This window comes from Scleropages formosus, chromosome 7 (genome assembly GCF_900964775.1).
Source record: "Scleropages formosus chromosome 7, fSclFor1.1, whole genome shotgun sequence".
NCBI classification, from domain to species: domain Eukaryota; kingdom Metazoa; phylum Chordata; class Actinopteri; order Osteoglossiformes; family Osteoglossidae; genus Scleropages; species Scleropages formosus.
This window is the reverse complement of record NC_041812.1, coordinates 7,618,551-7,750,976: the sequence shown is the minus strand read 5'-3', so window position 1 is coordinate 7,750,976 and position 132,426 is coordinate 7,618,551. Positions and strand designations below refer to the sequence as shown.

Below are 132,426 nucleotides of genomic sequence, written 5' to 3'. Positions count from 1 at the left end.
TGGTGGGAGGGTATCGGGATTTGTCTATCCTGTGTCTTATGCAACTACTTGAACGATGAACCTCGGTGGAGTAAGTGGTAGGGAACAAACTAGGTTTGCTTGAGACTTTCGTGTCTGCAGCTATGTCTCCTTCTCTTAATGTAATGCATAAATTGTACTTTTGCTGAGATGTACATCGCTTTGAACAAAAGCGTCTGCTAAATGAATAAATGTAAATGTAGTTTATTTATTAATATATGAATTAGTAATAAAATAATTATATATGTAGCAGAGGGCATGGTGGCACAGCAGGTTTGGCTGGGTCCCGCTCTATGGTGGGTCTGGGGTTCGAGTTCTGCTTAGGGGGCCTTGTGACGGACTGGCATCCCGTCCTGGGTGTGTTCCCTCCCCTTCCAGCCTTGCACCCAGTATTTGTTGTGCTGTAACATTCCTCCGTTCCTTTTAAGCCGTTTGAAATGCGGCCGATGGTTCAACGCGGAGAACGTGGGAGGCCGTGCTCCGTAAACATCCGTCGGAATCTGTTTTGGTGTCGGGAAGCTGAAAATTGGGCCCATCTGTTGTTTGTGTAAATACTGTCGTCCGTGTGCCGCGGCTCTGAGATGGCACCGTGTGGGCGGCTCAGATGTTCCCCTGACGACAGATGCGCTGGGGGTGTGGGGCACAGACGTGGGCCTCCTCGCCCACCTGCTCAAATCCGCCCACCGATAGAGCTCCTGCAGCCTGGACCTAATTATTTTTTTTATACTTGCTGCCTCACAGCTCCTGGGTTGTGGGTTTGAGACCGGCCCAATCTGCGTTTAGCCTGCATGTTCACCCAGTGTCTGTAGATTTCCTCTGGGTGCTCTGGTTTCCTCCCACAGTCAAAAAACTTGTTTCTGGTGAACCGGTCACTAGGAGTGAATGAGTGTATGTGTGATTGCTGTGTGAAACACTAGCATCCCATCCAGGGTGTACCCTTCCACACACACCCTCTGCTTCCAGGCTAGACTCCGGACCACTGTAACCCTGTGCTTAACATTTTTGTCAGTTTACCCTCGTCCAAAAAGTGTTTCTGCTGCAGCTCTCCGAGGACACGAAAGTGCACTGGAATCAGCGGGACATGAACGGTTTCAGCCCAACATGGTGTGGCTTTTTCCGGGCCATGTGTACAGTAGATTAGCCATCGACGAGGACATTTTGATGGCAGCTTGAAGGCAATCGGCTTAATGGAAAAAATGTTAATCTCCTAGCAGGACAAATAAAAAATGCTGACTTGGATTATGGGTGGACTGCAGTGATTATTAGGTGATTATGGGAGGATTTCAAAGTTTTTTTTTTTTTTTTTTTTTTTCCTTTTTTAGAAGGAGGTGTGAAGGTTTCTTCCTTTTTTCCTTAAATCCTTGGAGCTATTTCTAAAGCCAGCCCACCAGGATTAACATGCTTAAGGAGCAATTTAAGTCAAACGCTTAGGGACATTAGGCTAAATTGAAATAGAGTCGTGATGCAAATGCGTTTTCTGGGTGTGAATGAAGTCACTGCTCCGCTGCCTTATTAAGTCCTGAAATTGTGCTCTTTTTAATGTGTTGCATTTTGCAACTCATTTTAAGACCTATTAGGTGTCAGAATAAAATATCTGATGCCCAAATAGAAGAAGGAAAATTAAAATCTTACTCATCTACTTGTCAGATATTGCTGTGTCATTCTACCGATGTGTGTATTGTGGCAATAAATTGGTTTCAAAAATGTGGACCAGGAGAAATTAATATTTAGTATATTACAAATCCATAATTTGTCTTTAAGGGCTGAAAAAAATATCTAGCGTTATCTCTTAAGGCCACAACCAATTTTTGGTTCTAGCAGTTCGATGCCAGTAAGTTTGCAGCATTGCGCGCTGGCAGAAAGCAAAAATATATTTAACCGTATTAATATTAAAAACTCCCTGATAAGAGCAGATTGTTTTAAGAAAATGCAGCACTTTCTATTTCTGTGCTGCTTATGAATATAAACTAAGCAATGCTCGCTGCGATGCCCATATGTCTTAAGCATCTGGAACGTCCGCGACGGTGGTACAGGTGTATTGCTGTATTCCTTTGATCTGAACCATGTTTTAAAGTTGACCGTTGGCATGAAAAACACAAACATACATATTAGAACAGTTTTTAATTTTATTGCAATGCAACATTAAAGCCCCTTCCTTCCAGCCCTTTTGCATAATAATACAGCAATAAAATTCCTGGAATCTCTCGCAGGTGCCGCTACGTCTGCAACAGTCAATATAGTTTCCAAGCCTGAAGATGAGCACTGCATTAACTTTTGTACCCCTGATCAAGGTATTTACCTTGAACTGATACAGTAAAAAATTATCCAGCTCTGTATAAATAGGTAAATAAGTAAGTAGCTTAATATTGTAAGTCACTTTGGGGGAAAAGTACTGGGTTAAGGAGTAAATATAAATGCCGCACTGACTGTTAACGTGAGCAAAACACTCTGGACTTGATCCTCGTACCCCAGCTCACTCACATTGCCTTTCACGTGGAAATGACAACTTCACCCTGAACCATACTTTCACAGGACTGAAATTCTCACAGCCAGCAGTCCAGTATTGCTGTAGAGTCTAATTACTACACGTTCATAAGATGGATAATGTAATGTGTATAATAATAACTGTAGCTGCAAATTATGGCGGGTGTGACTGTGGTACAGTGGGAAGTGCTGGTGCCTCACAGCTCCTGGGTTGTGGGTTTGGTTGCTCATTTAAGTCTGGCGAAGTCGGTTTGCATGTTCTACCCTGTTTGTTTGTGTTTCATCTGGGCGCTCTGGTTTCCTCCCATAGTCCAAAGACACGTTTCAGGTGAACTGGTGACTAATTACCCTTAGTGTTTTTATGTCTGAGTAAATGAGTGTGATTGCCCTGTGGTGGAGTGACGTCCTGTCCAGGGTGTACCCTACCTCACACTATGCCTCTGGGAATGAAGACCTGAGATTGGATGGTTGTTTGTCAACAGATGGATGGACGGATGTAACTATCACTTCTCTCCTGAATCAGTGTTTGCGCAGCGTTGCTCTGATGGTAGGGTGGTACAGACTGTCTCCTCTGGACCGGGGTTTAATAGTGTGTGCCAGAGGTTGTAAATTTCCACAGCGACAGTTTTTGATGAGGTCCTAGCTGTCCGCCAGAACCCCCCCCCCCCAAAACAGACCCCACTGATGCAGCACCGCGGTAGCGAGAGGCTTGAAGGACATCTCTCCTCAGCACCGTGCCATGCGCACACACGTACGCAGTGTCATGTTGGCAGCCGGGATGCACTTCTGCCTCGCAGAGCTTCACGCATCCATCCATCATTTGGAAAGGCGGGCTTATTAACGCTTTATTGTTTATCACCAGGGAGAGGAGCCACAGGAAAGAACGAGGCGATGCCCTGCACCTCTCCTTGACCTGTTTTCTGCACTCATGGAATAACACATTTTATTTCAATTCTGAATCGTTCATATGAAGTGCCACTTACTCTTTGAAGACAACCACAGCCCTATTGATTTAAATAACTGCAGTAATAACCTGTTTAAAAAAAAGAAAACATTCTGAACATTTTTCATAAATGACTGTCCTTGCATTCTATAGCTGTTTCTAATGGCAACTGTACAAATAGGTTCTTCATTTAGCTGACACTTTTCTCCAAAGTGACTTATAATGTGTTGTTACTTGCAATTGCTTGTTCATTCAGGTCATTTCACTTAAGTAAGTACTTTGCTCAAGAGTACTAAAGCTGGGATTTAAACCTGTGACCTTTGGGTCTAAAGGCAGCACCTTTAACCACTACACTACCAGCAGCCCCTCTTCCTTTGCCCTACATTTCTCTCTAAAGTGACACAGGGTAACAAAGTTGCATTCGCCAATAGAGCGAGAGAGCTTTACGTACAGACCCAGGATTATCCATGTGCAGCTTTTTTGTGTCCTACCTCCATTTCACTGGTACACATCACTCAAGTAGCTGCCTGTGGGAGTGAGTGAATAAAGAGGATCATGGTAGATGGTGGTTTGGTGCACATCTTTATTGTAGTCAGGAGATTAGGAAAGAGATTTGAGACACTTCTTGAATGCTGAAAGGGATTCAGCAGTTCTGAGGCACACGAGGGTGGTCATTCCACCATATTGAAACCAAAACTGAACGTACCAGCTTCTGAGTTTACTCATTGTAACCAACAGCTCCACTGTCTCACCATTATGGTAACCATGGCACCCTCATGCACACACCTAGTTGCCATGACTCCCCTATATAAATAGCAGCCCTCACTTTAGAGTGAGAGTAAGGACTGGTCCTGGAGTGCAATATGGAGAACTTCAGAGACTAAGGTTGTTTTGCTTCCCCTCTCTCTGACATCCAGCCTGAGAGTTCCAGAATAAAAACCATTGAGTCTAGAAACCTTGAGTTGGTGTCCACATGTCTGGCAAAGCAGGTCATTTGTCACAATAGACAACACTGAGGATCAATCATGTACTGTGTGTAACTACATAGGAGTTAATACCCTGAGATGTAATGAGACAATGAGACAGTACTGCATTTCCGTAGTCTGTCATTTGGTGGGAGAGGCGATCGAGTCTTGTCCCACACGGTGGAAGTGTCTCAGTGCGAGTGGGCATGGTTTGGGTTTGCTGGCAGAGGAAGAAAGGCCTGTATGCCGGCTGTGACGGTTGCTCATTAGTGACAAGGGCAGGACTCGGCTCTGGCAGATGGAGCTGTGTTCGGAACAGCTGCTCGATGAGCGAAGCCTCAGCCGCTCTCCCTTTGGCATGGAACCTCTGGGAATGGGCTGCTCGTGGAGGGAATCGGTTGAGTACGTTGCCCTGCAATGTTATCCTGGACGTAGGCTTCTCCTGACCTCTGGCATATTCTAGCAAAGAGATGTGAGAAGCTTGACCAGTTGCCTGTTGAGTCATGAGCTCTTGCAAGGTGCTGTTTGTCATTTGAATAACCCCCCGAAAACTTGAAGACCAACATCATGTGAGACCGAAAGTAAAAAATAGCTGGGGAACTCCAAGCAGAATTACGCAGCATTCTGAGAAGGAAGGACATTGCAGCACTAATTGTATTGTGTTGCTGAAACAGCCACGGTAATCGAACTGAAAAGCTGTGATTTCTGATACATCCTTCATTATCACTTGGATTTTGAATAAAATTTTTGTCCTATGTATGTTCTGTAGAACTATACGATATTTGTTATTTCTGGTCTGATGTATTTGCTTCTTTGCCTTATGCCTGTGTTCAAGCGCTCTGTGTGACTGCGTGAGAAGAGCGCTCTATAATAATAAATTGAATTGAACTGAATTGAATTTCTGTATTTGTGTCTGTCAACAGTTTATCTATTCAACTGTGCTTTTTCCACTATAGAAAGTTAGAGATGCATGATGGCTTGGGAAAAAAACACACTGTTTAGGACTGAGTTGAAGGCGGATGAGAAGAAATTAGGACTCTGTTCAAATAATTCAGATGTGGGTGGAAAATAAAGTTTCTTTATATCTTAGTACGCAAACCTAAGCTTTTTAGTTTCCTTAGACAAAGGCATCGGCTATATAGTGTGTAACAGTACTTTGGTTATTTGAACTAAGTGTATTAAAAATTAAATATTCCCCTCTTCTTCTTTTTTTAATCTCATGGGAAATTCCCCATGTTTAGTTCGCCAAATCGAGAAGCAAAGCAAAGCAAAAGTATCAACTGTTTTCTAACCCTGAGAGCAGAACAGCAAACGTACGTAGGTTTCAGTGATGCCTGTGATTCCTCTTATTGCTTATTACTGTTTACCTGTTACTTTGTGCTCGATGTCCAACGCTACATCTAACGAAAGATGTTCATTTGTTTCGAGTTCATTTTGCTAACAGAACAGATGTGGGTAATCTTTTTAAACAATTTTTTTTTTTTTTCCATTTTCCGGAATATTGATTAGCACTCTCGTTCCAGCTGTATAGTTTTCCTCAAGGCTTAGTACATAATATTTATTTTACATCTCGCAGTGCCTGCACACTAACTATGTGCGCTGAATGCGAATAGGTCAAGTGAGGATGTTTGTTGTGGCTGCAGGCTATATATTCTCTTATCGTGTAAAAACTGATGTGGAAATCTGAACTCGGTGTGCATGGGCTTTCAAACGCCATACATGCGCTTACAGCGTGTTTCAGTGGGAGCTGACCTTGGGATTTGCTGAACGTTCTCACATCCCTGCATGTTGCGTGCAACGTGCGTGACGCGCAAATGGAATCGGAATAAAAAGCACAAAAGGTGTTTCAGAATAGCGGCGGTATCACCGATGTTAATGTCAATTGGTGTAGATTGGTTCTTTTGCCGCAGATCTTGTACCGGATGTTATGGCAGATTTCAACGGGACACATTTTGGTCATTGAAATTCATCGGAATGGCGTTGGAAAATCCTGGAGGAGTAGATGTCATAAGCATCACGCACAATGGGTGGAATTAAAAAGGTGCAATTACCATCAGAGCCTTAGGCACTCGGGGAGTGGAAGACCTCGCCAAGGGATGGAGAATGGGAACTAATTGCGCCATATACAGTACTTATAATGGGCCTTATTCTCCAGCAAAGCCGAGAACAAAGAGGAACTTTCTCGGCTGCAAGCTAATGCTACTGACATCTTCTGACTTTTAAGGGAATAATGGAACATTAATGATAATGGGTTTAGGTTCAGCAGAACTTCAAAGGCCTGTCTGTCTACCCCGAGCTTGGGACTTTCCTACGATGCAAGAGCCACATTGTGGAATGGAACTAGCTGTCGTGACCTGTTGTTGCATGGGGGTCTGTTTGAAGATACGCGTAATACGCGGGGAGTTTTGGCTTGCTGATGTCACGTAGGACATGACGGCCCAGGGGTACCTAGTGACCAGAGCTAAAGGCGCCACACTTTAATAAGTTGGAAATAGACAATATCTGGGAATGAATTGACAGAGGAAACCAAAGCACAAGTAGTTGCTACCATGATGGGCAGCATGGTGGCACAGCGAGTAGCATTGCTGTGTCACAGTGCCTGGGTGGTGCAAGAAGACATGGGTTTGTTCTTCCGCTCAGTCTGTGTGGAATTTGCATGTTCTCCCTGTGTCTCTGTAGGTTTCCTCCAGGTGCTCTGGTTTCCTCCCACACTCCAAAGACATGCTGTTCAGGTTCCTCCATAGTGTGTGAGTGACAGAGAGAGTGTCTGTGTTCCACTGATGTATGGATGAGTGACCCAGTGTAAGTAGTGTATCTAGCAGTGTAAGTCACCGCGGTGAATAAGGTGTGTGGGGTGATAACACTACATAGAGTTCATTAGAAGTTGCTTTGGAGAAAAGGTGTCTGCTAATAAATGTAATGGTAAAGTTCAGTTTTCACTGATGTACTGCGTTATTTTGGCCTTAGTCAAAATCAACATATGAACAGAAAAAAGATGCCAAAAAACATCTTTTTATATATTCAGTTTGTTTATTTTTTATATGGAGTGCTCTTCTCACTCTGTGACACCAAATATATCAGAAGTCAAGATTTAAGCCTGTCTGACTTCATAAACAAAATTGCTGCTTTAATAAACAAATTAGGAATATTTTCAAGCTCAGCACTCAGTGGTCTGACTTTTATACTCCCTGTTAGATGCACATCTTGCAACATCCACACCCATTCATGGGGAACTAGAGTAACTTTACCTACATTAGGAAATCTTATCCATTGATTGTCGCCTGCAGTCCATCGTGTCACCGATTCTCCTGGTCAACAACAATGTGTACTTCCTTGATCAGGATCGATATAAAATAGCTATCGACAGTCTAAACCGCAGACTCTTCCGTGGGTCAGGCAAGGATAGCTCAGAACCTGACTGTGTTCGTGTGGGAAATTAATTCTCCGAAGAGGCACAAAATCACTACACGACCTAAAGAGGCTCAGTATAACAGGGGTAGCCCTTTTTACATAATAAATTATTTTTTAAATGGTTTATTTTATATTTAACGTGTTTTTCATGCCTTTCATGTTCCATAAGAGGCTTGCTGCCAAATTGCTCTGGATGAGACCTATTTAAAGAACGCAATGTGCAGATGAGATTTGACACGGTTCGTTACATCGAGGTCATACACTCCAGAAAACCAAGGACAGTGAACAAAAGCTCATCCCCTTTTGTCTCTTAATTCTGAATGTGTTTACATTTTCATTGCTTAATTGGGCTTGATTTCTGGAAGGAGCCTCTGCTGCACTCACCTTAGTCCTGTGGGAGTGGAACACCTTGGGAGGATCTGAGGATGCTACAGAATTATGGCCAATGATCATAGCCAGCAATACCAGGTTATAGAGCAATTATACAAATGTTGGGTGAAAAACAGCATCACTGATAACCAACATAGTTCATACACAGTACTCGAGACTTTCAAATTTCATCCTTCATATCTGGTTTCCCTGAGTCCTGGATCTGAACAGCTTTATTGAAGTAGTTAATCAGAAGGTATACCGAAAGTAGATTTTACAACAAAGAATTTTAGATGCAGACACCTGGCTCTTGAACTGCGGTCAGTTTGTATTGTAATGACCCCCCATTACTGTTTTAGGAAGGAAACTCCTAAATGTAAATAGTTGCATTATGTGGAATAACGTTAAATGTGGGTGTGCAACCACTGGGGGTACTTAGGGGGAAAATGATGGGGTGACTGTGTCTGCCGGTGTGTTGGGGAGAGATCCTGGGGGCGCTAAGCAGGTTGGGAAGGTTGACTGCAGGCGCAGGTCGTGGAGGAAACGGGGTCCTCGGACCAAGAGCTTTATTTCCCTGGTGCTGGTGTTCAAATAAATCGTTCGTAATGAACTCTGCCTCTACGTCCTTCTTCGCCCCATCCAAACCCACGGCGTTACGCGTCACAGTATGATACCACTGATCTTGCTGAAACACGGCACAAAAGGAGCTACACGTAGAGTTGAGTCTGAAAGGAAATATAAAGCTGTACATACGAGATGGTGTGAATGCCTGGAGGGAATCAGCATCTCTGAGGGACAAGGGGAGTGCATTCCATCACAGTAAGGCCAAAAATGAGAACATGCAGCTTTCAGGTTTTGATCTCTTGTAAGTGGGATGACTAAGTGGCCAGAGGTGGAGAACCACAGTGCTCTTGCTGGGGTGTAGGAAGTGATCAGAACATGTAAATATTGGGAAGCTGGTCCTTTGACAATCCAGTAGGCCTTAACCAGCATGTTGAACTTGATACGGCAGAGCCAATGGAGAGATTAGGAGTCTAACAGGGAGAGATCTGTGACCTCCTGCATACGGATGCTGTGAGATTGCGGCTTGGCTGGAGAACTGTGGTGCTATATTTAAGTTTGCAGCTCGACACAGACCAAGTGAGAGGTCAGGGGAAATAATGACTCAGCCCAGCCCTGAACAAGACATTACAGTCCTGGCCTTTCGTGACTGTAACCTTTACTCACACGATTAAGATTAACCATTGAGTCGAAAAAGAGTGAATGCTTTAATGCTGTAACCGTTCTTATTGCTTCCAATCCTGTGTTACCGAGGACGATAAGCTGAAAGGTTGGAGCCAATTAAGACCATTTGGCCATGATCAGTCTCAGTATAGGAAGTTAACCATATAATACATGTTTTCCATTGCCTTTCTTATCTTGTACCGCTTCATTGTAAATTATTTAATTAATGTGTCCTTTTAGGAGGGTGGGGTGGTGCAGTGGGTTGGACCGGGTCCTTCTCTCTGGTGGGTCTGGGGTTCAAGTCCTGCTTGGGGTGCCTTGTGACGGACTGGTGTCCCGTCCTGGGTGTGTCCCCTCCTACCTTATGCCCTGTGTTGCAGGGTTAGGCTCTGGCTCCCTGTGACCCTCTATGGGACAAGTGGTTTGGATGGTGTGTGTGTGTGTGTGTGTGTGTGTGTGTGTGTGTGTTCCTTTAGCCTACTTGCAGCCTTTTGCCAAGACAGAAGCTGATATTCTTCAAATTCGGCAGCCCGATTTCAGTTCGCTGGCCGTGTGACACCACTTGTGAGTCAGAATGCAAAGACACGCCCATATATGAGTATACAAAACTAACTGAACTCTGGCACGGTTCATCTGATCTGATCTGATCTTTAACACCAAACCACCATTGCAATGGAAGGAATGAATTTGCTGCAAATGAGGATGTGAAAGCACTCATACTGCGAATGCTAGGGGGTTTGTATTGATAGTACAAATGATCATATTCACTTCATAAGAGTCCTTCTCTGTGAGTAAAGGTGGGTCTTCTGACCTGGAGCAGCAAGTATTACTGCAGCTGGAACCATCATCTTGCAACTGGAAGGTCCTAGGTTCAAATCCCCACTTCTGCTGTAGCACTCTCGATCAAGGTACCGATGTGGTAAAATTACCCAAGTATATAAACGGATAAATATTTGTAGTGTACAACTGTGATGTTGCGAATTGTCACGTTCAAAGACGCCAACTAATTAAACATCCAAGTTTTAAGTAAAACCGTCTCATAAAGGAATGGAATGTGTAGAAAGTCCAGTAAACTAAATTTAGATGTTCGGCGCATAAGGTGCATAAAAATAGATGATCTGAACTCGTGCAGCACTCAAAGTGCATGTGATGTCTTAACTGTCCCCAGCCCTTGCAGTTATTAGCATAAAGGCATGTTGGCTCGGGTCAAATAGAACTCCAGGGTGCCGGAAGATCTGGCATCTGTTGACGCAGCCAAGAGCATTGCCTGCTTTCCAGAGCCATGCTGCAGCCCTCACCCCGCTGCCTTATTATGTTTCGTCCCTTATTATCCTGCAGACTTTGACACAACACAACACAAACAGCACTCCACCCTGCCGCCCCCTCTCCCCTGGCACCTCTCCTCCCATTATCCCTCGAAAGCCAGATGTCAGGGCGTCCCCGACCCAGATCCATTACAGACTCCTGGCTGGAATTGACTGTCTCTTTAGCTCCCATTCTGCTTGCTGAGGCTCGAATGGACAACAAGCCCCCATCCCACCCCCCTGACATCTTTCAGCTGTCCGTCTAATGGCTCTTCACCCCGAGGACCTTCAATTTAAGCAGAATGTGCCCTTTTTCACGACCGTGCCGCCTGCGAGGTACCGTGCTGGGTGAAGTGTGCGGCGAGCCTCCTCTACATCAAACCCGACAGCACTGCCCGCGCCGTTATTGCTTTTCCGGGGCAGTTTGGAGGTGAGAAGCCGGGTCATTTAAGACACACTACAGATTTCTACTTACGTGTGGAACACTACTTTTTCCATGACCAGAGCTAGACTACAGCTTCAGCTTTACTTTTTCGCAGGGTTTCCAAAAGCAATGACTTCACGCTTCTGGTTGTAGGCGACGTGGTCCGATCTCACTTGCCGTTGTTACTGCGGCCTTCGAATGGTTGATCGTGAGATTTGAAACAATACCAGGGATCTGGTTTGGGTATCCGACTGAATTCACCTGCCGCAAGACTGGCGATGGACTTTACATTGATTTGATGGGCTGGTATTCATTTTGGAGGTATGCCTACAAGGGTTAGCATTAGCCATAGCCTTAGCCATAGCCTTAGCCATAGCCTTAGCCTTAGCCTTAGCATTAGCCTTAGCATTAGCATTACCCATACCTACAAAGTGGATTCCTGGCACGGTCGTTGCTCACATCTACATTTACATTGGCATTTATTCATTTATCAGACGCTAAGCGCTGCGAGTGACACACAAGTCAGAGTAAAAAAAGTGCATTTCACAACAGGCGCGATCGTGTTTTTTCCCAGCTCACACTGCTGCACGCTGAAGAGCAGCGTCGTGCTGAAATTTTCGCTCTCCCTGCAGTGGACGTCTCTAGATGCTTCAGTCTAATGAACTGACAACGGGAGTCGGATGTATTGTCTGCTCGAGCCACAGCCGTCCTCGTGGGTTTTTTTGTTCCAGCCCATATCCCCCTCATAGCGGCTCTGCCCACGGCCCATCTGCTCGTAACCGAGCGACGAGGGGAGGCCGACTGCGGCGGCTGCGTCCCCCGCCTGCCCACCCTCCGCATTTTGCACACGCGCTTGAACGGGGATCAGTCTGAACCGCAACTCCTGCTCACCAGATCTTCAGAGTTCGTTCGTCATCCTTGATCTGGAGTGTCTGATCCACTGTTCCCAGACGATTGGGGCCTTTATATAAGGACGCAAAGTATTGCTCAGTATTGTATGGCTGGTTTTGTCCAGTAGGGACACACCATGCAATAAATACAAGGGTGTGGACTGGTCCTCTGGTGGTTTATGTGTATTAGTAATTCTTCGTCATCCATATTGTGATCCTTCGTCATCCATATTGTGATCCTTCGTTATCCATATTCTCATGCAGCCTTGCAAAGAACATTATGATTCTTATGATCTGTTCATCCTTCATCACCTTCAAAGGCCATTCAGAATGTGAGATTTTCATACTAAGCTACTTTGAATTATTTTCCCATTTGTACACAAGTGTAATTTTTACTGCTTCAGCAGGAGTGAGATTTGAACCAGAAACCTTGTGGTTGTAATGCGGCCTACCCTCAAGAAATCAGATCTGGGGCCTTCAAGTGAAAGGTAACGTTTGTAACCGCTACGCCACCCGCAAGTCATCGCAGATGAGTAGGTGTAAATTTTGAGGCAAGGTTTTAAAGAATAAAATCTGGCCAAGATCTTTGCCCGGGATTTTGCAGCCCTTCCACATGCGTGCCCACTGCAGTCCCAAACAGCGAGGGAGTCGATCCCTCCTCGCTGTAAATGCGCAAGGTTACATTCTATTTAAGAAAGGCAAAGTAATTTACCCACAAGGTAATATTTTACTTTTAATATTACCAAGGTAATAACTTTCCTACAAAGTGAACTAGAATATAAAGCTACCTGCAATTACTTGCCCATTTATAGGGCTGAGTGCTGTTTACTGTATCAGTTCAAGGTAAGCACCTTGCCCAGGGCAACAACAGAAGGTGGTGGGATACAAACCTACAACCTCTTCATCCAAAGCCCACCCCTGATCACTATGCCACCTGCTGGTTCAGTCTAAGCTCTGCTACCTCTTTTCAGGCTGATGGGCGCTGTCAGGGTTTTCTATGTACGTGAGTCCAGGCGGCTGCGCCTCGATCGACCTCCGGGGTTTACACGGCCCCTTGGCCTTCAAGAGCAGCTGTCCTTGGTGCCGTGTAGTGATATATTCTGTTATTTCTTCATCTTTCCAGGTTTTGTGTGGCCACCAAGGACTCTGTGTTCTTCTGCTGCATTATTGAAAGCAAATGGTAAATTATTTACTCTGACCCTGGAGCACCTGTAACTTTTCCGCCACACTAAAACGATGGGGTTAATATAAACACTTCTCAGCTCCCACTCAGGCTTGAGGTCCATGTGCAAGGAATCCATGTTGCTGAGGGGTGCAGAAGCCAGGCCTTCCGTCCCACCACGCGGCTCACGGCCCGTGGCGTGGTAAACCGCGCCTGTTTTTCGGCCGGATCGCCGACGGGCGGACGGGGGGTGCTATCGGCTGGAAGCTGGAGCTCATCTTAGCGTGGCGGCACATTAAACAAGAGCAGAAACACTCCCGGGAAAAAGTTTGGGTTCAGGTCCTGTAAAGTTACACCAAACACATACTCATTCCACATGGAGTTTTTTTTACTAATATTCTTTTATTATTCATTAATTTACAGCTTCATCACATGCAGCTTACAATATCAGAGTTGTACATCGAGTTTCTTTTTTAATTACTGGTCTGTTTTATACACATGGGTAATTTTTACTGTATCAGTAAATCCCTTTGAAGAAGGCTATTAAAGAGGGAACGGGATTCAAGGCCTGCTCTTGCAAGGTGGTGCTGTAACCGCTACCCCACCTCCACTGGGTATTTTTGCCACAGATGTGGCAGCAGCATTCCTGAGAAGCTTGCAGTAAAATATTTATCTCATCATGTCCAGTAGCTGCTGTAACTACATGGAAAAAAGCAATGAAAATAACAATGCTTTTCATGTGGTATTGTTTCATTTCTAACAGGGTCCAGCCTCCATCCTCGAGCATTTTAAGGATAATATATAAGGGGGGTGCAGGCGCTTCACGTCAGTGTGTTTACATTTATCTTCAGCCTGAGATGCCCCAGGCCTTTTGGGCCTCTATGAACATATACTGCTGGAGATGGGTTTTCATGGTTTATGACTGATAATTTATGCTTTGGGAGAGAACCAGTTTGGCCTGGTTTGGTATGTAATGGCAGGACAGTAAAAAAACAAAGAAACGGCAAGTGAGAAAGATCTGAATTCCATCGTCTAAAGGTAAACTTCATAAAGGGCTTCATGACCAGATAAACCCGTGATCCTTTAATTGGGAAAAGCTCCGGGGTGATCGGTCGGCTCACATGCTTGCGAGGTGTAGGTTCACACAGCGACTCTCAGGGACGCCGAGGATCCGCAGACGGAGGATGAAGTGGACTTTCATGTTCGGTGAACCCAAATGCAAATGGATAAGAGGGTCTTGCTGATCCTCGTGGGACAGGAAAGGTAAGGCTGATTTTTACTATTTCGATGGCAGGTTCTACTCGGGCGCTGGCGGGTAACGCTCTGCTTCGTTTAGAACCCAGCGTAGCCACACCATGTGTCCAATTTGCAGTTTCTCTGCCTTATTGCACAGAAAACATCCTTTGGATGCTATCCTGCAAGTTTGCACCACCTGTGTTGGATTGTGTGTGTTTATATGTTTTATTCATCAGCCAGTGACACCCATCCTGAGGGGGGGTCTTCAGTGCTGCTTGAAAGTATATGAGCCCTATAGGGATGGTCATTATTCTTGTACAAACTATAAAAACAAACTTATAACAAGTAAATGCACACACATGTCCGAGCAGGGTTGCAGCAAGCCAGAGCCTAACCTGGCAACACAGGGGACACACCTAGGACAGGACAGCAGGCTGTCACAAGGCACCCCAAGTGGGACTTCAACCCCAGACTCACCAGAGAGTAGGACCCAGCCAAACCCACTGCACCACCATGTCACATTTACATTTATTTATTTATTTAGCAGAGGCTTATCTCCAAAGCAACTTCCAATTAACTCTTTGTAGTGTCATTCAGGACACACACACACACACACACACACACACACACACACACACACACACACACACACACACACACACACACACACACACCTTAAGTAGTACTTTACTCAGGGATACTACAGGTGGAGGTGGGATTCAAACCTGCAACCTCTGCATCTAAAGGCAACAGCTGTAACCTCTGTGCTAGGAGCTGCCCCAAATAAGGGGGCATCAAGGAAACTGATTCTCTTTAAATAACTGTTTCATGCTAAAACTAAGGGACACAAGGGGTTCACATACTTACAAGCACCACTGTACATCCTGCACAGCAGTGATTGATCTCGACCCATATTATGCACATAAGAGAGTTATTTGTCTGAAACACACGTTATTATTCCATTCCATTCCATTCCATGTCTAGAAACACGACAAGCTTAAGGGAGGATGGTATGGCAGCACAGTCCCAATTAGGGTGAGCAGCACCTTTGACTGTGTATAACTCCTCTCTCTTTCCCCTCCACTGCAATGAATAAAGAGGGTGCCAAACCCACATTCCCATTTCTGTGATTACTTGACACTTTTCCCAAAAGCAACTTATAGTGATTTACTCACTTACACAGCTGGATAATTTTTACTGTATCAATTCAGGCTAAGTATCTTGATCTACAGCAGGAGGTGGGGTTCAAACACGGTTCCAAAGGCAGCAGCTGTAACCACTACGCCACCTACTGGCCCTTTGTGGAACTACGCTCACATCCAACATCCCACTTATCCATCTTTCTCCTGCAGGGGAGGTTCGACACCACGAATTGGGGTCCCTCAGCAGTGGACGGCTGGAGCCCTGCCGTGTCGGGAACTCATATCGTCTCACCTGGAGCCCGTGTGCCGAGGCCAGGCGGCTGCAGCTAATTCACGCCCTGCTGTGTTCCCCGGAGGGGACATCAAAGCATGTACTTTTTTCGCTGGAGGACGAAATTGATTTCTAATTCGTGTCTAGCAGAGCAGAGAGGAAGGTTCGACAGCCACATTCCCCCGCGGAGGCCCTGTGGGCGGAAGGGTTATTGTTTGTGCAGGAACAAAGAGCTCTGCTGCTGGCTCTGCCTGTGCTCTTCTCGCGGCTGCCGGTGTGGAAAAAAGGCCATTAACCGTCCTGTTCGGCGTGCCTCTCCCCAGAATTGGGTCGGACAGCTGCGCGCATGTCTTTATGTGTAACATTTTCCAGCAGCCTCCTCCCTTAATCAGTTTATTACTTATACTGCGTCTACAGGCTACATTTTTCTACTCGCAGTGTTGGGCTACTTACCTATTCATACAGCAGGGTAATTTTTACTGAATCAAGGGTGAGTACTTTGATTAAAGGTGCCATAAGGAGAGATGGGATTCGAACCTGTGTCCTCCCAGTGCACGGTTGCAACTCTTAACAACTGCACCACCTGCAGTTATTTGCTACTCTATGCCACTAGAGGGCGCCATTAACTGGCTCCTTCATAACCTCATGTAGCCGGCACAGTGGTGCAGCGGGTTTGGCCTGTGCCTGCTTCCTGGTGGGTCTGGGGTTCAAGTCCCATTTTTGGGTGCCTTGACTGGCGTCCCGTCCTGGGTGTGTCCCCTCCCCTCCAGCCTTATGCCCTGTGTTGCCAGGTTAGGCTCTGGCTCCCCGCGACCCCATATGGGACAAGCGGTTCAGAAAATGTGTGTGTGTGTGTGTGTGTGTGTGTGTGTGTGTGTGTGTGTGTGTTTCCAAGTTGGCGGGTGCAGTGGTGCAGCAGGTTTGGCTGAGTTCTGCTCTCTGGGGGGTCTGGAGTTTGAGTCCTGCTTGAGGTGCCTTGCAATGGAGTGGTGTCCCGTCCTAGGTGCATTTCCTCCCCCTCCAGCCTTGTGTCCTGTGTTGCCAGGTTAGGCTCCGGCTTGCTGCAACCCAGCTTAAGAGAAGTGGTTTCAGACAGTGTGTGTGTTTCCAAGTTTATTTTTTCAACACCTGCAAGATGCTGTTCAGGTTGGTGAGTGTGAGGTAGAGCCTCGAACGCCACCCATGCAGACATCCAGGGCTGAGGACAGAAGAAGCGACAACACAGCAGGCCAGTCCGTGGGGAGGTACTCGGCGCTGCACATCTCTAAAGGAGGAGGGAGGCACTTTGTAGAGGAGGGGGTGTGTACTGGGTTATAAAAACATAAATAGCCGTTCTAATCTTTTAAACGCATGCGGTCGGCGGCATGGAGGGAAATCCTTTCCGCTGCGCTTTCTCTCTGCACGTTGGAGCGAATCCAGGTGCGGCTTCCCCTGCCGAACTCCAGCCCTTCGTCACCCTTCCCAGACCCACGACGCTCAGCACCAAAAAGAAGTTTTTCACACACATCTGACATCTTCCTGTTCAAGGCCGAATCGTGTCTTCAGGCCTTTAAGATTTTGAAATGTATTGACCATTATTTCAGCTGACACTCTTCTCCAAATCAACTTACAAAGTTAAGGTTGGATACAAACCTATTTATCCCTGTGGGAAATTTTCACTAGGCCAGTTTAGGGGTATGGTACCGCAGAAGGAGGGCTGATTTGAATCTGCTTCATTCAGCTTGAAGGACTATGGCCGTAATCACCACACCACCTGGCCATGCGATATATCTTACAGCCCAACTGTGCTCATGTTCACCATAATTTATGTGTATTATTTCAACAGTAAAAATGCATTGACTCATCATAAAAGGAAATATGCACAGCAGAATGTAATTGATTTCTGCTATAATATTATGGTTCATATTGAATTCTAAAAATGGTTTTCAATCTTTTTTCCAGTGTCCATTATGAGGTTATAGTTTACTTCACACCTCCAGGTGGTCTCCACCCCCCGGTGTCTGCAGCCCCCAGCAGCTGTACGCAGGCTTCATAACCCCAGTACCTGGCCCCGGTTATGGTCTGTGCGTTCATTTAAGACCCTCCAGGGGGGCGGAGGTTGTCATTAAAGCAGAGGCCTCCACCCCTCTTGACAGCAAACAAATTGGAAAGAAGCAATCCAACCGTCTAAATGGTGTCGCTGGAGGATGGAGAAAGGAGCCGATGTGGCGGGCCGCCTCCCGTCGCTCGCACCCTCCAGCGGCGGGCTCCTCCTTGACACGGTCACACCGCTTTTCCTGCCCGGTGCCTTACGCGGTATCACCTCTGCGTCGAGTAATTTCATTTCTCCACGATTCCATTTGGACCCAGCAATTTAGCTTTTCTTCTGGCCCTCGGCGGCTGAGCGTAAACATGGGAAGTTTGCGGAAGACGGGCCAATTTGCATACAAATGGGTGGATGTGCGTGCAGGCCGGGGGGCTGGGGGTTGGGGTGCCGCAAGGCACAGGGACACGCAGACGTTCATAAACTATTCATGCAGGGCCTGGAGGTTATGCTGGAGATCCACAAATGGGATCCCGCGTTCAGATTTAGTCGAGGGGGGGAACCTCATGGCATTATTTATAGCAAAACAGTTGCATCAGTGGCTCTTTCCTCGACTTTCTCTACTGCTATCATTGCTCCTGGTTTGGTTTTTTTTTTATTTTTCCAAACAAGTTAATGCAATATTTTCACACTGCTGCAATTTAATCATGCTCTGAGAATTTTGTTTGGCAAATGAACCATGATGTTTTTTTTTTTACTTTCTCCCTCTTTTAAACCTGTTCTTTACCGATTCATCGTGCCACGGTTGAGTTGTAGCACAACACTACAAGCAGCACCTGGAGTGTCATATTGCAAAGCAGTGTGTGACAAAAGCAGCCCTAAAAAAACAGCTAGTAATCCGGCAAATAAAATGTAAACCGGTGATGAGCGGCGGGCGAAAAGATGGAAAAGCGTGGCAGGAAGTGTGATGTGTGTATTTGGCCACAAGGGGACAGAGCCTTACAAGGCAACCCGAGACATGGCGATGGGCTGCTGAGATGGGGGACATAAGTGCAAAAAGAAATAGGGTCCGGAAGCCGCCAGCTCGTGATCCGTTGTCCCTCTCGCCTTTGCAAAAACAGACGTTAACAGTGAAATTTTTAGGTGATTTAAATAAGAAACGGCTCCTGTGTTGAATGTCCTGGACGTATATTCACCGATATGTTGAGCACATGGACGAGTAATTGATCTCTGGTCTTAACATGGTAACAGGAGCCCATGATGGGTGAGAGGAAGTACAAAAGAGAGGGGCTGAAGCTCTGGCTGATGGCCATTATTGATTTCTCGGGGGGCTGGATGCGGGGTGGGGTTGGAGGGGGGTGAGACTGGAGGAGCATCCATCACTGAACATGACCGGGGAAAACGAGAACTCCCCCTCAAAGGCTCTCTCCATTAACTCGCTGGGGAGGTGGGGGTTGGGGGGAGGGTCGGTCCGTGTCATTCAGAGACAGAGAGGAAAACCTCCTTCCGAACCGCGAGCTTCTCCGGTGCTTCCCCTCCTCGGCACTGCCGGACTTCATGGAAACAATTCCTTCAGCGGCACCGAGAAAGACGTGCCCTGCCCTGGGTGGGATTGTTTTCTCTGCTGGGGTCTGTGGGGGGGATCAGACTGCAGGTACTGAGAAGGTGCTTTGGAGCTGCGATCACGTCAACAGGCTCTAAATACGAAACAGCCCGCGATGTCACTGTGCACTGGTCCTGGGACCACCTGGCCTTAGTCAGTTGATGTTTATAAAGCTCCCACCCCTCCAATGTGGTGTAATTTAGAGGCTTAGAATGCCCTCCATAAGGCGCATTATGATCCGGCACTATAGGATGCACAGTTTTGGAGACAGATTTAAAAACACATGTCCTCTGGAGTGGACAAAAATGAACGGCTGGACCCCGGGTGGACCTACAGTGTGTCCGGGTGAAGGTCTTTGCATCACCTCTGTCTTGTCCACCCAGTATATGGTGGCATGAGCTCCCCCTGTCACTCAGAACTGCTGAATCTCTCTCAACATTCAGAAACGGCCTCAAAACTCATCTCCTTTGGACTCGCTTCTCCAAGATCTCCCATGTGCTCAATGGACAAATGCTGTGTTATTTGTTAAACTATATGGAGCTACTTTTTGTAATTTACAGTGCTTCATGTGGTGGGATGAGACAAACGCACTGTAGTCAAGAATTGCATGTCTGAATCCAAATCTCTCCCCTTGACTTGCGTAATTCACTTTCTGAATTGTTCTCAGAGATGGATGTCGCTTTGGAGAAAAGCATCCGTGGAACGAAGGAATAAATAAACAAACGAATACGTGTTGGGATATACTGTATGTGACATGTACATTGAGTTTAAGGTAAAAACATACTTCACACACACAGTTCTGCTGAGCTGTAAGGAAATCCCAAGTGTGCATAAGGTTGCAGAAAAAGACAGAGAGGAGGAGATCATTGATGCAATGAGGATGGATTAACAAATCAGATGAGCACAGCTCCTCATGGGCTCCTTTGCTCTGTGTGCAAACAGAGCAAGTCCTCTGCACCTTTGCTCATTCTTCTGATGTTTTTCTCCAAAGGATTCATATTTATTTACTTAGCAGGCACTTTTCTCCAAGCAACTTCCAATAAACTCTATGTAGTGCTATGAGCCCACACACCTTATTCACTGCGGTGACTTACACTGCTAGATATACTACTTACACTGGGTCACTCATCCATACATCAGTGGAACACACACACACTCTCTCTGTCACTCACACACTGCTGGGGGAACCTGAACAGCATGTCTTTGGACTGTGGGAGGAAATCCACACAGACACGGAGAGAACATACAAACTCCACACAGACTGAGCAGGGATCGAACCCACATCCTCTCACACAACCCAGGCACTGTGAGACAGCAGCGCTACTCGCTGTGCCATCTGTAACTGTATCTTACAGTGTTCAGGTACCTTCAGTTCTTTACCCATTAATCGAGCTGGGCACTTTGACCAGACCTTTACTCCCTTCCTCAAGGGTACTGGAGCAGTTGGTGAAATTCAGGAAACCTTCAGGTCGAAAAGCAGCGGCTATCAGCTACCCCCGGTCATATGGACGTTCTTTCAGCCGTGCTTCAGCTTCCGCTGCTGACGTCATTTTGCTGTTATTTATACAGTCGGTCTCATTTCCAAGGGGCACTCAGTGTCCAGCGATGCTGGGATTGCGTCCCGTCACCGCGGCGGCTCGGGTGAGGGTTCCGATCGAGCGAAAAGGAGAGGCGCCGCTCCTTCGAGAATCCGGCCTCTTGCTCGTTCTCCTCACCCATGAAACTCAAAAGCTCTATTATGGGTCAGGCAAACCAGGGAGCTTCCTACTCTTTCTGGAAATCTAAAGACAATTTCTTTCCTCCCCTGCTTCAGGGAACGCCATTACCACATTATTTCTGGCCAGGATGGGGCGTGTTGGTCCATCCTGAGGGCCGTTTATTCAAAGTCGGCGTCTGTTGGGGCTGAGCAGTCGGCACCGTTGCTGGGATGTGAGCGAATGAAGAGCATCGCTACGATGAACATAGGTGTTCTCGGCTCCTTTCCTCTACCGATACCATGTGCATGACTGTATCTGCTCAACAGCAGACATTTCGGAACCAACGAGAGCTGTACTAATGACATACAACACGCATGGAAATGATTTATTAGATATACTAATGTGCACATTTTATTAGAAATGTTAAATTATCCATGATGCATGTACTTTTTTTCTAATAAATTGCATGTCAAAGTGGCACAGTAATTGAATTTGCGATGGATGGCTTCAACCTAATGATAAATATAGCTTTGTGATTATCTACTCCATTTAACAGAAATTTTGTTGATACTTTCATTGTGTACAGCTCATTATATTGTGTTTAGGTAGGTCTAAGGTCTCTGTCAGCTTACCACACGTCCTTAAAAGGGGGAGAGGCACAAAATTGGGGTGGCACAGCGAGTAGCGTTGCTGTCTCATAGTGCCTGGGTGGTGCAGGAGGGTGTGGGTTTGATCCCTGCTCGGTCTGTGGGGAGTTTGCATGTTCTCCACATGTCTGTGTGGGTTTCCTCTGGGTGCTCTGGTTTCCTCCCACAGTCCAAAGACATGCTGTTCACCCATAGTGTCTGTTCCACTGATGTATGGATGAGTGACCCATTGTAAGTAGTGTATCTAGCAGTGTAAGTCACTGTGGAGAATAAGGTGTGTGGTTTGATAACACTGCATAGAGTTCATTGGATGTTGCTTTGGAGAAAAGCATCTGATAATTAAATGTGAAATACTATAGAGCATAAAGAATGTCTGTTGACATCTTTGAAGGTGAAAAAAAATACTGTTGGGCTCCCTGTGTAAGAAGAGCTGATGGAGCACTAAACTTGCTTTAGAGTAGAGGTTCTTAACCATTTCTAGGCCACATATGCCTTTAGGCATGGGATGAAAGCTAAGGACCCTCCCTGGAAAAATATCCATAAATAAATCTTGGAAATAACATTGCACTCAATTTGTTTGGGAGAATCTCGATTGCTCTCACGCGTCATGAGGGTAAGTCAGAAAGTAACCGCGATGATCTGCATTCCAACGTCGTCGCCGCTACCAGCATGGTAATATTCAAAGATCGTTGTTATTTCGGTTTGCTGCATTATTTTCAAAGTAAATGTGCACTTCATAGACCCCCTGCTGCACATGGCATCCAGGTTAATCATGAATCTCTGGGCAGACCTTTCTGGCTTGAGGAGATCTTAAAGTCCTGGCCCCCCATGGACCGGTATTTACCGTGTTTCTGACTGACCGCCTTGTACCTCGTCCATTTACGTCAATCCGCCCCCCATCTAAGGGGATTCGGACAAATCGCGGAACGTTTGACCGTTCGGTGCCGAGGAGTTTGAAAAATAAGCCGATTTCTCTCACTGCTGTGTTGAGAGCTTGTGCTCAGTGGTGCCTGGTGACGATCCATGGTGACGACTGCCAAACTGAAAAGTTTCGGCGCCGCTTTGGGTTCTTTTACAAATGGCCACAACTGTTCGAGAGCCACAGTGTTTGCCAGAGCGCAGATTGTTTTGCAGGCAGCATTTCTTCCAAATTTAATGCATCATTACCTAATCAGTTTGTTCGTCACGCTGGAGGTTTTCCGAAAGCACGTTGACTTTTCAGTCAGTTTATTTGCTTTACAGTACACGATCTGCCCGTTCCTGTGTTTTGAAAGTAAGGGATGTTTGGCAGATGGTCTGTTTGCTTGTCTGTAGATCCTGGGCCAACGCATCCATTATTTGTGCAAACATCCAGACCAGATGTAATTAATTATTGTCATTAATTTGTATTTAATTTTTTTGCAATTATGTTTACATTTTACAGCATTTATTATTATATTGTAATATACTGTTTTTTATTGTATATATTATAATATGTTGTAATATAATATATTGAAATGACAATAAAACCACTTTGACGCCTTTGTCCAAGGCAACTTACAATGGTGCATAGAATAAGCTGCATGAAAAGATGTACTCATCCACACACACTAAGGACAATTCAGAGTTGCCAATTCACCTGAAACACATGTATTTGGACTGTAGGAGGAAACCAGAGCACCCGGAAGAAACCCACATGAAAACTGGGAACATTCAAAGTCCGCACAGACTGAGACAGATTCCAACTCCTGTTTGAACCCACAGCTCTGGAGCTGCAGGGTGCTGGAACAAACCACTTGGTTATTCTGAGAATCTTGAACCCTGACCTCCCGCTTCAGGTTTTTCAGTTTTTGATGGAAGCCCTAGTAAGTACCTGTCTGACCATGTGAAACAGGTACAATATGGGGGGGTAAGAGCACTGCCACCAGTGACGTCTTTCCTCAGTCAGCGAGTGCCCTCTTATTAACATCTCAGCCGTGGGTTCAAAGGAAGCGTGCTTCCGCAATCGGTGGGCCCGGCCCCAGCCCCGGCCCCGGTCGTGACCCCAGCCCCATCCTCGGCCCCCAGCCCGGGCCCTGATCCCGACCCCTCCAGTCGGTCCGGGTGGGAAGGAACCCGGGGACAGAAAGTGTCAGTGAGGAGAATTTACGAGCTAGGGAACGGCACTGGGTGACGCAGGCGTGTAATTACCTCTGGAGGCTCCGCGGCCGGGCTATAAAACGTCGCTCGAGTCCTAATGCGGAAATCAGGGCAGCTGCTCCAGGGCAGACCCAGGGTGCCTTAAATCTTTATGGACCGTCTTGCATTTCATGGAGCTTAAAGATGCTCCACAAAAACAAGGAGAAGTGAGTCATCCATAAGCTTTGTGCTTTGTATCTTGAAATCAAACGGGAGCTTCCAGACTGTCTTCTTGCTGAAGGCCGGGACAACAGAGAGTCACCAAAAAATGGAACAAACTAGCCCACTTTTTCCTTCTTCCAGAAATAAGTACTACATTTACAAAATGTTTAAATTATTAAATTAGCTGATGCTTTTCTCCAAAAGGACTTAAAATGTTTGGCTACTACTTGCAATAATTTATCCTTGGAGCTATTTATACAGCTGGGTAATTTTTACTGCATCAATTCAGGTAAGGAGACGACCTTCATCAGAAAGAAAGTGGGATTCAAACCTGGGTTTTTGAAGTGTAAAGCAGTGGCTTTCACCACAATGACATATATAAATGTGTGTGTGTGTATAAATATATATATATATATATATATTATATACATATATGTAAATGTATATACAGTCAGTTTCAAAGTAGGCTTTGAACACCATCCCTGCACATTTCGCTGTGGCACCAGTATCACTATGAAGAAAATAAAACACAAGCGAGATGTTTGAAACATATTATTTCAGACATGAAATTATACACACTGGGCTATTTGTGTACACTCTTGGCTTCTTAGAAAATAAATGGCTTTCAGAAGGATGTCCCACCTGCTGCGTCCCCATTGGCTCAGACTTTGTCGAGCACACTGAATAGCCAATGAAATGTGAAAGCTCCATTAGAGGACCGAAATGCAAATCAGACTTCAGCCAATGATTTCGCGGAAGTCTTTGTCTATTCAGTTCTACGGGCCCATGGGAGTTATGTAACGTAGGCGGCCTGGCCATGCGTTCCGTCTCCAGAGAGCTGGTGTAACATGAAAAGTAGAGAAAGTTTGTTTATGATGCAAATGCCCGTTGCTTTCGCTGCGCTCGGCGAAGCCCCGGCATGCAACGGGTGCGAGCAGCTCTCAGGTCCGGCCCGCAGTGCGTGACTCGAAGGGGTCAGAGCCGTGTGAGTGTGGGCACAGCCTGACACCACGTATTTATCACATGGGCACCGACCGTGTTCTGAGACACCGCGCTGGTTCCAGATGCTTTGCTCTCTTGGTGTGAGCTCAGTGTGTAAAAGTTTGTGACTAAGATGAATATTGTAAAGACTCTGGAGCTCTTTGTTTCTTGCATTAAAAGGCTTGGGTGCAAATCCAGACTGAAAAATCACATACGTATCTCTTTTATCTGTGGGGGATTCTACAGCCTCATTAATTCTGTAAAAACAGCAAGACACCCGACCTCTCCCTGCCATCAATCACAGAGCTAAAGAGACATCTACAATATAATTATTGGTGCAACACGTTGAGAACACGTACGTTTTTGTCTGCTCACTTCCCGATCGGCAGACCGACAGCTCCTTGGCTGTGGGTTCGAATGTAGCTCGGTCAATCTGACTCAGGCTGTGTGCAGTCTCCACGCTCTCCCCCCCGGCTTCCTCCCACAATCCAAAAATATGTTTTATCTCGATTTGTGCGTGTGTGTGTGTGTGTGTGTGTGTGTGTGTGTGTGTGTGAGATCGGCATGTGATAAACTGCCTTGAGACTTGTGCTTCTGGGACAGGCTCCAGACCACTGTGACCCTCCACTGGACAACCAGTTATTGACAACAGATGTAGGAACAAATAAGTTTGCCAAATTTGTCACACAAGGAAATCAATCACTACAAAGTGCAGTTTTTAATAAATGTACCCATAATGTAACACTTGCTCTGTTTAGGCAGCATGGTGGCACAGTGAGTAGTGCTGCTGTCTCACAGTGTCTGGCTGGTGCGAGAGGAGATGGGTTCAATCTCTGTTCAGTCTGTGGGATGTTTGCATCTTCGCCCTTTGTCTGTGTGGGTTTCCTCCCTCAGTCCAAAGACAAGCTGTTCAGGTTCACCCATAGTGTGTGAATGACAGAAAGAGTGTGTGTGTTCCACTGATGTATGGATGAGTGACCCACTGTAAGTAGAGTATCTAGCAGTATAAGTCACCTAAGGTGTGTGGGCTAGTAACACTACAGAGTTCGTTGGAAGTTGCTGCTAAATAAGTAAATGTATTTACAATCTTTAGTGGTTTTCATTGTATAATTTACTTCTGAATTTTAGCACTTAAGGTAGAGGTTATTCATTCATCTAACGCTTCTTACCAAAGCATCTGGCAACATTAAGGTATCAACAATTATTTATCTATTTTTACAGCTGGGTAATTTTTACTAGAGCAATTTTACGGTAAGTACCTTTCTCAAGGGTAGTACAGTCCAAGGCCAGGCTCCAGCCTACAACCTTTGGGTCCAAAGGCAGCAGCACTAACCACTACAACACCAGCTGCCCCTACACCCCAACCCTTGGGATAGTTTATTCATTCATCTGATGCTGCTCACCAATGTAACTTAGAACTATTTACCCATTTATAGAACTGGGTGATTTTACTGGAGAGATTTAGAGTAAGTGGCTTGCTTAAGATAGCGGGGTGCGGTGGTATGGCAGGTCTGGGCCCTGCTTGGGGTACCACGCTTGGGACAAGTGGTTGCTGATGATGAATGGATGGACCTCACTTAAGGGTGCTACAGCTAGAAGTGGGATTCAAACCTGCAGCTGCTGGGTTGAAAGGTAGCAGCTTTAACCAGTATAGTACCAGCTACTTAGTACCACACACACACACACACACACACACACACACACACACACACACACACACACACACACACACACACACACACACACTGAAACCGCTTGTCCCATATGGGGTCACAGGGAGCCGAAGCCTAACCCGGCAACACAGGGCATAAGGCCAGAGGGGGAGAGGACACACCCAGGACGGGACACCAGTCCGCCACAAGGCACCCCAAGCGGGACTCGAACCCCAAACCCACCAGAGAGCAGGACCCAGTCCAACCCACTGCGCCACCGCACCCCCCCGATTACTCAGTACCAATTGCCAGTAATAATCCATATCCGATTATCACGGAGCGCAAACAACTCGTGCCTTCTAGTTAATGCAAGTGTCACAGGAATTAAAAGCCTGGCGGTGTCATTTTTAAATGCAAAATATGTCGAGAGGAGGTTCTGGAGAGGGATGTCGCTTAAAGTGCCCCATGAAACATAATGGATTGTCCCGGCCCATCAGCGCTAATGAAAATCTTGCCGAATTAATCTTGCCTTGGCATTGGTGCGAGCACTCGACCACCGGTGACTCACAGGGATCACGAGAGAAGAAAGTGAACCACAAAAACCAGCAAAACAAAAAAAAAAGCACCCAAACTCCCCGCAGATATTTTCTAATGAAATTGAGAAAAGAAAAAGGAAAATGGACACATTTTAGGTTGCGTTTTTTGTCTTGTAAGGGGTGTCAGGTCTGCAGCGGAGCAGACGGCTTCTCATAAGGCATGCGTCCAACTCCGGCTGCATTATGACAAGAACATTACAAATTTGCCCGTTCGATGGATCAGACTTGGATCTAACGTTCAGCAAATATTCCCTCGCGCATTACAATAAAAGGAACAGGTGTGGAACATCTATTTCTGGCCGTGAACATTTTATTAATAAAGTCTAAGTTCATTAAAATGACAGTGTGCTTGTTATTGTACCCTTGAGTGCGACTCATAGTGCACACAACCTTATAAAGTTCTCCAGATTAATTACTTCCATTTAATACCCAGGAGCCTCTCAATCCAAGTATGAACAAAGAGGTGTTTAAATTCCACAATGTAAGACAATATACATTTTTGCTGGAATAAAAAAAAAGTGAAAAAGAGGCTGTTTCAGTGTTATTATACTATTATTTTTCACAGGAGCTGCGTTTGTGTGCAGATGTATAACAGAAAAATCTCAGACGAGCAACAAATTCACTCCCTGTAATCTGCTGAGTTCACACAAGCGGAACCATTAAAATGCGCTTATAATAGGATATTATTATTAATATTGTTAATATTATTATGAATAACAAGATGATTTTCACGCTGTTTTTAATGTGTTTGTTTTTATTAGATGTTGCATTGCAGGACATGGATGATGACAAGCTGGAGATGTTTGAAGCGTCCAAACTGTTACAGCATCACGCGCAACCCAAATCCCGTCCTCGGAGCTTTTCGGACCCGCGTGCAGTTTGCAGGTCGATAGCTGCTAAGCGTGATGTATGACCTGTCCTTTCAGCGGCCCGATGCAGGTCTTTCAACGAGATCTCTCTCCAGGTAAAGTTCCGCTTCAAAGTGGTGAAATCTGTAACTTGAGTTTCCAAGAAAAGACTCTTCCTGATAACATCACTGCTTTAAAATACGATTTCTTGCTGATAAAGATGCTCAAAACAATCCTGTTTCAGCGCCCGCAGTGATTTCTCACTTTTTTCGCTAAACTTTTGCATAAGATAAAAATGTACATCATAAACCCAACAAGCAAACAGCGTAGTTATTAATGGCTTTGTCAAATTTAAATATTCTATACATAAATATTATGAGTCTTTACTTTTATTTGTTTTAATTGACAAGTGAGGGGTGCGGTGGCGCAGTGGGTTTGCCCAGGTCCTGCTCTCAGGTGGGTCTGGGGTTCGACTCCCGCTTGAGGTGCCTTGCAACAGACTGGCGCCCCGTCCTGGGTGTGTTTCCTCCCCCTCCAGCCCTTTGCCCTGTGTTGCTGGGTTAGGTTCCAGCTTCCCAGGACCCTATATGGGACAAGTGGTTTCAGATGATGTGTGTGTGTGTGTGAAATTGACAAGTAAACAGTACTGGGTTGCAACAATCAATATGTGTCAATATGTTAATACAAACACAGCCGAATACAAAACAAAATGTTACAACGCAACAACAGTAATAATAGTTTTTGTGCATATCAGTGGGATTCAAGCACCAAAGCTTGTAATTTGATTTTGACATTGAGTTGAGCGAGTCTTTTAATAATTCTACAATATTTATTAGAAATGGTAGCAAAACACTGCTGGATAAGTTCCATAAAGGTTACCAGATCTTTCAAAATTCATTGGAATTTTGATGCAGGTCAAATTTGATCTTTTCTACCAAGAGTGAGTTACACAGTTGAGTCAAAGGCATATTCGTAGAGGGAGCTTCCAGTGTGGACATGTTAACCTTAGTTGAAGGCTACTTGTTTGGTAATCTCATCTTCCATGGGTATGGTTTGAACTGTGCAGAGGGTTCTTTTGCCAGTATGGGTTTGAGGAGACCCTCGGGGTAGGAGCTTCTCGCTTCCGTGTCTCCATGCTCAGAACAGCGCTGCAGAGTGAAGCTCAGTGAGGAGCTGCTTACCCAGAGTGGACTGCGAGGAAGAATGAGACATGAAGGCCTCTGTTGGACCCTATTGAAGGTGCTCCTGAAATCAATGTGCATTTGGAGTATCTGGAGGATCCCCATATGAATGCCTGGAGAAGTTGTGCATTGGATCCAGCCAGAGCTGCTTCCCCATGTCAATCCTAATGCTGCCAACATGCGATGACCCAATGACAGCCAAATAGAGAGGCTTTCCCACCAGTCACAGCACGCATCGATTGCAACTTCATTAGCTCAATGATTTGACCGGCAAGTCACTCAGCCTGTCTGCTCCGTAGTTCATCTATTAAAACCATCCTTAATGCCCCGATCCCGAAAGTCCAACACAAAAAAAGCCTTCCTGTACATCGATTTGTCCAACAACCTCTTTAGACTGGTACAATGCAGTGTTAGAAGTGACAGAAAAGGACAGAATGGCAATTTTTACTGAGTGCAATAAGTCAGCCTCTGTATTAATCAATGGTGGGACATAAAACTTTACACGGTGGTAATAAAACTGGACACAAAGTAAGCTCCACCCACTGTGCCTCTCGTCCAATCAGGGATAGCGCTTCTGCGCAGTGCTGTATGAAAAACAGAGCTGCGATGGCTATGTTATTGTTATATGCTATGGTATATTTATTGTTATTAATTAATTTAGTTTATGCCTTGGTCCAAGACAGCACACAATGGAAGATACCTGGTGTGTGTGTGTGTGTGTGTGTCAGCAAAAATGGTGCTATTACACAAACTAACTGTTCTATATGAAGCCCTTTGTTGTGAAAAGCATTTTTGTTTACTGTGTGCGGCGTTTCGCTTTGGGGAAAACATCTGATAAATAATTAAGAACCGTACATATTCTGAGCTAATTGCCTCATAATATAGTGGGTTAATTTTTACTCAGCACTACAGAGTAAGTACCTTGCTCGAGGGGTAGAATAGCAGGACTGGGGACTGAAACCCGTGACCTTTCAATGCAAGGCGAGGGCTGTAACCACTAAGCCCCCTGCTGCGGAAGCAGTACGAGTGAAAAATGCTTATATCCGCCACGTTGTGAAAACAAATAAATGAGCATGAGCTGAGAAATGTATGTGTGTGAACAGCAGCTCCACTATTTTTTTATTTAAAAAAAAAAAGCTTCATCCTTGTAAGGGTCCGCGATGTCATAAGTGATACTCGATTTAAGGTGTCGAGAACTTTACTACGTGCTGTTTTATTTGAGCAGTTTCTCTAAATGACATGGGGGAAGGAGTATACGAACGGAATGAAGTCACCGTGTTCCTGCCGCTCCATAGCGTATCAATAACGCTCTCCTCGTGTCCCCCGCTCCTCGTCACCGGCCGCCCTCTGTAAACAAGGTGATTTACTCGGCCCGCTGCATCAAGGCCCGTGCTTACTTTCACCGCAGCTACCCCGTTGGCGTCACACGTTCACGCACCCTGCCCCGTCCGATGTTAAAATATCCAAACGACACCGCGAGAAAATGCCAAAGACGCCCCCGTGGCCTTTGAAAGCCGAGCGTGAAATTCGTGTCCCAGCGCCCCGAGCCCGGAAAAGCCATTTTCCGGCCCTACTTTAAAGTTCAGAGATCTCCTTTAAGTGCGAGTGTGACAACGCACTCAGACATTAAAGTACCTCCTCGGTGCTTGATCCGGGTTCGAGAAATCAGCAGAATTGTAACGCAGTACGTGAGCAGACGCGGGGCGGGCGACGGGGACCGCCGCACCGGGGACCGGGGACCCGTTCCGCGGCTCGCGGCTCCACACCTTGCGAGCTGATAAAACGAACCCATTAAGGTCCCTCAAAAATCGCTTTATTTTCTTCATTTATCTTTGCTATGGGTTAGCGGCAGTTCATTAGCATAGTTATTACCGATCGTCTCCTCCGCGCAAGCGGCCTCTCGCTTCCTCCAGAGGCCCTGCTCTTCGACAGCGGCGACACGGAGCAGCGATGAAGGATTTCGTCCACCGCATAGCGAAACATGGGAGGAGTGCAACACGCTAAACCGTCATGCGTGAAGTGTCTAGATGAGCTTATGAACGGGAAGAATTTTATCGGCACAAGTGAAATGAAACTGTCATATTATAAATGCGTTTTCAGTGTTATGGCAATGAACGCTTTATTGACTTCATAGTCTCCAGAAGCCGGAGCAATTTTCCGTAAATGCACCGTGCTCCTTACAGAAGAGCGGCTCAGAAAATATACATGCATTTTTTTTCTACCACTAGTACTAGCTGCTGAGAGTCTGGATCATATGTAAACCATAGGGGAACCGTACTAGAACGTTCAGAACCAAGCTTCCTGCTCATCGTCAAGGCCTTATTCTCTCAGGTCCCCGTACCGTCCTCGCTGTTAATTATTTTAATAATTTATGTGATGATTATTAACGTGAAACTTGTTCTCTCACTCACTCAGTTTCCATAGCTACCACCTGTCCAGGTCAGGGTCACGGTGGACCGGAGCCCATCCCAGAATCAATTGGTGCAAGGTTAGGAGGGAATACCCTAGATAAGCAGTATTGTTACTGTCATCATTTATTATTACTAATTACTCATCCAGGTGGCTTCTCTTCTCCAAAGTCTAAAGCTAATTACAACATTTTACCCATTTATACAGCTGGACTACTTTTACTGGAGCACTTTAGGGGAAGGACCTTGCTCAGGGATGCTACAGCAGAAGGTGGGATTCGAACCTGCGCACTTCCTGCTGCGCCCATTTAAATGCTCATTAAGAGCATTCTTTATTGTAATAAACATGCACACATGGTGGTGCTCTGATAGATACTGTTTACATTAGCTGTTTGCTGTCTAAATCATTGGGGGGTTCACCTGTGATGACCACTTTAGACAACAATATTTTTTGCGTCCTTTTATCGATTGTTTGGCTGGTTTTTAATGGAAAGGGCCACCGCGTGCCGCCCGAGTCTCAGACCCACTCACCGTGAGCTCCACAGGGCAGCACTGTGACCCTCGTTCTCCATCACACATCTACATGATTCTGCTCGGCCGAGCGTGTCCATCTGGCTCCTCCAGTTACCATGGCGCCCCATCATCCGCAGTCAACCGCCCGCGATGCGGCGAATGACGTGGGGAACGATGAGGCGAGTCGCATCAGCGGAGCTGTAATCTGGGGCCTTTGCTTCCATGTTCTCCGCTCTCATGCGCTCTGTACCATCCGGTCATTTGAACACGTGTGACGTTGCCACGTCAACATACGTTTAACCTCTTTTTTCCCGCAACTTCTGTCAGCGTCTGCTTTGTGAGAGATCGTTTTACTTTTGTGTATTTGTCTGCTCTAAATGATTTTTATCCATCCTCATGCAATAACACCAATTTGTTGATGCTGTGAAACAGTTTATACTCAAATTGTATTAAAGTTATTGCTTATGAATTATTGCTAAAAAGAATATTAACTATAAAATATTGTCATGTTAGCGGGGGTGCGGTGGCGCAGTGGGTTGGACCACAGTCCTGCTCTCCGGTGGGTCTGGGGTTCGAGTCCCGCTTGGGGTGCCTTGTGGCGGACTGGCGTCCCGTCCTGGGTGTGTCCCCTTCCCCCTCTGGCCTTGCGCCCTGTGTTGCCGGGTAGGCTCCGGTTCCCCGTGTCCCCGTAAGGGACAAGCGGTTCTGAAAATGTGTGTGTGTGTGTGTATTGTCATGTTTCCGTCCGAGAAGTGGGTCATCAGACCCAAGCGCAGCGCAGAGGCGCACAGGTTAAGGGGATGATCCGAGAGTCGTGGTCAAGAAAACTAGCGAAGGTCACCTAGGAGCAGACGTCGTTACGAGGAGAATCCGAAAAACCGTGAGTTGCGGATCAGGTGGTGGGTCGAAGGAAACGAGGAAAGTCAGGAGGAGGAGGGTTGAGGAACGGGAGCTAGGACAGGAAAGGTGAGCAAGGCGCTACGAGAAACATTAGTGAGCAGTGAGGCTGAACGTGGTTCCGCATCTTCCTGCGCTTCGAACTGTCCTTTCGTGCGCCCGGACCCTGATCGGCCGCAGGTGTTCCTCGTTGCCGAGGTGGAGGGCGTGACAAATATATGCACTAGTGTAGAGTTATAAAAGTGTTTATGTAGAAAACGGGTAAAACTGAGCACATTCCCCTTTGTAGTCATTGCTGTAACAATTATAACTGTAAAATATATCGTATTATGCTGCAGGTTACTGATAATGCCAATACTAAAAATGAACAATATTACATTTTTACCTGGATAGACGATTTGGAAGTAATCGAACAACTATGGATTTGAAATGATTGATCCATTTATACTGCTGGGTAATTTTTTGTTCTCTGTAAACTCTGAGTAAGTGCGTTGATCAAGGGTATTACAGCTATACCCGGCACTCAAACCCAGCTCCTTCGAGTGCACAGACAGCAGCTCAAACCACTACACCACCTTCCACTGCTGTTGCTGTGCTGTATGCTGGTGGATGATGTAGCTGGTTTGTCCTGGCTGATTGATGGTGTAGGGGGAGCAGCGATGCTTGACCTTAATGACTTTTTGAGAGTAGGTTGAGAGCAGGGTCGGGGTTGGAACAGAGGGGCACAGGTAGGGACAAATATTTCCCTGCAAAAAAGGACAGTCTCTCCAGGAAATACAGAACGATGCTGGGAGGTGTGGTCAGTTTGGGGAGACCCCAAACTACACTGAGGTCAGGAGTGTCCACACCTGCCAAAGTTGCGTTGCAGATTGTGCATTTGGGGCACCAGGACTTGTTTGTGGTATGGCACAACACTAATGCGGCATGCAGGACTGTGGCCACGCCCACCTACTGGATCATTGACCGCACCTGATCCCGTCCTTTGATCAGGTGCGACCTTTATGATGAAAGACAGGAGCTGTCGCAACGGTCTTGATGTGGTTTCCTCCCAAAACCTTTGTTTTTTGTTTCCTTATGTGTTTATTGCACCACTTGTTTTATGCTTTCAATAAAATCCTCCCTATACCACGTAATGCCTGGTCACTCTGTAAACACTGCACTTCCAGAGTGCCACAGATATCTTGCCTTCCTTTTGTCAATGCACCTCTTAAAGTCCTAACTCAAACTACTAACCTTAAGCTCTAACCCTTACCCTTACTCTCACGGGAAACAGGGGATGCAGGGAACCTTAGATCCAAGTGCAGGAGAGGTTATCTGAAACCAAGGGATCAGGTGAGTTCTCATTGTTGGGCAAAGAGTCGGTCGATCGGCGGTCAGGGTGGGAGCGAAAATCCGTAGACGAAGTCAGAGGGCGAGGCAGATGGTCAGAAGCCTGGGAATGAGGAACGGGAACCAGGGATGAAGGAGAACAGGACATAAGGTCAAGGAGGACAGTTGTCTCTATGAGATTCCACAACAGGAATGTGGTTGACTTGTGGTTTTTATGGTCAACTGTTTCAACTGAAGTCAGGTGCTGCTGGTTGAGGTGCGGGCGTGGTCATGACACTTACCCCTAACCACAAAACCTAACTCTAACCCTAACCCCTACCCCAACCACTAACCCTAACCCCTAACCCCAAACTATAACCCTAACAATAACTCCTACCCATAACCGCTACCCCTACCCATACTCCTACCCCTAACCCTAACTCGAACTCTAACCTTACCCTCATTGTCTGGTACACTACTGGAAAACAAAAAAGGAGGAAGCAACGTGATGCGTCAAGAAAGTGGAGACAGGCCTTGCAGAAGATCTAGCACTACTGCACTGTGTGGGATCACTAGCTCTGGGAAAGGGTGGAAGCGCCCGGCTGCCTGATTTAATTCTGCACTGGATGTGACTCAGGGAGGGAGGGCGACAGTTGAGAGTAACGGTACGGCACAGACAGGATAAATAAGGTTCTTCATTACAGAGGCGGCCACAATCCCTGTCTCAGTGTGCTGCGGCATGCTGACTTGACAATTTCCTGCCTCTTGGTCTTTGTGGAAAATTCGTCCCATTATCGTGCATTTCAAAATAAGTTTGAATGAAATAGCTAAAATGGCATCTCGGCCATGAACGCTCGCCGTTGCCGTAACAACAACAACATCCGTGAAAAAACCCATCACAAAGATTCTTACCCCATTACTGATGTTCTGCTGTGCGAGTGCTCCATTGTTTCAGTGCAAAACTATCAATCATGTACATTCAGACATTTCCATAGCTGCGGAAACAAGGATACTAATCATCAAATTTATTACAGTGCTTTGCTGTGTATTTAAAAATAAACAGATACCACAGCGAAAAGATGTTTTTCATGCGAGATTTTGGGGAAAATAGTCCAGTTCAGCTACATTTACTCATTTAGCAGACACTTTTCTGCAAAATAACTTACAATTTTTCACCCATTTATATAGCTGGGTAGTTTTTTTCCTGGGGCAATTTTTAGGGTGAAATCCTTATTGGAGGCTATTACACAGCAGTAGGTGAGACTCAAACAACTGAACTTTGGGTTCGAAAGCAGCAGCTCTATCCACTATGCTACCAGCTGCATGAGTGAGCTCAGTTTTGGCGTTTAAGTCAAAAACAAAAGCACAATTAATTGTCTGAAGTATCAGTTTTTTTAAGTTAAACAATTAAGAAAAATGTGCAAAACAAGTGATGTGTTGTTACTATAACATATAATGGGACAGCAGGGGCTGTTGAGGTGCAAGCCTTTACTGTGCTGCTGAAAGGCCTGGGGTTTAATCCTAAAATTGCTGTGGTAACCTTTATGAAGTAAAAATTACCCAGCTGTAAAAATGGATAGATCAAGTCCAGTATCTCAACACATAAACCTAACACTGCAAGTCACTGTGGCAAACAGCGAAGGCTGGTGGCATAGAGGTTAAAGCTGCTGGTTTGAGTCTCATCTCCAGCTGTAATGACACCGAGCAAGGTACTTACCCTAAAATTACTCCAGTAAAAATTACCTGGCTGTATAAATGGGTAAATAATTGTAAGTAGCTGGGGAAAAGCATCTGCTAAATGAAGTAATGTAGTCTAAATGAATGAGCAATGATCAATCATACCAGTACACCCCCCCAAAACATCAACACGACACAGATCTGTATGTCGCTGCTGTTATGTATGAATATTTTCTGATTGCTTGTCTGCAGTGGGGGCGCGGTGGTGCAGTGGGTTGGACCGGGTCCTGCTCTCCAGTGGGTCTGGGGTTCGAATCCTGCTTGGGGTGCCTTGCGATGGACTGGCGTCCTGTCCTGGGTGTGTCCCCTCCCCCTCCAGCCTTACACCCCCTCTATGGGACAAGCGGTTCAGAAAGTGTGTGCGTGCTCATCTGCAATCTTTTCGTACCCCATGTGTATGAACCCATGCAGGTTAGAAAGAAAAAAGGAGAAAAAGTGAACGTGTACAACCATCCGTCTATATTGCAGGGAGAGCATTTGATCCGCGTGCGTTCACACTGAAAACCTCAAATGCATTTAGCGAGAGATTGGGTTGTGAACAAACACTCCTGGAAACAAGGATAAAACAGATTAATGTCATAAAGAGATATGGTAACAGGGCTAAAAACTCGCGCAGGAGAGCCAGACAGACTGTCGGGATTATTTTATCTAATATTTATTGCGCCTGATCAATATTCCTGTCTGAAATGACCGTGCGGTTTAATTTCTTTGAGGCAGTTGGTGGAATCACCGAACCAACTCTCCTGCAGCGCTCTGAGTGCAATTTTCCCGAACGGTAAAAACAGACAGATGCCTCACAGTTCCCTACATGTCAATACCTGTAGAAATCAAAGTGTGGCCTCTGCTGAAAATATATTAATGCATTATAATGCAATAGAATGTATTGTAAATGAGTTCATCTGAAACTTTCTCATAAATAACCATCCAAGGCATTCTCATTTCCTCGATACGAACTCGTCAAAGTGGAAAATGCATCGCTGAACAGCGGCCGGGGCTCTTTTGTGTCCCGAAAGTCGTGCCGAGGACCATCGTGAACCCGACGGATCATTATTATTCCAATGAGGTCATACAGTAAAATACTGCAGCGCCGCACAAAACGCGCGCCTCATCTTTGTAAATGCAAATGTGTTTTTTATTAACGGCATACGTGGAAAGCGGCCGCACGTGCCGGTTGTTTAGCTTGACTTCCAGACTGAGAGTCACGGCGATGAGCGAAGGCAGGCGCTCTCCGTGCGCCGGAGACGTCAAACCTAATGTTCCAGACGGCCGAAAGGCGTCCGGGCTTTGATCTGCTTTACCGATCTCCGAGGCTGCCTGCCGACCGCCGCCGCTTTGATAACTTCAAGAGGGCATCCGGGGAAACTGTCAATGAGGCCTGCTGAAACTTACCGGCCCTCATGAATAAAGTTACCCTCTCGGAGAGCGAGGGCCATCGCTGCATGCAAATATGTTTGCATTAACTGTCATTTGCATAGCAAAGACATTTCTGAATAAAGCGGTATAACAAAACACATCTTAATGCACAGAGATATTTTTCAAAGTTTGACACAACCCGGGATTTATTTCTTTCCGACTTGACTTATTGGTTTAATGTATGGCGGCGCATTGTTTTGTCACGCGGCTACGAGCAGATAGCGTCTCGGTGTCGGTGTGAAAACAAGCATTAAGTCCCGACACCACTTGCGGGAGTGAAATAGAATCCATTCTATTTTTAGCTTTAGGGGCTTCACGCGAGATCAAAAGCGGCTGAAGGCGAAGCGCAGGTGTCGCCCCCGGAGGAAAGGGTTAAGGGGCGGGGGCGGAGCCCTGCGCATTGACATTCTCGCCGGCGTCCCGCTGCTCATCGCCAAGGTGTTCAGCAGCTACGCTCCGCAATGTCGAGCGCGAGAGCGGCTTCGCCTCCTGAATATTTCAGCGTCTGTGCAGCGGTGGAGGAAAACAACATCGCACACTTAATAAGAGTTCCAGTGTTTACTGTTGGGGAAAAAAAAAAAAAAACGGAAACACCATTTATGTAGCTACATACATTTATTACACGCGGGTTCAAATCCCTCTCCTGCTGTTGTACCCTTGATTGTGCTACTTAGCCTGAACTGATACACTAACATTACCCTGCTGTATAAACGAGTAAATCAACATAAACAGCTTCGTGTACAAAGCCAACATTGTAAGTTGCTTTGGGAGAAAAGTGTCAGCGAAATGGATAAATTATATTAGAATTATTATGCAGCTGATAGCTACCAGGTAACACAGGTAAAAGATGGTTATTTTGTCGTCACACTTTGACAGCACGAGGAAAGAGCTGCTTCTGTCTGTTGCGACGCTGTCTTACGAGTACGGCTGATATGAATAAGGCAGGAAAAAAACTGTCGCCACCTTTAACGTGCCGCTGTTATTGGTGCAGGTGCTTGTATTTCTCCGTAGCTCTTCTCTCCGAGGATCTGGAAATGTGCCGTCCTCCCGGGAAATGGACATTTGGCGACGTATCGCAGTCGCCGTCCCCGTCAAATACGTGCCTGTCACTCACTTGTCCTTTTAGCGAAACGTGCCCTCCGATTACCCGGTTTCCATTTGATTTTTTCGGCTGGAAACGTAAAATGATTGACTCCCGCACGAGCGAGCGATTTTTCTTCCCTAAAAACTGCCGACATGTTGAAAGGCGCCTTCGATACGGGGCCGACAAAGAGGGCCGGCCTGGCGGCGTGTAAAAATATGTTCCGCCGTGTAAGAGGAGGGCCGGAACATAAAAGGTCACTCAGCCCATTTCAGCAATTTAATCCAATCTTTTCTCGGAGCATCTTAAGTCTATCCGGGGGCCTACGGTGACTTACAGGCCCTTCGGGGGATCGACGTTGTTCCCAGACGGACAAATCCTTTCAGAGCGTCGCCTTAAATCTAACGCATTTCCATTTCCTGGGTCTGGCCCGCCTCGCCACCACAGCAAAGTTTTATGTGGCATTACTTGAAATTCCTCCGTCCATTTCATCACCGGCGCTTTATCGTCCTCCCTCCCTTCGAGTGGTGCTACATCCCCTTCCTCTGTCCTTGCGGCCCTCGTGCCGCGGAGACAATATTTGCTTTTCTTATCCCTACCTGAAACATTTTAAAAGGTTTTAAAGTCCTCTGCTTAAGTTTCGCCGAGTGAACACAGTTTTGGCGAGGTATAGCCTTGAGCTAATTAGGGCCGATAAGATGAAGGATAAGAGATAATGGTAGATGTGCCCCAAAGAGGATTGAATCTTTCGTTTGCGGTCGATGCCTGGGGTGCGCGGAGCGGGTGGGGGGGTGGGAGCTGTGCCTCTCCTTTAATTAAAAATTTACGGAGCTGTCCCTGGTTGACAGACACCACTGCAGACCTTGTCCACCCTCGGGAGAGAAGTACCTGTGTTTGTGTGTCGTGCGAGGTCGCTGATTGGCTGGAGGGTCGTGTCAATCATGCGGGGATGTGGACTTTAGCCCCGCCTTCCAGCATTCCTCTTGGTCCCCATAATGGCTTGCAGCTGAGTGGTTGTGTATTGATGCTCAAGAGTAACCTGTGAGCAGCAGACCCATGGGATTCTGGAAGAGCGTGTGTGATGGAAGGGAGGGCTGGGGGATGGGGGTAGGAAACCACAACCTCAAACCCTCAGAATTTTCCTTTCTTTCAATGTACATTCAAGTGTTCACCTTTATGTGTTCAGAATAAGCTTTCCTCTCAAGCGACGTACAGCTCAGAATAAGAAAAGCGCGTGAGAAAGACAGAGGGGGCTGAGCCACAAACACACGGTTAACGCGGCACACCTTGTTTGTTTAATACGCCCGTTTTCGTAGCGCTCATGTTCAGGTAGCTATGTACACAAGTGGCACACGAATACCAAAATATATAGATAAAAGTGACAGGGGGTGAAGAACTCTCCTTGGGAGAGCAATGTGCATGAAAGAGATGGGCTTTGAAAGCCTTCTTGAATGCTGGGAATGATTCAGCAGCCCTGAGGGAGAGAGGAACTTCATTTCACCACATGTGAGAATTAATGGGCTTTCGATTTTGGACCCCTTGTGGGTGAGGTGGAGGAGCACATCGCTTGCTGGGTCTTGGGGACTGAAAGCTGTAACCCTGAAAACTAGAAAGGAAGACGAGACTAGAAATCTGATTTGACTTGAATGCTTCATATCTAAGGTAGACAGGATGACACAAATGCAGAGACACACATTCATCTTCAATTGCTTCTATGTATAAATTTATATTTTTACACAACGGCGTCCTCAGAACCTTTTTGCAAACCAGCGGGCATGATTTCTCAGATGAGGCGCTCGGATCCACGCCCATTAAGGCATCTCCATTTGCTAAAGGTGCGAAACTGATGTGTGCCGACCTGTCCAGCACAGATTGTGCTTTATTTTCCCCTCATTATTTCCTCGCAAGGTGCAGTTTTTCATTCCCGACACACCTCACATCTCTTAGAAATTGAACATTATGCTGCTGTTGTCTGTAGTCGATGTGTTTCCGATGCTAAAAATGTGGGAGGAACCAATTTCTTGCTTGCTTTTCTTCGAAATGTTTTCTTCCCTCAAAGCCACCAAATTCTTCCAGGTCTCCATATAGTCACTGCTTCTCAAATGTGCAAATAAGAAAACATTGTAAAACAATAATTTTTGGTTCTTATTTTGAAACAATAGGCAAACTTGCCATAGAACTGCGTGTTACAGCACCGTCAAAAACTGAATCATGTTGGTTCATGCTGTTTCTAATAAGAGGTTTAATTCCACAGCTCCTCAAGTACAGTGTATGATATACTGTACGTGGTATAAGTAACATTATTAATAAGAGCAACTCAGTACAAATGTTTACCATTGAAGACTTACAGGTTCAGACATTCAGAATAAATGGAACTCAGGATCATGATGCGAAGATCAGCATAGCGTTCTTACATAAATTAGTTTCAATTCGCAAAGGAAATGCTGATCCAAGTTCAGCGGCATGGTGGCGCAGTGAGAAGTGCTGCTGTCTCATGGAGCTTGGGTGGTGCAAAAGAATGTGGGTTCAATCCCTGCCCAGTCTGGGTGGAGTTTGCATGTTCCCGCTGTGTCTGCTTCCTCTGGGTTTGCTCTGGTTTCCTCCCACAGTCCAAAGACATGCTGTTCAGGTTCATCCATGGTGTGTGAGTGACAGAGAGAGTGTCTGTGTTCCACTGATGTATGGATGAGTGACCCAGTGTAAGTAGTGTATCTAGCAGTGTAAGTCACCGCGGTGAATAAGGTGTGTGGGCTGATAACACTACACAGAGTTCATCGGAAGTGGCTTTGGAAAAAAGTGCCTGCTAAATAAATAAAAATGTAAATTCCAATCTGAATGGTCATTAATAATGGAAGTTAGGAGAACCCTTTCTCACGTAATTGTAGAAATGACTCTGCATTTTGCTGTTAAAATGAACATTTTTCTGTATTTTGAGGAAAGTCCTGCCGTTTTCGGCAATGATCGCTTCATAAAATGTAAAAGGATTATTTATTTATTTATTTCTTTCTTACTTGTCGTTGCTTATATTCACATTAGAATGCTTTTGAATCATTTCCAAGACTGGCTAATGGTTCTCCCAGTTCCATTACCGTTCCTTTCGCGCCACTTTTTTTTTAGGTTCTGCTCAAATGACTGCAAGAAAACAAAAAAGCATGGAGAAGTGATGAAAACACCTTCATGTTTATTCAAGAAGGAATCCGCATTCTGGGATGCCCAAGTGACCTGGATGTCGCCGCGCCGGCGAAGACGCACAGGTTCAAGTTTTACCGCGTTACATCCGCGCAGCTGGGAAACGAGCAGAGGCCCGTCTGTAACCGCAACGCTCAGCCTCTGCGCTGTATCCCAGCATCTGCGTGAGCGGTCGGCTCTACTGGGTACTCGTTCTGTTTTAATCACGTCGAACAGCAGCGCGGTCTCCGAACCCCCAGCAGTGACTCACGATCGGTTCACCGAAACAGAAGCTTATCGACACAACCGCAAAACAAAGAAGATGCAGCGCATCTGAAAGTGGTCATGATCTGCTTCATAATTACTGGTGCAAAAGCACACGTAACATCATTATCTGACCATTCCAGTAGATACTCGTCTGGGGGTCATTTGCATAGCACACACCTTTGTCCGAAGTGACCTAGACAGGTTAGGATAATCAGGTGTGTGTGTTTACTGGGGAAGGTTAAGCATGTCGTTGTGTTGCTGAAGGCGCCACAAAATCTCAAATTTATTCATTTGGCTGACACTTTTCTCCAAAGCAACTTACAATGATTTACCGATTGATACAGCTGGGTAATTTTGCTGAGCAATTTAGGGTAAGTACCTCGCTCAAGGGTACTACAGCTGGAGGTGAGGTCTGAACCTGCGGCCCTTCGCAGCTCTAACCTCTGCGCTTCCACTAACTCCCATTCCGAAGTTCCTTAACTGAATCACTGATACCTTTTCAAACATAACGGTTTATTCTGAACACACTGGTATTGTTGTGTTATTTTCTGCGTCTAACAGTGACCGAGTTGAAAATGTGGTTTTCTGCGATGAGAGTGACTTAAGATAACTACTGTCATGGCAACAGCTTAACAAAAGATGGCGAGTGACTCTCCCAGAAGGTAGGCAGTGAAACGAGGTGATATCGCTCTCATATTACACCGCGTAATGAGAGAAGAGTAAGATGGGCAGTAGCGGAGCTTCTAATGAACATGGTAAAAGATCCAGAAGTTATGGCCTTCTGGAGTCATTTCCACGGGCTTTGAGGGAACTGTAATTCTTCTCTTTAGACACGCTCTCAGTTCATGCTCCAGATTATCAATCACAAGAATAGGAATGGATGGTGGAGTAGAAATCAATCAAAGGACGCCACCAACCACCCCCTTGACGGGTTCTGTGAAATCAAGGTGTCAGATGAGGGGCTCGGGGTGATCTCAACGGGCCGGTCGTATGGAAACGGGAAGGATGTGATCTCATGGTGCGTGTTGTCGGCATGGCTGATGAGCTCCGTTCCGGTCCCGGGTGGAAGCTCCTTACTAGTCCTGCCATGGGGTATCTCCAGGTATACAGTAGCTCGAAACGATAACACGCGACGCACATGCCCACGCATACGTGCACACGAAAACTTGCACGGAGACAAAATGCACTTTTCCCGCCCGTCCAAAGGAGACAGGCAAGGCACCAAATCTTGGAAGCACGAGTAATTACTCAAAGTGTGTTTCACTCTCGGTTGCAGCGGCAGTGTGAGAGATTGGGGTCCCGCACAATTTCATTAAAGATGGCGGATCCATCCTCGAAGATGAAAATTTAATACATTTTGCATAGCACTTTGAAGTAATTGTCAACAGCAGGTTTTAAAAGGCCAGGGTTCATCTGTGTGTAATTATGTTCAAAAAATGATTCAAGCTTTTTGGAAGGTTTCTTTGTCTGAAGGTTAAGCAAACTCATGAAAGACGTAACTGAGCGGAGTATAACTGTTTAATCTTTGAACTCGCTCTTCGTCTTGCAAAAGCAGCTATGTGTCTTTCACTTTGATCCATTCATACGAGTGGATGTAAAATATTAGACTACCGCGCCTTTCTGCTGTTAGCATTCCTTGGGCTCACGGATGTCATTTCAATCAGTTATTTCGTAACGAATTTTGGACAAACAAGCTGGTTGGTGGGATGAGAGGACACTGGGCGAGATGTTGGGTAGAAGGGAATCAAAACTCAAACTTTAATTGCTGGTCTCTTGGTCTTTGGTCCTTCTCCGTCTCCGATTGAAGGGGAAGTTCTCGTAATGTGAGCAGAAGGGAGTAAAACGAGGGAGTCGTGGCAACTAGATGTTTGTTACCTGTAACCAGTAGTATGTATCATGATGGCATCAGTGTAATAAAGTGACTCAGCCCTGAAAAAACACTCACACACACACACACACACACACACAATGTCCATAACCACTTATCCCAAGCAGGGCCACTGCAAACTGGAGCCTAACCCGGCAACACGGGGCACAAGGCTGGAGGGGGAGGGGACACGCCCCGGACAGGATGCCAGTCCGCTGCAAGGCACCCCAAGCAGAACTCGAACCTCGGATCCACCGCAGAGCAGGCCCCGGCCAAACCCGGTGCGCCACCGTGCCCCTTGCACCCTGAAAAAAGTTAGTATGAAAATACTGTTCAATACATTTGGGGAAGATTTGCAGCGCATGTGCTCCTGATTCATCGTTCTCCTCCTTGAGGACAGGGATAAATCGTCTGTGTTGGATCTCGGCACCCTTTTCCCACGGAGGAAGTGATGATATTGATATGCATTTGCCATGCTTCATGATAATAATAATAATAATAATAATAATAATAATAATAATACTAATTTTAAAATTCTTTTCTTTCTTTTAATTTTTTATTTTTCTTTTTCAAATTTTTTAGATTTTATTAATACTTTTATTAATAATTATTAAGGAAAATATTGTTGATATTATTATTATTATTATTCATAGGCATTTTATAGGAATACTTGTATACAAAGAGAATTAAAAAGTGCTTACAAGACTGCAAGATAAATCAGGCGGTGATAGTCAAGGATGAGATGCTATATTTGCAACCCACCAGAATTTCTCGGGCTGCCATCTGAAGCTCCAGGAGGGTCCTGCTCTAGGACCACTAATCAAGCTACTTTACACTGGAATCGCTCCAGTAAAACACACAGATGTATAAACCAGTACGTCTAATAAGCTGCTTCGGATGAAAGAATGAGCCTAGGAAAGAAGCGATAAATATCTTCCTATAGAAAGGCCCCAACCCCCCCCGGTCTCATTTTAGTTTTTCTTGCGTGTTGTCAGATTAACTCCAACACCCTCGCAACATATTTTGCCAGACGGTTTGCGACATATGTTGTGAATATAGCGCTGGTTTTCATCTTTGCCCCCACGTCCCAGAGACGCACTTTATTAGGTGCACTTTCCCTGCAAAGCCGTCTGCCAAACACGTTGCGGAAATACATATTCTTCTGTTTGATCTCGTTCCGGAGCAGAGGAATTACTTCTCCGAATGAACTGACACAGCTTCCCGCATGTGCTTCACTTCCTGGCGGGAAAGAAAAATATATTCCTTCCATCAGCTTGATACCAAACACCATAAACAATTCAGTTTTAAATTACATCCTCACAAGTGTGTCCAGGAATGATTGCGGCTTAAAAATACTGCTTAGCCCCAAACCGTGGATGGAACTTCGACGGAGTCGCAGCAAGCTTTTTGATTGTCTAACGAACATGTAAAAAGAGTTACGTGACTCCACACGAATAAGAATTCGGAACAAGGGCGGCTATGTTTGATCGTAGAAATTTGCATATTTATCCCAATACTAGCTGAACTGCCCGTTCCTGCTAATGCAGAAGGAACTTTAGAGGTCTTTCGTCCCCAGTAATTCCCATTTTAATTGAATAGTTAAATCTGTCTCTAATGGGTACCGCATGGATGAAGGCCCTGGGATATTTAGAAATACAAAAGGGATATTTAAGGAGATCGCAAAAATGCTGGTAAAGATTGAGGAGGAGGAAAATTAGAAATGGACTGCTGGGCTAATCTATGTAAGGAGTGTTGCGCAGAGTGAAAGATTTTCCCCTATGTAATCAACCGAAGCAAGACGAAAGGACAAACAGACGGATAAAATATTTATTAAAAATGCATGAAACATTGAAACGTACGAATCGCTTCTTCTCGAAGCGGACTGACCCAGTTTAACTGAGAAAAAGAAGAAGAAGAATGGGATCTCATAAATTTTTATTTCTCGGCACGGGGGCCGCGTGCGCGCGACGCGTTCCGTCAACGCCGAAGTCCAGACGCGGTGTTTGGTTTTTCCCGATTCCTGGTGGCTCTCGCTCGGTGGCACCGAAAGCCTCCGCCAGCAATTAATCTTGCAGGAGCCGTATCAAATATTAACTTTGCCGTTTTACGTACGGAGGCCTTCACCTTAGCTAGCGAACAGAAACGCGCGCTGCGGAGAGGCGCTTGAAAGCAGGAAGCAGAGGGGCCAGCCATGGTGTTTAGAAGGAAGAGCGCCCGGTTGATTTAATATTCACTCTTTGTGTGTCTGGTGGGAACGGGGAGGACCCGGGTGATGGATGGCCGCCATCTTGAAATTACGTGCGTAGCCGAACCCGAGCTCTAAGACGAGAGCTATGGCTCTTCGGAAGCCTACGGCCGGGGATTTCTCCGCTGCGCTTCATTTTTTCTACTCACACTCTCGATGGCAGTTGCCTTCAGCTGCGCTACGTTTGTTCATCGAGTCGGCAAAATTCAGCAAATATATATTCATATCGTCATAATTTGTGAAGTATCTGAAGGAAAACAATATATATATTACAATATATACAATATTTTATTTATAAAATATTGTTTATATACATATATATGTTTATATATAGCATTTCCTGCCAGGAAGCGACGTAGGTCTCAGAGAACAATACAGGCTGCATTACTATGATATATACATATATAAATTAATAAATGCAAATTCTAAATGAATAAATGTACATGTGTATATAATATTATATATTCAATTTATTTGCTGCTTGAAGAGTTTACTTATCCTGTTTACTTAGCGTTTCGCCTTATGGGAAACATATGTAGTGTAGTATGTGCCCATTCTTTAACCTTTGTTTTTTTTTGTTTCTAACTCAGCTCAAAAGTGCCAGGAGGTCACGCTAACCCTATCCACCATGCCTGCTGACATCACGTGCTGCAGAGCTCATCCAATTTAGCGCAAATTAGTTTCTTGCCAATTGCAAACATGTTTGCAGCCGGTCCGTTTCCTGCTCGCTGACGTCTTGCTCGGCAAACGCAGAAGACGCTCCGTTCGGGCAAACGCTTGCAGCATCTTTGAACCCTTGACCTCTTTCTGAGACACGGTGCAGCAGACCGCTCTGTTTAACCAGTGCAGTTCATTGAGAAGGTTTGAAATGCACGTGTGGATCGCGAACGGTGACACTACCGAGAATCCCGGAAACGCTCTCCCGTTCAAACGACGCATTCTTTTTTAAAGACAATAGAGCCTTTTGTTCCATTGTGTTCCACCCTGCCTCTTTACAATATTGCCTTTTATTATGACTTATAACCCTGGCTTTGTGTTTCATGGAACCCCTTAGGGACCGATCGCTCTTTAGCCCAAGCTCACGTTTGACCGACGAAGGAGCACCGCACTCCTGTATGCCCACGAGGTTCCGAGAACCACCGCCGAGTCGACTCAAGCTAGGAGCAGCTGGATCCGACGAGCAGTCCACAGATCCATCACGGTTGTCGCCATCTGAGTGGTGTTACACACCAGCAGGCCGGTCCAGCAAGATGCAACACGGTCCAGTTAGGGCTGCTGTCTTAAAAAGCCATGGTGTTGTGCTGATTTGAATACAAACTATGCTCGTAGGCTTCCAGAAGGCACCCATTTGTTCTGCATTTGGACTCCACTTGGCGAGCGCCTTGGATATAACGACAACACACACATTCATCAAGATACATCGCATCCACCATGGGGATCGTACTGGATCGTACCGTGGCCTCAGCACAGGTGGCTGCCACATTCGCAGCATCTGCTTGATGAACCAAAATTCTCCAGGACAGGATTTACAGGGGGAATGTTTATGGGCAGCCGTCCAAAGAGGGAGTTTGTTTGCGACGGTGTAATCCCCGAGGATGAGAAACGACAGAGCGTAACACTGATAGAGAGGAAGTCAGGACAGCAGGTCCTGGCAGTGGCCCTGACTGTCATCGGACAAACCTGCAGATAAGAATAATCTGAGACCCATGTGGCCGGAAAGAAAAATCAACTCGTCCCTATTTTCATAAGTATAAGGGGCTGTCTCAAAACTCCCGACTCTTCTCCAGAGGAACCAAAATGTGTTCAAAGTGCACTTTGGTTAAAAACTGACAGAATCACACCTTGATTCTGAATCTCTGGCTTATGACAAACAAAAAGACTAATTTATGTTTCGGTCCTTCAGTTAAGCAAAGAAAAGAATATCACCGAATCACCGAGAGGCCTTTGAAAGAACCATATACACTTACATTGTTGATTCATCGTTATACAGATTAGTTTCCTCTTACAAAAACAAACCTAAGTTATGGATCATTCTGTGAAGTAAAAAGACTATAGTTTGTGAAGCATACCTTTACAGAAATATCAATAACATTTAGCATCTCAGAGAGTTCTGCACTGGGCTGGGGTCCCATCCAGCCTATACTGTGCCCTATACATGCCCTTTACTTCCGGGATACACTCTGGACGTCCGCGACCCTGCACTGGACAAGAAGCTACTGATAATGAATGGATGAATGAATGAATGAATGAATCTTACTAAGGTCTGAGGTTTTGTAAACAAGCATTGGATGCAAAGAGCTCATTTGTAGGTGCAGCTGCACAGCAGAAAGCCATTCTTTTGACCCATGTCCTGGTGTACCTCCTCCATTCTGCTGCTTTGCAAGAGGAAGACAATACAGCCACCAACACTGTCGCTCTGCATACTGAAGCCAACGTGGGGGGTCCTCTGTGAGCAGACTGGCAAGAAGGTCCCTCTTAAAGAAGATGAGGATGGACACACCGGCATGCAGGTGGAAGAAAAGGAGGTGAAACATCCTTTAGCAGCTGACATTATACACCAACATTTGGCAATTTTCATACATATGGTATTTTGGGGAAAATCAAAGTGCAGCTGTCAGTTGTGTCGCATTTGTACTCTCTTTAGACGAACGGAACTAATAATTTTAATTATTCCCTTTGATTGAGACTTCGACAGAATTTACTGTATAGCAATTAGTTTGCACATTTAAAATACCGAAATCGCTCCATTGACCTGATTTTTCAAAGCGCTCAAGAGTGGGAAGACATCCTACAATCTTTACAAAAAAAAGGATGGATAATAATTTAAGTAGCAATTATAATAATTAACCAGGAGTTTTACCAGACATTTTAAGAACTCAGGAAGTGTCCTCGAATAGCTGACAGCATCATTAGGACCATAAAGTGCAATCGCAGTAATATTTCAACACATATCATTTGGTTACTTGTACTGTTTATTGGCTTCTGAGTTCTTTAAAGCCAGTCTACACCTGATTGAAATGCAAATTTTAATAAAAAAATAAATAAAACATAACTGATAATATTAGCAAATTATTTGCCTCTCCTTAGAAGTGTGATTAAATACTCCGCTGGGGCAGGGAAAGACAGAACAGCCAGCAGGGCTGTAGAGGAACGTTCAACCCAGTTATACTGTAAGCTTTGAAGCCCCAACAAATTCTTCTATTTCACACATTTTGTTCAGCTTGTTTTATTCTCAAAGGGCCAGCTGTTCCAAACGTACTTTGAAACAAGGGCCATATCCAGACCTTTTACTGTTCCGACAAAAAATTCTTTGGATATAAAGTAGCACAGAAATCTTACTCAGTGGTTTTTATCAAAAAGTAAACCATGGGAATAATGTTTTTCTTATCAAGTTTCATCCATCTAGTCTCAGACTTATGCAGATTATCTGATAAACTAAAGTACGCTCCTCTTCGCTCTACTCCAGTCCATCTCTGCTCCTCCAGGTCAGCTGGGCTGCAGTCAGACTATTGAAGTATTTAGATAGGAAACCTTCTCACTTGGTGCTCCAGGTATAGAGATGTTGGTCTGGAAACCAGGGACAGCGGGTCTCATAGTGGTCAGAGCTGCTGCCTTTCGATGCAAATGTTGCAGGTTTGAATCCCACCTTTAGCAAGGTACTTACCCTAAATTGATCCACTAGAATTACCCAGCTGTTTAAAGTGGTAAGTAACTGTAAGTAGCTTAACCTCATAAGTTGCTTTGGAGAAATGCATCGGCTAAAGGCAATTGCTTACGAGGTCCTTTTAACACTTTTCTGGCTGCAACCCAAATACTGTCTTGGCTGCAAAACAATAGCTGGAGAACGTGACTGGATATAGTGGCACGGTCCCTGGAAGAGTTGGATGTAGGGATGTACCTACGCCGCAGGCTCCCATGCTGCTGCCTCCTCTTCCCCCATCAGAGGTTTCTGAGATTCTGCAGGCTTGTCTGTAGGAGGGATTAGGCCTAATGCAGGCAGACATCCCAGCTCAGCTGCTTTTTGAGGTTCCTTAAGATGATTGCTATTATTATTATGTTGCTCACAGCTGATGCCTTCATATAGAGTCATCATTTTTTACAGGTGGACATAGTTTTTGGGAGCAATGATAATACTTCCAATAAATGCAATATTTTCTCCCTCTTACTTCTTCTCTCCCTCATTATTTTTTCGATCCCTCGTTATGTATTCCAGCCTTCATTATTTTCTCTTCTTCTCCAGCCCTGTCAATGCATCTTTGTACTTCTTGTATATATGTATATATGTACATATGTTTATATGTGTGTATTTGTATGTTGTGTTTTTTTTTGTCTGCTCTACACTATGAGCCATTGGGAACCGAAGCCAAATTCCTTGTATGTGTGTGCATACTTGGCCAAATAAATCGGATTCTGATTCTGATGTTGAGTGCTCAGATTCTCAGAGGTACTCTGAGAGAGTCACCCGTGGGACCTAAACCAGTGTTGTGACTAGGTTACACGTCTGTGTCATACTCACGCTGCTATGAATTGGAAGTGCAAGATGCTGAGGACACGACAAAGTGTCGTCGTTAGTTTATGCGCTGCACGTTTTGTGTGTTTTGGCCAGATTTTGGCTGTAGACTTTGCTGTGTTGCCATGACCGTGTTTTGCGGTGCTCCTCGTTTGTATTGCGTTTGTGGAGGAATCCCATAAGGGACACAAATGTATTTACACATTTGATAAAGGCTCCAAAATATACTGTTATTATTTTTAGCTGACACCTTCCTCCAAAGCAGCCTACAGTGTCATGTTTGTATTCTAAATTGCTTTAAAATATTGACCCTTTCATAGAGCTAGGAAGCTTTTTTTTTTACCATATCAATTCAGTGTAAATAACTTAATTAAGGGAACTATAACAGGAGTAGAGTTTTCAACCCAGGTCCCTTGATTGTAAGGTGACAGCGCTAACCAATGCACCACCTACTGTCCAATGCATGTAAGATATATTTTGAAATTCCGAAATATTGTACATTACACAGAGAAATTTTTGCAGTATGAGCCACATTTTCCGTATTTACTACAAGCATTAACGAAGGCCATTTTCAATTAATTCTTATATTCTAAAATTAATTTTGTAATGTATTCCTCCTCTGCACTGTGAATGTGGATCCATGCCAACTGGATCTCACCACGCAGGCCCACTACTGCAGCTTTTGCCTCTCTTGCATCCTTTCAGGTTCTTTGGAAAGTCACCGTCCTTCATTTCCTTAATTATATCTGTCTGCTCTGTGAGCTCCAGGGAGGCAAACTTTTTAGAAAGGCTTTCTTTATTCGCCCTGTTTCATCTCGTTAAAGCTGCTCAGAGAGCTATGGCCACTTTTCCTGACATCGCTTGAAAAATGACAGTCGGCTTTGCTACGACAGATAGAAGGACTGGAAAATGTTTTATTTACTTCAGCTGATAATAATTTAATGGGCTAAAAATCGATCAGTCAACAGAGGAGGATTGAGATGGTTCTCTTTAACCTACCTGCAATGGACTGATGCCTCTCCCAGAGTGTACCCTGCCTGGCATGGAGCCCTATGATTGTGGGATAGGCTCCAGACCCATGCAACCCTACCACAGTATAAGCAGTTATTGATAGTGAGTGAGTGTTTAACCTACTCCGGCCATATCAAAATCAGCCCTCAAAAGGGCTATCCAGCCAGCAGGCTTCTTTTTTCCCCCTAGTTTGCTAAGTTACTTGCAGTGATTTGCCCATTTATACAGCTGAGTAATTTTTGCCCTGGCTGTTCAAAGTAATTTGGACTATGGTGCAGCAGGACTGGAACCCACATCCTTCTAGTAGGAGGTGGCAGCTGTTCCCACCACGCTACCTGCTGTGTATACCCGCCTGCTGGCTCATTTGCAGACCGTCCCCGGCAGGATATGTGCTACGTGCGCAGCAGGGCAGCCCAGAGACCGCTGACTGCAGCTCTTTTTAAACACATGCATGGCCATAATATCGAGGCCACTCTCAGACACCCCTGGTAAGAGCCAGAAAAACAGCAACGCTGCCGCCACCTAATTTGTCTGCCGAAAGACCTCGCAACCGAGTCTATAAGCTCTCAATCATTCTGCTCAACAGCTCGCCTTATTTATTGGGTTGGGAAGCTCTTTTGGATTCCTCTCCAATTAAACTGATTTATGTGTCAATTAATTTGTGTTAAACAGGGTGCATTACGGTGCTTTAAAAGTGCCAGAACACGAATAAACAATATCCTTTGCAACTTCTGAAATTCTGGAGACACTTAGCATTGTGTGTCTTTGTGGTGGCGGGGTTGATGTTTTGCAGTTAGGCCTCCTGTGTTTGACATCAGAGACAACTCAGAACGGAGGAGTTCTAAGTTGAGGATCCTCACTTGAAGACCTCGAAACTCACAACTGATCAGAACCCTTAGGTAGGACATGGAACCTTTAGTAAGGTCTCAGTAAGAGTTCAGAACCCTTGGTAAGAACTAAGAGTAAGCTCCTTTGGTAGGATCTCATGGGAAGCTTATCTGGATGTTAGTTTGGAACAAATCTGCAGGAGAAGACTGTAATCCCAGGCGTACTGTGAATCTGATGCTGTTGCTGCTTGAGTATCGTCCACCTGCGACATATCCTGGATGTTTGTCCTATAGCCATGCTTCACATCCTCAACCGTCCAGCTCTCCAGGTGTTCAATAATTGAGAATTACAACCCGTCCCCCATCTTTTCTCTCACGTGCTCAAACCTTCTTCAAGTCTTGGAGCTGCACCAAGCTGTAAGCTACAACTCGCCCCAACCCAACCCAACCCAACCCTCAACACTATAATATCTCAGCAGACCTGCTGCCAGACCCAGGGGACCCCTTCATCCCCTGTGGCCATACTAATCTTCTGCCCTCTCCCAACACCAAACTCCATCACAAGAAATGATTAGGTCCAATCCCCTCAGCCCCCACCGGCTCCTTCTCCACCAAGCACAGAGGACCCGTGTTTTCAGAGCATACCTCGGATCCCAAAGCACCAGGGCAATTATGTGATCCTAACCAGAAGTGTCAGACTTTGATTGGTATTGCCACTGCTGCCCTGTGTTTACTGACTCCTAAATATTACGATTGTTTTGTTTGCTTTCTGCTTTACTTATTGGTTATATGTTGTGTTGTGGAGTGTTACGATATTGTTTTATCAATACTGAGGCACCGCTGGAGTACTGGATCCATGGTTCCACTTCATTCCCTTACTTAAAATGCAGCTCACCTTCAGTCTACCACCACAGTGGCAGGAGCTCAAAGTATGTTTACGTTCGGGCTTTTAATAATCCAATTACACTACATAGGATTGCTAATGGGGATTTGTGCAGCCAAGGAAGTTTGGGAAAAGTTGAACTTCCTTAGGCTTTCATTCACACTTGAATCATAGTTCCAGTTTCTGTTGTATTTTCTTTCAATAGCGCCAGTTGGCAGATGACTGCAACCACCCACCTCACTGACCACAGCCATAGACGCCCATTGACCACAACCAGTGATCTCCATTGACATTAAGCGCCGATGTCCATTCAGAGAAAGAACACATGTGGCACCAGAACGTACTTAGATGCGACTCCTTTTTTTTAATTTATCTCTCACATTTGTCATCAGGATGTGATGAAGACAGGGTGGTCAATATTTCCCCATAATTATTTCAGAGGTGACTGTAAAGGGCAGGTTAGGGTGACTGAGCTTTATATTTTGCATGCACTTCCAAGCAGGTCATGTATGTTAAATATTGGATGGATATTAAACAATATAATAAATTTATAAATTTTATTGAAACTCTCTTTTATTATCCCTTTTAATTTAACACCCATTAATTCAAATGACAATTTATTGTAAAGTCCTCATCTCGAATTTACGGCTCAATTAATTTAGTTAGTATTTATAGCGCTTCTTCAACTTTTTGCACCGGGTTGGAATAGACTATGAAATCTCGCCAACTCTGCGCACTTTGTCATTGACTGGGATGAAGTAGGGATCTTACCAAAGCTCTCTGAGATACAGCCAAAGTGCAGGTTGTAACTTAAGGTTTTAAATCTGAATATATACACACACACACACACATTTTCAGAACCGCTTGTCCCATACGGGGTCACGGGGAACCGGAGCCTACCCGGCGACACAGGGCGTAAGGCCGGAGGGGGAAAGGGACACACCCAGGACGGGACGCCAGTCCGTCGCAAGGCACCCCAAGCGGGACTCGAACCCCAGACCCACCGGACAGCAGGACCGTGGTCCAACCCACTGCGCCACCGCACCCCCAGTCTGAATATATAAATATTTGAAAAATAAATAAGAGCAAAAGGCAATAAGGTACCCAAGTAGCCAGTGAAGTACTCAAAGCAAACTGAGTAGGAACGAGGGGCCTGCGCTGCATTCCTTCTACAAAGCTCAACATCAAAGTGCGAAAGGGTGAAACTTTAATTTACTACATCAATCCACTGCAGTAGCAATAATTAAACATCAGCATGCTCTATGAGCATTAATAATTTGACTTTGCTCGCAGGAGATCCCCGGTCAATATCTTTTATTTTATGCATCTGCGTAACATGTTCTGAAATACAGATCAGCTCTGGAATCCAGCCGTATTCTCAAATTTCCTCCGTTGTTTGCAATAGGATCCAACAAAGGTTTTGATGTTTCTAAGGGCATAATTAGCAGCACAGCCGGTTCGTGTTAAGATCTTAATGGCAGCCAGACTTGGAGGGCTGCTTGTGGTCTTATGCGGTCAACATCAGACTACTTTTGACAGGATCTGCGACCGAATACCCAGGAAGCACCACCTTTCTGGGGGTTTTCTGGGAAACAAATGGAGAGTACCGAATGTTTAGAGGATGTGGTTTCCGTGCACAGAAATATATTTCCGCACCATTTGTGGCTTTTTTCTTCCCTGCTGTTAAGTGGAGAAGCACAAGCACTGATAAGGCTTGAGCACAGAATCGGGGTTATTATAATTTGCAATATTAGTGTACCATCAGCATTACAGCAGCCTTTCTCATGCTTTTTAGGAACTGCTGGATGGCGCTTAGTCAGCAAAGAGATCTTTCCATACTGATACCCACATGTCCAAACGCTGGCGATGGGACTGTAACAGTTCTTCTCCTCCAGCTCCTTTCGGAAATCAGAAATCTGATCTTAACAGTATAATGTACAATACTTCAGCCAAATACGCAGCTAAATAGGGCTGAGTTTACTGAGCTCTGTTGAATATTGTAGTTTTTGATCATGACTCATTGATTTTGTTGTTCTCGTACAAGTCGTTTTTTGGATCTGTGAAGAAACCCTGAACTGACTTCTTTTTTTCTTTTGCTAATCATAACATACACCAGAGAAACATGTCGTATTATTTTGAGCCCCATATGCCATGTGAGCATTAGCAAGCTGTCATTAGTGCTTCTCTTTATCTCATAAGGCTGCGGAAACTCTCAGCTTGGATTTTAGATGACACGTACAGTATTTTCATGGGTTTTGGGTTTAGGTGGTACAGCTGGCGCTGTTGGTATTTTCCATTAGCGGGCCATCAGGACGAGACCGAGTTTGATTTTCCTTTGCGTTTTTCCGTAATGTGCTGCGACCCTGCGCTTCTGCCTTTTGTGCATTTTAGCACCTGCTCCAATAGTATCTATTGAAACGCTCGGCAACTGATAGTTCGCCAAGGTCACTGCAAAATAACCCAGTGGAGTGCTTTGTTAATAAACCGTTGCAGTCACTAGTGCCAAGTGGGTGGAGTGAAAGGCTATATAGAGCCATTTTTCTCCAAACCCTCCATTCTTTTCACCATTTTCTGTGCCCTTACAAGGCAGGACGATGCACTGCTATTGTCCATTACTCACCCAGTCCTCCGAGCCATGCCTGCCTGACAATTTTTAAACTTTTGCCTGGGAAAGGCCGCCGTGGAAATGAAACCGCTCTGAACTTTCTCTGCACCCAACGCAGCGCGAACGCAGGGCACCGAAAACTCCTGAACGAGTTTTCTCAAGGGTTGGGTGGCGGGCGACTGCAGTACGAGGGGGTACGGATGCATCACGTGCGCAGCTCTACATTAAGTGCAAATTTCTAATGGTTAGACAACTGTAAACCTGAACCTAAGTAATGGACGAAATGCGCTATTCTGTGATGTGTGATCTCCCAGTGTTACTAATAAAGAGCACATTTAAATGTAAATGAGCGAACGAATCTTTGTGACAAAGCTCTCCATCACTTTGTCAGTCATTCAGTGTAATTGAAGCCATGCTTAATGTGATTAACAGTCTAAACAAGATCTGCTCTAAGTAAGAATTCGCAGCTCCGGTCGAAATAATCAGTTATGTCGTAGATGTTATGCGCGTATGTCTGTAGTCATGGCGACCGCACGATACAAACACCCAGGGGGCTGTTTTTCAGAGAATGGACTCGGTAGCGTCCTTGTGTGACTTTGGCGGTGTTGCGACTTGTTGGCGTCGGGGATGCTGGTGTCAGTGGTGGCGTCAACAGCCCTGTGGATGATTTTGGGTGCTGCCGTGGCGTATCTCCTCGAGTAGCGAAAAAACCATAGCCCCTCGTCCCTCGTCCCTGAGCCCGTGCCCCTCGTGAGAATGACAGAGATTTAAGGGTCTGGCTGGAAGCTGAGCGCCATGAAAGAAACAAGCTGTGTATATTCCCAGCCTTGTCATTCTAACTGCATCTACAAGATCAACGCAAGCGAAGAGTAACACATCTCAGAGTTTGTCCATCATTAATGTACTTAATGGGCTTGGGCTCTTTTTTAGATTCCTTTGCAAGTTTGCTGAGCTCAAACTCGAACGCGTTAGTGAAAGGGGTAAAAAAAATACACTCCGGATATTTTAAAATAGAGCCAAAAGCCTGACAAGCAATAAGAAAAAATGATCTTCTGAAATTCTTGGTCGAACAATAGGCCCAGTCTTAGTCTCCGAAGGGGATTGTTTTATGAAAGAATAATTTAGATGGAATTTTCTATACATTGGACCTGAACATTGGTGCTGTATGCCTATAAGTAATTATGAATAATTACAATACAGGGAGATCCATTACTCTTGGGATTATTTGTACTGCATATACAGATCCACTGAGTCCCAGAAAGCACTTCTGAAGGCCGTCTTTATGAAAGCCAGTGTTTGTATGTATTCATTACATCATCTATCCTTCTTGACACCTCTATAAATGTTGAATCAAAGGACACTCAATGAAAGGTGCCTGGCTGTTCAGGGCCGTGACAATAAAGTACGTCTCAAACATCGGTGGGCGAAGACAACGCCATATTTGGTCTCTTGTCTGCGGTGGAAAACAAAAGAAAAGGTCACATGTGACAAAGACTGCGACGCCATTACTGTTCCTATTAGATATTATTTGAAAAGGACACGTATGCGCAGAACAAAGGTTAATTGCTCTTTCCAGCACAGAGCTGCACAGACACACCAGGAATTCGAATTCGTTAGACACCATCCTCTGCTTACCGCTAGGAGATGCTGATGGAACCGCGCTTAATGACCGCAATTAATTTTCTGGCCTCAATCATGTCAGTTCATTCTATTGAACATCATTCCCTGAAAATGATACGCAGCAAATAAAACCTGTTATTTCAAATGCAATAAAATTTGGGTCATATCTTATTGAAATAACTCTGTTCATGCTTCTGGGCTTATGTGCAAAAGGTGATTTTTGACACATAATCGTCATGCAAATAAAGAGCGCTGTTCACTTTTGCATTACATTTTATTTCTTCAGCAAACACTTTTTTCCAAGGCAACTTCCAATGAACTCTATGTAGTGTTATCAGCCCACACACATTATTCACCGCGGTGACTTACACTGCTAGATACACTACTTACACTGGGTCACTCATCCATATATCAGTGGAACACACGCTCTCTGTCACTCACACACTATGAGGGAACCTGAACAGCATGTCTTTGGACTGTGGGAGGAAACCAGAGCACCCAGAGGAAACCCACACAGACTGAACAGCTCTCGAACCCACGCCCTCTCGTACCACGCAGATGCTGTGAGACAGCAGTGCTACTCGCTGTGCTACCACGCTGCCCACTTTTCTTTAAGCAGCGGTGTTTCCAGTTTTTCAGGATTGTTGTGTAACCATGGGGGGATGACTTTACAACACTGCTGTCGCAGGGTCGTGGTGGTCTGGAGCCTATCCTGGAAAAACACAGGACTTGAGGTAGGGTGCACCTCAGACAGGACGCCAGTCAAACGTAGGGCAGTTCTACGAACGCACACAATACAGGTAATTTTGTGTCACCAGTTCGCCTGAAACACATGCCTTTGGCACTGTGGGTGGAAACCAGAGCACCTGGAAGAAAGCCACATGAACACAAGGAGAGCACGCAAACACACAGACTGAGCCAGACAGAGCAAACGGTTTCTGGGCCCATTGATAATAATCTAGTACTAGACTCTTTACAGTCGGCTATGAGGGTACATTCTTTCAATTAACAAACTAATTTTAAATATGAAAAGCTAAATAGAGAAGAATAACGTTATTCATTTCTCGTTGCAAATCTGCGTGGAGTGCATTGTGCACACTTTTACTATGTCTGTGGATTTCGACAGAGGATGCCTAATTTGATCATACTGATGAGTGGCGCCTACTTTTACGAGTACCCTTTAATGGAGCGTTTGTTTGTGATGGAAACGCTCAAGCGGAATCCAGACATGGGGAGACGCCACCGGCTAATTAGTGAGTCTCGGCGCTGCTAATCATTTAATAACGCATGTCACTCGTGACTGGGGTCAGCGGAGCTTACTCACGGTCAAGGTCGTTTCTGGCGGAATGCTTTCACGAAACATTTTGCATGTCCATGTTGCCCATTTGAATAATCCCTGGAAAAATGGCCTGATTTATTTGTAAAGCAATTATGAAATAAATGCAGTAAAACCCCTAGTCATTAAACCATTCCCTCAGTACGAGTCTTCATTTTTAAATATTCTAAAGCATTTCAGCTCCAGCTCCAAGCGCCATTTTTGAATGTTCATTTATTCTGTCGAAGAGCAACTGCTCATTTTTCTTGGGACTGACTTATAGAACTCAGAGCGGCTTCTTTTGCTGGAAGTCTGTTCTGCAGTTATTTGGGCTCATGTTTACACCGTTTTAATGCATTTATTTACATTTTACGTTTATTTATTTAGCGGATGCTTTTCTCCAATGAGGGGGTGCAGCGGTGCGGTGGGTTTGGCCAGGTCCCTCTCTCTGGTGGGTCTGGAGTTCGAGTCCTGCTTGAGGTGCCTTGTGACTGACTGGCGCCCCGTCCTGGGTGTTGTCCCAGCCCCCCCCCCGCCCAGCCTTGCGTCCTGTGTTGCTGAGTTAGGCTCTGGTTCAGTGTGACTTTAGCCTGTGTGTGTTTGTTTTCTCCAAAGCAACTTCCAATGAACTCTATGTAGTGTTACCAGCCCACACACCTTATTCACTGTGGTGACTTACACTGCTAGATACACTACTTATACTGGGTCACTCATCCATACATCAGTGGAACACACACACACACACACACACACACACACACTCTCTCTCTCTGTCACTCACACACTATGGGGGAACCTGAAGAGCATGCGTTTGGACTGTGGAAGGAAACCAGGGCACCCGGAGGAAACCCACGCAGACATGGGGAGAACATGCGAACTCCACAATGCTTATTATTATTTTATAAGTGACTAGAGAGAAGGAGGTCAAGGGATTAATTCATTATCCAGCTTCTCATGCCCCCATCTGCCTTTGTATCAGTGACGGGGGGGAGGGGCACCAGGGGGCTGGAAGCAGGTTCAGGTGAGCTCCTGGGGAATGTAAAGTGGGTGGCATGATGGCACAGCGAGTAGTGCTGCTGTCTCACAGCACCTGGGTGGTGTGAGAGGACATGGGTTTGATCCCTGCCCAGTTTGTGTGGGGTTTGCATGTTCCCCCTGTGTCTCTACTGGTTTCCTCCAGGTGCTCTGGTTTCCTCCCACAGTCCAAAGACATGCTGTTCAGGGTCCCCCATAGTGTGTGAGTGAGAGAGTGTGTTCTACTGATGTATGGATGAGTGACCCAGTGTAAGTAGTGTATCTAGCAGTGTAAGTCACCGCGGTGAATAAGGTGTGTGGGCTGGTAACACTATATAGAGTTCATTGGAAGTTTCTCTGGAGAAAAGGTGTCTGCTAATAAATAAATGTAAAGGGAGGTAGTTTCTCCATGGGACATGAGGGAGGTGGGGATCAGCCAGCCCCAATGGAAAATGGGCTTTGCAAGGTAGGGGAGGACTGCTCATGAAGACCATGAGACACTTTAGAAACCCTGACTTGTTGGAGGACCATACAATTAATGTGCCACAGCACCAGAATTTGCAGCTGTTTATGAGATGCAGAGAAATTAATCAAATAACTCGCCCTAAGTGATAATTAAAGGTTTGTGTGGAGAAAATGTTCAGAAGAAAAAAAAAAACAACTGAAAATTCATCCAGTGTAAAATTGCTTTCCATGGAAACAAGCAGCAATCTCGGGTTTGTCTTTTCACAACAAGCTCAATATTTTCAGCAAACTGAAGTACATTTATATTGGCCTTTCATAACGCGCCGCAGAGCAGCGAACGATTCATGACCAGTTCCGTCAAAAGGACCGCAGTGGGTATGGATTCTGTTGTAGTCTGAACTTTGCTGAAGCTTGTGCTGGTTTTGAACATAAAGCTGCGCTTCCATATGCTCGGCAGCGGTCCACCGCTGGGCTGCGGGTTCTTCTCGGGGCACCGCGCCATCCAGCCAACGGTCGCCCCACATGTGTATGTTCTCTGTGATCATACGCACGCCTGCGCTGCGGTTCGCTATTCCTGGACCTGACGAGCTTCAGCTCTCCCCGAGGTCCTGTGGTGGGTCTCAACTCGCCGATGAGAAAGAGCTGGGTGACTCGATCCCGGGGTCGATCACAGATGTGGAAAAGTGTTGGGGGACCCTGATGCGTCACTGCCAAAACCTGTCGCGCTCTTAAAGAAAAGGCCTCTCAACAAAGTTCTTGCAAGAATGCCATTGGGGAACCTTTGTTTCTATAAGAAACCCCCTATATGATGTTTTGAGCAAAATATATGATATGTATACTATATAAACACACATTGTCTGAAACCACTTGTCCTAAGTGGGGTCGGAGCAAAACGGCAACACAGGGAGCAAGGCTGGAGGGGACACACCCAGGACAAGACACCAGTCCATCACAAGGCACCCCAAGCGGGACTTGAACCCCCAGACCCCCCCGGAAAGGAGGACCTGGTCAAACCCGCTGTGCCACCCTCGTTCGGGCCCTGTCTCGGACCTGTGTGTTGCGGCTTGCGATATACAGCGATAGAAACGGCACCCCGGAACAAGGCTCTCCTTTACCGTGTTCTCTCCTAACGTGTGTGTTTTACTGCCACCATTGCATTCCGCGCATTTAGCGCAATATCTCACGAAGACACGCTTTCGACAATATACTTCGGCCACGTCGACCCCGCGGTGACTGATCGTGTGAGAGTTTTGCAGGCACCTCTGGGCTGCGGCAGTTCCTCTGCGGCCTCCGTCCACCCAAATTCCTCCGCCACTGTTCATTCACAGTCCTGCGACTTCATTCATGCTTTCTTCCTGCTCCTTTGAAGCCGCTCCCCTCATTTTCGCACCCAACATTGCCTTGCCTGCCCCCCCACACCCCCACACAATAAGGCTGTGTTAGTTTTCTCAGCTCTGCATTTCTCCAGCAAAAGCAGGCCTTCCGTGGATCTTCTACTGACACTAGATTATTAATTGATATATTTGCCGCTACCTCAGAGCTCAGCGGCTGCCGTTCCCTTGTTTCACTTGTTATTTATTCATTTAGTTATTTTCTCCAACACTTTTCTCCACAGTGACTGTTAAAACAATGTTTTACTCATTGACCCACTATGTTTTTTTACTTGGGAAATTCAGGGTAAGAACCTTGATCAAGGGTACCACAGCAGGAGGTGGGATTCAAACCAGCTTCTGTTGCCATACATATGTTTTCATTGTTTTCATAATACATGTCAGTATTCATATGCGTTCATTCATACATGACAAACTGATAGGCCAGAAGGTGGATGCATGATCCAAACCCCTGTCTGCCACTGCCACACCCCTTCTTGCCCCGTACCGCCAATCCCACCGGACGGGAGGTCTCCGTCAGGGTGGGGCCAGCGAGAGATGGCAGATGTGCGGACGCCGTGGCTGCGGGTCGAGACAAACACCCGGCCAGCGGCCTCCTGGACAAGGTTGACCGTGCCAAGCGGGCCGTCCCTGGTGGAAAGCCAGGCGCCCTGTTTAAAATGCGCCGCGGTGCCCAGAGATGGTGAGGGCGCTTCTTTCACTTCTCCTTTGATGTTCAAGTGTGAAGACCTGAGTTTGCCTGCGTTCCCATGATGCCTCCTGGTTCCTTCTTTTTACATTCTGCACAGAATACAGCGCCTGTATATGTGCACAAACTATCTCTTCTCCGGCACACTTTGAAAAAGAGAAACATCAAAACCCCAAAATGAAGCTCGGAATCGCTTCTTTAGTGAATTAAATCAACTCATATTGGGAAGAAGGCAGAAGTGCAGTGAAATAAACACACGGTGGTGGGAAGGTCTGTGTGTGTGTATGTTTGCGTGTATAATATAAACGCGGGGCCCGAATCACGTGACACCCCCACCTCCCCGCACACACACGCGCACACACACACTCACACACACCCCTGAGTCTCTTTGTTGTTGTTCCTGCAGCTGCTGCTCGGCTGCTTTTCCTCTTCCCTCCTCTCGTCTCCCATGTGCTGGAAATAACGGGGGAGAAAATTAAAATAACAAATCAGAAATAGAGGAGGGAGCGCGCGGGACGGAGGTGTTCGTGGAGACGGAGGAAAGAGCGGATGCGCGAGCGGGCGGAGGGGCGCGAGGCGAGGCGCGTGCCGGCTCCGGGGACGGCGGAGCGAAAGTGGCATTAAAGAAAAGGGGGAGAAGATCCGAGGGGAGCGTGCTCGGGAGCGTGCACGGGAGCGCGCTCGGGACGGCACCGCGCTCGGGGACCGGGGGATGCTGCTGCTGCTGCCCGCATCCTCCCTGTGGGGCGAAACGCGGCGATCGGCGTCACGTAGAAAATAAAAACCCGGCGGAAAGAAAGAAAGCGCGCGGCGAGTGGATTATCCACGCGACACACAGCAGCTGCTTTTCACTGAATTCACTGTAACTGTTATTCTTATTGTTGTTCGTCTCTAACTGCGGACTCGGACTCGCGACCACCCGCCTCGCACAGCCCTGTATGCGCTCGCGCCACGCTCGTCTGACGTCGGAACAAAGGAGCCGGTGAGCGGCGGCTGCCGGAGGAACACGGCCTGCCTGCCTGCACGCGCCGCCCGCGCGCCACAGCTCGCTTCACCATCCATGGCGGGAGGCTCGCGCCCCGCGCCATGCGTCGGACCCCTGGCCGCGCGGCACGCTTTGCTGCTCTGCCTACTCGCGACCGCCTCGCTGCCCGGGGTCCGAGCATCTTACCCCCAGGGCAGCGAGTGCCAGACGGGCAAGGGGAAGGGCTGCACAGGTGAGTCCGGCAGCGCGCTCGCGTGTCCCGGTTGTGTGTGTGTGTGTGTGTGTGTGTCTGTAACTCTCACAGATTGCGATAGGAACACTTTGGAGTGAATCCGAGTGCCGTACTCTGTGCGCTCGCGCGGATGCTCCCTTTAGTCATCAGTGATGAGACAAAGAGGAGCCCCATGTGGCCGCGCGCCGCCGCCTATTGTTGTTACCGAGAGCGGTGCTCGTGAAACCCGCACGCGCTCGATCCCCGCATCCTCGCCACGCCAGGTGGGTCTCATTGTAAAGGTGACAGCCCGGGAGCGCGCGCGGAGCCCCGCAGGTGCGTGAACGGAACCGCACCCTTTCTTGACTCATCCGATCGGGTCCTCTTGTTTCTTATCCTCGTGCGAAAAGAATGAAAGTGTGCGTGTGTTTGTTTGTTTATTCCAAGCAAGGAGTGTGTCTGTCTCGTGCGGAGAAGGTGGACCGTGGCGTGGAGGTGGTCAGTCAGTCGATGCGGAGCAGAGTGATCTCGGCCTTTTAAACATCGTCACCACCGACCCGGACATCCAGCCTCTAGCGATCGGGCAAGAAACGCACCGCGATCAAAAAGATAATTTCCCCGCAGCTACAAGTTTCGCGCACTTGCATTTGCCGCAACTTTTTCTTATTTCTGTTTCCCCCAACTTTTCTTTTATTCTTGTTTGGTTTCGGCACCTCAGCCCGCCTCAGCGCTGTTACTAACGGTGCTCTTATTGCACCGGTCCCTCCAACAACATCCTGCAAAATAAATGAAGGTGAAAAACTGCGTCCAGCCCGTGGCGCTTGAACTGCGTTTCGGTGGAAAAGCTGCAAAATCTCACCTTCCTTCATCTCACATTAAAACCTTACTGTACAACAGATGAGCGTAAAACGAATAAAGTGACTGAATAATCTTCTCCGGAGCTGGCAATATGTGGAAATCAAGGAAACTTTTTAGGACAAAACGCTCTGATTCTGCATATTTAAAATCTGTCCTTTTGCGTTACGTTGTTTCTGAGGCTGAATTAGCAAAACATAATTTATTGATGTTACGTTGTATCATCTGGGCTGTGGCAAACACCCTTCTAAAGAGACAGAAAAAGAGACGTGTGCCTTTAGTGGTCCATCTAGATAAATAAATAAAATAAATACAATAAAATAGTTTACATGACTGATTTGTATTATACAGAAATATATAACAATGTAACTGAATAAATGTAGTCTTCACAATTAAACATTTAACTATGTTTCAGTGGTGTTTTTTGTAGTTCGGTGGGGATATATATGTATATATTAAGTGATTATTAACCCATTTTAATTTAATTTCAGTTTTAAATAAAAAAATATATATATATGTAGTTCTTTCCAGCACAGTGTTCATGTATGTGGCCTACTTGCATGATGGTGTCAGTGAGTGATGAAAGGAAATAAATACTTACATATAAAGAGAAAAAAACACTGTGTTTTGGGGGAAAAAAAAAAGGATAATATATTTTATGGAGTTCTACTGCTTACAGTTAAAAATGTATTTACACAGTTATGAATAATAGCAGTAGGCCTTTAGGAAATGTAGATTTACATGGGATTTGTTAGATTTTCTTCCTATTTCTATTTTTCGCTCTTCAGAAATTGTGGCTGATAATATGTCTGCTCAGAAATAAAAAGTTTCATCATCTGTAGGCACAATGACCTCAGATCCACCGCTTCCCAGATTTTCCAATTGACAACCAAACCAAACAAATTAGGTGGTCGAGCTTCCCAATCACAGAATGGCGGTCAACAGATTTGTGCAAAGCCAGATTCGTGGTTTTCATCATTAGCTTGGCTTCTGGGCACCACCGGCCGCTGGGGCTTATTGAAGATGAGGGATCAGTGTGTGTGAAGCGCAAATTACCCTCCTGCCCCAGAGAGGTCACCCCCTCCGGTGGTCATTGATTTGGTACAGTCCCAAGCAGCCCGCACCCCACCTCAAAAGTGTGCAGTCGCTGTGATCCCATCACCTTCCACCCATGATTCAGTGCTGAAATGGAGACAGGTCCAAGAGAGCTCTTTACAAGCCTACGTCTGTGATCGTGTCTTTGTAATATCCAGTCATTCATTTTTGTCCACTCTAGAGGACAAATATTTTTTTAAGCTTATCTCCCAGACTGTACTTGCTACAAAGAAGTCCTAATGCACCGTGTAGAGGACACTGTGTTTTTAAATGGTAGCACATGTTTGTGGAAGGAGCTTGGCCAACTTCCTCGACATCCTAGAAACCTGTCCAAAAATATTTTTGCTGACTGAACTTGTTAATGTGCACTTTACGGTGAACTTGCACTTTGGCTGAAAGAGAAGGATACATTTTCAGAGAGAACTATTTTTCAGTTGTTTTTTCTGCTTTTTATCGGTTTCCCTACATATCTACCCACATTCAAAAATTGTACCATCTGAAGAAATGCTGTTACTGTATGTTTTTCGACGATATACAGTAATCGTTCCTCAGAGTGAAGGTGACAATCCATAATGCACAAATTAACTTCACCGTGAGGCTCCGGAATGAATTTTGGCTCTTGGACTGTATTTTGTTCCTGATCACGTTCATATTTCCTGCTGCTCAAAATATGTAAGAACCAAATTGTGAGAACTTCCGAGGACCGTTTTAAAGAGGCTGCGGTGCAAAAGTGAACCCGTTACCCCTGAGTGGAACATTCAGCCTTGTCAAATTGGCCCATCTTACTCATTTGGCTTTTTGGCTTTCGATACCAAGGTCACAGATGAGCCATCTGTGACTCATTTGGGAAGGAACAAAAAAACAAACAATGTGGTGTGTTTACTTCCAAAGTCCATTTCCCTTCCGGAAAGCTTAATTCGCATGTATAACGAGACACAGATAGTAGAGCTGACCTGAAATTTCATCATCATAAACAGGAATTTCTCTTTTGTGGTTTGTTGCGGTGCCGCCCCAGTTCCTCCGTCATCTGAGCGAGTTCCCGCTCCTATGAGTTTGTGCCATCAAAGGGTCCGTGTGTGTTTTGATGTGTGTGCCGCCTTTTGGTTCCACTCGTAAACATTCGCAGCGCCAGGCTTTGTAGCTCTGCGGTTCCGGGGCCTGTTATTAGCGGCGCACGCTTCTGCAGCGGACCAGGAGGCTCCCGGTCGGGCCGGTGAGGTCGAGGATTTGTGGTCCCGTGTAATCTCTAGAAGGTGTTTGGCTTGGCGTTTCCTTGGCGACGATCTCGGGGAGGTTTGTGGCTTCGGGCAGGAACGTGCACCCGGGACGAGCCGAACTCAACCGCACCTCGTTGCGATCTAGACGTTAGCCACAGTGGTAAACAGTCAGCCGCAGACCGCTCAGAACAGCCTCTTTCATTTGCATGCCGGTCGTACGCGCAGGGCGGTTTATGTGTGTCCAATATTGTGCAACAAGTTTGCCAGCTTGTTTTGGAAACGCTCGAAGACAAAGCGTGATTTTTTCGGTTTCTGGGGCGGAAAATTACTGGCTCGGCGCAGCATATGGAACAGTTGCCCGACAACCGCCTTCGTTCAACCGTTCTCTGTGTTGTACCTTCAGTGGGTCAGGTGGAACGTTTCTGTTCTTCTTTGGTCCATTTACGGTCACAGTTGCTGAGGCTCCTTCGCTTGCCTCCGAACGGCGGAAGCATGCCGTCTCGAGGACACAGAAGGATTAAGACGGAGTCCATAATCGGGGAACATGAACATTTGGCTTTGACCGGGGTATGTCATCATCGCTGTGGGTTCTTCCACCCCCTAGTGGGTCCTTGGTTCTGACCCAAGCGCAAGCCGTTCGCTAGTGCTCGACTCGTATCTTGCGGTTTAACAGGGAGGATTTCGGGGTTTGGGGGTTAATCCTGCCCCTCCCTGCGGTCCAAATACCCCACCCCTGCCCTACCCCCGACTGTCGCAGGTGACCAAGCACTATTGTGGCGGACAGCAGGAATTGGGGCGGGGCGGAGTCCCGACCGTGCTGGCGACGTAGCCGTGCCAGGGCCCTCGCGGCCTTCCAGGAATGTGCTTCGCATTTCCAAAGCGACGGCACAAAGGCCGCGCTAACCGGGGAAGACCACCTAATGTGAGGGGAGTAGGAAGAAAGCTGCGTGTCAATGGACCTTCTGAACCGTGCGCAGTTGCCATGGGGCCGTGGAGGAACAAACTTGGGCTGCAGGCGTGTAGCCGCTCGGCTCTCCCTGCCCCACCGGCAACGTGTTCCTGCTCACAACCGCGAACGCACAGCACTCGATTCACAGCTGTCCGCTACGGACGCCCACGTTTGCCTGTTTGTAACTATCATGTTTGACGCGTTGCTGCTTGACATTTTATCTGTTATTATACGTATTAAAAAACACCTGCTCTGTAATGGCACATGAAAGCAAGTCAAGAGTGGGGAAAAAAAAAAAATCAGTTTTACAGTTTTAACAAGGAGTTATTTTTTTTTTTTTTGCTAATATTGGAAAACCAAGCCATTTATTTAGTTCTACTCATAATTCTGAGTGAAATATCCAGCCATTAATTGAAGAGATACAGCTGAAGATCCCAGGTGTGTCTGACAGGAGAACATTATGGAGATGAACTATCTCCATCCGAGCTGATGATGTGAGGTAAGCTTGCTCGCTATTAAAAAAAAAAAAACACGTAATAATGAAGGGCGAACCACACTTATAAACTGCAAATGAGAAACAAGGGAGCTGAGTTTTCTGCATTTTTAATGCAGTACGTTGCATTAATGACTCTCTATGAAGTAGCCTAAGGCTGTGCTGCTCTCCAGGTGTTGGTTTGTGGCCCACGGACCACGATCGTCTCCAGGGATGGCCGCGCACCTTCCAAGGACCCGCTCCGATCGGGGATGGAGAGGCAGATGGGGGCAGGTGGCGCGCTGATTAAAGATCTGCATGCGCTCGTGTCCGGAAGGTTGCCGGGACCAGTCCCAGAAGGAGATCTGGTGTCTTTACCCTTGGGCAAGGTACACAACCCAAAGTGCTGTCGCAGAACACTGACGGCACCGCTGCAGATTAGCAGCGAATATGAACACGGTCTTAGCATAAAACTGCAAGCTTTGCAAGTTTCCCTGTGGAAAACAAACTTTCCTTCTGAGAAACGAATATATGCGCAAGTATGTGGATTCTTGTCGCATGGCTGCAACGAAGACCCGTGTGTTTTTTAGGCCAGATGGTGCTGTAGCAGTGAAACCTGGTGCCTTTGGACTTGAAGGACTCAGGTTCAAATCCCACCTCGTCCTGTAGCACCCTTGATCAAGGTACTCACCCTGAGTTACTCCAGTACAAATGACGCAGTTGTATAAGGGGGCAAACAATAGTAAGCAGAATGACGTTTTAAGTTGCTTTGGAGAAAAAACTGAAATAAACGAATAACTGTAGGCGCTGGGTTTTAAGTGCCTCCATTCGGCTTTGCGTCCTGGCCCAGTCACCGATGCCGCCGTCTCCGCTCATCAGCTTTCGATCGGTCGCGTTCATTAGAGCTTTAGCATCTGCGAGTGTTTGTCGATGTTCCGCTGAACGCGTTCACCCAGGGCCCCCACTCCCCCACTGTCCAAGGCATCGGTCGATAGAAGGGGAGGAGCGCAAGATCGAGAGTGCAGAACTTACTCGGAGAAGTGAAACGCGCGTCCGCGCCGTTCTCGCTCTCCGCCTCGCCGCAGACGCGTGTCTCGCGAGCTAAAGAATCCAATCAGAAAAGATAATGTGTTTTCTGCCATCTCTGGAGGTCCGGAGCCAGGGATTGAGCTAGCTTTTTATTAAATCCTGTTTTGGTTTTAGACGACTCGGTGGATGGAGTGTTTTTTATCGCTATAATGAAAGGACTCAAGTGCGGATCTCAAGGGCTTAGTTTTAAATGCCTCCGTGCTATCGGAGCGGTTCTCGTTCTTATGGAGCCTTGTTCTTAAAAGCACTCTTTCAGGGACTCTATCTGTAACCTGTGTGGGTGCCGCTTGGAGATAATCGAATTCGGCGCGGTCCGAGCGAGAGGGCCGCGGCGCTCGCTCTTCTCTCATTTGCGAAAGGCTTGCTAATGCCGTTAGCAGTGCCGTTGCTAACGGCGCGATTAGGCAATGCACGCGGGAGTTGTTCCTGGAACCCGTTTCCGTGTCGCCAGCACTGGGTACATGCACGCCCAGTGGCCTTACGATTCCAATCTCAGCCATTACGGATTCCAGCTGGCTTTTGCAGCTGCTTGTGTGTGTGTGTGTGTGTGTAGTGGGGAGGTGAGCTCCGATTGTGTGGATATGGGTGGAATGAACTGTGGAATTATTGAATTCCCACAATTGCCAGAGGCAATAGATATTTACCTTTTAGTTTTCCTGTGATCCTAGGAGGAGGTTCATCACAGGAACTGCATTAGTCCTTTGTTTTTATTAATTTGCTCAGAAGTCTTCCAGCAGTAAATAGCATGACTTCAGTTTTTTTGGCGCATTTACATGTGATAATTTAACAGATGCTTTACATCAAAGCAACACTTACAATGTTAACCTACTCGGAATAATTTGCCAATTTTTATAGAAGGGTAATATTTGCCGTATCGAATCAGAGTAAGTACCGTGCTCAAGGGTACTGCAGCAGGAGGTGAGATTTGACATGGGATCTTAGTCCAACGGCGATAACGACTATGCTGCCTACCCCATTTGGAGAAACAAGGGCAGGTTAAATACATCGCTCAAGGCTGATCAACTTCTGAGGTGTAAGATAGCTGCCAAGATTTGGCCCGTGTTACAAGAGCAGACCGCCCGGACGCAAGGGAGCTCCGTGTCAGTGTGTGAACAGGCTCTCCGTGTGTTATGCCACCCGAACTGTGACGCCCACAACCCCGTTCTGGACGAACCCACCTGGAGCGAATCGGGGATACGGGGTATAAAGGGGCTGTTCCGACGCACTGGTTTGCGGAAACCCAATTGAGCCATCGCAACCCTAGCGACAACTCCCCTCGAATCTCGTCTCCCAGTTTTCCCGTTCCCCTTTCCCCGTACCTTCCCTGTATCCCTCGTACCTGTTGCTTTCGACCCTCGGCTTTGTTTCTCGGACCCCGTCTCTGGTTTTCTCCCCGATACTATGTTTGCACATCGGTGACTTCCTGCCTGTTTTGACTTCGCATCTGCCTGCCCCTTGATGGCTTCAACACTACCACAAACCACCTGCGATTGGGTCCGACGCCTCCATTCCTTGTGTTCGCAATGACGCAAACTTCCTCTCGCTACGGTAACCAACACTGCCCTGGCCCAGTGTCATTCCAATATGTCCCAATTACCGTATAAAATGGGTTTTTCTAAATATAGGCTGATATTTCCGTGATGTTCTGTTGAAGGTGGCTGGCTACAAGCGCAGAGTCATCATCATAATTCACCTTTTCCCTGTCAACCTCATGCAAAATTTATAAGGAGGGCACTTTGAAATTTAGCGCGTGATTGACAGGACGTGATATCATAAAGGGCTCAGTCTTGGCAGTTTAATTAGTTTTAACACAGTTTCGGATGTTTCTGCTTTGCCGGGCCTCAAAGTCCTGCATCTCCGAGATGGCCGAGGGTACGCTTTGTGTGGCAGGAGCATATTGATCTTGTACTCCCAGAAGCGTCTTCCTGATGGTTTCATGTGTGTTTGTGTGTGTGTGTGTCGCATCGACACAAGAAGTGGGAGGAGGGCTGTTCCCCGGCGGTGGGAGGTAGGTTGACGCGAGGCTGTCTTGCAAGACCTCCTTGAGTCTCGGGTTCCTGATACACTCTTCACTCATCGCGAGCTGTGGCGTTAGATGTGAATTTTGACAACGTTGCTGGGTTTGCTTCCCTTGTGCGAAACACGTTAAAGGTTTCAACTGGTTTCACCACCCTGTAGTGCATCATCCATATTATACGGTTTCCTGAGATATTCAACAACTGCAATGCTACGTATGGATCTCGGTGGCTGTTAAATTGCTGGGTATCTCAGACTCATCGGAGCAGTGTGTTTATTGACACCACCCGACGTGTGGCAGTACATCAGTGGGAACTCAGACCCATAATTGGCTGTGACTCATTTAACTTGCGAGCTCCAGCAATTCACACATTTTGCAGTCCCTGTTGATGCCGAGCCTCTTGTTGTGTAACTAAGGACGGCTCTGAGCACCAGAAGAATAAGCAAGGCTCCCCAGCGAGGACCAGAACACTGGCAAACCCAGCACTCCAATATATGCATGGACTCCGCAAACTGTCATGGATGTCCAGAGGGTTAACATGTCTGTGGCTCCTGAAAAGTGTAAACATCATCAAAAAAAGATATACTCTGATGGGATTTGAGGACGACCTGTCACTGTTGGGATGATATAAGCATAATGTAACAGTGCAGTATTATTTTGGGCAGTAGCCTGGTAATTTGAGCTCCTGCTTTGCCCTCAAAGGACTCAAGTTCAAATTCCAACTCCTGATGTCGGACCTTTGATCGAGGTACTTACCCTGAGTCGATACAATAAAAACTACCCAGCCATATAAATGGGTAAATCATTGGAAGTAGAACTCACTTTGTACCTTGCTTTGGAAAAATAAATAAATGTTAAATGTTAAATAAATGTTAACCCTGGAAGTGTATGTGGAAGTGAGTGACAAGGTGGGACCCCATCTCAGCTGTGATGAAGAAACCTCGTCCAGGTGATGCGTCAAGACCGTGTAGACTTTGGAGGTTCGCTCTCACTTGTTTTGGGCAATCGGGAGAGGATGAAAGCCGTTCCATCCCACAGCAGTGTCTGCACCGCGTGTGGAAAGGTCACAGTGTTTATAACGCAGAGGATTTCCTTCTTTTCATTCATTGATTCATTGACCGGCATAACTTCGCCGAAGGGACCATGCAGTTTTCTGCATGGAGTTTGGACCTGGCCGCTCTGCACATAGTAATGTTCCACCGCGGTATCGTGTGTGTGATTCATTATAGCCGGACGCACACTTGTAAATCTTCTCCTATTCGTACGCCATGGTGCCCAGGTGCACACGGATCTTCCCTGAGGGCTCTGAGTGCGGTGGCTCCCCGAAGGATCTTGTTCCCTCATTGTAACGTCAAATGCGGCAGAAATTACAAGGTAGCATTTAAAAAGGTCTTCTTTCTCATACAGCCGATGCTGAAGGTTTGCCGTAAAACAAAATGCGAACGTTGTACCAGTGGTGTTGCATTACGCACTGGGAGCAACTGGTTCAGCCCTTGATTGATGCATCTCCCCATCGGCCCTTGAAAGATGACTCTTTCATCCTCGCACAAAGGAAGGAGCAAGATAGATGTATTTGTTAGAGTGATTTTGCGTACGCTCCTCCTCAGAGCCGGAGAGCCTCGTGCAAGAGAAGCTGCGTGGACTGACACTGAGCCGCAGCGGAGGAGCTTGTTAAAGCAGATTTAAGACGAGGCCAGGAGTCGAACGTGGAGCTCGTCACAGGAGCAACAAACATAATCAGGGTAATTAAATTCATTCTGGATACAACGTGCTCCCTGTGTAGGACTGCGAGGCGAGGCAGGGTGCACATTAAAGCGCAGGCCTGGATAGCTGCATGTATTGTGTCGATAATGAATTCCTCTTCCGTCCATTGCTGGGTAACAGACCCAACCCTGGAGAAACCTGGAGCGCTGGCTAATGGGAATGGACCCAAATTTGGGGAACTTGTCAAACACAGTCTTCGCCCATATTACTGATATTAATGTATACGAATAAATTAATACACAGACTAATAAAGTGATGCTCTTGTAATGCTGCATATGCTTTATTTGTTGCAGCGTTACTCCGGTGCTCTTCCTGTCACTTCCGGTTGAATGTGTGCAGCTGTACTCCCATGCAATTTCCTCTAAGATTAATAAAGTTTTATCTATCTATCTATCTATCTATCTATCTATCTATCTATCTATCTATCTATCTACATTATGCAGGAAGTCTACAAAAAATGCTATATTCACTGAGGACAGTGTTACATTTTGGGCTATTTGTGGGACAAGTTTGCGTTAACTTGGAATAAATGGGACAAATGGGAAAGTCTTGGTTGAATAATATTTTGTTGGAACATTGTGAAAGGTTTATTTGTTTATTTGTTTGTTTGTTTCTTTATTTATTGAAGTGCTCTTATGTTATCTTTACTCATAATTTATCTCTGTTTTAGACATATTAAGGGATGCACTAGAGCTGATGAACAATAGAAATTGTGTCTAATGAATATTTTATGAATGAATGAATATGTATTCAGATTTTGTGACAACAACAGCTTTGAGAAGGACTTCATTAGTATTCTCCGGATTTCGGAGGTTGTCAAAAGGCCATACTGTTGATAGTCATGTCTGCTGTATTGGAGTTCCACAAAGTAAATAGTTTTTGCATCTTTGTCTGCATTCCGAGGCCCTTATCTTGGGCTACAGCTCCCAGTGTAAACTTCTGCTGCACAAAGCATGGGAAGATCTGTTCATCGGCAGTAATGGCTGCTGCTCAAACTCTTCCGTTTCCCCTCCTTAAGAAAACAGAGCTGCTCGTTTGTGGAGTGCGCTCAAGTGGCGGTTAAATGGCTCTCGTCACCGTGGTTTACAAACATTGTCAAAAGGCCGAATGGCCGGGGAGGCCAATGTTTACAAGGAGCCGTTGGCCTAGGGCGGTAATGGAGTCCCCATCGTCTACAGGACTTCCTTCGTAGACATTTAATGAGGGCTCTGGCTTTCATCGGTTGATGGACCCCATGAGATAACCTCGTGTAAAGGGACAACTAATGTGAAATATTCCATGAACTCCTATGAAATGGTGCATTCGTTCAAATGACCATCACTGCTTTGGGTACCATCTTGGTACCAAGTACGCCACATTTAAAGAGATAACATTTGGTGTGTAATTAAATTTAGCTGAAACAAAGTGGTGCAGCAAAGACCTCATAGTAATTATTGGCTACTAATGTTGAAATACACAGTTAAATAAAAGCGTAACAACCAGCTGTAATATAATTTTCCTTTTACTAATAATTTATCTTTGATTCAGACTTTGTGGCCCCTAGAGATGTACTTCAATTTAGGAACCATAGCAATTTAATCTAATGAATATTTATTGCTGTTTTTAAACCCCACTTCACAACTACTTACAAGTTTCCGTTCTACTTTAACAGAATGTCTAAGGAATCAAGCCGGTAGACTCGAAGGAAAAAACAACGATAGCATATGTTTGCTCATCTGAAACACATATTAGACACGGGAGACTTCCGTCAATCTGAAGGCCCTGGATTTACTGAAGGGATGTTCTTCACCCCACCTCGGAACTCTCACAAGAGATGCTTGAACGTTGAAGTCATTACATCACATTGACATGTATTCATTTAGCAGACGCTTTTCTCCCAAGCAACGTACATCTCATACAAAATACAATTTGTGCATTACATTAGGAGGGATAGAGACTTAGATGCAGATGTGTGATTAGTTTGTTTCCTTCACCATATGGACCAACGTTCATCACACAAGTAGCTGCATAAAACTTTACCAGAACATCTCCGATTCCTCATCACCTTTCTAGTAGTTTTTTTTTTGAGATACATATAAACATTGACGTTACATTGCAGGAGTGACTCTGTAAAGGATTGATCCAAGCTTGATCATGAACATTTACACCTTACTTGAGCTTAAGAGATCGTGAGCGAAGTGAGTCTGGAAGAAGTTAGTTTTAAGACCCTTTTTAAATGTGGAGAGAGATTCAGCAGTTGTGAGTGAGAGGGGAAGGTCGTTCTACCACAATGGAGCCAGAACCGAGAACCTCCGTGCTTTACCTTTTGTGTGTGGGACCACCATGGGGGCAGCTGTGGAAGGGATGGAAGATGTGGAATGACGTGGTAGTGTACTGTTTCGATATGTTGAATGGGCAGGTATGTGGCGCCCGTTAACCGTGCTCATCTGTTGGAGTTGCTACCTTGAAATGTCACTGGACAGGTTTCTAATACATTCATACATTTTGAGAAGCCTTTTGGGTCCCTCGAGGATAAAAGAAAATTGCAACTCAAAGCAGAGAAGCAGAGTTGTTCAGCTGGAAGAGGCAGAAGTGGGATGTTTTTGCCTGGAATATAGAAATGTGTGGATATAATCAGGTGGGTATAGGACTAAAAATGTGGCTGTGGGCATGGCATCAACCCTAAGGAGACAAAGGGAGGAAGATCATTGTGGAGGTGCTCTAAATATGAAGCCAACAGGAGTTTACGTGTTGATATACTCAATACTGTACACCAACAATGGGAATGACGATGCAGGTGTTGGAATGACAGTGCAGTTATGGAGAGAGGAATGCGAGGGCCAGTTTTTGCTCATTGCATCATTGATTGCCCCCTTTCTGTGATGCAGGGGAAGTGCAGACCTTGACAACAGAGTCTTGACCGTTACTGAAGCTCTTTTGACCTCATTTGTTCAGCAGAAGAAAAAAAACGATTGGCCTTTGAACAAGATGTATCAAGGCCATATGGGTACAGATTCTATCTCAAGCACACACACACACGCACACACACACGCACACACACACACACACACACACACACACACACACACACGCACACACACACAAGAACAAGCCTTTGCGGCAAACCTCTTCTAATTCAGTAATATGTGTAAAGAAGAGGTGATAGGTGTACCATTTGTATTTGTCCCCATCAGATGACCATGGTGGAGCTGGTGTTATGGGTTCTAGCCCCATTGCTATTAAGGCAGGCTTCTGTCTTTAGCCAGAGATTATGACCTCATTACATCTCATTCTGCTACATTGAACAGACAGAAGCATTTTGTGATGAGCATCATGTGGAGGAAATTTTCTTTGCATCATTTCCATCCTCTCAGAAGGTCAGGTCCTTGGTTCTGGGTTTGTAGCATAGTGACACTGACTTCTTTTTTTAGCATTAGGAACCTGTAGGCACATGGGTGCCCTCAGAGCACCCATCTCTGCTAAATATTAAAATGTCACCCATGGGAGTTATGAGAACCCCTTTAACTTTTCATGCAGCTTTGATGATTATTTGATGTGCTGTAATGAGGTGATGTTTGTGTGTGTGTGTGTGTGGGGGGGGGGGTGATGATGGAAGTTTTCTTTCATGGCTTTCCGCAGTCTGTTTACCTCAGCACAGATAAACTTCCTTGTGTAAACATTACTCAGTGTAAATGGGACCTTTTCACATTTGCAAGGAATAAGAGCCCACAGATATAAACATTTTTTTTTTTTTTTAACTAATGAAACATTTCCTCATAGTATTGAAAAATGTTCGGGCCCATATCAGTTTTAAGGATCTTCTAAGGTTTTATGTTTGATTATACAGTGGCTGTTAATCAAAAGTCTGGTTGGTTCAAGCAATTCGCCAGATGTTCCCATCCAGAAATGTATATGTTGGCCTTTTGTGATTTAGACGATTGACTTCAGAGACTGTAACCCAAGCTGTTACACTCTGAGGTCTGAGGTCACTCTTCCCGAGAGCACAGAAACACACACCAGTCCTCCTCTCACAAAAAGGAACAAAATACTGCTCCTTTTCACGGGACGAAACGGCGGAAATCCAGTTCCTGTCACAGTGTGATGACTTTGGCCCAGTTTTCACTCTGGATGAGCCTTCTGGGGTTATTGGAACGGGGGCCCGGGGAGTCGTTGACCGTGTCGCAGCCTCCCTGTGAATAGGAAGAAATTCAAAGGATCGCAGACGGTGCGGTAAGGTAATGCAGGGGTGAGCCGGAGGAGCGAAGGGGAGATACACCCCCGCGTTACGGGTGTTATGGGTGCGCGTTAGTGGGCCCCCAAGACAATTTATCACAGCATTTGGCTGACCCCTGTGTTTGGAAATAAGGGAAATTCACATTCTTCACAGACTGAAGACTTGCATTCCACTTTGCATGGCTGAAAAGCGTCAGGTTCTTTCTGAAAGGTACTCTGTCTGCTTCTCTGTCTTTGGAATTAAATCGGTTTGTTTGCTTAATAAGAAAAATCTCTTTTTTTTTCAAATTGCAGTTCAAACATAACCAGTAAAAAAAAAGAGTGCCTGTTCTTTTCATTACTTTTATGCATGACAGTATGTAGTGACCTATACGTATGTTGTTACCCCACTTGGTCACGGTCACTAACTTTATATACCTTTTCATGGCCACTGCGAGCAACCGTAAAACATTACAAACATTAGCAAAAATGAGGAAGACTTGAGAAATGATGATTACCGCACAGTACGGGGAGACCGTTGTTGTTGCTCTTGTAGAACGCTGCTTGTCTTGGTGGACATTGTTCTCGTATCACTTTCATAGTGGTGAGAATGTAAATGATGCTCCCATTACTATGGTGGGTGTCAACGTAATATTATAGGGGAATGACAGGTTACACTGGAATGATACCATAAATAGATAGATAGATAGATAGATAGATAGATAGATAGATAGATAGATAGATAGAGAAAAGTGTCCTCTAAATGAATAAAGATAGTACATTAATACATCATGCAAAAACAATTACAGCATGTTCTCTTCATTGTGCTTAATTATATTGAGGTCTTCTAAAGATTAGAGTAACGTGACAGTCCCTATAGGAAGTGCTCATTCTGTCCCTCCGAATTCCCTCCTCCTGTTCTCTCTACTGAAGTCCGTGTTGTGTTTGTTGGGCCAAGCGATGGACACCCTAATCGTCCAGTGTTTTGTTCCAGAACCGGTGGCGAGGATGTACATCCGACAGAAGCGTGTAAGCTGAGGGTGGCACCTTCCCCGTAACGGCGTATCTGCCCGTTTTAGCTCCTTTATCGAAACGTATCTGACCAGACACCTTCCCTCCTCTGCGTCTGCCAGCCTTGTGTTCCTTTATTAACTAGCCTGTATATAAAGCCGGCACCCGCCACCCTCGCACGTCTAGCGCCTTTTCCGCTCCGTGGCCCACCCTTGTCGCGCAACGCAGCCCGAGTGCCTCAAGGACGATAATGCAACGGGACGGCGGCGGCGTTTGACAGATGGACACCTGCATGACGGAACGCGTTGGCTCCCCGTCTCCTCGGCGCCTTCGTTTAGCTCCAGGGCACGTCGTCCTGTCCGCCGAGTCTTCAGCCATCGTAATGCGGTCATTATTTACAGCTTTGAATGGTGTGGCGGGGGTGAGCTGTGGATAATGCCTTCGCCTCCATCCATTTCCGTTTGTCACCAGGTCAGGGAATTAATAGGGTGTGACATCGACTCGGACCTCCTCGACTCCCATGCCTGGTAGGTCCGAGGCATCCTGTGGAACCCATTTCCACCCACATGCCCCATTCAGCCTGGAGATCATACCCATGTCTCTTTGAAGTGTTTGCGTTTTACCGAAAACAGGAAACCTGTTGCGAGACAACTCTCCTAGGGGCAGGACGAAGAGCCCGCTTACTTCAGCTGGGCACCGACCCGGAAGAGCAAGGTGTAAATGAGACGGAACTTACCCCAGGGTGGCATTTTTGTGTTCGGCAAAGGGGACAGATAATTTCGGAGTCTCAGAATCCAGTCAATTTACTGTCAGACAAATACATAAGTCCTCCGTGAAGGGCAAACTTTTTGAGTATTCCAGAGACAGGCACGTTGCGTGATTGCGCTAAATTGCCGCTATCGATCAGACACTTAGTGCGTACAACCCTCCAGATGTGCTTGTTAGGAGCTCTTGCCTTAGCCTGTACTTAGTCATTGATCCCGAAAGTACCAGGGGTGGCGGGAAATATCGGCGGGTGCACGACGTGGACCCGAAGCTCCGCCCCCGCCGTACGTGCCCGTCCGACCCGAGCCTCACGTGGCGAGCGTCCGACAAGCCGCGAGAGCTGTCGTGGCGAACAATGGCGGAGCTTCACAGACGGAATTGTTTTGTGTTTTTTGCGGAAGGCTGCGAGATGCCCTTGGTCTGCGCTCACCTTCCAGGCCTATTGTGAAGCTTGGTCCACGGAGGACCCGGTAAAGAAAGGGGCTGTGTCGGGGGGCTATAAACAACTCTTTACCAAGGCTGGGAAAACGTCTGTGATGAAGAGAGACGGAGACCAAGCGGCCGCATCTTTTCGGCGAACGGCTGCCAGGAGGAAAAAGCGTCGCGTCGGGGCGGAATCACCTCCCCCATGCAGAAGATGGGGTAAAAACACAATTTGAGACAAATGAAATAAATTGGCGGTGAGGCGCGTGCACGATGAGACTGGGGCGGAAGGGGCACGGCGAGCTGGTCGTGATCCAGGTTGCGACAAGGTCATTAGCTGCTTTATGGCCGCCAGCTGCTGGGTGGTGGTGGATCCAGGAGGGGGCTGCAGCTGGGGGGCACTGGCCTCGTGCCCCCCCCCCGCCCCAGACGTGCCGGCTTTCCGAGCCCCTCGGCGGTACTCGAAGAGCGCTCCTCTGGGTGTGTTTGTGTGTCTGTACGTGCGTGTGTGACTGTGGCAGACAGGCACTATGGGCGAACGTTGCACACTAATGAATTTTGGGGTTTTATTGGTCTGGGTGCCTCGTTCTGTTAACGCTCTAAGCTGCAAGGCTGAGCCCTTTGAAGCCTCTCGGCCAAATGGGGGATGTGAGACGGCCCAGGGGCGCCGCTCTGTAGCTTCGGTGCGCTTGGATGGGGGGGGTGGGGGAGGGCTGGCACTCAGCGTGTGGGGAAAATGTTAAAGAGAGGCAACAGATACATTTATTTACATTTATTCATTTGGCAGATGCTTTCCTCCAAAGCAGTGTACAATTCAGCGCATAGGAACATGCATGTCACAACAGTTGAGGAGCTGTAGAAGTAGATCCTCAAATATCAAAGCACAGCCTGTTGTCTGATACCACCATGTTGCTAGTTCATATCACTCAAGTAGATGCCTATAGAAGTGACATTCAAATAGCAAATACATAGATAATCGTAGTCAACGATTTGATGCAAATTTATGTAGCTCTAAGGAAATCGAGACTGAAATGGGTTGTGAAGAAATGCTGTTTCAGACCCCTTTCTTGAAGGAGATTCAGCAGCTGTGAGGGGCCGAGGGATCCGGAACAGATGCTCGGTTTTTAGCGCATTACTGGCCTGAGTTATTCCAGCGTGTTGAAATGTTACACTTGGGACAGCAGTTTCCATGGCACCCTGTCCTTCAACCTTTCAGAAGAAAATAGTTGTTTTGGAAAGAACATCTAAAAGAAACTGAAATAGAATTTTGGATAACAAACGGAATTATAAAAGTGGGAGCAAAATCTGGTTTTTGTCAAGCAGAGTTTGGCAGGTCGTGGAAGAATAGAGCTCTCAGGAGTCGGGAGATGAGTCCTTATCTGACGAACTGATTGGCCCCTCGGAACGGAGTCTCGGTCAACTCAAGTTGGTTCATCCCCTCTTCATGGTCTGGGAAGACTGATAAACAACCCCCCCCCAACCCTCTCACACAAGAGCAGCCTACTTTTCAGGGGAAAGACTTACACCGTCCCCCAAAAGATCTCCCTCCCCTCCGGTCCTCAAGCTTTCTTCTGGGAGCTGGTGCAGGCATCAGATGCTCTCTGTTTTGACTGCCGGTTGCACTTAGAGATAAGTGCGGGCCGAGCGACGGGCGCAGGACCGACGGTCCCGGCTGAGGGTTTGTCGATCCCAATAGCAGCATCTTGTTTGCCTTCATCCCTTAAAGGAGGTCCTGAAAGGGCCCTTTGACGCTTTTGCAGCAAAGCCCTGCTGGGTCTCTGCTTACTCACTCTCTCTCTTTCTCTCTCTCCCTCTGTCTCTCTCACTCTATCTCTCTCTTTCTCTCTCTCTCTCTCACACACACACACACACACAGAGGCACATAAGTGGCAGGCTGCTCAGACAACCTTTTAATTCCAGTGGCACGTAAATCTTTGCCCATATCACACACGTTTGTCACTACTGGGGTCCCGTCCGCCCAGTAATTGGCCCCTGTTTTTCGGTTCAGTCAGGGGCTGCCGTTAATTTCTTAACCCCCATCCCCCACAATCCCAGCCTCCCTTTCAAGATCCCATCCCCCCCCTTCCCTTTGTCCTCTCTGTCCTTGGTGGTCAGTTGTTGTGATTGAGATTTGTGTCTCTTTGAAATGCAGGGGCCTTGATTCGGAGAGCCACAAAGGGGGGGGTGTCTTCGGCTGCCACGGTTCAGTCTCCGCCACCGTGGGATATTATCCAGGCACTCTTTCGTGTATTGTATTCATATCCCCTTTTAGCGTGACATTCATGAAGGCGGTATATATGTGACAGAACTGTTTTGCAGCAATTCTCCACGATAGGACGAGTTTCGCTGCACTGTCGTCTCTGTCGAGGAATGTGTAAGGTGTGATTTCGTAATGGCAAAAATCGTACATATTTTAAACAAAAACGTATCGCCGATTTATTTATTTTTCTCCCCGTTTTTTGCAGTTCTTTTATCTGCTCTGGCTGTGACAGCAGACGACTCGGGATTCTGCTATTGTCGATGTTTACACAATGCGGCCTGTTTTGAAGGGTGCTTGAAGACTCGCCCTCGCTCTCAGAATGAGAATATTTTTCAGGCCACAGTTTTCAATGCTGGATTTGCTGTGAAGTGGCTTTCATGCTGAACACATAGGCAGAGAGCTCTCTGAGTACAAGAGATGTATTTGTGTTTTTTATGTTGCTTTTAAAAACTATTTCTTGGGCTGTTAATGTTCTGTGCCCTAACGGCGTGCGGCAAAAGCCGGTGCTGTTGCGACCGGCGATTGGCCGTGTGCTCCCGTGCGAACCTTTGTGCCAGATGACAAAAGGACGGTGATTCAGGCTGGAGGCTGATGGCAAGCCGCCGCTGTGACATAAAGAACCACCTTGCAGGGGGTGTAGCGGGCAGCTGTGGTAGCTGCGTGTTGCGTGAGAGCCTGAGAGCAGTACGTGTTTTCCAAATCAACAAAGAGCGACGGTGTCCATTGCCTTTTAATTTCTTTGACCCAATGAAATGTGCTTCTTTTGAGGTTTTCATGACGATTGAGGCTGCTGGCACTATTTTTGGAAAATCGCCATGGAAATGTGGACTGGTTGACGGTCCCAGGTGGTGATTTGTTGAGTTGAAAGTCAAAGCTTTGACTGCTAGGGGGTTCCCGTTGACACGTTGGGTTCAGCACACCAACTCGGACTGCTGCATGGTCCTAGTTGGTGATTTCTTGAGTTTAGCACGAAAGCTTACATTTGCGAGACGCTTTTCTTCAAAGCGACTTCCAATGAACTCTATGTAGTGTTACCAGCCCACACACCTTATTCACCAAGGTGACTTACACTGCTAGATACACTACTTACACTTGGTCACTCATCCATACTTCAGTGGAACACACGCTCGCTCTGTCACTCACACACTATGGGGGAACCTAAACAGCATGTCTTTGGACTGTGGGAGGAAACCAGAGCACCTGGACATGGGGAAAACATACAAACTCCACACAGGCTGAGCAGGGATCAAACCCATGTTCTCACACGCCACCCAGGTGCTGTGAGACAGCAGTGCTACTCGCTGTGCCACCTTGACACCCTTAGACTAGAGCTTGGACTGATAGGTAGTTCTATTTGCTGGATTTTTGAGTTTTGTATGAACACTTGAACTGGTTGGTGTTTCTCGCTGGTGGTTTGTTAAGTGTGAGAGCTTGGACTGCTAGATGTCTGGGTAAGTGTTTAAAGTTGAAAATGAACATTTCACCTGGTACTTGATTCGAAGAGGTGCGAGAGCATGAATCTCTCCATTTGTACATGATTTCATGATGTGTTTTATGTTGATATCTAAACTTCCCTGCATCTGTCTGGCAGCTGGATAGGCAGGCGGAAACAGCACTCACCCGAAAGTCTCGCTGCACATTCCGGCAAAACCACACAAAGAGCCCACTGAGAACATTTTCAACCACAGCATACACCGCAGGAAAAGGGAGAGCTGATTTGTTTGGAATGCTTGTTTTGAATACCAGGCTGAAGCAGGTGTTACCTTTATGAAAGGTCCAGGCACCAAACCAACGTCAGAATGAGCAGATGATCTCCAGGTTTTTGAACCCCTTCCTTCACTGCAGCCTGCTTTGGTTGTGGTTCATTGTGCATCGATATTATGGGTATCTTTCAGCCATCCAGCGAGCGCAGCAAGTCTTGTCAAGCGAATCACATCAGAGAAAGGCTGCACAGCACTCAAGACACAATGATGCATTTTGCACCGTGTAATTAACCGTATCCATTGTAACAAATGCCTATTGCAGTGCTTCAGGGCAACATACACATTTCTGTGCTTCTTTTAAATTACTTAGTAAGAATGGAATTCTTTGCACTAAACGTGTGGCGGGTTCTCAAACTGTAATCCCTCAAATATCCTATATTTCGGTGTTATAATCAGAATATGGTGAAAACTCTTCAGAGGTGCCAAACATTGATCGAAGTTTGGATGGAATTCCAGGTTAAATAGATGATAACTTTGAAAAACCCCATAACAAATAGGTAAGGAAAAACTGTGTAATGCATTTAGGTTAATAGGTAAAGTAGATCGAGGTTCTTCATCTCAGAAATGCGAGAATTTGTATTACACTAATTCATTACAGAGTGAGTTGAGGAATTGGAATAGAATTTATTCATAATAGAATTCTAGCTACGTTTAGTCACATGGCTGTGGTTACTATTTGAAAACACAGTGTGAAATTAATCGAAAACTGGAATGGCTTGCGGGACGCCATTTTCAACCTGGAGGCCCGTCGAACTCCGGACGCTCATCGGGATTTGGCCCAGCAAGCGAATTAGATTTGCACAAGGGAGAGAATCATCTGCCGCACCTCACGTCTTACCTAGGGCCTTGTAACCGCGGCTTTAGAACGCGTACTTGACCAGCTCAGCACAATGCCAACAAGCAGCGTGAGCTACTCCCGATTCCCACAAGAAAGTGGTCCAAGCCCGTTGAGCAATACCCATGATGCACCTGAACTCCCTCCAGGCTGGCTCTGACTTCGGCATCCGCCCCATCTGCTACCTCCACGCACGGCAGACCCGACCCCTCCGTTCAGCCCGCCGCTACCTGAGTTCCGCATCGAGGGCACCTTGCAGTGCGCAAGCAGCTTCGGTGACAAGGGCGTGGGCTCCCGCCGCGGGTGGCGCTCGCTTGGCTGAGCTGCTCTCCTAGGCAATCACCGACATGTACTCTGTTTCCTTCCAGCTTCCACACTAAAGAGAAATAAACACGTTCAGACCCCAGTTCTTGCCACGGAAAGCAGGGATCTGCATGATAATTTTTCAGTTGCTTTGCTGACGCTTTTATTCAAAGCTGCTTGCAATTTTACCCATTTTACACAGCTGGATGCAGCCCGTAATGGAACTCCATTTGTTTCGAGAAAGTTCTGCCCACATTCACCAAAATACATGCATATTCTTTTATATTTAGCCCTGACCCCTCCATCGGTGTTGGCTTTGTACCTTTAGGAATGGCCGTGCCTTTGGAACAATGCTAATGTAGGAGCACATTACAGCCCGGAGGGTGAACGGTAGCTCTCCGCCTTCTCTTTCGCAGGAATTAAATGTTTTTTTTTTACATCCCTCAGCTCGGAGGCAAAATAAGCAGGTCTCGCAGCTTCTGGACTGTCACCACAACAGTGCTAATGTGAGTCCTTTGGGCTGAAGACTTTGATGCTCCTCGCTCGATATATCACAGGGTAATGTCACCGCAGTACAGTCGAGCCTGCTGAAAGCCACCATGAATTATACATGAAAGCATTCGGGTTGGATTATTCTTTGCATTTCCAGGTAAGGGCCGCTTCTTGGATGTCAGCGACTGAAATGACTTGACCTCGCCTGGGGTCCAGAGTTATGTACGTTTGAAATCTCCCCCGCCCTTCTCAAATGCCCCGCACCCAGAGAACCTGCTTGCTTGCCTCAGTTTGACTTAATTACAAAGGAGACAAAGGTCACTGCGGGCTTTTAATTATGGAGCCCCGGGGAAGCCAGGCTCTATGGGTATTATTTAGGAAATTCCCAATGCGGTTTGGTCGATAGCTGTGTCGTTTTAGGTTAATAAGGGGCTCAAATTTCTTTAAAAAATAAAAAAGCAGAAATGGACATTAAAAACTGTAATGCTGGACTGTTGAAACAAGTGCTCTGCTGTTATTCGACTTTCATTGAACATTTCCTTACAAGGGTGATGTGATGGCACAGTGGGTAGTGCTGGTGTCTCCCGGCTCCTAAGTGTGGGCTCACATGCAGGTTGAATCCAGCTCAGTCTGTGTAGAGGTTGTATGTTGCACCCATGTTCACGTTTCCTCCTGGTGATCTGGTTTCCTCCCACAGTTCAGAGACATGTGTTTCAGGTGGATTGATGATTCTGCCCTTGGAATATCTCTGTATATGTGAATGAATGTATGTGATGGCACTACGATGGACTACTGTCCCATCCAGGGTGTGCCTGCCTCACACCTTATTCTTTGGGAAGAGGTTCTGGACTATCGACACCCTGCATTTGCCAAGTCGTTCACGAAGGTGGAAAAATGACAATTTACAACATTTTACTTACATCATATTGAACTTTACTGAAGTTTTTTTCAAATTAAAAAAAAAATTCTTTGTGATTTATGAGAATTAACTCCAGTTTCTTTTGTTTTTGGCTGCAGGGGTTAAAATAACTGAGTGGCAGATGGTTGTGTGTTTCCGTGCCAGTTATGCAAACCTTGTGTTTTTAGCCTGGTGAACCACCAAACAATCAGCCGGACTTCTCTCCCAGAACTAATTGGAGTGCAAATGAAGCGTGCCCCATTTCTCCTTTTCCGTAGATAATTCCACTGCTGCTCCGGGTTCAGCTGAGGTCTCTTACAACAATCGGGGCTCTGATGAAAATCCCACCGACTGCTAACTCACACTCCCCGAATGTGTGGGTCAGCAGTTTTTTTTGCTTGTTCCTTCTATCTAAAAACTGGATTTTAACTCTTCATTCTGATATTTTTTAATTATGGCAATTAGAGGAGGGAGTTTTGTTTTGTAAATGTTGCTCATATACAAGACTTGGCTATTTTGAACAAGTCGGACTAGATGCTTTAACTTTAAACTTTCCCTACCGCAGTACAATATTCCAGTATTGCTTTGCAGTTTATAGATCACGGTTTTTGCCTTGAGCAGTTTGATAATTTTTAGTAATAGACAAACGTAATATTTCAACGAGAAAAGCATTACTTTGTATTTGGCGTTAATGACTGCTGTAGTGTTGGAGTGCGGAAAAAAACTGCTTAGCAACTTAACAAGAGGTTAATTCCGTGGTAAAAATGCTGATCTGCTTTGGCTATACTTGATATAAATCATTCTGTTTTCCCTTTGGGTTCGTATTAGGAAGTCATGTTCAAACCAGAGTCTTACAGAAGCTGACACAATCCCTGTGGTTTTAAAATAAACAAGATATAATGATTTCAAACTCTGAAACTAATTTTATACAGTGCTTTTTGAACACTGGTAAATCAGATACTGGAAATCTACTTAACTCAGCTAGAGCTTCCGAAAATATCAGTGAGGCGACAAAAATAATTGGCCGTTTTTTTTTTTCATGTGGCCCACAACACTGTTGCTTCATCTGTGCGAGGACCTCCGTCTCTTCTTCATGTTTACTGCAATTGTCCTCGTACTGCAGTCTTGCTGAGCGAAACAGCAGTTTCTGAGAAGATATTTCTTTTAATAAAGGCAGTCCCCATGGTTCTGCAAAACAGCCCTTTTCATTTTCTGATCAGGATTTCATTAATTTTTTTCAGATTACTGAAAAGCATAACTATGTTTCAATCTCTGGCGGACTGGTGGTGAATATCTCAGATTCTTCATGCCTCTTTATTGGGTTCAAAATGTTCTTTTTCCTCATGCTTTTGACTGGTAGTGTTGAGCCAAGGACTTAAGGGAATGCAGAACATCATGACATCCATGGCTCAGGCAGAAGAAGCAAAGTCCAGGGAGCGGATACCCATGTTTTGGCTCAGAAGCCCGTATAGCACCAGCAGGAGAACGTCCACCTTCTCCAGAGTTGAAACCACCATTCACAAATTGATTTTTTTCAATAGTGTGGGTGGGCCTGCTGGTGGTATGTCTGAGTAGGGGGAGGGAGGTATTCAAGAATCAGCAGTGGACCTCATTTGGAATCGCTCCACCAGCTTGCACACACACACACACACACATTAGTGCACACACACAGACACACACGTACCCACGCATACATATCTCAGTGTTTAGTGCGAAACACGGGCTGGAAGATAACACTGTTGACCCTGCGAGGATTTTAATCGACTCCAATCAAACATGCCTTGCAGTCTGTTGAAGTTGGCTGCTGGAAATCATTACTGACCTACAAGCACTTATACCCCCAGAGGCTCGGGGCTCTTGAGCTGCTTTTTAGGAGTGACAAAATTCACATAGGATCCTCTTTACTGTTAAGGAAACATGTTACCATTTAGGTTATCTAAAAATGCTCTTACTTTTGCCTCTAATTCCCCTCATTTGCCATGTATGTATTCATATGGAAGCGAATGCTCAGATCTTATGCTAGTTGATTGATTGAATGGTAATGATTTCCATCCATCCATCCATCCATCCATCCAGTGTCCAGTGCTGTTATCTTAGGCATGAGGCAGAGTGGACCCTGGATGGGATTCCAATCCATTGCAGGGCATGATGAAAATTTTTTCACCCTAAAATCATTCTATCATCTTCTTGCTAACAAAAGGTAATGTTTTCCTTTTTCTTATGGATATTCATCCAGTAAGATTTGGCATGAGCTCCTTGACATATGTCTCCTCTCCTCCTATTTATGTAGCTGAGACCTTGCATTGACTTTCCTTTTTTATTGCGGCTTTTGCAACAAACTGATTTTTGACTGCTCGCCTTATCTGTAGTAACACACCTTGTTCAAGCGTCTCCTCGTCAGAAGGTCTGCCTGCTGCCGGCCGCGGGGCTCACTCACTAACTTCACAGAGCTGCCGTTTGTGATCCAAGGATGGGATCGTAAATTACATTTTGGTGAAATTTGTTCCAAACCGCAGCTCTGGCTCGGAATAAGGACTATCCAAGGCAAAACGTGATTTGTTGTCTGGACCAACTTGAGGGGTTTTCTTTATTTCTTGTGCATGAATTTCTGAAGATACCCACAGAGCTTGGCTTTGATCCTTACCACTGTGAGCAAAAAATACCCACATTCAAAACCAAACAGATCGGCATGCTGTTCACAAAAAAAAGTTCTTGGGTTGGTTACATTTGAGAGTTTGCCACTTGATGGACATCAAACCTCCTTTTTTGTTCTCGAATGAATGGAGATGGCTACCCATCCTGCCCAAGCCTGCCTTAAAAAGAGAGCGCCCCCTTTGTACCCCAAAGGGTTTTTAATTACTCTCCCAACAGCTCTTTACAAGAGTGGCCCATGATGCACTCACTGAAGAAGCATTATTGCATCAAGGGACCCAGCCAAACTTTCAGGAGTCCTCTGAAAAGGATAGAGGGGGCTGGCAGGAAGAAGGAAACCCCCCAGGAAGTCACCCGGGTGATGAATGGCGAGGAGGGAGCTTGGGGTGAGGGGTACAGGGATTAGGTCTCCCAATAAATCTTGACTGAAGCTTGAAAAGGCTAAAACAATCCCTGCACCGCATGGCAGGCCTCCTTCCGCTGCCCAGCCACTCGTTCCATTGATATCATTAGATGGCAGGAGAGGAGCAGGCGTTTTGTAAGGTTTAGGCAGGATTAAGAAACTATAACGAACAAGCGCTTAATAAAGAAGTAGTGTATCCTCGGAACGCGAGAGAAGGTTTGCATTCGACAGCCACAAGGCTTTCTAGGGCTCCTGTTTGAGCCCTGCTCCTCCTCCTACTCCTTCCTGCTCCCCTTACGCTCCCCGCTCCGGGAGTCCTTCACAGCATGGGGTTTCTCCCCCTTTCATGTCCGTCCTTCCCACCAGGCGCTCTGAAGACGGCTCCTCCCAAACTCCTTGTTTGGTAAGACTCCTAATGAGCGATGGAACTAATTTGCAGTTATAGCACACTCACTTCTCATTTCAGACATTTTTCTGCAGTGTTTTTTTGTATGTATCGTGTATAAGCATGGTCTTGCAAGTGGGGGGTGCTGTATGTTGACAGTAGCTCAAAGAAGCAGGGCGGGGTACTCTCCACGGCACCACTCGCCCCCTGTTGTTCCTTCTAGAAGCACCCCACCAGGTTTGGCTTTTCTTAATCGGCTCGGACCTCGTGGCAACCCACGGTGCTCGGTATAGCTCAGCATCGGCGCTTACCGACGTTTTTAGACCTTCGAAGCATCCATCCCAAGTTTTGCGCTATGGTGGCAATATATGCCTTTGAAGAGCGTTAAATATGTTTTACACCAAAACGTATGCAGTTCTTCTTCACTTCAGAAGCGCTTATCTTAACCTCATCTGCATTTTTAATAGAAGGCGAGCTGTTGGACACTAATGCCCGTGCAGCAGAAACAAAGCAGAGGGATTTAGAAAGAGACGTTTTCTAATGAGATAGACTCCTCGGAAATAATTGCGACACACATGGCGATCATTAGCTGCCCGTCTGGTCTGGAGAACCCACTGCTACGGCTCAGCACCCCCCAGCACCCCCACAGGACGGGGGAGATAAAGGGGGGAGGCTGGTCCCCCAAACCCTGCCTCACTCCAACATCTGTATCGCCGAGCATCTGCAACGCTCTCATTTGCATTTTCCACATTAACTGTAAATTATATACATATACAGTATGTATATATTACATTAACATTCAGGGTAGTGCTAAGGCTAATGAGTTTTTTTATTCCATCCTTACATAATGCAATTTAAACAACGTAGGCAGTGGACGTGATCATTAATGGTTTGTTTTTGTTCCCATGGTTTCCTTCGTCCTTCTGCCTATGGCGGCTGTGTGCTCCACCGTAACAGATTCTGCCCTTTCAATTCTGCTCTTGTTTTTGCTGATTCAGTCCATGACCAAACCGGGGTTCTCAAGATGGAGGGTGCGTGGTATTTGGAACAGGCGCTGCGTGTAGAGGACAACAGCTCCTTACCCGTGCCTTGGCAGCAGAGCCACCCGCTTCACAAGAGCCCAGAATCGGAAGTGAAGATGGGAACTGTAATGATCAGCTCCAACTGGCCTGCCTTCCTGTTTCCTGTGTGTGCATTATGGCGGGGACGCTCGTGACGTTTATGATTAAGACAGAATGCAATTAGCTGGGAACTGTGTGCTCACTTATTGTGGGTGCGAGGGGGTAGGGGAGCTGCAGCCATTGACCCAACCATTGACCCAGACAGGAGATGAGGTATTGACGTCCCCCAGCGAGGAGTGGGACTGCCGGGTGCGGATAACGACTCCCGTCTTTGATGCATCAACTCCTTCCTCTTTAGCCCTTTGCATTCGCCCCAGGCTTCGATTGATTCCTGTCCTGGCGCGCAAGCTCTGTCTCGCCCGGCCCCCTCACGTATGCTGGAGATGACCCAAGCCGAGAGCCTGGTATTGTGTCAAGGCTGACAATTTGTCGTCTTTTTTACTGCTTTCCGGGAAAGTATTTCCATCCATTCCAGGGGTAGATGTACATTAGAAACCAGGGTTTGGTCCTGTTGGAGCGCAGATCAGGAGGTCTGCAACGTGGCAACCATGTTGTACATGAGCCAAGAACAACAGAACACAACAATTAACAAAAGCTATATTAATGAAAAGAATCACCCAGAACGCTTGCATGAACAATATATGGTTTATAGAACCTGGACATGATTTTTAAAAAAAATGTTAGTTGAGTTATAATGTAAATCTTTATATCCTGGTATTAAACCATGCAAATTTACTGTTGATTTGGCGTGTCGAGTTTAACTTAGCGGACTGCTTCTGTTTTATTTTAGTATCGTTCCAATGGTATGACCCGAATTGTTGTTTTTCTTTTCAAAGCTGTTCTGTTCCCTGCTTTTATTACTGCACTTACCAAAAGAAAATGTTCAATGTGACTTGGTGAGAAAGCATTAAGAGCAATGCTGCTTTTAACACTAAAAGCAAGATTTCAAAAGCATAATGTCTTTTTTTTCGATATGACAAATACAGATACAAATCCGCAAAAATAATAAATTTAATAAATACATAAATGTAATGAGAAATTGTTGTAGTAATTTGTACATCTATACAACAGGCTGCAGCGTTTTGATTATCTAGGCTTTGTGAAGGTATTCCAAGGCCACCGCAGCATACGTAGGCGTGCTGATTTAAGATTTCCTGAAAGGAAATATATTTGTTTTATCCTGTTCTCTGTTTCCATGCAACATTCCGTCCAGACGCCGAAGTGCAAGGACCTTTTGACAAACCCGTAAATACATTTGCAAAATGATCATTGTCAGTTTCGTATTGCGAAAGGCAGCTCTTTGTAAAAGCTTCTGAATAAATGTCAGTACTGGTGGCATCTGTTTTGAAATGTTGCTCCTGAAAGCTGTAATTTTCCATGCTGTGTTTGGTTTAAAACAGGCTTAATTCACACCAGGTTAAGAAAGAAATGTAATGCTCGCAGCATGGACGCTTTCAGGGTATGAATATGACGTGAGGGACAGCACACATTTCACTATTGTAAACAGAGATGCACAGGAATGATGTTCTTTCAGAGTTTGTCCTGTTCTACCACAGCTGGAAAAATCGTGATCGCAAGCTGGTCGGTAGCTTGATTTCGTTGTATTTAGACAACGTGTCGAACGTTGAGAAAAGCAGACACTTTTCTCTTAAGCAATATGCAACTAAGACTAAACAAAACTGCTTTTCATTAACGGATGAAGAGACAGAGATGCAGACATGCAATTCTCCAAGTGCAGTCTTTCATATCAATACTGCTGCTTTTGCTGGTGTACATTACATGAATAGCTGCACATAGAAGTGAATACAAAAATTTTCTTTGGACAGATAATGTACAGCAAGGTTATGAAATGGAGAGGAGACCAGAAGAGAAATGGGTCCAAAAAAGATGTCTTTCGAGACGCTTGAATGTTGCAAGGGATTCAGAAGTTCTGAGCAAGAGAAAGAGGTCATTCCGCTACATCGTAGCCGAAACTGAGATCCTGTAGGCTTTTGATTTTGGGTTTCTCAGGTGTGTACTACCAAGCAGTTAGAGATGGTGGGCTGTAGCAGTCAGCCTGGGGCAAGCAAGTGATAGGTCCTGCAGATGTTGGGAAAAGATCTCCAGTTTGATACAGCCAGCTACAGGAAGAGCTACAGGGGGAAGATGCATGGATTATCCTGTAAAGCTCACCACTGCAGACTTCGTGAATAGTATGAATCTGTCACGTTTTCATCCCTTCCCTCAGCTAATTTGGGCACTAGGTCATGTCCACGTAGGTAAAAGCAGACAGCAGAACTGTAGCCCTGCACAGAATGCATTGATCAAACCTCGCCCCCTCCCCACTTCCCTCCAAAAGTCCTCTATCATGTGACATTGCACTATTGCTGGAGTGGCCGTGGCCATCCCTGCCCTTGTGTTTTCCGCTCTTCTCAGCTCCATCTTTGGCCCACAGTAACTGTATAAATCATCTCTGAGTCCCTCCTCACTGTCCAGCCTGGTGATTCATGGCCATTTCCAGCACCACTTCTTACTAGACAAAGTTCTCTGGCATAGAGTGGAGGTGTGTTCTGATGAAGTAAGCCTGCAATCTTTCACAGTCAAGCTTTGTCATTTTTCATCTTAATTTGACATTGTGTTTCACCCTTTTCGGGAACTTGCAGTTTAATGTAGCCCACTTTTATTGCTGTTTTCCCTTTTACACCCAAAGCTATTACTGTATCATTTTTGCATGTTAATGCAGAATTTATCCAGCTCTGATATTAAATGACTGTTCGAGGCATGGTTCCAACCTGTCAGCCAGACCACATCGACTAGGTAGTGATATGGTTTTAACACACAAAAGGCATTTAGAATAGAAGAAAAGGCTGCATAATAGCAGCAAATATTTTTCTCAGGATATTAACATGGCAAAATAAAATATCCCCAAAACACATTACGTAAATGGAACAATTTATAATTGCGCTGGTGTTGCATCAGAAATAATCACAAATGACACAACAGACCAAGTGATATTAAATTACCACAGAGTCCAGAAGTTATATGGCTAAGTATTTTTTTCTCAAATTCATGCAGCAGAAGAGCTAATAAAAACCACAATCTAATTTGGAAGACTAATTATCTCACAGCGAGTCACAGCACCTCAAAAACAGTCACGGCACATCCTTAAACATCAGTCCAACGCAAGTGAGTGTTTTCCCGGAAAATATGATCGTTTTCCAATATGCAGTCACTGATCTTAGTGTATGCTAAGTGACTTTACAACACGAAACGCCATCTATTGATCTAATTACTGTTCGACTGGAATACAGATTTGTGTCAGCCTCCTTTATCGCTGAAACGTAAATGAGCGAGTGACGCAGAATTCCCCATAATCCACTTGGTGCGTGAGTTTGCATAGCGAGGAGAAGAATCGATTCCTTCTGCCGCTACTTTGGGAAATTCTAGCAGGCTTACGTTAGCTACCCTCACCCCCTGCCGCCACCGACCGAGTCACACTTCCACCTCGCCTTGCCTTGCCTACCACAATCCTCTCTGATGGATGGGAGAACGGCCAGACTTAATTAGGCATGAAAGGCACAGTACCCCACGGCAGGAAGGAAACAATGAAAGATAGCGCACGGGCAACAGTTGACAGCTGCTGTAAACTGCTGTTGCCGACAGCTCCTGGGATAAATGACAAGCTGCCGACGGTTCAGAGACCCGCACGCGTAGTAGAAGGCCGTCACTGATGTTGTCGGCAGCGTAGACCGGTTCCGGAATTCCTCCACCCCACCGGCCCTCCTGGACCACCGGGTCTTCGGTCCGCTTGATGCGTGAACGCCTGACATCCCTCACCGTCGGTTTGGCCTGCTCCATTACTCATGCAATTTGAAGTCAGAAAGGCTTCATTTCAGTTTCCTCAAACGGGAGAAAGTGGCAGGGAAATCAGCTGCGTTTGGAGCAGAACTTCGTCGGGCGTCATAGTTACTTGCTGGCAAAACGTTGCTCGTTTTATGTGCTTTGATACAAAAGAGCGCTGCACCTAGGAAACAGAAGTATAGAAGTAATTTCGTTCATACAGGAACCCCAGGTCATCAATTTAATATCGCAAACCCGTGGTAGTGCTCGGTTACAAAAAAAGGGCTAAATAAAAGAACGCTTGGAGAAGTAGGAAAAAATAGCTTTTCATTAAATAAATGCAGTAGCTAAACTAATCATGGTAAAAGCACAGGGCCGCAGTGTTTAGCTCGGCGGCTGGGCACGGGTATGGTTCTGCGTTGTGGACACGTTTGGAAAAAAATGCAACACATCTGGCACGGTTTTCCCTCTCGACTCAAATCAATTTGAAAGTGCCAACGAGCTGGCCTCAGTTAGGATGAGTTGTGCCAGTGACGATGGTCATGGGACCAAAACACCTGAACTTCTTACTTACCTGTCCGCTAACCTGTCCATTTTCTCGATCATCTTCCCCCTGCGAAAAATCTGGAAAATCTGTGTTATTAATTAGGTTATTAGCATGAGAAGCCTAACGTTTCTGTTTTATTTACATTGATTCGTTCTGAAGACATTTTTCTCCAAACTCTTTCTTTCCAGCTAAGGGTAAATGAAAGTGTATTTCACAACAAAGAGCTTTAGATACAGACGTACAATTATCAAAGCAGATTGTCGGATTCCTCCTTTGCCAGTACACACTACAGCTATCTGCAGATAGAACTGAGACAGATAAAACATACAAAGATAATTGTGACAGATGGTGTGATGCAAATTCGTACAAGTTTAGGGAGCAGTTAGGAGATCCGGTGAGAACTGGGTGTGAAAGGGACGTGTTTTGAGACCGTCCTCGAATGCTGGGAATGATTCTGCAGTTCTGACGGAAAGAGGGGCTCATCCCATCACGCCAGAGCCAAAACTGAGACCTGTGGACTTCTGGGTTTGGAGTGGGACCACCAGGTAGCCAGAGGTGGAGAATGTAGCTCTCCTGCTGGGTTGCAAGGTCCTGGCGGTGTAAGACTTGTCACCCCAACATAGGGTAACGTCCCGTCGAGCTCAACAGGAGCTTCTCTCAGATCCCACACAGGAAAGCTCACCCTAAGAAGGACTTCACAAGAGATGGAAATTATAAGATCTTGAAGCCGCCCAAAACTCACAGCAGAGAAGGTTGTAGGACCTCAGGGGATCCAAATAGACGCTGCCTAATTTGTATCCCTGCTGCCTTGTCATAAACAAGGTCTTTGCAGTTATTTTCCTCATGAAAAGCAATCTGCTCTAGAACACCCAACGCTGGTTTAGTGTGGCTGCAGGCATGTGGGAGAAAGTGTTCACACATGAATGTAACATACGTTACAGTAGGGGGGAGGAGGAGACCTCTTTCTGAGCAGATGAGTCTCCGTTTCCCCTCCATTTGAAGCTCAGCGGTGGCCCCGACTGACAACTGCGGGCAGGCTCTGGAAGCTTCTCTCTTGCTTTCGCCACGCTTCTCGGGCTGGATTGCTGGCCTGCCTTGCTGCCGGGGTACGCAGCTGTCATCAGAAAAGCTCCCCGCCTCCACAAATTGTCGTCCCCAGCTCAGATTTTAGGCAGTCTATACATTTCGTCAGACGTAATGAGCTGGGGTTTGGCAGAATCAAAGATGCAAACGTAATGGATGAATACATTTCTTTACCTTTGAGGTGGTGCCTCATTGCTCATGGGACAGAAAGTGACAGGATTTTCCAGTTAAGTGAGTGTTTTATTACACCAAAGGATCTTTTCCAACAAGAACCCAGGATGATAGTTTCGCAGATGTCTGACAGACACGCCAGCTAATTTAGCAAGAAGGGAAGGGGAGGACGAATGTCTTCTGGAAGACATTCACACCATCACATTCATTCTCAAGGTTCCAAAGTTCCAAGACTGATGAGTGCTTTTATTTAAGTCCATGCTCACTGTTGCCATAGCAACAGCCCGCAATGCCCAAAATGTTTTGATCAATGGTCATTGCTGTTAAAACGGCCACAGCTACAGGAACGAACCTGCTAATTGCCAATATGTAGAACTGTTGCGTTCTCTTTGCCCTAAAGCTCCCCTGAGTGGTACGTGGGACTTTTAGTTTCATTAAATAACCCCTTACCCAAAAGGATGCTATATTATGATTTAGTGTTACCTAGTTATAGGATTTAGTATGTCTATTAACTCTGTGTCTTCATATGGCTGCAAAGATACTTTTTCTTCTTGCAGTTGTTCAGTCAATGCCCAGGTGGCCTTTCATAATTTTAAAATTCATGTTTTTAGCAAGGAAGCTTCCCATGACCCCAACTTTCAATATAATTGTGCACCGTTCAAAGGCCATTAGACCAGACAGCTTCCTCAAAGGGTGTATTTTCTATAGCAATTACCAAGACTTGTTACATCTGCAGATGGCAGAACTTTAATGTGACCATTCTTTTCTACTTTTTTTTTTTTTTTTTTTTTTTGGGAAATTCCTTAGCCTGTTATTTCTCTTTGGAAACCAAGTATAATCCTTGTAATGACAAATAAAATACAACACCACCATCAATATACACTGAAAGGCATTTGGCTTGCTAAATAGGACAACTGGAGTTTCTAAAAGAACAAATGATGAGGGAAGTATTAGACCAAACCTCTGGTCACATCCAGCTGTCAGTCACATTCAACTGATATTCATGCATCGCACCATCTGTCAAGACTACTTTTGTATTTCCTGTCAATTCTATTAGTAGCCACTTGGCGAAATCAGTGTATCGAACAAACAAACTATTATGACAGTCAAGTCTGTATCTAAAGCTCGTCTTTGGCTATAAAAGACACTTTGTTTACTCCGAGTTTCATATCACTCGGGGGGGAGTGTCTGCTAAATGAATACAGTAGAACCCCTGTATCTGCTGTTTGTTATCGCGGTTGGTCCGAAAAAATTAAAAAGAAAATTCCAGAAATACAGTAAACATTCATTATTTAAATTGTGTGCCATTATGAGTAACGTGATGAAACCTCATGCAGTCCTGCCCGGGATGTTAATCATCCCTTTGTCCAGTGTATCCACGCTGTATACGCTACCCAGCCGTTAGTCACTTAGTAGTCGTCCCGGTTATCAGATCACCTGTCACGGTATCACAGTGTTTGTGTTCATGTATCCCTTATTTTGCTTGTGATAATGTCTTATTGTGCCTAATTTATAAATTAAACTTTACCATAGGTATGTACAGTATATAGTGTTCACTACTATCCGTGGTTCCCAGGCATCTGCTGTGGGGTTTGGAACCTATCCCCCGCAGATATGGGGGTCCTACTGTATATGTAAAAGCCTACCAATCGTCTATCTCCCACATGTACTATTTTTTGCAAACCCACCATCACCTAGTCCCTACCTCACTGTTTGTCCAAACGTGTCCCACTGAAGGGAAGCATCAACAATCCTGCTCAAACGCAACCCAGCAAGTGCAAGATCTTCGTTGTGCTCTAAATCAAGACCGAAAGTACACTAAGTATTCACTCAAATGCACAATCACAGTGTAATACTTCCAGATCTTGGAAGCAGTCTTAACTATATACTGTAGATACAGTATGTTGCTGACTCTCAACAGAAATGGGACCTCTTCAATGTAGCATGCTGGGCTTTTTCAGCATTATCAGACATGTTTTGTCTGCTACACCAGGTTGCTATTTGCGTTTTCATTTTTCCTAGCACTGTTCTCTGAAATACGAGTTCTGTCCACTGGCAAAAACTGGTTTTGTTTAGTGAATATCAGTATTAGCCTGCAGTAAGTCTGTTTGATTTGAACCTGCACTTGATCTGAACCTGGAGGCTGTTTTTCTGGAACACTCCTTCAGTCTGCTCTACAGCTGCCATATATCAGATGTTTCTTGAGCCAAATGATGTTGTATAGGTTAGGGCGAAAGCCACAGGTCTACTTTTAAAACTTTATTTTGGTGCTTTCTCAACAGGCGGTTTGATGGCCACCCGGCCTTCTGAAAAGTCCCTGTGAGCATTTGGGGATTCTAGCCTGAACCTACATTAAGCTTCTTTGCTGTAATAAACAGCAGTTTTGGGATACTTATGCGTCATGATGGAAGATGTATGGCAGCGATGAAGGAATGGGGCCTGGGAACAGAAGTTTGATGAACAGGTTTTACTGCTGCTTGGAGACAGTGTTTGACAAATGTTTTTTCGCGATCTTATTTTTCAGTGTTTACATTTCTCAGGATTTATGAGGGACCCTCTTGAAATATTAAGGAAGTTAGTGTGCTCTTCAGAGATTCATTTGGTGCATGGAGCAATGCGTAAACAATGTTCCCCTTGACGGAAAACTATTATTCATTTCAAAATGGGCCTCTTATCCCTGCTAAATGCTGGCATGTAAGGACACGGTGATATTAACTCTTTAAGGCAGCTAAAGGTCGCACGGCACCGTGCACATGAACTGTATTCTCCCTAACAAACCGATAACAGCGCTCTTGAACTTTGAAATGTTAATTCTCATTTCCCTGCAGCTAAAATAAATCAGAATTTAAAGTACTGGGATTCATTTAATGTGGGGAAAGATCAGGGTGATTTCAGTGTGGTATTTTCTTTATGGTTTTAGTAAATTTGGTGTATTTTTTTGCAATCAGGAAAAAAAAAAATGTGAAAAGGCCATTCTACAGATTTAGCCTATAGATGTAAATGACCACTGACCAATCAAAGATGAAAAAACACTGCTGATTTGTGGGGCCACGTGCTGTGCAATGCACAGGGTGCCAGTAAAAAGTCTGAGTACACGTGCTTAAATGCAGAGTTCGGTCAGATAATAAAGACATTGAACTTTTGAGAAGCGGAAGTCAGTCATATTGACCAAGGAGTCCAATGCTGAGTCTTTGTAAGATGCTGAGAGGATGAGCGACCATGACTTCAGCCTGTTTGGTTCCCACTTTCCAGCTTGGAAGTGGCAGTGTGATGGTATGGGACTGCTTTGGTCACCCACCTAGTGATGATGGCGATCGTCAACCAGCATGGCTATCATAGTATCCTTCAAGACTTGCAATTCCATCGGTGTTACGGCTCATAGGACATTCATTGTTTCTTGAGCAACATAACAACCTGATACAAACCTTAAAGCTGTGCAAGAACTCTCTGCACAAGAAGGACAGTGGAGAGCTCAAAGTGATAACCTGGATGTAAAAGAGTGTCAATTATGAAAATAAAACTAGGTTCTTGCAAGTGTTCTCAAACTTTTCATTGGTGCAATAGGCTGCAAAGTTACCACTGCAGGTCAGAAGGTCAGAAATCCATTCTTCTTTTCTCCTCATTGAGCATTCACTAACGGGATTTCATTCAGACGGCTGTTGAAGCTCCCGGTGCATCATGGGCTTGGACAGATGAAGAGCAGCCGTCGGCTTCGCAGGCAGACACAGTGCACTGCTTCTTGGCAACGAGACTGGAATTCTAAGCCTCTTTATTGCGGTCAATAGTTGGGGTCGCAGCTCCTGGTCAGAATATCTAGTCAACACATTATACTCCACAAAAGGTCACGTGTCTCCCGCCAAGGCATCATTTGCACTTCTTATTCAATCAATCATTCAGCTGGATTTTTTTAGCATCATACTTTTTCCTGAATGCAAAGTCAGGAGGCTTTCTACAGGATGCCTGCCAGAGGGAATCAAGGCACAAAAACGCGGTACTGTTATGGCAAAGCGTTGCGTTAATGTTATTATTTGTGAGGTTGTGAAATCTTATTGAAGACATAAATGTTAGGTAGCATCTGCTTTGACAGAACATGAGAAAAGACTATTTTTATGTGAAATATTCAGCGCGCCCTATGAAGGGGTAAATATTAAAATCCGACAGGAGGCTGCGAACGGTTTTCATTAATGGAACTCTATTCCTGCTCTTTGCTTTCCCCCCAGACGTATCCGAGAAGAAAAGCGACCTGCGAGTCTGCGACGACTCTACGTGTCGGTACGGAGGCAGCTGTCGAGACGATGGAGCCGACCTGAAGTGCGTGTGCCATTTTCAGGTGAGTGCTATGGAACCGCCAATATCTCATACCCGAAGGGGGGGGAGCATCCTTTCACATGCTCTTAGAAGGCAAATTCCCAGGCCACTGTGCAGTGTAACCAAGTTCGCTGGCTTTTGTCTCGCAACTCCTCTGAAGAAAGTCTTCCTGCTCGAGTCATGGTGGTATTTTCATTTCAGGCTTTCAGACGGATTGATATATTCCTGAATAACAGAGGTATTCGGTTGCAGCTTTTTTGCCTGTAGCTACAGAAGCATATTACATAACTGTGGCCCCATGGTAGAGATAAGTTTGTTTTTCGTCTCCAGTAAGAATACCTAGAAAAGCCGCACCATATATGCATGGTTTAGCATGTTTATAATGAGTTATGTAATTATTTAGTTATACAGTTATATGATATGTTGGAGTTATTCTCAAACAGTTTTCTTTGCAGTTAAATTAAAGGTCTCATACCTTGAGTGGCCCTTTCATTCGATATTTCATTCATCTTTTTCTCATACGAAGTCACTGATGGCAACCCGTATTGAAACTATGATGAAAATGGCTAGGCAGGTAAGTAGGGGAGATTGCGTGTGCCTGGTGTGTGTCTGCTCAGTTTAAAAGAAGTTTTCAGGACTTAAAGAATAAAAGAATCATCAAGGTTGTTGGGCTTTCCAAATATGACAGTGTGATGGATACTCAAAGCACGTCAGGCTGAGTGTAGCTCTGTGACAACTTATCGATAAAAGAGGCAGGCAAGGACTGACACAACTTACCCAAAGAAGTAACTAAGACAAACTAATGTCAGTCAACTAACAGCTGAAAACAACAGAAGAAAGTAAATACTCCTAATAGAACGTGCATCCTGACATCCTTGATCATAGATGGGATATCGGCCAACAGTCCAACCAAGTTCCACTCCTGTTAGAGAACACCGAGAAGGTGAGATTGTGAGAGAGTGTAAACAGTGGTAACAGGAAGAACATCATTTGGTGTGATAAATCCTGGATTATGAAGGTTCATGTCCAGAGAAAGACCATAATTTGGTGAAAACCATATGAGTGCATGGATCCATGGTGCCAGGCATCAACAGTACAGGCTGGTGGAGACAGTGTGATGGCATGGGGTGTTTTTGCAGCAGACAGGTCTCACGACATCAAAGCAACGTTGCAGATCAAGTGCACCCTTTCATAGCAGCAGGATATCCATATGCAACAAAGTTCTTCAAGCAGTGTAACGCTTCATGTACAGGGATGACATTGTCTGAGAATATCTTGGTCAACATGGCAGTGAGTTCTGCTTACTGCAACGGCCTTTGCCGTCACCAGATCTCAGTCTAGTTGGCCTGTGAGGGATTAAATGGAACCACTGAGAGCTGGAATTCAACAAAAGCCATAGAATTGTCTCGGTTTCCCTTTAACACCTCGTTGAGTCCATTACCACGACAAATTCAAGGGGGAGCAACTATGTATTAGGAGGCTTTCCCTAATGAAGTGGCCACTATCTGGGCACATTAACCTGTAAACTGTAAAATTAACGTCTCACCAGAACTGTTTTCTCTTGCTTTTTCTCATATTGATGTTAAAATTCAAATAATTAATGTAACTGAAGTGAACTCTTATGCAAATTATTATTGTTGTGCTCTAATTAATTTCACAAACAAGTGCTTTTGAAAGTAGTGTCCTTTTCATTATCCTGCGCTAATTGCAATTCCTTATCTGCAGGATTTCAGCAGGCTGCTGTATATTTTTTTTAACCTAAATTTAAAATTACACATAATTAAAAGTTTGAAAATGGGGAGGTGCCTCAGTGAATCTTCAGGGTAAAAGCGCTTTGTCAACTGTAGCTTTATGAATTCTTTAATGCAAACATGTCCTGCTGATTCTGAGCACAGATAGAGGTTCTCTTAATATTGTTTATTTCTGATACAGGCTGACACAAAATATTTTGATGACAGATTATGTTTGAGAGTAATGGTTGTAATTAAAAACCATATTCAGGCTCTTTTGTTCAATGCGTCTTGGAAACCCCATGTTTTAAGTCATTTGCTAATGAGCTCATTATCGCACGTGAACCGGCAAAGCGGACTACATCAAAACAACGTCCCCGCAAGATTGATCGGCTTTATTCCACTATCTCTCCGACTCAATGTGTACTTTTAGTTTGTCTGTGAACACAGGGTAGATGGGGTGCCGATTGGACCCTTGGGAGCCTTTTTATATCACTTTTACATCACCACAGTAAGTGAGGAAAGTACACATACACACACACACTGACTGAAACCGCTTGTCCCAAGTGGTTTCGCGGCGAACCGGAACCTAACACGGTAACACAGGGCTTAAGGCTGGAGGGATGGGGAAAGTAGCAGATATTTTTTTGGCGGTAGCTATGGTTTAAAAAGGTTAGGTTTATGTCACATTTGTGTGTTTGAAGAGCCAGCGGTAGGGAGATCAGTAAGTTCAGCATGATGTGTGCCCGCCCATACTCGGTTCCTCTTTCCTCACAGTAACTACGTGTTGATGTGTGGTGGATGCACAGGTGATTAGGATGGGAAGAGGAGTGCTACAGACCTGAACATTCCCTCTTCTTTTCCTTTATGCTGATGACGTTTTTAGAATCCACACCTTGATCGTCCTCCCATTGCCGTGTTCCTCCTCTTACAGTTGTTCCGCCTTCTTATGAGATGTCTTCTTGGGTTGCAGAACCAGCTTGGAGTCAGGTTGGAAGACTCTGAGCTGCATCCTTCATCAACTCTTCTTTATGCTATTCACTGATGCTTGTAGCCATGGCAACGGGTAGTTGACCTGTGTTAACTGCTATGTCACAAGTTACTGAATCACTGTCAGACGTAGTATTCAAAGAAGTAGGTAAGAAAAAATAACCAGATACTTAAGAAAATAACCCAGTCTGATTCCTGTAGGAGCTGACGGATTGAGGTCCATACTAAGAAAATTAAACGAGACAGCTGGGAATTATTAGCACTGGTAGAGTCTCCAGTCTTTCCACCCGTTTAATGTGGCTTCTTATGCACAAAGAGTAAGGCTGCCAATTATTTTTGTTTTTGTTATTCTTTTCGGTGTTTTCTATGAGATGGTTCCTTGAAGGACCACCACTCATTTGTCCCTCTCAGGTCTTTCCAGGGCAGCTCAGGTGCATCATGCTTACCCACACAGGTTTTGCAAATGCAGCATTTCCTGCTTCCTGTTCCACGGTTGATCAGCCCGTGCCCATACGGTAAACATCACCCAGTGCCGTTTCCTAGGCGATGATGGCTAACGTCTGCATAGCAGGTTTATAATTAAACACAGTTGCATGCACCCATAGTGTAGGAGCAGTGGAAACTATGAGGGGATAATTCATGTAGATGGAAACGTTTGAAGTGATAAAATGTGATATGCAATGTTTTCTTCTGCTTATCTAATAGACTTTAATTAAAGCTGGGTCTTTAAAACCTGTGTTGCCATCCTATTAAATTTTCACTTTTTGCAGGGAGTACTCTTTCAGATATTCAAATATATTTCAAAGTCAAACACAGTCCAATATTCCACATACAGGTATAATTCACATATCAATAGAGCTGTCCTGCTGATCGAAAAGCCATATATTATTTTGGCCACAGGTGAATTTATGCTAATAAATATAGGTGAAAGAAAAAGAGCAAGCAGGGAAAATGAGACATAACCCCTCCGTATAAATAATTTATTGATGGCACTCTGCCACATACCGTCGCACCAACTGAACGGCCAATGAGGTGTTTCGGCTGTTGCGCGGTTTATTAAGTGTGCATTTGAATTAGCATCGCAATGTCTCTTACCGAAACATGGATCTTGTTTGGGAGATAACTGCAATCACAGAACGTGGGTGTCTTGTCACAAATGAGATGTTCCTCTCATTGTTGCGTTTCGGGATTTAGCATATGAATGGGGCGGCTTATCTGAAGAGGACGTTGCTGGCATCATTGTGTGGACACACTTCTTCTTTCACGCGTCTGCCAGCAAAGTCATCCAACAAAAATGAAGCCCCTCAAAAGACTATAAAGATCATCTCATTAGACATTTTTCAGATTTTGATGATACGAAGGGAGTTCTTTAGGATTTGTTTCAATATGTATTTAATAGTGCTGCTGGCTGCCAGCAAGTACCTGTGGAGTGCAGACCACCAGACTCAAAGATATCCTCACGTTGCAAATCTTAGTCGATTCACAAACTCAAAGAGGCTAAACCAATAATCCATAGTGTTGAATATAGCTCAAATGTCATTGATGTAATTAATATTTCACTTATATTAGGTACCTCACAAGTGACCTCATCTGGGACAGGTTTTCCTTAACAACACTTGACTTTCTTATCGATTTTTTGCTGCAGAAAAGAACGTCTTTTAGAATCATCCAATCGGTCCAATTTGTAATTCACCTTTTGAGGTCAAGAGAAAGGCTGCCTATTAGGAATATCTTCTGATTTCAGTATATCAGCGAAGGAATATGTCTTTCAAATGAGCCTCGGTTACAGTCACCACAAGTATGGGAACTTATAACCGTTTTTACTACAGGCTGCTAATACTTTGACATTTAAAGTATATTAATTCACTTGCCGCCCTATATTAGATGTGCATGCTAAAAATGTCTTGTGTGGAAACGGGGAGGCTGTTGGAACAAGCCCTTTGAAGCAAAAGTAATGAATTCTCTGCGGGTTTTAAAAATTCCCCATCTGTGCGACTCCTGGGTGTCTTGACTGGTAAAAGGGCTCGTGCTGTTGCTCACACCGACGTTTGAACCATGCCAGCCGCCGATGCCGATCATGAGTTTCTGCAGGACCCGGCTGCTCTAGAAGCACCCCCTAGAGGCTGGATGTCAAAGAGCAGGTTTTGGCACCTGCAGCAAGAAACGGTGCACTTTTATGATTGGTACTAAGCTCTGTTTGGCAGCAAGACGCGGTACTGAGCGTGACAAATGTGCAGCTGTGGTGTGTGTCGGAGGATTGTGCTGTGCTTTCCAGCTTCCGGAGGGGACACATTATGGCCTAACTAATATTTAAGCAAAAAATGGCTCTAAAAAATTCCATGCCACATTTTAGCAGACAGGTGATCTGTAGTATCCAGCTGCCTCGACTTGCATTGCGGTTAAGATCAGTACTGAGCATCAGTGCCATCTGAAGGTACTTGCAAGATCTAGAGGATCTTGTAATTTTAGTTATGTCATGTTTCTGGCAGTAGTACCTCTACCGCAGTCAGGTAAAGGTCAGTGTGTCATCGCTAAGCTTCGAATGCTTTGTAACCATCAAATGTATTTTCTTTACATTGTGGGCCTCAGTAGCCCTGCTCATTATCTGCTAAAAGTGTGATAAATAGTGATTTACTGAACCCGTTTGTGGCCCTCAAGGTTTCGCATCATCCGTTGTAGAAATGACTCATCGGCTGGCAGTTTCTGCCTCTGAAGGTGATTATAATTTTTCTTTTATGTGAACCCCTAAAGAAGCAGCCAACCCAGAGGTCAACTTTGACTTCTTTCACAGAAACGAAAATGAAACAGAATTGTTTTCTTCAAGGTCCTCATTCTGTTCATCTTCACTTGAGACCCAACACGTGGTGAACATCTTGCCTTAATGGATCTGTTCTTTGTTGCAGTGCCACAAGGACTACATCCCCGTGTGCGGGTCCAACGGGGACACCTACCAAAATGAATGCTACCTGAGGCAGGCCGCCTGTAAGCAGCAGAGGCACATCTCGCTGGTGTCGGATGGACCCTGCTACCCGGGTGAGGACCGCCACCTCCTGTCACATTTGGGTGATGCTCGATTTGAAAGATATAGCATCAATCAAAAGTATGAGTACACCTGGTTGAAACCAGGCCTATATGCACCAAAAAACACAGTACCTGAGCATTTGAGGAGCTGAAGTCTTTGGACACATGGACACTTTGAGTAAAGACGTGAAACGTTATGGTCCAAGCAGTGAGTATTGAGTTGGTAAGCACATGACTTCAGCCGGTGTGGTTCCCACTGTCTGGCATGGAGGAGACAGCGCGATGGTCTGGGGTTTTGTTTTGTTGACCACAGAGCTGGTGACCTTTACCAAGGTTGTGATGATCTCAGCCAGCCTGGCTATCACCTCTTACTGCATGCTGTTCCATCAGCACTACGAATAGTTGGACAACCCTTCATTCTTCAGCAAGACAACCTGAGACATCTGTTTGCTGTCTTCTCCTGTTGCTGTCATCATCGTACCATATATCACCATTGACGTTATCAGAAGATTCGGTTCCATTTTTTTTTACTCGTGAAAAAATAGATATCTCATGACCTGGTAAAAAATGTGATGAAGAAGGTCACTTGAGAGACTCAAACTAATCTGTTACTAACAGAGACCAGATATTCCATTTGTGTTATCAGTTTTTCCAGAACACTCTTTATGTTATTCCAGCTAATTAATATGTTGAACTTCTATTATTCTTGCAATAATTAATTGAACGTTTGATTGCTCTTCTTGCCATTAGTGAGCAAAAGTATTTGCAGTAATTAAATGTAAGGTTGACGAATAAGGCGAGCTGTTTAAAGCCCTGCGAGCTGTAAGCCATTTTGCATGATGATATGAGTGAATCCTGGTAAGCAAATAATCAGAAAAAGTAAGAATGGCTATAAGTTTTTACATTTAAGTCTGTGTTGGCTTACAGTACAGCACAGCTCTGGACCTTATTTCAATGTCCCACAAGAAGGATTCTAGATGAGGATCAGGGAATACTTGCCTTTCATTTTCTAGTAGTTAGACCCACAGTCTCACAATCCCGAAGTCCCAGGTTCAAATCCCTGCATCTGCTGTTGTACCCCTGCTCTTAAGGTACTTACAATGAATTAAAAGAGTAAAGATAACACCAGCTGTATAAATGGGTAAATCATCGTAACTAACTTAACGTTGCACTTTGCTTTGGACAAAGGAGTCAGATGAATACAAAATAATCAGGAAGGAAACACATCTGTGTTAACAGAAGTCTAATCATTCTATGCCGTGGCAGAAGTCCTGGAAGCAGAGGAATGAGGGCCTTTTACTGTAATCTGTGTACGTCAAAGCGACTTATTCCTCTGTTTGCTCACACCAGCGCAAGGGCTGAGGTATCATGGGAAACCAGCTTTCTGGTCGTGTGTCAATTTTGTAATGTATCAGGACTCAAAACCACTGACTGATGTCTCTTCCACTTCTCTTGATTTACAGATAATGGATCCGGGTCTGGAGAAGGAGGTATGTTTCAAGTTTTTGTCCTTTCTCAAAACGGTCGTATTGAGGACTTTCAACGTGTGACGTGGACGCTTTTTAAGTCGGGTTTTCTTCTTCAAGAGGACTGTGTCTGTGTGTTATTTTCTGGTGTAATGAAGCATGCATAGGCTTGCATTTACATCCACTGTCCACCCCCTGTCTGGCTATAGCGAAGGAATGTCCTTATCAAGGTACAGTGTGTGCCATTTGGGTTTATAAGTGCTCCCGATTTACCCGAATGAAGGAAAGAAGTCCAGATACACACAGAACCCTGGGGCTTTCTTCTCTTATTGCTCCCTAAAAGGCCATATAAACGAGACAGCAGATATTACAATAATCTAATCCCCCCCCACCTCAGCCCCAAAGACGCAAACTTCCCTTGGATAGAATCTGATTACTCTGCTGTGAGTAATAATAGGCTTTTAGTAGGCCATTTCCAGAAATACCAACCTGCTCAGTGCATGGCCTGTCATATCAGAAGTCCGATCGCAAGTTGGCCACGACAGGCCTTCCAAACCACCCCCCCCCCGAAAGCGACTGTCTGTCTGCCACATGCTTCCGAGACGTCGGCTCGCTCGGCCGTTACCGTGGGCTTTATGGGCTTTCCGTTTAATCTGTTGTCGCTGTTAATCGCTCAATTTGCATAAAATTTGTGCACAGATGGGGCTGGGGGTAGAGTGGGGTTGATAGAAAAGCTGTAGATATTCACATCCTTCCTACATAGAGTTCACCAAAAGCTGAGTTAATGTGTCTAAGTGCTGTAGTATAAGTACGGTTTACCCTCGTATCGGAGGGGAATTTGGCTTTAAATGTGGTGAATTCTTTGGAGAAGGAAGAGAAGAGAATGAACAGGAAATACATAAATCCTCCAGTCTGAAAAGGCATCAGCACTGCTGGAATTTGCCATTTATGCAGCGATCCTCCTACTTTTTGATATGCTGGCCTGACGGAAGCTTGATGAGTAGTGGTTAGAGCCTTCATTTTGCAATCAAAGAACCTGGGTTCCCGTCCCGCTTCCGCTGTACTACCCTTGGTTGAGGTTCTTTCCTTAAACAGTACCTTGATATAGTAAAAGTGATCCCAGCTATACAAATGGGTAAAAAAAATGTAAGTAGTGTAGTGTACCAACATTCTAACTTGGTTTGAAGAAATGCAGAGAGGAGAGTCAAGTAATGGTACAAGCAGTAATAATTTGCATGGAGTTGCAGAATTAATATTATTTTGGTTGAGCTTCCAGGTTAACTGCGGTACCGTTGGTCATTTCACACTCAGCATTCTCACTCCCGGGTGTCAACAGCGAACGGGCTCTGCTGGGATGTTTCCCCCATGTCGTTATGGGCCACGGTCCCATGGTTGGTTGGCCGTTCCTACACCTGCATGAAAGCACTTAGCGTAAATCACAAAGCAGCCGTCCAAGCGGGTTTGCCTGAGGTGGAGTCCTGCCGGGCTGACAGCTGTCCCACCCAGCTGAGGATGTAGTGCCACTGGTTATTGGGGGGGTGGCTGCCTGGCTACAGGTCCGTAGCCGCAGGTTCCTATAACCAGTGTGGCTAAACAGTGTATGTGGGCAGCTGGGGGACCCACATGCACCAAGGGAGGGCAGGTGGTGGGAGAGGTGCCACCAGCTCCAGTCATCAGATGGAAGTGTGTGTGTGTGTGTGTGTGTGTGTGTGCGCGCGTGCGTGCGTGCATGCTTACGTGTGTGTGGCTGCACGTGCGGGCTTGACAATGGCACTAATTGAGCTGAGAATTGAGGCGAGGGCTGGCTGTCGAGGGCTGGCTCTTGGGTACCTCTGCCAATCCAGCCTCAACCCCTTCCAGGAGCACCACGGAGGAGACGAGCCCCGAACTGGGCCTCGCGAAGAGATCTCCGCGTTGCACGGTTCTCCGCGCGAAGCGCGCTCTCCGTGTTTTCTTTTTTAATTACAACTTTAATGAGGTGGCCGCAGGTCGCGTTCCCAATCATCGGAGGATCATCGGTGAAATTGAAGCCACGCCCCACAACAACGCCCGTGACCGTGAGGCTTCCTTCTTCTGCATCGCTCCGTTACTTCGTCGGGAGAGACGGCGGCTCGAAGGACGGCCTTTGAGAGCCGACAGCCGTCCGAGACAGGAGCGCGCCGCCGTTCGATTCTAATATGACAGGCCTCGTGCTGTAAGGTCAGCCGTAATCCACTGCGCAGCCAGGCTGCGTTTTTACATTATGAAACTGACAGCTGGCAAACACAGACCTGCCTTTAACGTGGCGAACGTGCGGATTTACCCAACCGGCAAGGACATCCCGCGCCGCCCTCCTCGGGGCCTTTATTGCTGTTTGCTGGATGTGCGCTTTCGTCCCCGCGAAGTTATACATCTCTCCGGAAGCTCGCCCGCGTTCATTGATATGATATGTGAGGAAAATATGATTACCTTCAATACCGATAGACTCATCCTAAAGCGCATAAAGGAAATGTATTACCCGGGTGCCACGTTTAGATGTTTGGCTTATTCTTCCACAGGCTACGAACCAGCAGTGGAGCCATTTACTCTTATTGTTTATTCATTTTTCTGACTCTTTTCTCCAGAGCAACTTAGTGATATGTTTGTATACTAAGCTACTTACAATTATTTACCCATTTATACAGCTTGGTAATTTCTACTCAGTCTATTCGTGGTAAGTACCTTGCTGAAGGGTACTGCAGCAGGAGTATGGATTCAAACCTGGCTTCTTTGAGTGCTACATGATGACTATAACAACTCTGCCGGCAGCCGGCTGTGGTGCAGAATGGGATTCTTTCTGAAACGTGATCCTTCGCGCCGATAAATCAGCACGTTATAAACTTACAGTTATTATGCGGATGGGGCTAGAATAAGAATTGCTTCGCAGTATTAAAGCAAACCGACAATAATTTTTGCAGGTGATGCAGCACAGAGGTCTTTTTTGGGGTCATGTGATACCGGATGAGAAGTAATTGCAGTAGACCTGGCGGCCGACTGTCCCCCACACCTTCCGATTTTTTTTTATTTTCACAAAAATAAAGATATGATTAAATTTTTAATATTTGCTTATTGCTAGAACTATTTCCATGTGATGATTTATGCAGAGGAGGTACTGGCAGGGTGCGCATCAAGCCTGCCGTTGTTATTGCCCATACATTATTTACAGTCTCCGCGGTGACTTAGGTGCTTAGGCTGTGCCGTTCATTCGTCCGCATCTGTTTTCCTGGAGCTCTTCCAATTATCGCTGGCACCCGCGCAGCCCTAATGTCCCTCACAAGGTTAAAACCCCAAACTCCTGCTCGCAGCCCCCGGGGTGTTTATGCTGCGCGAGGGGGAATCACATCACAAAATGCTGCTCGATGCATCGCGCGCCGCCGACGCGTCACTTTACCTGTCGGTATACTGCACTTTCCACATATTTGAGCAGCTTCATCGCATGACTTTTCCCTTTATTTATTTCGCTGACGCTTTTCTCCAAAGCAACTTACAACGTTAAGCTGCCTACAGTTATTTACCCATTTATACAGCTGGGTAATTTCACTGGAACAATTTAGGGTAAGCACCTTGCTCAAAGGTACTACGGCTGGAAATGGAACTCGAACCTGTTACCTTTGGGTATAAACGAAGCATTACATTTAGCTGATGCTTTTTTCCAAAGCAACTTGCAGTAGTAAGGTACTTACAATTATTTACCTATTTATACTGCTGGGAGATTTCACTGGAACAATTTTGGGTAAATACCTTGCTCAGGGGTATTACAGCCAGAGGTGGGAATTAAACCTGCAACCTTCGGGTCCAAAGGCTGTGGTTATAACCACTACACTTCCAGCTGCCCCTGCAGCCCAAACACTAACGGCTTTAGAGCACATTCATTTTAGAAAAATGTCGTAGGGCGCTGCGGTGTGTTTGACATCATCTACTTTATCTATGTTTTCATCATTATTTCGTATTTAGCTTTTGTCTAAGCTGACTTGAATGTGAGGTCGGTACGATATAAATCCTTCAACAGTACAGGCAGTGGGGCAGCAGGAGGGATAGTGGTTAGACCCAACGCCTTAGAATCTAGTGACCTGGTTTTCAATCCCACCTCGTGCTATCATATTTCTAAACAAGATACTTACCCTCAGTTGAGACAGTGAAAATTACCCTGCTGTACAAATAGGTACAAACCTAATTCTGTTGGACAAAAGTGTCAGCCTAATAATAATAATAATAATAATAATAATAATAATAATAATAATAATAATAAGGGCGCACTAGCGCAGCGGGTCTGACCAAGTCCTGCTCTCTGGTGGGTCTGGGGTTCGAGTCCCGCTTGGGGTGCCTTGCGACGGACTGGCGTCCCATCCTGGGTGTGTCCCCTCCCCCTCCATCCCTGCACCCTGTGTTGCCGGGTTAGGCTCTGGCTTACCGCGATCCCGCTTGGGACAAGCGGTTTCAGACAGTGTGTGTGTGTGTGTGGTGATAATAATAATAATAAGTGCTGCAGTTAGTGCTATCAGGTGTGTTAAGGAATATATGTTTTATACGATGTCATTTGTGCAGGACAGTGAGAACTGTAGGGCAGAGGTGCCGTTGACTAGTAATCATGTGCCGATTGGAGAATGAGCGCGGAAGCCTCACCTTCCTTACTGTCGTCTTTTACCCATCGCTGCCGCTGAAGCCTTTGGCCAAAGCCTGCGAAGCAGACAGAAGTCCGGCTTTATTGATTTACGCCGCGTTCCCTTCGCTGTGCCGCGTGGAAATGAATTTCCAGACTAAAAAGGGCCGAACCCCTCAGCCGTCGAGGTCCCACGCGGACGACCGACAGTCGGGAGTGAGATCGTTTGTTTCTTGGCTCTTTCTCCTGCTGACAGCACTAAGACAAATGCAACCCCCCTCCCGCACTTTGTTTGCTCTCGCAGAGATGGACGGCTCGGGTACGGACGCGGGTCGCAAGTTCACCAAGTGCGGCACCTGCAAGTACGGCGCCGAGTGCGACGAAGACTCGGAGGACGTGTGGTGAGTGCGGCCTCCCTGCGTCTCGGCCCAGGCCCGGTTCCAGCACCACCGAGCAAGGAGATCGTAATTTATTAATGTGTCCAACCCTTCATGCAGATCATTGATTTATCTGAATTCGCCTCCTATGACATGCTGATAGATCTCAGCCATGTTGGTATAAAAGAATAGCTGCTTCTTGATCCCGGAGCAAAGCTTCCTGGGACGCCAGCGCTTCTGAGCAAACCGGTGCTCGCTGTATCCACGCTGCTATTGATTTTGCCTTTTTGCCAAAATCAGATTAGTTCGGCAGGAGCCCCGCGGAGCTCCGCTGGGTTATCTCGCTTGGAACCGGGAGAGGCTGAACTGTCTTTGCCTCGTCCGTAGAATCCATCATCGTTACTTAACGTGGATATGGACTGTTAATTAAATAAAAATGCAGCCTTTTTGTCACCCACTTTTCCGGCCATTTAACAAATACTTCATCTGGTTCAGTCAGAGACTTGTTTGATGCAGTAAACGAGTTAAAATGAAAACGATTCTGTGGACGGATGGACACACACACACACACACACACACACACACACACACACACATCAGACCAGAGAGTCCAGGAAGGCGGAGATGCGTTGACTCCTGCTACGTGGGTGAATGCAGCTAGAATCGTAATGGGATTAGTCTTGCAGAAGTACTATGTGAACCGCGTATACGAGGGCAAGTCAAAAAGTATCCGCAAAACCATTCTGAATGTCGCAAAAAAATTTTTTTGCGCATACATTTGGACTCACGCTTTACACTGGTACTGTACATGGTGCGTAATAAAGGGGTTTTCAAATCCAAAAGCTGCAGTTGCAAAGGTGTCAGATTAAAGAAGAGATGACATGACGCTCTGCACTGAACCCGCTCTGCTGCCAGATGATGTCTCCAGATGTGCCCGGGAGCACCATGACCCCACATGGCAGTTTGAGCATCGCTGGGGGTGCTTGTTTTTGCAGCATCCATTGTTAAAAACAAGAGCAATCTTTGCGGGTGGGTGTCTTTCCTCAGATATGTCATCATTTAACACGTAAGGGCAGCACCCAATTATTTTTGCATTTCAATGTATTATTTTGTAGTGTCTCTTTCTACAAAGAGCTTTTCTGCTTGTGTACCGGTCAGAGAGAGTCGCGTCACGTGCCTCTGAAACCCGGCGAGGCGGCTTGTTCCCTTTGAGAGCGGCGAGCGCTTGTGAGATCTCCGCTGAGGAATTTCTGTGGCGACGGAAATTATCCAGCAGGGTGGCACGACGCCGCCGCTCGCCGCACTTGCCCTTGAGTTAACCGCGGGGGGCCTGTGTTCCACCCAGGTGCATCTGCAACATCGACTGCAGCGGACACAACGAGAACCCCGTGTGCGCCACGGACGGCAACTCCTACAACAACCCGTGCCTGGTGCGGGAGGCTTCCTGCATGAAACAGGAGCAGATCGACGTCAAACACCTGGGGAGGTGCCCAGGTAAGGGGGCGGGGCCAGCCTGGCAACAAGCAGGCGAATCGGATGGCTCGTCAGCAGGCTCAAACCAATGAAAAATGAGCTGGGCGGGGCCTAGTTGGGTTATCAAAGGCATGATGCGACCTGCGACGAGAGATCCCCGACGCAGAAGCTCCAGCTCTAGATGGTAACACTAATTGGCTCCGGTAACGGCCCCGGGGTAGGAGTGGTGAAGAGAGTCGCGCCAAACCAGAAAAACAAAGGTTGGTCCCAGAGCGCCCCCGGAGGAGCCGCGCGCAGCGCCGTCGCGCACAGAGGCACAGATTGAGCGTCTTCTGGATGTAAACAGATAACAGAATGAGTTCAGGAGTGTTTATCTTTGAAACCATGCGAGGAAGGAACAGCGAGAGTGAGGAATGCAGTAAGGAGGAGAAGAGCGTATCTACAGAGCAACAGTCTGCTTCCAGCACCAGACAAATATTTTCTGCACCGAGGAGCTTGTTTACTCCAGACTCGGTGCGCACGGTGCCACACTGCGCTCGAATCATCGTGAATTTCAGCTGCACTTGTAGCAAGAAGATCTTGGGCGCAACCAAAGGAGCGCAGACTGTCTGGGCTGATATCATGTAGTGATAGCAGTCAATTTATTTTTTCACTGCGACTCTCATATCAGAACTCCATCTGTTCAGCCGGAAAACTATCAGAAGCCATCTATGGCTGATATTTTAACCTCTTTTATCTCCCCACAAAGGCGTTTTCGAAGGCTCCTCAATCGGGCCGCGGTGCCTAATCCCGTTTTTTATTTTTTTTCCCCTCATCGACGGCAGACGGGAGGATGCGTTCCTGACAGGCGTTTAAAGATCGAACTTCCCGCTGGATCTCGAAAGGCGCCACTCTGTTTATCCTAATCCTGTAGAGCGTGTGGCTTCATTAAATTCATTATTTGAGCGGGAGCGTGGCGACACTTGCCGTGCAAAAACCCAAAATGTCACGGCGTGTTTTGAACACGGAAATTGCCCCCAGGTTAGCATCCGAGCGGTGAAACTAACGTGCGTGCTTAAAAATCCAAGGAAAAAGACCTTTTTTCAATGAGAAACGTCAAGGCTCAGAGTGCAGCGCAGTCCCGGCTGCCCACAGACCCGCGACGTTGCGCCTTTAATTATGTTTATTTACTTTCCCAGGTTAATCCACCGAAAGCCCACATTAAATTAATCATAGTGCAGTGAAATCAAAATAGAAATCATAATAAATTAAATGAAATGGAAAAAATAAGTGGCGATGTGTAGGGGAAAAAGTGTGCCGTGTGTGAATGTCACTGCCCAGCAGAAGTGCTTCGTTTGAACCCCCGAACCTTTTAAAAGCCCGCCTCGATTGCTGCTCGGCGAGCGCGGCTTGCCTTAATTTACACGCCCAGGGTGAACCTTGTAGCCTCGCTATTTATGAATATTAATATACAATCTCCCGCCATTTCCGAGACGCTTCTTGCTTGAGCCGTTTTAATTACCTGCAGTGAATCTGAGCTAAGGACCTGCCGGTCACTAGCGGAAAGTTTAACGGAAAAGGTCGCGACCCCTATAGGTAGTAATGAGAGGGAGTCCTTGAACAGTGTACGGTAAGCAATTAAGGAAGGAGCCCAATCAGGGCCGATCTGAGCGCCGCTCTCATTTGGGGGAAAAGCAAAGAACGAAAGATAATCAGGGACCCCGGGGACCAATTAAAGCGCGGCGAGTGCCATGTGTTTACTGAGCTAACGGGACTCGTTGAGAATGATGGGCGGAGCTCTCCCGAAAGGGTGGCGATGGGTCCTGCAGCATCGCCATCCTGACCCCGGTCCGGATTGAAAGAGGTATTATCATTAACCTCTGTCCAAGGTCAGTTACAGTGGTATAATCGACATTACCCATTTTTTCAGTGTTCATACTGTATTGGATCAGGGTAATTCAGGGTAAGTACCTTGATCAAGAGGGGGCGCGGTGGTGCAGTGGGTTGGACCACAGTCCTGCTCTCTGGTGGGTCTGGGGTTCGAGTCCCGCTTGGGGTGCCTTGCGACGGACCGGCGTCCCGTCCTGGGTGTGTCCCCTCCCCCTCCGGCCTCACGCCCTGTGTTGCCGGGTAGGGTCCGGTTCCCCCGCGACCCCGTATGGGACAAGCGGTTCTGAAAATGTGTGTGTGTGTGTACCTTGATCAATGACACTGCAGCGGAAGGGATATTTGAACTCGGAACCTTCAGATTACAAGACGACGGCTGGAACCGCTATACTCCCCCCCAGAGACTCACCACATTTCACAATGAGACGATACGAATATTCAAACATTTTCTTTAAAACCCCACTATATGTATATATATATTATTTTATGTATTGGAATAGGTTTTGGTTCTCCGTGGGATAGTAATATAAGGCTCTACTATATTTGAAATGTGTATTTCTCCCGTACGGGTGCAATCTCATCACAAAGGTGCGATGGAGTGGTGACCCGTGACGCCGGCGCGCAGTAAGAGCCATTACAGGATTTGACAGGGACACACTACATTCACATGAAATATACATGATATTGACTCCACGCAGAGGAGCGTTTGACAGCAGTGTGCGGTCGTGCTTTTGTAGACGTCGGATGTTTTCGAACCTGCTTGTGGTTCTTCCGGAGGGCCTGGTTTTCTTGGGACGCTGCGTCACGGTGAATCAAAACGCATAACACACCTCTCGCACGCGTCTTCTCCTTCATGTGGTTCTAGGTTCTGAGAAGCGTTGCTCTTTTCAGAGCAAAATCCCGTATTTTTGTTTCTTATTACCAGAACGGCCTCTATAAGTAGTAAATATGTGAGTTGATGAGATACATAAATGAATATGTATATAACTAAAGCTATAGTATGCCGTGTTTCGTATAAACATTTAATGAGTCAGTATGCTGGTGTGCTAACAAGAAGGACTGATTGTCACATACCGTAATTTCACTTACCGCACTGTAGCTTCCACATGCACTGCAGCTTTCCGCAGCCTTTCGTACAGCTCCCTCCCTGTCCTTTCGGCTCTGTTCCTGCTACTTTTGCGATCATTTCAAAGAGTACAAGTACAAGCTGAATATTATTTATGTATGCAATGTTTCAGAAGGTGACCCGGAATATTTAACTCATTAATCATTGCTGATAAAACGTCCGAGCTCCGCCGTATTGGGGAAATAGCCGTGCTTATGCGCTGTACGGGAGGAAATCAACGAATGAATGGATGGATGAATGAATGACAGCATTTTGTGTACTAATTGTTTTTATGTTTTGGTCAAAGGATCTCAGTCCGACGGTGAAGGTGAAGTGAAAATCCTTTGATACGATGACTACAGAATAGAGAGTCGCCGTGGGGGGTGGGGTGGGGGTGTTCGGTAGCATTTTTTCCAATGCGGTCGTTAAGCCTGTCTCTGCCTGTAGAGGGCGAGAGCGAGCAGCAGTGACGCCGGCCGTCGCCCTGCCAGATGGAGCCTGCCGCCAACATCCGCGCCAGCGTCGCTAGCTCATTATGCGTGCGGACTAAAGCATTGGCCGGCGCGCCGGGGTTGCAGCGAGGTGAATACGGAGCTATTCTCGACCGTCGTGCGTAGGGTCAGCGCGGTCCGTTCGGTCCATATTAACAAGACAGATTGTGTGACGCGGAGGAAATCGCAGTGGAAGTGAAACGTTTCAATGTTTCGCTTGTTACCGCTGCTTAATTATTGCTCGGCAAGTACTAATGTCACCTCTGCACATGGAATTATTACACTGCACTTGGCTCCTTGTGGGAACCCTGATGTCCTACGCTGCGCTGACTTGTGCGACGGCACCACGCGCTCGGGGGCAGCAGCACGCTTTGAAATTCAAAGGTCCCTCGGTTCGAGTTCTCTTCCATTTAACCTCTGTGATGTGATTACAGTTTGATTTCCTTGATTTACAGTTGGGGGGTGTGGCGGAGCAGCGGGTTTGGCCGGTGCCTTGCTGTGTGGGGGGTCTGGGGTTCGAGTCCCGCTTGGGGTACAAGGTGGCTCCGTGCTTCTCCCCTGGATGCACCTCCCCCGACGTGGAAGAAGGACCTGGCGACCCGCCTCCATTCCTCCCTTGCCTTGAGAACCACACGGGTGGTCGCCGTGGGTCGGGTCCGGCTCGGTGGCGCCGACAACGACGGCATAAATGGGTACATCGGTGTAAAGTCTAAAGTTGCCAAGTGTTCCTTGTCACTTTGGACAAAGCTGAACAGCATCTTTAGTCCTGACTGTAGTCAGGATGGTGTTGATACACAGCCCACCATGTCCCATTTAGGTAAACCCCCACCTCTCAATCTCAACTCAGATTTTTTAAACAGGTAAATCATTGCAAGTAGCTCAGAGTACACACCTCACATTGGTGCCCACAGGAGACCAGAAGGTTCTAGTTTGTATTTCTCCATTGAGCCGATGTCCTTCTCCAAGGCAATTTACAATGATTTACCTGTTTGTTAGAGCTGTGGCATCATGGTCATTTGAGCTGCTTCCTTGGGTTCAAATCTCACTCTAATTACAGTGATCAAGGTAATTACCCTGAAATAATAAAGTACAGGGTGTCTTGCCCCATTCTTAGCCCTGGTTTTACGCCGTCTTTATTTTTTAGCACTGCCATCCCTTTCGTACAGGTTCTAGAAGTAAGCGCCCATCGACACAACAGTACGAACACAGCTGCTCTAGTAATAAAACATCAAAGCACTCGGGAGCATTGTCAGTTATTTTAGGAAAGACAGCGTTAAAAATAGATGAGCGGGACGTCATTCTGCCTTCTTTTGTTCACATATTCACAACCTTGGCCGTTTGCTTTGTTTTACAGTGTCGGATTAGTATGCCACGCGCTGCCGTGTTCCCCCCACGGCCTGGCAAACTGGGGCTCCTTCCCATCTGGGTGCTGTTGCTTCCCCTGCACTGGCAGTCTCACACACACACACACACACACACACACACACACACACCTTGCTCCCAGTCTTTGAACAGGATGTCCAGTTAAAGAAGGAGTGCGGTTGGTGGTCCACAGTAGGGGAACTCGCTCTGCTCACCTCCTCCTGTTTGGGTCTTTTATTCCGGCCTCTCGCTGCCACCTGTCCTTTGCTCATGCCGGGTTTCTGGAGGCGATCAAAACTTGTGCCCAAGACTGAGTGGTGTGAGCCGCGCGAGTGAAGTTTGAAGCTTTTTCCTAATTTGCAAGTCGAGGGATTTCAAATGCACTTTATCGCTCTTGTTAAGTAACAGGGACGGAGAGCGGCAGATTTGCCTCCCTAAATATGCAATTCAAACATACATAATAGAAAAGGAGGGTTTTTTATAGAATGGCTTTGGCATCTAATTTAAAAAGTGCATTTGCTTCGGCTTCGAAAAGCGATTATTTAAAGCGGTTCCCCGCGTTCGCACTCGTTCACTTTGCATCGATTTGGCAACAGGACCATTTGCGGAGTGACAGCTTGCTCCCAGTGACTTTGAGCGGAAATGAAATCGCTTTAGCGTCTTTTCCGAGGGGCCTCCGGTGAGTCTACGGATCAGGCCATGCATTTCGGGGCCTTGCTGTCGCAAACTGAAATCACATGTAACAATCCATCTCGAAACGTTGAGGTTTTGGCTAGAAATGCACCGTGTCGGGTGATGGGTGTGTTCGCTCGTCTATCAGGGTGCGCAGATGTGTGCGTGTGTAAGGGAAGTCTGGTTTTGGAGGGGGCGTCGCTTACGACAAGCGGTACAGAGATGAAGGAATCTGTGTGCTGGTAATCCTCGATTTACGACGTGCAACTCAATGATGACCCAGAGTTGCGACATCAACCGTTTTATATCATTTTCGAGTCCCGACATTTCACGTTGTTTTATTTGTAGAATGTTTTGTTTACGATGCCAATCGAGTTACTTTTATTTAAAATGACTAGTAAGCTAAAATGTGACTTTTCTGGGGGTGCAGAGAAGGAAAAGCAAAAGAAAAGAGATTTAGAGATGAATTTGAAAATAATGTAACTTGAGAATATAATTACAATTCTGTACTGTGTTGATATTATTGTTGATAGTGGAAAAAATACAAAGCCCTATTATACAAGGTAACATTCATGTGTAACATTCGGGAACAGCTGGTAGTGTAGTGGTTACAGCTACTGCCTTTGGATCCAAAGGTTGCTGGTTTGCTCATCACCTTCAGCTGTAATACCCTTGAGCAAGGTACTTACCCTAAATGGCTCTAGTAAAAATTGTCCAGCTGTCTAAATGGGAAAATAGTTGTAGTATTAACATTATAAGTTGCTTTGGAGAAAAGTGTCAGCTAGATGAATAAGTGTGTTCATTGTATGTCCTCATGGTTCATGTAATACAGTGTAAGATGGTTTGTGATTTAAGGCAAAAAGTGAACTTGTGATGAGGTCGTCGGAACGGAAGCCTCTTGTAAGTCGAGGAAAACGTATCGGTACGCCAAAGACTTAAGACGGGCGTGCCCCGAACAGCCGAGTACACGCCAGTTGAGGTGCAGGGTCTCGGGTTCAACGGGGTACGAGGCCTTCGGTAGAAGTTAAACGGATCCCGGCCTTTGCAGGGTAAAGTAAACACGGTCGGTAAACACGGTGGTGCAGCAGGGTGGGACTCGCGTGCCGTCGCTGACGCTGCCCTAGCTTGCCTCTCGAGGTTACAGACGTGGCACCCGGCCCTCCACCCCCTCCCCCCAGCCTCTCTTTGTCCCCATGTCAATATTTGTGAGGCGTCATAAATAGGGCGAGCCGCTCTCCACGAGGAAACGAAAGTGCGCCGTCGCGTCTCTGTTTGCGATCCCCGGGACGAGAGCGCTCCTTTCCCCCCCCGAGTGTGACAAACGCGTTTCCCTCCAAATTTCCAGGGCGATGCTTTAATTATTCACTTGCTTAGCAGACTTTTTTTTTTTTTAACTCTCATACATTGTGCTTTTTTATGGGCAGCAGCTGATTTAACGGTTCACACCCTGGATCATTAAACATGTTAGCGGATGGTTTATAGCCCAGTAGGGAATCTGCTGTTGAACTGTTAGGAAAAACGCTGAATTGTTTTATCAAATATCTGTCCGTTCGAATGCCCATCTGTATATGGGGTGTGAGGTACATAGATGAACTGGATGTGGGCGTGCGTCACCTGGGTTACACACGCCATCGATGTTCACCGAGCTGTGCTCCACCCGCAGATAAAGACAAGTTTGGGAAGAAGGACGAGGGGAATCCATACAAGCCCGATCTTTCAGGTAAGAGACGTCTGTGCATTTCTCATCATGGAGACCCGGCGAACCTGACATTATTTATTCATTTCGCTGATGCTTTTCTCCAAGGCAGCTTACAGTGATAGATTTGTGCGTGAAGCTAATTGCAACGATTTACTCATTCTTACAGCAGGGTAATTTTTACGCTTTCAGATCAGGGTACGTACTTCGATCAAGGCTTGGTATTACAACAGAAGTCGGGATTCAAACAGCGGTCATTCCTGTGCAAGACGACAAGTATAACCACTACCCCCCCCCCCCCCACCAACTACACCTATAATTTCATTCCAAGATTTCATCTAAAGTTTCCGTCAACTGAATTTTTAAATTCATGGGAGCGGCTCTACATTCCTCTCCCGTTCTGGGATTTACACTAATTTTAGACTAATGGTAATGTACTCTGGTACCAAATCCCCTTTGGGGACTGAGTACTGTTAGAAGGAGAGGAGTGCAGTGCTCACACAGTCCCAGTTTGGTAAACCGCGAGGCAGATGCGGGCGGCTCTCTTTTCCGCGGTCACGCTCAGCTCGAGTGAGACGCGACAACGCCTTTGCATCTGCCACTCTGGGGTCAGGAGCAGTGAATTATGGGTATTTTTGTGCGCATGACTTATTCTCCAGCTATGAGGGTAGCCCACCAAGGAGGGTGTCGCCGGTTTCGACGCCACGGGAAGATCAGGGAGCCACGCGGTTGCGTTTTCAGCGTGGCACGACCTATAAAGCACTGTTACCCGCTTTACATTTTTAATTAAAAATAACAAGTCTGTTAATTATATAATTAATAATTTGGTGAACATGCTATAATACGGGTTCCTAAAAATGAATATGCATGATATATACCAATTACTTGAGCGCTCAGGGGCTTTTTTTCGGGAACCAGATAAGATAGGTTCACGTCCCCATGTTGAAGCCTACAAATTTTACAGGCAAATTACCGAGGATGTGCCGCACAGTCACACAATCCTTTTATGCTTGTTAGATATTTCCTATTGGCCTCATTTGCTGTATGGCCTGGATTAGGCCTGAGGAAGACATATCAAACATCCGACGTAATTACCAATAAATTATATTTTATTTGATGAGTTCTGAGATAGTCATTAAAAGACTAAATCAAATCCGCTCATTAATATTATTACTTGCTTGATAATTACATAAGGCTTTAGGCCAGATATAAAAGGAAGCCAATTACACGAGAACAACTCGTTAGAAAAGGCACGGCTTGACAGCACACTAAATGGCGTAATAAACAAACAGTAATATTCCTAATGTTGATGTTATTCTTTGTATTAATGACCCCTTCCCGCAATTTGTTAAAAATAAGACAGAAGACACTGTCTTGAGCTAAGACAGGGATTTTGTTCTGCTCTTTAGGCTGGCTGTGATTTATACAGTGGAGCAGCACAAGAAGGTGTTCATTATCAGAACCTAAAGACTCACCGTAGCAGGAAAAAAAATTTGTAATAAAAACTGTAATAAACAGTAGAGAATTTCACGAGCCAAGAGGATTGATCTGTTTTTGGTGGTTTGGAAAGCTGCTCTGATGAGCTGCGCCCTCCTGTTATCCCACCCCCACCTGCACCGTTTGCCGAATTGACGAACACGTCGATGGCGTTGACGTGGCTCGGGATGTTCGATCACGAAACGCACGGCACCTCCGGCTGCGAGACAAAGGAGGATTCAGGAGACACACCTTTTATATCCGTCTGATGGCAAAACTGATTAGAGAAAGAGAAGAGCCATTGCTTTGCAGCCATTTTCTCGTGACAGACAACATTCATTAAACCTTTTATAACAGGAGATAAAGTAAAATAAAGTAAAATTTATAACAGAAGTAATGTTTTACAAAAATCCAAACAAATTTTAACTGGCCAGAGCCTGACTCTTGCGGTTCTTATTGCTCCTAATGAAGGTAATAATTTACAGGCAGCAGGGTGGCAAAGCGGTTAGAGATGCGACTTGGCGTTTTTAGGACCTGGATTCAAATCGTACCTCTGTCTGTAGTATTCCTGAGCAAGGAATTTACCCTGAACTGATAAGGTAGAAGGTACTCATCTGCATAAATGGGTAAAAAACTGTAACAGTCTAATAATGTAAGTTGTCTGGAGAAAAGGGTCAAATTAATGAATAAGTAACCTGCATAAATTATTTAATGAACCATTAATTAACTTTAATGTAACTAATTCCATTGCTGTAAGGTGACGAAGGGAACCCGAAAAATCGCGCTCCTCGACAATATTGATACGTTTTTTTAAGCCTGCTGTGTTGACGTTTCCATGGTAACGCCCCCCGCTCCTGTTGCTCGCACCCCTCAGAAACCTCTGACCAGGGCGACGGCGTCTACGGCGGCTTTCCCATGCCCTGCACAGACAACTACGCCGGCTTCTGCGTGCACGGAAAGTGCGAGATCAAGTACAACATAGCCAGCTGCCGGTAAGACCTTCGGAGGAGCTTCGTTTCCTGTCGCCTTGACCGCTGTGGGCGGAGCTTGGCTGCTCCAGGTCAACCGAACCAAACACCAAACACCAAACGGACACAAACACACACACAGCTATTTGTTTCAGTATAACAGGGCAAAAGTAAAAATCAAAACCCAGCAGCTGCGCTTTGAACTAAGTTCATGCCTAATCGTAATAAGTTGTCATATTTGAATATAACGGAGCAGCACCGATAATACGTCTTCACAAAGGCCTGATCCGATGCCTCAGCGGTATTTAAAATTTAATTTTCAACAGTTTTTAAAGCCACTGTGATGGATTCAATCAGTTATATAGTACCGGATCTGTCTGCTTGCATGCGGCCGGGCGGATTTCCTTCGATAATACATTCCTAATGTATTATCACCCATGAAATGGCAAAAACAAACCCGAATGTGAAAGCGCGTGGCATTAATTCCAGGCTACTTCTTATTTCTTGCTAGTTATTGCCTCAAATCACCCTACATTTGTCCTCATTCAAGCCGCCCTTGCTTTTTCCAGCCTTCGAGTTGTGTAGCTACATGTTGTTTTATATAATACGGAGCTTACGATTTAGTCAAAGTCATTTCACATTAAATTTCCAAGAGCTGAAGAGAAACGAAATGTGTGTCATTATGGCGGTTATTATTGATTCGTAGCGAACCGCAGAAGGATGCGGCCTCGGTATGAATGTCCTTGGTTTTGAAGGCATTTCGTTTGAAATTTCAAAGCGGCGCAGCGGTGCCTCGGTATAAATAACACAGCTAATGCACTTTCTCTTTAGAAGTGTCATTCATTACACACTTAAGTGCAAGATGATACGTTTCGGATCCCGAACAAAAGCTTTCGAAGCATCACTCGATTCGGAGTTTTGTGCTTTCGTGTATAGTTTTGATATTTGATTTTGTTTTTAATGGTGCCACAAATGACCACGTGAGAGAATCTCTAGATTTTTATTTATTCATTTTTTTTTTTTAAACTCTTTGACTAATGTGTCCTGTTTCTTCTCTGATTCTAGCGTCGGTGCAGTTGTCATCATTGGTGTATCAGGTTTAAAGGTCACGTTTGGAATCAGCTAATCAATGTTAGAATTCCAGCTGCGTCCCGCTCCCGGAGGCACATGGGTTTGATTCCCTCCTGTGTCGTGAGGAGGCTCCGGGAACGAAAACTGAATGCAAATCAGGAGGGTTTCGTCCCTCACGTCAGAGCGGTTCCCATCCTTGGAGGGGGAGACAACACGCAGATAGATTATTCATCTAACTAGCCTGGAGAACAATAACAGTAATAATGATAAGAACAACATTCCGTTATGCAAAATTAATTCTTTAATGGTTAACCAGCTAGCTGTTAATGGTGTGCCAGCTGAATGAAGATGTAGAATCGATTAAAATTATGGGAAAAAAAAAAACACACACACACATCAGTGTATTGCTTTTTTATTGTTTTCCCTTAAAACTTGAAGCTTCCGTTGTAACTCTTGACACGACTGTTACAGAATATTACAGATTTAAGACTGAACATTTTGTGACTGGAGCAACACAGAAGTCCTTGAAGGTGTTATTCTCCGTGTCCCCCCCCCCCCCCCAGCTGTGACTCCGGGTACAAGGGACCGCAGTGTGACGAGACCCAGGACTTCAACATCCTCTACGTGGTGCCCAGCGGGCAGAAGCTCCACTACGTCCTGATCGCCGCCATCATCGGAGCCGTGCAGATTGCCATCATCGTCGCCGTGGTGATGTGCATCACAAGGTGGGCGGCCGTTCTGCTCTCGCATCTTCGTCGCGGTGCCGTTTCTCGGCTGCGGAGCGAGCGACGCGGGAGCCAAAACGCTGCTTCGAATTGCATTATTTATAGGAGTCTGTTATATATGGTAATAGCTAAAGCTTCTCTTTTCATCCATCATTTGAGGCCATTATTCGATATTGCAGTATTGAAGTTAGGCTAGATTTTAGGTAGAAGATTGTGCTTTTTTGTTTTCATCTGCTAATTAAAAATATCCCCCATATTGAACCCCTGCAGACTGTCGCATGGAACAGTGTGCCTTTTATGCTGGGAAGGGAACCATTTTTAAAAGGGTTTTGTCAAGTTATTGGTTTATCGCTTGTTTGGCTCATGATTCCCTCCCAACTGACTTAAATTTTAGGTTTGTACACTGAAGCTACTTGCACTGATTTACTCATTTAATCAGCAGGGTAATTTTTACTGTGTCAATTTTGGGCAAGTATCTTGATTGAAGGTACTACAGCAGAAGGATTCAAACCCGTGTCATTTGACTGCAGTGCAACTAACCACCACACTTGCTGCCCATTTCGTGCCTGGAATGTGTTGATGTTACAACTGCAAGTGACTGATACATTTTTATATCGAAAGCAGTAAATTTTCTGTTCCCAACAGTAGTCTTTTCTACAGATGAGAATCAACTGAACTGTAGAAAAACTTTTTTTTTTTTAACCGTGTTCCTGTGCTTTCTAAAGGACTTTTCGGATCCCGGAACTCAAGGCCAATGTGGCCACTGCAGCAGCTTATTGAATTTTTTACATTGAATTTTGCTGTCGTGGTTACAGTAAAGGGGCATTTTTACCGCGCCGAGAGCTATATCTGCGAGACACAGGCTGCTCCGCTGTAATTACACGTTCGCCGCGGTTACATTGATGCAAAAGAAAGACGGGGCTTCCTGAAAGGCCTGCACCTTCGCACCGAAACGCTCAATGCGCTGAAAGGTACCGGATCAGCAGAGGCACCGCGGTACATGAACCCTGCCAAAGGCAAAGGCACTGCACTAAAAATGCTGCTTCTTTCACCTGTATGTTGTTCATACCAACTAACAAGAATTATTTATGTTTCGGTCTCACCCTACAAATATTTTGCGCTCCCGATATTTCCATAGCGAAAATTAACAACATGGCCTGTCATTTTTAGCCTGAAATTACTCAGATTTCAAAGGGGTTTTGTCAAATACCCACTTATCAGCGGAGATTATAGGAAGTAGTACAAAACACAGGAAATTAAGTTTTTCCATGTTTCGGATTGACGGAGGAGAGAAAACACATTAATTGTTCACCGTCTCCAAAGTGGAAGTTTTGTGCTGAAATATTATGAAGCGAACCCCAGCAGATATTGGCGTTTTTAGCTGTGCTTTCCTGTTTTCGTTTTTTTGTTATCAATTCAGGACAAGTACGATCAAGGGTACTACAAGGGGAGGTGGGATGCGAACCCAGGTCCTTGCACTCAAAGCTATCTATGTACCAACTGCCCCTTATACAGCCAATAAGAGGGTAACAATACAGATGCTCCTCTATTTATCTGCTTTTTAAGTAAGCTGTGATTGCTATAATAAATAATAATTAATAAGGACACTCTGTAAGACAGGTAGCATATCTTCTACTTGAAGGTTCCTGGTTTAAATCCCCATTCCAGCTGCCGTACGCTTGATCAAGGTACTTACCCTGAATTGATACAGTAAAAATTACCCAGCTCTATGGATGGGTAAATCACTGTAATTAGAGTAATGTAGGGGGCGCGTGGTGGTGCAGCGGGTTCAGCCGGTGCCTGCTGTGTGGCGGGTGTGGGGTTCGAGCCCTGCTCGGGGTGCCTTGTGATGGACTGGTGTCGCCTCCCCCTTCGGCCTTGCACCCTGTGTTGCTGGGTGAGGCTCCGGCTCGCTGCGACCCCGTTCGGAAGAAGTGGCTGTTGACGATGGATGGATAGATTAATGTACAAACCAACACTGTAAACGACTTACACAAAGACGTCAGTCAAATAATCGCCATTAATGGTGGGACGAGTGCATTTATATTAATCAGGACAGGTCCTGCTGTGTGGTGGGTCTGGGGTTTGAGTCCTGCTGGGGATGCCTTGTGGGTGTGTGTGCGTGTGTATATGTGTGTGTATTTAGAGATGTATGTGTTTGGTATGTTGTTGATGTACTTCTCTTGTTCATTTGCTCCCCGCATTCTGTTGCTGCTGTTGAGGTGCAGAAAAATGCATGATTTTCACCCGTTGCTTAATCTCAATGTTTTTTGTTTGCTGCTTACAGAAAATGCCCAAAAAACAACAGGGGCCGTCGGCAAAAGCAGAACCTCGGACACTTTGCATCAGATACTTCCTCCAGGATGGTATAGCTTGTGCTTTTTATACCTTTTTTCTTACCATGGGGAATACATTTTTAATGAGTTCTTTTGCGTTTTTTTTTTCTTGAAAACAAAAAAAAAAAAAGAAGAATGAAGATATTTATTTCAGGGGCCTTATGTTTTTCGTTTCATTTCTGGACGTTGGGAGTGCTTGCCATCGAAAGGCACAGGATTGTTTTTAACAGCTACAGACTGTTCAGAAGAAACGTTCTGCTTTTATTTTCTTTTCCGCGGTTTCTTTTCGATGCCTCGTTGAAGATGGTCGGAGATAGCCGTGGCATTCCGTTTGTTCCTATGGTAATGTCACAGACTTCTGCTTCATGGAATGTACTATTTATTGGGAAAGATAATTCTCAGCAACTTCACCATATTCTCTCTTTTTTTCTTTTCTTTTCTTTTTTTTTTTTGCAATTGATGTGCAGCTGAACACCAAATGCAGTTTTAAATGGATAAGACATTAGCCAGCGAGGTTGACGTTTACAGTTATTCTTTAATATGTAATCCAATGAATAGAACACACTGTGTTTAACTAGGTAACTTTTTTTAATGGTAGCTTTTTTTCTTTTGTTTTATTGTTATTATGATCATGATTTTTTTTTTTTTTTTTTTTTTTTTTTTTTAGAAATTGCATATCGCATGACTTGTGAAACTGTGTTCTGTGATGTAGTTTTAACTTAAATTAAATGCTGTATTGTATGTTCCGGACGGTCTTGTAGTTTCCAAATGGGCACTGCCTTTTTTATTACGTACACCCCATCTCAATATGTCAATGTTTGGCACCGATGTATGATTTACCGCAGCGCTGGACTCTGTGACGGGTTGCGGTTACAAAGTCGAGGTCTTTCTGTGTGAAAATGGGGGTGAAAAATATTGATTGTACTACATCGATAGAGAGATCCTCTCTACAGTCGAAACATCACCGGGAATTCTGGATTTCACTGATATATGTTTAAAAAAAAAACCACAGACAGGATTATTTCAGTATCGTGTTGCTGCCCCTGCAGTTGCTCTCTTATCCTGACCCATTAACCTTTTAACTGTTTGGTTTAGAAAACAGACCTTTGACAAAATTAATACATAAGGGGTGACACAGTCCTTATTCAGCGATGAAAACATAAATGCGTTTTTGACGGAGAAAGAAGAGCAGATTGTTGGCTCGTGTGATCTTTCTTTTATTTGAGCACTGCGGTGTTTTGTTTTTACAAGGAAAAAATGTGCCACTTCCTGACACCTTGTGTTCGACTGTAGTGTCCAAAGCAGCACCCAGGACTGGCAAGTGAGCAGATCCATTTGTGGAGCGCCAGGGTCCGCAGACGGAAGTCTTTGTCTGAATACATCTGGTTGTAGTTTGTCCAAAGTAGCGATCTACTTGTTGTTAACCCTCAAGCGGTGACTCTTAAAAAAATGTGAGTAGAATGTGTTTGTTTTGACGTTATTGATATTCTGCATGTAGGACTTCATAGTCGATCATTTCTGTCCCGAACAATGAAAAAACAATAAAAGTTCTTTTTTTTAATGTAGACGTTGTATTCTGCTGAGTTGTTCAACCGCTGAGAGTTACGACGTTTCCCCCACTGCTTTATCCACAGCCACGGCCTGCTCTCCAAGTGCACTTGAACTTGTTCTGTGCCGAAATGCAAAAAATACAATTACGTCTTTTATTAATGGTTTATTTGTAGAAAAACGGAGGAAGTTTGAATCCGTACCCTGATTCCGAATTTTTTCAAGGACCCCTGAAATATGTTGCTCCTGACGTTCCTAAGCGCATCATTTAAACGACTTATTTCTAACAAAAGTCATGGAATCGCACAAAATCCACTGACACAGCTGTTCACTGTTACGATGTCCTCCGCAGCACAAAATAAAACGAGACGTGAGACAAAAACATCAGCTAAGCCAAAAAATGAAGAAATCCCAAGAAAAAACATACGTGTTCTTTCAATGTACGATCAATGTTCTTACATTTTGAAGGCCCCGTTCCATTAATAAAAACAGACGCTGGTTTGTTTGTACTTGAACATTTCATGACTGAAAGTGGGTTTTTTCAAACATTTCTATTTTTGCAAGATGCAGGGTCAGGCTCGTGGTTTTTATAAGTCTAGCAAAACAACCATTTTTAATCTCTCGAAATTAGCAACAAAAGCCTTTCATGGCCCGTAAAAGTACTCGGCTGGGAACGTAAAGGAGAAAAAGAGCCATCGTGCAAACGGGTAAGAAAGGCTCAGCGGAGCACAGGTGACTCAGCAGGGTACGTTAATGGGTAGATCCTTATTCTGGATGAGCGCGGCTCCGAACGTAAGCACTCGAACCTGATACAAAATGCATCATGTGCTCCGAGTCTGCAAGGTCTTCGCCGAAAAGGATTAATAGAGTGCCCCTCATGTATGCCGTGCGACTATGCAGACGTGGGTTGAGCGTGCGCGTGTGGCTTTCGTTCGCCACACCGACAAAACGGTGCGCGCGCCTTGCTGACGTGACCCGGCTCCCCACCGGCCGTCTTTCTCTCACAGGCTTTGCCGGAGCTCCTCTGAGTGATCACGTCTGCCGGAAACTGAGCCCAGCGTGGTCTAACACAGCTTTTGGGTGATCTGCTTTCAGAATTTGCCTCCGTCCCCTCCACCAACTCACATTTCTACCCCTCGAATGAGAGTGGGGGATTTGCCCATTAATTGGAGTGTAAATCTAATTAAAAACTGCTTGTCTGCAGAAGACAGAATGGGAGCAGGGGTCAGTGGAGTTGTGTTTCGGAGGGGGGGGGGAGATGTAAATGAGAGGAGATTGCCCTCTGCTGTGTAATTATAGACAGGGCTGGGGCGGGGGGGGGGGGGTGACTGCCACAGCTGCTGGCTTCAGTTGACGCGGTCCGATTCAGGGCCCCCAAGGGACTGAAGTTACCTGCTCCTCGACAGAGAATGGACTTGCTCCACTTGTGGCCCGATAGACACCCACACACTGACCTTTGAGGATTGTCTATAGAAGTAAAAATAAAAAGGGCTCTTACCCACACCCCACCCCACCCCACCCCACCGCTGTCCCAGGTGTCCAGTTACAGGGATGATGTTGGGTTACAGTTAATAATTGGGCATTAGTGGTTTGATTGACTGCAGAAGAAATAAAAGTATTTGATTGACTGCTGCAGCAAGTGGTAGGTAACAAACTAGGTTTCCTTGAGTCACATATCTGCAGCTATGTCTCTTTCTCTTAATGTAATGCATAAATTGTACTTTTGCTGAGATGTACGTTGCTTTGGACAAAAGCGTCCGCTAAATGAATAAATGTACATGCAAATGTAAATGAAGAACTCGTAGACAAAAGCGGGTGTCCAAAAATATCTCTTTGTGAATTTTTCACTGAGGCTCTTCTTCTTCATCTTCAACATGGTGGAGTAGGGGGCCGCTCTGGTGTCCCACCACTCCTTGACTAGGGTTTTCAGTCTGGGTTCAGTTCAGTTTGTGTGGAGTTGGCATGTCCTCCCCATGTTCATGTGGGTTTCGTCCCATAGTTCAAAAATTTGTGGAGGAGAGCAACGGTAACCACGTCTGTACTCTTTCCAATAACCATGGAAACCACATGAGTGGTCTCCAGTAGTTGAGTGTGACTCGATGGCACCCAACCTACTTTCACTGTCATGACTATGCGTTTAAAGTTGGGGTCTGGCAACTCGCGGGCTCTTCACTTTCAGGCAGAAAGGCAAGGAAAGCCACAAGAGACACTGATACAATGTGATGTTGCCCACCACTGAGAGCCCAGGGCCCTGCGGGGAGCGTGAGTCATGATCAAGCAGAACTTGTTCCCCTTTCTCTGGATTATTTCTGCAGATCAATCTTAGCTACATGGGATCATCCGGTGAGCAGGGGAGAAAACTGTGCGCCCCTTTTGCTTTGGAAAAATACAGAGAGCTCAAAAAAAGGAGCGGAGATGATCAGAAGGAAGGAGAAGCCACTCTCCGCAAGGGGAGAACGTTTCTTAAAGGCCCACGAATTGCAGAGGCTCAGCTGTCAAAGTTCTGAGAAGCATCACAAAACACAGCTTACCTGCATGTGTACCTGCGGACGTGACGTATGAGATGAGATTACACTCATCCGGCCAAGGCGAGGGCTGTTCTGTTCGGTGACATTTCATAGCTTTCGTTCCATGCGTCGTCTTCTCTTGCGAGAGCTTTGGAAAGTGGGGCGAGCGTAAAGGACCTGGTTTCATTGATCGCAGATGAAGGACCGTCAGCCCGAATCTA

At 45.7% G+C, this 132,426-nt stretch overlaps 1 protein-coding gene across 1 annotated transcript; it reads left to right on the top strand.

Annotated features, from left to right (window-relative positions):
• Positions 1–62,988: 62,988 nt before the first annotated feature.
• tmeff1a (transmembrane protein with EGF-like and two follistatin-like domains 1a) lies at positions 62,989–128,736 on the top strand. The gene is made up of 10 exons (XM_029253504.1): positions 62,989–63,840; positions 100,620–100,729; positions 106,331–106,460; positions 107,912–107,938; positions 112,837–112,933; positions 114,255–114,403; positions 121,542–121,598; positions 123,925–124,042; positions 125,653–125,814; positions 128,102–128,736. The coding sequence occupies exons 1-10, from the start codon at positions 63,684–63,686 to the stop codon at positions 128,184–128,186; spliced, it is 1,092 nt and encodes a 363-aa protein (XP_029109337.1). The 5' UTR covers positions 62,989–63,683; the 3' UTR covers positions 128,187–128,736.
• The last annotated feature ends 3,690 nt before the right edge of the window (positions 128,737–132,426 follow it).

Coding starts and splice junctions, on each gene's coding strand:
- tmeff1a (XM_029253504.1), top strand. CDS start 63,684: ATGGCGGGAGGCTCGCGCCCCGCGCCATGCGTCGGACCCCTGGCCGCG. Junction 107,939..112,836: donor ATCCGGGTCTGGAGAAGGAG/GTATGTTTCAAG, acceptor TTGCTCTCGCAG/AGATGGACGGCTCGGGTACG. Junction 112,934..114,254: donor GAAGACTCGGAGGACGTGTG/GTGAGTGCGGCC, acceptor TGTTCCACCCAG/GTGCATCTGCAACATCGACT.